The sequence below is a fragment of the Petromyzon marinus genome, chromosome 40, assembly GCF_048934315.1.
Source record: "Petromyzon marinus isolate PM22_M1 ecotype Great Lakes invasive population chromosome 40, UKy_Petmar_22M1.pri1.0, whole genome shotgun sequence".
Taxonomy (NCBI): domain Eukaryota; kingdom Metazoa; phylum Chordata; class Hyperoartia; order Petromyzontiformes; family Petromyzontidae; genus Petromyzon; species Petromyzon marinus.
This window is the reverse complement of record NC_133706.1, coordinates 7587359-7731537: the sequence shown is the minus strand read 5'-3', so window position 1 is coordinate 7731537 and position 144179 is coordinate 7587359. Positions and strand designations below refer to the sequence as shown.

The 144179-nt window shown below is 45.3% G+C and overlaps 1 protein-coding gene across 6 annotated transcripts; it reads left to right on the top strand.

Annotated features, from left to right (window-relative positions):
- The first annotated feature begins 28931 nt into the window (after positions 1-28931).
- Positions 28932-139569, top strand: LOC116950754 (leucine-rich repeat and immunoglobulin-like domain-containing nogo receptor-interacting protein 2). Of its 6 annotated transcripts, none has more exons than XM_032968782.2 (3): positions 28932-29218; positions 63688-63828; positions 130705-139569. In XM_032968782.2, exon 3 carries the CDS (start codon positions 130733-130735, stop codon positions 132611-132613), a length of 1881 nt encoding a protein of 626 aa, XP_032824673.2. In that variant the 5' UTR covers positions 28932-29218; positions 63688-63828; positions 130705-130732; the 3' UTR covers positions 132614-139569. The 6 variants fall into 6 exon arrangements, with proteins under 6 accessions (XP_032824673.2, XP_032824674.2, XP_032824672.2 ...); XM_032968783.2 differs by having other exon boundaries at positions 63663-63828; XM_076073072.1 differs by lacking the exons at positions 28932-29218; positions 63688-63828 and adding exons at positions 71870-72593; positions 72929-73031.
- Positions 139570-144179: the final 4610 nt, after the last annotated feature.

Here is a 144179-nt window from a genome sequence, read left to right as displayed (position 1 = left end):
ACCTACCTTTGCCATCCTTCATCATCTAACAGTGCACCTAGGCTAGCACGGGCAATGTCGCTGGTCCTTGGTTACCGTGGTGCAAGCTCCGGTTGTCGTTGATTTGGATGCAGTACGTGGGCCGTATTCCGTTTCAGGGTCTTGCAGTGGCTATGTTCGCGGGCGGTAAATTTTTTATAATTTTATTTTATTTTCTTCGCCGCTGCCGGCAGATGGGGAGGGAGAGTGACTTGGGCTGCATGATTGCCCTCTGGGAGGGAATACGTTGTCACCGCGGCAGATGCTGCGTGTCCCATCAGCATCAATACGCCCATATCTAGGGCTTCATCTGGCCCACTGTGGAATGTATCGCTCAGCGAATGACTGCATATGGACCCTCTAACCTAGCCGCTGATGAACTCATTTCCGTGTTTTATGGGCCGACCGCTTGTTTAATAACCCCTAAAATGTATCATCAGTTTATTTATTATTGGTGTATATTTTAGATGAGGCACTGTATATATGTAAAATCTAGCCTTACGCTCAAATGAACGCAGGGTGGTGTAAATCTCATGTTTGCAGCACCGAGTCTTGTAAAAAATAAATGACTTACAACGAAGTGGTGTATTTCATCAACGGCTGGATAGATGAATGGCCGAGTGCCAAGCCAAAATTGTAATTGAATCATTTTATGATCACACCGGTTATCATCGAACAATGTTTCCCGTCGGTTTTAAAATATAATTTTTAAAAACAACAAATTTCATATTTTTTGCACGAGCTTGATTTCTGGCCATGGATGACATCGGTGGCAGAGTGATGTCTGAAGATCTGAACCCAGTCCTGGTCCCCTCCACCCTTTCAACTCCAACTCCTCCCCCCACCCCCGCATTGACCAGCATCGTGTTTTGTGTGGTCCGGATGTCTTGTGACATTTGGTTTGACGCTTAACATTTTTTTTGCCATTTAGATATTAATTTCTGTTTTAAATAAGCCCTATTTAAAATATATTACGTTTTAAAGAATTAAATGGAGGTCTAAAGACATCCGAACCAATGTGTGCAATACTGTATCGTATTGTCAAACCTCAAAATTGATGTGGAACAGGAAGGCCTTCAACTAGCAGTGCAATGACAAAGGGTTGTGAGAATGTATGAAGCAATGTCTAGGGGGGGGGGGGGTACGACGATTAATGAAACATATTGATGTCGTTGATGTAAATTATGAAATACTCTACAGTATTGTTATTCATGAACATAAGACTTATTTTGGTAAATATCGACGTTTACAAAACATTTTTCTGAGCAATCTGGAAAAGAATCAATCCATACAGATGTGCTGTTTTTTTTTTTGAAAGCGTGTACACGTGACGTTTGTTCCCTACATTCCCGGGGCGGTAGTGGCTATGCATGCCTGTGATCCAGCACTGTGGAGGCGAGGGCTTGGTGGATCTCATCAATCGACGAGGAGGCCCCGCACGCTGCCTCGCCAGCAGAAGATGGCACAGGAAATGCGGAACTCCCAACTGTTCCCTCTGTATGGGAATAGAGCAGCGGTTCTTAACCTGGGGTGCACGCACCCCCTTGGAGGCGCGAGATTCCCTTTGCTAGGGGTGCGAGACATGGTCAGATTTTTTTTTTAGAAGATAAATAATCGAAAGACAAATTAAGCACGGGCACAACTACTTCGTTTCATCAAACCGATATATTTATGAACGTCCTACTTTGTCTAACGATTGAGAACCAAAATGGGGTGCAAGGCTGCAGTAAAGGTTAAGAGCCACCGGGATAGAGTGTTGTCCCCTCGCATGTGTAGATTTCCCACTCGGTGCGTCAGTTTCCTGGCGCATGGCAAACGCTCATTAATTTTCCGATAACACCTCGATATGTTCAGGACTGTAGAGCTTGGATAATTATTGGCTCCGGCTCACCACGCGATTGCCATTCTCGCTTGCCTGCGGCTCCTCGCACCCCTTTGGTCGTCCCCTCCCGCGTTGAGTGTGAGCCAATAAGTAGCAGCAGGTTTCGCACACTCGCTGAATTAATGAACACTCAGACTACGGTCATTGTTCAGTGATCGACATCAATTTATTAATTCGTACAGGTGAACAATCTTTGTGCATGGATTGTTTAGAAAAGTAATGGTTTACAAAAAAAAAAAACGTGTAAACAATGCTGTCGACGCGGGATAATGGAATGAATGCCAACACGTTGTAGATTAACATTTCTATTCAATAAGTCGTCGCTTAAAACAATTACCAATTTTCCATTTCGGTACGCATTCATTGTTTTAGGCATGGCGATATTTTCTAAAGCAAATAATTAAATAACTCGTTTACACAGAATGGAACGGGCAGCCTGGTGGATAAAAGCCGTTGATATTATTAAGTGGAAAATGTACGACTTTTTATTTTATTATTATTACGAGGCGTTTTACTCATATTAAGCCTCTTGTTCATGAGGGCTGTTGCCATAGGAGCCAATGTTATTGTGTGCCATTCCAATTTGAGCAATTTGCAGGTGATGTTTTTTTCAACGTTGGGATGTTTTGGCGAACGCTCGCCAAATTGTACATTTCTTTTGGCTATTGGCTAAGGGAGGGAATTGGAAAACCCTGTGAGAAAACACATTCACAACAGGGGGAGAACATTCAAACTCCACACTCTCTCACTCAGCAGATCAAGGGTGGAACATACAAACTCCACACACTCTCTCTCAGCAGATCAAGGGTAGAACATACAAACTCCACACTCTCTCTCTCTCAGCAGATCAAGGGGGGAACATTCAAACTCCACACTCTCTAACTCAGCAGATCAAGGGTGGAACATACAAACTCCACACTCTCTCTCAGCAGATCAAGGGGAGAACATACAACTCCACACTCTCACTCTGTCAGCACATCAAGGGTGGAACATACAAACTCCACACTCTCTCTCTCTCAGCAGATCAAGGGGGGAACATTCAAACTCCACACTCTCTCTCAGCAGATCAAGGGTGGAACATACAAACTCCACACTCTCTCTCAGCAGATCAAGGGGAGAACATACAAACTCCACACTCTCACTCTCTCAGCAGATCACGGGGAGAACATTCAAACTCCACACTCTCTCTCAGCAGATCAAGGGGAGAACATTCAAAGTCCACACTCTTTCTCTCAGCAGATCAAGGGGAGAACATTCAAACTCCACACTCTCTCTCTGCAGATCAAGGAGGAGAACATTCAAACTCCACACTCTCTCACTCAGCAGATCAAGGGTATAACATTCAAACTCCACACTCTCTCTCAGCAGATCAAGAGGAGAACATACAAACTCCACACTCTCTCTCTCTCTCTCAGCAGATCAAGGGGAGAACATTCAAACTCCACACTCTCTCTCTCTCAGCAGATCCAGGATAAAACATTCAAACTCCACACTCTCTCTCAGCAGATCAAGGGGAGAACATTCAAACTCCATGCAGAAAGGTGCCCGCGTTGACCATCGAAGCCATGGCATTCTTGCTGTGGTGAGGCACACGTTTTACCACTGCGCCACCCTATTAAACAAAGTTGTCATCTGAAAGAAATTGAAAGCTCGTGACAAACAACATCTCCCTTGTTCATTTATCAAGACATGCAATTATTTCACACGCGTCATGCCCTCCTCCCCCAGCCCCAACAACAGATAAATATATTCATTCAACCCACGCACCTCGCACTCCTGCCACCCCGGTATATGATCGCGTGTTTATTTCAATTAAACGTTGCACGTGTGTACGTTTGTGCATAGACGTAGACGATTTGCCAGCTGTTGCCCATTGGCAGCAATTGCCTTCGATTGCTGCCAATGGGCAATGCATCGGTTGAAAGGGAGCTTTGTTCCCTTTGTCGCCTTCTCCTCGACGGTTTCCTATAAATAAACAATCGTCTCGCAGTTCACCAGCATTGGTCCAAGCAAGCCTGGCAATGCTGATGAGACACTAAACGTCAAAACAGGGCCAGGGTTTGCTTGCTTTGAGCCATTTGCTGCTGAAATCATGCATTCCCACAAGGCTGTGCGGCTATTGGGATGTGTAAAATGTTACCGTTACATTTTCTTCACTTGGTGGGACATATACAGTATGGCCAAGAGGAGGTGTCTGCTTATGTAATTTGATATTTATAATCTCGACGACTGATAATAATTAGTTTGTCCATTAGGTTTAATCATCTCCACATGAGTTCCTCGTATGTTGTGTAAACATTAGCACTGGAGATAGACGCTTATACTGGTAGGAACCTCCTGGTTACACCAGCCCACAGGGGGTTATCGTGTCCGTCCGTCCGTCGTGCATCCAAAAATGGGAGGGGTGGGGCTGGGTGGAGAGGGGAGGGTGGGGAGGGGAGGGTGGAGTGGGGCTGGGTGGGGGGTGGGAGAGGTGGGGCTGGGTGGGGAGGGGAGGGTGGAGTGAGGCTGGGTGGGGGGTGGGAGGGGTGGGGCTGGGTGGGGAGGGGCTGGTCACCCCGTGGTGCCCTTATAAAACTCAACGTTTAACCTACTCACGCCGGCTTGTGCCCGCCCTCACAGTCGGGCATATTTGCGGAATACACCACGTGGTGCTGCCGTTGACCCTGGCCATTGACCGAGCAACCCAACGTTCCTATCAGCTTCCTCCGCAGGAGAATGTGTTGTGTGTGTTGTAACGGCCACGCCACTCCGCCCTGGACTGTGCTGCCCTTAATTGGTGCTCGACTAAACAGCAATTTCTCCTGCACTCTATAAGGCTAAATGGGGAATCTTTGTTTGACATTTTGTGTGTGTGTCCCTGTGCATATGGTAGGATGATACATCATTTAAAAATGAAAATTTTAATGATGATGAAACAGTGTTGAAGCAGGGCCAGAGTTTTCTTGTTTTAATAAGCTTTGCTGCTGAATTATATTGATCTGGAAAGCCTGTGGGCACATTGATTTATTACTTTATTTTTTAATGTTGACAGATAAACTGAGGTCAGTTGTTTTATCGCATATGTTGTTTGCAGCATCTGCTTAAGTTATTCGAAATTAATTGTTGCATTTATAACGTTGCATCATGCTGATTGCATGCTGCGATGTTAAATCAAATTCCAATCGCAAATATGAGAGGGATAATTAAGCAAAGTACTGTAGAAATGTTTACCATCACGTAATATTTCCCCCCTCTATTTTATTTCTTCTGACAGCGGCATTTCTATTTTTTTAGTAGGTTGTTATTGTAATTAGAAATGCCTTCTGTTCGGAGTGCTCAACTAAAGTATTCTTAATTGGGCTAAATTATATCCCGCAAGACAATTCCAAAACATAATCGTCATCATTATAGCCATCATCAGCAGATTATTGCAGCTTATCATCAGATTGATGTTTGGAGAACCCGAGCAAACAATAATTTAAACGAGCAGTTAATCAAATGTATTTCCGCAAGGCATCCCCAAGATAATGCTCGCAAGTTTGAGTTTTTTTTATGGTATCATGCACCATGTCCACTATGGTGGGACTCACGTTTTATACCTGTCAGGGTTTTGTGTGCCGTGGTGGTGGAATGTTATCTCCCTCGCCAGCTATGAACAAGACCGTGGGTTCGATCCCAGAGTCTGATGAATCCTATTGTACACGTGGGGGTTTGCATATTATCTCTCCCCGTGGTGGTTGCCTGGATTTTTCTCTTCCGGTTTTGCCCTTCACATTTTAGAAATGTGTTTGGATTATTTAGCTGCTGCTAGAAATTCCCACTTGTGAAGATATATTAACCACTTTGGATGAGCATGTATGCGCCTCCAGGTCGCCTCTGCATATGAGCTGACAGTTCAGTGGGCTTTACATCGTAAATACAATAATTCAGTTCAGTGCAGTTTGACCCAGACAGTTGGTAAATCGACATCTGTGTTCAGGTGGCAGGAATCCATTCACTTATTAATTTTTAAGTTAGTAACCTGCAAAAACTTGAATTTAAGGGCAAGGGAACATAGATGACAGATCTATAGAAAAGTCTTCAGATTCTAACAGAGGTTGTGAGATGCATCGAGATCTGGGGGGTAGGTGGGGGTGTTGTTTTGAACTTTAATACGGTACGCGCACACAGTTTTGATTGATCTAGACCAGGGGTCTGTAACCTACATAAGGAGAAGAGCCATTTTTTTCTCGAATTCGGTATATATATAAAAAAATGCCCCCCCCTCCCCCCCGACATCTCGAGAGCCGCAATGCACTGTGGTGAATACGAGACGGTGACTCCTTAACAAATGACGCCACGAAGCGACGCACCCTTAAATAGCCACCGCATGCGACTGCTCCTGAGACACAGGTTTATTGTTGCTGTTGTTGTTGTTGTTTTGTTACCAACCCCTGACGCGAGGCTGTGAATGAGTCCGCAGAGGAGGTGGCAAGCCAAAGGTGAGCCGCTACGATTTGTTGTCTGATAATATGCTTCCCCCTTTTTTTCCTGGCAACAAAACAGGTATTATTCATAATAAAGGTTTTTGGGTTAGATCGCGTTTATTTATAAATGTGTCGTAACCCTCCACCACCCGACACGGCCAATCAGCAAAAAAAAGTGTCACGTTGACAAAAGACAAATAATTCACTACTTTAGCCCACCGGTGTGTTGAAGAGTGAATCCACATTTACAGTTTGAGTACGACGTTTCGCTGGTAAATACATCCAGCATCATCGGGCAATTCGCCAGAATGGTAAAGCCCTCGCTTGAGTTGTACAACTCATTACTAATCATAACCAATGACTGATTACTAATTGATTATATAATTACAATACCCCCCCCTCCGCCTCTAATCACTGCACCTGATATGAGTTAAGTGATGACGTCACCCTGCTGCTCTATATAAAACCGGGAGCAAGCGAGGGCTTTACCATTCTGGCGAATTGCCCGATGATGCTGGATGTATTTACCAGCGAAACGTCGTACTCAAACTGTAAATGTGGATTCACTCTTCAACACACCGGTGGGCTAAAATAGTGAATTATTTGTCTTTTGTCAACGTGACATTTTTTTTTGCTGATTGGCCGTGTCGGGTGGTGGAGGGTTACGACACATTTATAAATAAACGCGATCTAACCCAAAAACCTTTATTATGAATAATATTGGTCGCGAAAGCCTACGTGTTAAAACAGGTATTCTTAGCCCTTTCAGTAAAGTCACGTTGAAGGGAAACAATAAAATAATATATATAAAACAATAAAAAAAATTCTCACGACGTTTCGACCATGATGACCGTTTGCGTAATGGTCGAAACGTCGTGAGAATTTATTTTATTGTTTTATATATTTTATTATTTTATTGTTTCCCTTCAACGTGACTTTACCGAAAGAGTTAAGAATATGAATTACTGCAGTGACGAAAGCTTTAAATCCAAATGTAACAAAACAGGTGTTAAGATGTTAAAACACCAAACTGAAACCTTTTACAAGGAATCGTGTCTGCATTAACCGCAATGCTTGTGGTGAGAATGCAAACAAAAAAAAATACTCCGATAATATAGTATGCATTGTCCTTGAAACTGATTTGGTCCACACCAGAGACAGCTTTCTTTTGAGCCTCGTCTCAAACGGTGTTAGACCAGAGGACGCCAAAAGGCGTTTCCACCACAGTGCTCAGCGCCTGCAGTCGTGGTGACGTCATCCATCCACCGTGGCAACCCCGCTGGTGGACAACGTCTCGAGACAGTTGCGTGAAAGCATTTGCACATATTTCGGGAGTCGCTTCGATTAAGTTCACAATAACCAAACCGAAGTCAACCTCCCAAAAAAAATGCTTTTAGTTTAACGCGTAGACAGTCTCGTCCTTTCACCTTGATGAAGGCCGCTTGTGTTGTGGCCGAAACGTCGTGAGAATATTATTGTGTTATTTTATTTTATCAATTTATTATTTTATTCTCATTCTACGTGACTTTACCGAAAGAACCAAAGAAGATGAATCCTTGCAGTCACGAAAGCTTCAAAGCGAAATTTAACGCATAGGCTTAGTTTGTCCTCCCCCGGCAAACCTCCGGTTCAATACGGTTGGCTATGTACGGTGCGAAAGAAGTTCAACGGACTTGATACATACGAGGGTTAATGATAATGGTTTTCCAACAGGGCTTCACAGACGCATTACAAGGCGCTATCGTGTACCTTCTGCGTCGCCGACCAGCGCGTGATGATTGACTTCTAACCTTTAATAATCATAATAGTAATAATATGTATCTACCTTGCTCGCTTAGGTGAAACAATGGCTGTGGCAGTAATCCGTGTGACATGAAAGTCTGAATGATTACACTGAGCAGTGGCTGCCCTGACCTTTTAGGAAGTGCTCCGTGTATGATTTCCCTTTGCAATTTACATTAAAGCCCCCTCCCCCCGATGAATGTAAGAAAATAAAAAAAAAAATATTAAATGGCCTTGCTCTTTGTACAAAGACAAAGATCCCCCGTGTAGCCTTAACAGACTGTGGGGGCAAGTGCCGTTAGCGAGAACCTATGAAGGCCGAAACGGTACACGATGGAGTGGGTGGCCAGCACCACGCCCGACCGCCTTTGTCTCCCCAGTGGCGATGATTACACACCGCACCAGGTACTCATTTGAGGCTGGGTCGACGTAGGGGAGGCCCAGGACCGGTTCAGATAATCGTCACGGGGGTTGGCCGTGAGCGGGAATCCAACCCGGGTCGCCAGGTTCGTAGCGCAGCGTAGCGCTAACCGCTACACCACCGTTCTCCGTACGCACACACACACTCACACTCTCTATTCGCTCTGTGGGTGTAGGGGCCGTCCATAAATGACGTCACGCGATTTTGGACGATTTTTGACCCCCCCCCCCCAATCGTCACACGGCGTCACGAAAAGTCAGACCCCCCCCCCTCAAATATGACGTCACAAAGCTCTGCCTCACCCCCCGAAAAATTAAAACATGCTTCAAATCGCTTGGAACTATTGTCATTGTAGGGCGTATTTAATGTGGCGCTACACTCTGATGTTGAAGGAGAAAACATTTATTAAAAAGTCTATTTAATTAAGTAGAACGTGTTGTCTATATTTATTTAAAGTTGCGCATTTTGATGTGACGTCACATTTCTCAACCCCCCCCCCCTCGTCACACATCGTCACAAATGTCTGACCCCCCCCCCCCAAGTGCGTGACGTCATTTATGGACGGCCCCTTACGTGGCGTACCCCAAACATCCATTTCGAATCGTCCTATTGGCTGCGAAAGCCTACGTGTTACATTCGACAATTGAATGCAGGTTTAAGATCTGCGAAGATAATGTTGTCAGTATCTTTCTTTCTAAATATCGTCGCGTTATGATACTCGTTTCGCTCTTCTTACATATTTCATTTCCTGAAGAGAAATTTTTTCCCTGAATCGCGAATAACCATGCTAATGAATAATTACGGAATAAATACACGTATAGAGATTAACACATTGAATTAGTGCCCTGTAAAAAACATGTCCAGAGGAAATTGATACGGCAATTATATGACGTCATGAATATCTGACGTCTATGTGCGCTGCAAGCATATTCGAGAGTGTGAATGTTCAGCAATCGGATGTTGTAGGGCAGGCTCGTGTGAAATGACGTTAAATCATTGCATACGCACTCTTTATTGTACCCGATGTACACGCAGAGCACAGCACAAAAAGTAAAAAAAAAACGCGCACAAAAACAAATGCAATCCCACACTCACGTTGCGAATAATTGTCATATGTGACAAATGTAATAATCGCATTTATGCGAACCCTAATTATCACAGTGACCCACCCGTCTCACCCTCCCTCCCTCCCGTAACAATGTATAATTTCCACAACTGCTTTAATGGCCCAAACAATGGGTATAATCGCCAGGTATAATCGCTGCTCGCAACGTTTCTTTTTGCCCGAACAGAAAGGCGTCTTGACTTTGACGTGAATGACAGTAATGACATAGTAAAGCGATTTTTATAAAATAAAAAAAACTCAACATTCACCTGTCTTCTTTTACAATGTTACAATACCATTTTTATTACTCTAGCAACCTCAATGCTGCAGCTGCTGCATCACCCTGACCCCCCTACATAATGGTGATTTTTTTTTTTTACAAAAAAACCCAATCACTTAATCCATCATTCGTTGTAAAGAAATTGACGGGAGACTGACAAAAGGACATTGGCAGAAGTGGGCCACTATAATTTCTGAAATAATGAATAAATATCCGTAGGTAACTATCATGCCCCTTGTAAAAAAAAAACCCATACTGGGCTGTCACATGGACATATATAAAGAGAATACATTTGAATAGAGAATTTGATTGGTGTATAATAATAGTGCTTCAGAATATGGTGAACATTAGCATACTGCAATTCTTAATACGAATGCTCAAACACAATTTTGGAGTGCCACTTGTGAACAAGCATCGACAATTGCCGTTATTTCCATGTTCCCATAAGTGTCACTCTCTAGCTAAGTGTGATGGCTGTGAATAGTCGAGGAAAATTGACACTTCCGAATCGAGAATGAATTCGCGAGGAGCCGTTCAGGAATTCGGCCCCGTCTTGATGTCATCAATATCCTGGTTTTCAATCAAATAAACTTCAATTGTAGACGTTGACAACGTTGCCACGGTTTAGTGGCTAGCAACACTCCACACAGATGGGGCGGGCGGGGGTGGGGGGGGGAGATTTAAGAAACTTCCACCGTAATTTTATCTGCCACGCCGGGAAATCGAACCAGCGACCTCTGGATTGCATTTCCAGCACGCTTAACAATTGCACCACACCAGCGTCCCTAAATAAATAAATAAAAGTTATCGTAGATTCTCAACAATATTTTTGTTTGGTGAATGTACGATGTTATGCATGTTATTATGAGCACAAGAATCAACTGCAGTCGATGAAATTGTTACGTGCCTATTGGTTAGCCTGCTTCCTGGTCGATATGCGCAAAGGCAGCGAGCAGTGGAACACGTGACACGTCGGGCCTGCTGTCGCAACCACGGTGTCTTCCTAGGGTTACTGGAACACATCTGGCAAGGGGTAACTTACAGAAGGCACGGCATGTGACGGTGCATGCACCTTAGCTTCACAACTCCCATCCTCGCAATTCCTCAATCCCCCTCCCATATGTCGCTCTCCCCATCTTTACTAATTCCCAAGCCTGTATTGTTGTTTAATAACTGCTGCTGTGAATCTGGTGTTCACGTAGAGGCAACGATGAGACTCATCGATGCTGTTGCAGACATGCCATCGTGGGTCTTGTACATTGTTTTACTGTACTTCACCACGCTGGTCAGCATGGATTGGAGATATTACTCGCCACTGATGTCTGCCGCGGATGGATCTTAAAGTGCATTGCCATGAGTGACTCATGCAGCCAGCTGTGGCTCTAGGGTTTGGTGTTACATGTTATTTATGTAGTTTATTGTTAAAAATTCGGTCATAGTTCCTATGATCACTGTTACATTGCATTTATGGCTTTATTTTGGTGATTTCTAAAAGTTTTTTGGTTTGGCCATGTTTTTGTTTATTGTAGTACGGAGTTAGACTGATGGCCTTAATCTAAGTTTTCTTGTTGTTGTTGTTGTTGTTATTGTTTGACTTGCATCCCACTGGAATTTTTGCACACAGCGTTGGTGTACGGTGCTATTTCAGGAATATTTTGATGTTTTTTCCTGGATTTTCTGTTTGCACAGTCACATAGTCACTTTAAGATGTTTTCTTGTTTTTGTTTGTTGCGGTTGCACCCGATTCAAGAGCCGAATGGCTCACAGGGCTCTACCAAATAAATGAAACTATTAAACTATCAAACCATTGCACCACGGCTCCACCCGTGGTCAGCAGTGTGCGCGGGCATTATTGATGGCTAAATGTTGTTCGCCGTCATTAATAATATAATGTATATTAATGCGAACGCAAACACAATTACGTAATAATATAGCCGTACTTATAACTACAGTAATATGTCATTTTTAGTTTTAGGTTTTTTTTTAATGCATGCAACTGTGCAATCCGCGAACACTGAGGCGCGTGTAGGTTACGTTGCTGTCTGCCCGTCAATGTCTTTGTTTCATGCATGTGGGAGCAAACGCGGGGAAAACTAAAGCACGGGCGTGGGGACAACTCGATTCCATACAGATGGGGCAGATGAAGATAAGTCCACGCCTGCTGTTGATGCACGGCCTTCTACTGTCAAGCCAGGCTACTCGAAGTCCATGGCTAGGGCAGTTTCATGACACGTATTGTGTTTGCCTGTTCCCAAGAGGCATTTCACTGCCCATATAGTTGGGTGCATTACATGCGCACACATATAGACGCGCACAGACACACACAAAATAAAACAAAGACGCAGATCCCGCCGCAAAGCCTTCACAGGCTGTTGGGGCAAGTGCTGTTAGCGAGCACCAACGAAGGCCAGAACGGCACACGAAGGGGTGGGTGGCCATCACCACGCCCGGTCACCTTTGTTTCCCCCGTGACGATGTTTACAGACCACGTACTCATTTGAAGCTGAGTCGACACAGAGGAGGCCCCGGACCGGTTCAGATAATCGTCACTATTGTTGGAGAGTTTGGAATCTGATTGATTTATTCTGTGGACAGGTGTCTTTTATACAGGTAACAAGCTGAGATTAGGAGCACTCCCTTTAAAAGTGTGCTCCAAAACTCAGCTCTTTACCTGTATAAAAGACACCTGGGAACCAGAAATATTTCTGATTGAGAGGGGGTCAAATACTTATTTCCCTCTTTAAAATTAAAATCAATTTATTACATTTTTGACATGCGTTTTTTCTGGATTTTGTTGTTGTTATTCTGTCTCTCACTGTTCAAACAAACCTACCATTAAAATTATAGACTGATCATTTCTTTGTCAGTGGGCAAACGTACAAAATCAGCAGGGGATTAAATACTTTTTTCCCTCACTGTAGGGTCATCAATAAATTAAAACGCAGTCAGGAACGGAGTGGTGTTTTCCGTTAGCTTAAAAGTCAGTAAAATAAAATATACATCAATTTCCACAGACTGTGCTGTTCCGTGCCACTGAGGAGTGCTTAATCACTTTGATTATATGCAAGGTTACCTTGCGCTAACACGCATTATAATTTTTAATTAATTAACACTGCAATTGTAATTCATCTTTGGATGTATGACTAAGTTTAATGCAGGATATTTGTTGTACAGTATATGGCGGCATGTATTGTGGGTGTTTTATAAATATCCAGCACAGACTTCTGTAATACTGGTGTTATGCAGAAGAATAATGTAGAGGAATAATAAAATGCAGGGTAATGTAATGGGTACCTTGTTTTTTGGCCACATTTCCCATATTACTTTGGGATATGGTTTAAGGCTGTCTGGAGATATTTTGTATCGTGCAGCTCTGTTGTCGCTTTCCAAATTCTTTTAAAACTGAAGGTTGATATTGTTACTACTATTTTACTTTCACCAGGTAGGGCCCACTGAGCTCAATATCTTTGTTTTTCAGAAGCGACCTGCCCACAAATGATAGCTCAACGAAGTGGCTCATTGCGTGGAAACGTATGGCAGTCAAACGATATTCCGAGCGAAGAACGGAGCCACTCAACACAAAACACCACTCGCTGTATTTGCACAACCGTTGCTCTTTGTACACACGGAGCGTTGGCACGGAGTCACGACCAGACATCACAGGATGCAGATAGTGGCACTGTACTGTAGGATGGAGAGAAAAAAAAAGCAGGAAACGATATCATTTTGGAATGTTCCGACACCAAATTGTGGATTCGGTATTCGGGGACACGTAATATTGTGCATGGCTGAACACAAAGAGACTTACGGTTCTGCCTCAATTGGGAGTGGTAGTCGTGATTTATATAAATGTATGCATCTACGTGTGTGCGTATATACATGCATAAGGGCGGGATATATAATGCATGCATGCGTCTGGAAACATTAAAATATGCACGGCAAGGGAATATACTTAAAAATGACACATTAAATGCTGTATTATATCGTGTATATAACTATCAGTTGCTGGTGGGGGGGGGGGGGGGGTGACAGTGCTTTGAGCACTGCACAATGAACCATTCTGTATGTACAGAATGTACGTATGTTGAATTTCTTTCGCACCGTACGTATCCAACCGTGCGGGGGAAATACAACTGACTAAACACGAAAAGCAGCTCTAAAGACACGAGTTTGAAACTTTTATGATGTAAAAGTGCATAGCTCTCGGTGGCGTCCTAATATTGGAAGGAAGAGCGTTCCAGACGGCCGCAGAAGCGCGTCTGAAAGCGCGCGATGCGGGGGCCGTCCTTGTTCGGCGGTTCGACACAAGCCACCGCTGCTGTAACGGTGACTGGAGTTTGCGTGATGGTGTACGCTCCTCGAGTGACATGGTGTGGTGAGAGTCCTTTATCTAGCAGCGTATAATATCTAAATTACAGTCCATCAATGACCTTTATACGAAACAATCTGGGAGCCTATTGAGACGGATCGTCTCTTTTGTGGGGGAGACTTGGGACACACACATACGAGGAGGCCAAATGTCACAACAGAGAAAATACCACAGACGAATACAAATATTAAAGGGTATGATGTAGAAACAACACTGATAATAATTGGTTTGCCAACCATGAGAAAATTGCATCAATGTATGTGTAATTTGAATGTCTACTAATACTTAGACATAGCTTCAGACGCGATGATGTGTGGCTGAGTGATTGTACGGATGCGCCTACCTGAGCTCAGTTCTCGGCCACGGCTAACAACAGTGTCCAGTGATTATCTAAACCTGCCCTGGGTCTCCCCCTAGGTTCACTAAGTCTTAAATGAGTGCATGGGGTGGCTTGGGAACTTTGGCAATGGGGAGACAAAGGCAGCCAGGTGTGGTTTTGTTACCCACGCCACCCTGGTGCACGCTTCTGGTATTATCAGGTGACCACTTAAAATCACTTGACCCCTGTGTCTATCCAGGTTATGCAGGGAAGTGGTCTTTGTCTTTGTTGGGAACTGAGTTGCGTGCATATTTGATCGTGCACGTACAGCAGTTGCCCGATACGATGCGCTGCCCGTTTGGGTCCAAGACCGGCGGCATCTGCAGTGCTCGCACGTAATTCAGCGGCCAAGAGGGCACTGCGACTCCCCTACCCCCGGTGATCCGTGCCAGAGAGTCCGTGTTGGGGGTGGGGGTGTGTGTCAGTTTACGTTAACCCTCCGCGCCGGCAAACGCAAACACAAAACCCCCGCGCAGGCCGGACTGACCGACCGACTGCTGCTGATGTCCTCCGGAGCGCTTTGGAAAGAATACCCACCGTCTCGGTTAAGAGTCTCCGAACGCGGGCCACAATTTTCAGGTTCAAGAGGCGCGGTCCAGCTCCTGTCACCGTCGTAGACCATAGAATTACGGAAGGTGAAAATTGAGAGGCTTTTGGGCACCGTACTTTTTCATTGGTTTGTTGTCGTCGTTCTGAGGACTGCTGGCGAAGGGTTAAGGCCGTTGGATGTATATTTGATAGGACCAGCTGATGAAGTGTATTTAATAACCTTTGGAGACAAAAGACGCCACTCTAGAACGAGCCTTATAGCTCTCCAAATTTAGTTTGCTCCGTCATTCCCTGTAGAATTAAAGACTGGAAATGTGCTGGAATATATTAAAATACTCTTCCTGATAAAAAGTCTCCTCGCTTGCCTTTACATCTTCATAAAAAAAGTCTGCACTGCGTATTATTTACGATTACTCGTTATGATCCTTTACATGGAAATACATTTGATAATATTGTGCGAACATTCTTGTACAAATGAATATTTTATTCATCATTGCTGTTTTTAAAACCCATGAAAACAATGTTCCTCTTGCCGAGTGATTTTGTTGTTTATGTCAATTTTTTTTATTTATCACATTTCATCTTATTATCCATTTTACTCTTGCTCTTCATAAATGTTGCCAAATATTTAACAAAAACAATTACTTAATTTAACTGTACAATTGGTATGGGTAACTTGAAAATGAAAAAATGAAAATAATACAACTCAACAAACGCTTCAAACGTATATACTGTATACATATATTTCGATGTATGCTTAATAAACTATTGGACGAAGGCCTCCCCTATGCCGTGTTAGTCGTGAATTTTTGTTTTACCATACTGCACCAATTTGGTCAGTGATAGGTGAAGGGAGAGGATCGATGACCGGTTCAGACATCACTCATCACCGTTGTTAACTTTATCCTGGAATCCAACTCAGGTTGCTGAGTTCAGTTGCAGTGTGCTAACCACTTCACCACCACTCACCGTACATTTGCGTACAAAAATTAAATCTAAATATATCTTTGGGCAAATAACCATTTGAGCAGCACTCATATAGACTATACTAAGTGGCAGTTCTGAAGCAGTTGTGGAAATTCCACACTCCTATGACAGTGCCAGTTCTCCGATTGCTCATTGATGACTTCACACAAAGCAGTCCTTAAATATGCTTTGCTTTTTTTTCGGTAAAGTCACGTAGGTAAAAAAAATCAATGAAATAACATAAAATAAATGAGAACAACTAAATTAAATCACGACGTTTCGGAGGCAACACAAGCTTCCGTCTTCAGGTGGAAACCGTCACAGCAAAATCGCTGTATCAAAATTGCTGTATCAAAATTGCTGTATCAAAATTGCTGTATCAAAATTGCTGTATCAATATTGCTGTATCAAGTGATACAATTTTGCTGTGACGGTTTCCACCTGAAGACGGAAGCTTGTGTTGCCTCCGAAACGTCGTGATTTAATTTAGTTGTTTTCATTTATTTTATTTTATTGATTATTAACCTACGTGACTTTACCGAAAAAAACCAAAGAGTATGAATCCTTGCAGTCACGAAAGCTTCAAATCCAGTCCTTAAATGTTTCTGTGAACTATGAAAAAACGGACCAATAAAATACCCAAATAAAGAACCATGAAATAAATGGCCAGTCTGAGTCACCCTGTTGAGGGCCAACAGGGGGCAAAGGAGAGATGAGGCACATCATAGAGAAATGGGAGATGGGGGAGGAGGAGGGGGGATATGAGAGCAGAAGAGAAGGTAAAAAAACAGAGGATCCATCCACAATGCAAATGTTAAGGCGAACAGTTCCGAACTCCTACAAAGGAAAATTTGAAGGTTGTCCCAGATCTAAGGGATTAAAGACAACCGAGGCGAGGTATTATTTTCTCATGTATGTCACTCGGAGTGGATATTATTTCGTAATGTGGCCACGATTAATTGGACTCTATCGGTGTGGGGGGGGGGGGTTCAAGGGGGGGCCCCGGATTTGCGTTAAACCCGGCCACGTCGTCCCGCGCGATACATATAGACGCGTGTGTTTAACTTCTTTCGTACCTTACGTAGACAACCGCGATAATCGGAGGTGCGCGGGAAGGACAACAAACCAAACCCGGGCATTGGCAGCGGTGGCAACTCGAGCCAAAATTCAGCCAAAATTACAAAACCTACGTGCCTCATGTTTATTGCAGTGTGTTAGGAACAGGAGTCTAGCTTTTGTAGTGCATCAGCAAAGAGGCGACATTTAAGTTAATGATTCCTCTCTCCCTTCTCCCTTGCTCAAGGGAATTGTCCACCACTGGCTCGGGGTCTATAAAAAACAATCACCATGAGTGAATAGCTGAAGCTATTTGACAATGGCCTTCCGAAACCAATATTATCCGTAAAAAAATGTTTTGTTGGAATTAGATCGGGTGAATATAAAAGTGTCGTTAAGCCCGCCACCACCCGACACAGCCAATTAGCAAGGTTCGCCGCCGTTTTGTTGGTGATTGAAGTTGGTTGTAATCACTAGCGAAACCTCAGGTTACTCGAATTGCAAATGTCGTGTTGTTACTCTCCGACACACTGGTGTGCTGAAGTAGTAACAAATTGGCACATTTTGTTTACGTGACAAATCTCACTAATTGGCTGTTTTGGGTGGTGGCGGGTTTAGTGACACGTTTCAATAGATGCGTTCTAACCCACAATACCTTAATTATGTATTTTTGACAATGGCCTTTCTTCATAACTCTGGCGAAAGAACATTTCCCGAATCGTATATTGTTATTATTTTGCCTGATCCGGGCAGTGTTACCAATGAGTTGAGTGTTTTTGCTTGTCCATCACTGCCAATGTTGTACCGCAGCACATGTGCAGTAAGGTATAGTGGGATTTGGTTAATGTAGTTCCTGATGTGAGGTTAAGAATGCACGTGTTTTGGGGATAAGCGAACAGAAACTCAGTACGTCTGGTTGAAATGACGGATTACATTGTCATGTAGACTTTGAATGTACGGGCATAGGCAGTATGCATTCTCCTACATTTTCCATCCCACCTCGGAAGCATCTTGACCATGCAGTGTTAGACAGGGTGGGGGGGGGGGAGGCAGGGGCAGAATAATTGAATAATTGATGCACCAGTCATTTGTATAATTATTCCCATGTAGAAATTTGAATTGACAGTGTCTGAGAAATTGCTAATGGAATCCTGCTGAAAGAGGCTCTCCATGTGCTGTAGTCAACGTGCCCAAAAGCGTATAAGATAGAACATCCTGTTATTATTTCTAAAGCATTGTCAGTTGTGACTTCGGGAGCAAATTACAATCGAGGAGATTTTTTGGGGCGAGGGGTGGAGGGGTGTGGTTGTGGTTTCTGGACCATTTAGGGTGCGGAGGAAAAGATGGCCTGCGTCATTTGTAGATCAGCATTGCGGTGGTGATTTTGGTAATATGAATACTTATTTCTTAACTCCTAGAGGCAGCGCAGTCAGATATCCTGAACCGAACAAAATTGATCGTTGTCAGGATTCCTCCTGCCAGCCTCCTCGGCCATGTGACGCCCTTGCTATCTCATGCACTCGGGACAAACGAGCGAGGCCTCGCTCCGCAGGATGTGCCAATCGCCAGGCGTCCAGTTGATGAATCCGTGATGAGAGTTCATACATTCTGCTACACAGGAGCATATTGAGAGGCTTTCTTGGACTCCTGTCCATAGCCGGATCTAGGACCAGGTTCCAATCTCCTCTGAATGAGGTTCTGCAGAAGGTGTAGATGGAGAATTTCAGTTAACATCTTTGAATATGGTCAAAATTATTGAGGGGGGGGCGTCGGTTTTCAATATTGACTATTCTGTATCTTAGTCACATAGAAAGCATTCCAAGAAGATACATTGCCCCACGGGGTCACCGGTCATTATAACTGGCTGTAAAGCCATACATTTACAGACCGGGATTGCTACCCCCCTGCTGTTAGATGCAAAGAAGAAGAGATGACCCTGCCTCACCCAAGAGCCACGTGGCTAATTGGCCTTAGGTGTCCCTCCTTAAGGGACACGAGATCTGCGTGAGCAAGCGGGGTGGTCGAACTCCGTTGACGCTAAGAGAGATGAGATGAATATGCTCTGGCTAGTGGAGCGGGCAATCCAACGGGCGTGCAATGCAATTTAGACTGCACCTGAGAATTGAACGGGGCCCATGTGAAACACAGAGGACGCGGCAACAATGCAGTTACAGATGAATGCCTAATTTTTTTCTTAAACCCTTTTATATTTCACTAGGTAAGGTCCACACAGCTCTTTTTTTTTAGTAGTGATCTGGCTATCACAAATGGTAGGTCAACAAGAAGTGGCTTATGTGAGACGTCTATAGAAGCCAAATCCTCTAAACGCATGTTACTAAATGTGGAGGGAGAAACAAGAGGACCCGGAGAAAAATCCATGCGACCACAGGGAGAACATGCAAACACCAAATATACAACAGGCCTAAGGGTCAGATTCGAACCCACGAGCTCCTGCATACCAGGCAAGGCAGTTGATGTCTCGCCACCGCGACACCCTATGAGTCAGAGAGAGGATTGAGCTACATTCTGGCAAGACCCAATACAGGAAGACTCCTTTATCCGCTGCTCCAACCCATCGGACGTAAACGGAGAGTAAACGAAACATAATTGAGGAGTGCGATCAGACAAGGCACTTCCGACAGATGCCGGGGAAGTCTTGTACGAGTCTTCCTCTCCACACGAGACCTGACAAAAAAAAATAGCTCAACTGTCGACGGTAAATAATTGTATCTGCCACGGTGCGCCTTGAACCGTGAACGGGCGGTGAAGAGTTCACCGCTGCTTAATGGGAGACGGGTCAGGAGACGGGGGCCAGGACATGGATGAAGAGACGGGTCAGGGGACTGGTCAGGAGACGGGTCAGAAGACGGGTTAGAGGACACTGGTTATCCACGTAGAAAGTCACGAACCTCCTACGATGACATTCCAGCGGCCTGTGGCTGTTGAAGGGCACTTGCTGCAGCTCCTCCAGCTAGAGCAGCCGAGCGTGACCATTCTTGTGTTTCTGCAACAACTTTTGGAGAGGGGAGAAGCGCGGCCCTTCTCTGCGAATGTGTGAGAATGTGAGTGAGAATGAGCTGTGTGTGAGCTGCGTGTGAGTGTGTGTGAGTGAGCTGTGTGTGTGAGGGTGAGCCGTGTGAGAGTGAGACGTGTAAGCCATGAGAGAGAGACGTGATTATAATACTTGTGTGTTGTAAGGGCCATTGTTAGTGGGTGGTATTTTTGTGGTTGTGGCAAATTGATTATCCAGTAGTGATTTGCTACTGTGGTGTAACGTTGTCGCTTATTTTGTGTTTTGGTGGTTAGTGAGCATTTTCCCGGCGGGCGTAACTAGGTAAGGCCGTAGGCTTTCAGTTACCGTAACGGCTTCGTGCTTTACCGGGTAAGGTGAGCTTTCCCCGGCGGGAAAAACTAGGTAAGACCATAGGCTTCCAGTTACTCTAGCGGTCTAGTGCGTGCTCCATCCACTGCTGCCCTGAGGGAGAGCCGTGCTCCGTCCACTGCTGCCTTGAGGGAGAGACGCGCTCTATCCACTGCTGCCCTGAGGCAAAGCCGTGCTCTGTCCATTGCTGCCCTGAGGCAGGGCCATGCTCTCTCCACTGCTGCCCTGAGGCAGGGCCGTGCCCCGTCCACTGCTACCCGGAGGGAGCCCCGTGCTCTCTCCACTACTGGCTTGAGGGAGAGCCGCACTATTTCCACCGCTGCCGTGAGGGAGCCAGACTCTCTCTCTCTCCACTGCTGCCCTGAGGCAAACTTGTGCTCCGTCCACTGCTGCCCTGAGGGAAAGCCGTGCTCCGTCCACTGCTGCCCTGAGAGAGAGAGAGTCGCGCTCTCTCCACTGCTGCTGCCCCGAGATGTCGCGGGCGCTGCCCCAGAGCAAGGAGGCGCTGCTGCAGTCGTTCAACAAGCGGCTCAAGGACGACGTGCACTCCATCCTGGACAACTTCACGGAGATCGTCAAGACGGCCAAGGGTCGTGAATGAAGAGTCCCCCTGTGTGGGCTTCAGTGGGGCCGTCTGGTCGGGGAGCAGAGACTCGAGAGGCCAAGAAACGACATTCCAGTCGTGGGCTGAGCTCAAGGAGGGCTAGCTCGAGCACCATCCTGCGGCGGGGAAAGGAGGTGGTGCAAGCAGTTCAGCCGAGCACACAACAGCCAAGAATCTCCTGTCCCTGTCTGGGGTGGGGGGGCTGTTCAACCCTAGCACGTGGGCGAGAAGCCGTGCATGTGTGACGAGTGTGGCAATACTTTTTTCTCGCGCTCGGCCTACAAGTATATATATTTTTTTTCTTTTCAGCTTGTGTGTTAATCTGTGTTTACCCCGGATATTTTAGAGATGGCAATTCTCCTGCTGTGTATCCTACTGCTGTCCCTCCCGGCCATATCTAGTGCCACACTCAACTCTACAAACGGCTACCCCCGTTACTTTGCGTCCATACTTTTTGTTCGATTTGCCACTACACCTGCAAATGAAACAGCTCATAGACACTTCTACACTCCATCATTGTATCCTTTTTAACCCTATCTTTGTCCCATTAATTCACCAGCACTCCTTCCTAACTTCATTCTGCTCTTAAGCATAATACCATCTGCGAGCTGCTGCTATTCGTCCAAAGTTCACCGCTCTTCATCCTTTCACAGAAAATACTTGTGCAAACTATTAATTCTACTTTTCTTATTTCTGGGTGGTATTGAGCTTCATCCTGGCCCAAATGTAAAGAAATCGTATAATTCTGTAGATTTTTCTGGCAGAAAAGGTGTTGGTGTTCTTCATGTCAACATCAGAGGGCTTGTGATTAAATTAAGTCAACTAAAACTAAAAGTGGCAAATCTTGACCCGGACATTTTTTGCCTAACAGAAACATTTCTCACTCCTGCCGTCAGTGACTTGCAGATTACGATTGACAACTACAACCTTTTTCGGCTTGACCGAGGATCTAAAGGAGGTTGAATTGCCATCTATGTTCGTAATACTATTGCATTTTCACCAGCTCATTCCTTGTTTAAAAAATGTTGCCTTGAAGGTTTGGCTCTCAGAATAACTCTTCCAAATAATCAACAGATATTGGTATTGTGCTGCTATAGACCGCCTAGTGGGAAGGATGTTGAAGCTGCATCTGCACTGAGAGAGCTTTTTGGGGGCCTCCCTAAAGGTGAAATAGTTTTAGTGGGTAATCTAAATTGGAATTGGCTAAACCCGCCGGCCGTGGCCACAAATTTTACAGATGAATTTAACCTGTTTTAATTAATAAATGTCCCCACAAGACCCAACCTAAAAAATCCGGGACAGTCAACTCTTCTTGACGTCCTATTGACAAATGCTCCTCACAACTCCGCACTGACTGGCGATCACTCCTTCATTTTTGGGCTGAGATCATCAGCCAGACCCAAAGCCCCCCCTAAATTGGTTGAGAAGCACTCTTTAAGGCACTTCAGCACTCAGGCATTTACTAATGATGTGCTTCACTCGGATATTGACAAGGTCTGTGATATCCCCAACCTGACTACGGCTTGGGAGACTTTCAGGTACACGTTTCTCCAAATTCTTAGCAAACATGCTCCATTGGTTAGATTTAAAACTAAAGGCAACCGCCCATCATGGTATGATCCTTTGATTACAAAGCTCATGAAAACTAGGGACAAGGCTTGGGCATGTGCTCAGAAAAGTAATTTGGTCAATGACTGGCTAGAATACAGGATTTTAAAGAATAGATGCGTCAAAAAAATACGGCATGCAAAAAATGCCTACTTTTCCTCCACTCTCCTGGAATCACATGGAAATGCCAGGATTTTTTGAAAAACAATCAAATGTATCGAAAAGGCATCCAAAACAGACAATCTGCCCATTGAGCTTAACCGAAATGGGGAATATTTTTCAGATCCCAAAAAAATAGTTGACAATTTTAACCTTCATTTTTCTGAAGCTGGTAATCTATTTGATAATGTATTGGGAGTCACCCCTGCTCATGCAAATTCCTACACTCCTGTCCAAACATTAAACGAATTTAGTTTCCAGCCAATCCACGAAAGTAATGTTCTGAAACAACTGTCCTACCTCAAAGGGTCGTCCTCTAACGGAGCAGATAGTATTCCCGTCTTTGCTCTACTAACTGTTGGTCACCTAATATACAAACCTATAGCCCATATTTTCAACCTGACCATTAAAGAAGCATCAGTTCCTCTAGAATGTAAACATTCCTATGTCCGTCCACTTCACAAAGGGGGCCCTAAAGATGATCCCAATAACTACCGACCTATCTCAATTTTGTCCCCATTGATGAAATTTTTTGAAAAATTATTGTACTACCAAATTAGCAGTTTCCTGTCCACCAACAATCTATTACATCTAAAACAATCTGGGTTCCGAAAAAAATAAGCACCACATCTGCTGCATTAGACTCTGAATCAAATTTACAGTAGCCTTGATAATAAGCAGTACTGTGCCTGTCTTTTTCTTGACCTGTCCAAAGCTTTTGATACAGTAGACCACAACACCCTGCTTAGTAAACTAAGTTGCCTCGGTTTTTCCGAAAACACAGTAAAATGGTAAAAAATTACCTCTTTTCTCGCACCCAAACTGCATTCACAGATGGTTGGAAGTCAAACATTGTTAAGATAATAAAAGGGGTTCCACAGGCTTCCATCCTCGGCCCCCTTTTGTTCTCTCTTCATGACAATGACTTGGGCACTGACCTGGATCATTCCAGGGTAATTTTTTTTGCAGATGACATGATACTGATTACTGCTGGCCGCTCTCCAGATGACGTGATTGCTAAGCTACAGGGTGATTTCAACAAATTACAACATCAGCTAGTTGCTCTTAAACTAGTCCTGAATACCTCCAAAACCAAGGTGCTTTGCTTCTCACCAGGACTAAAGCGGGAAGTTATTTTTTCACAAATTACATTCCTTAAATAATTATCAAATAGAGCAAGTCAAGATCTATAAGTATCTTGGGGTCATCCTGGATTCTAAACTGAATTTTGAAGATCACAATGATTATATTGGTAAAAAGACAAACATAAAAAATGGTTTTCTGTATCGACACAAGCACTGCTTCCCCCCAATGTTCCGTTTGGAATTGATAAAAGCTACCATACTGCCTCTACTTGAATACTGTGACATCGTGTGTAAATCAGCCCCAAGTACTGTACTGAAGAAGCTTGATTTCTTCTATCACTCGGCCTTAAGATTTACATTGAACTGCCCATATAGGACTCACCACTGTGATCTCTACATTGGGTCAAACTTAACATCCCTTAATGTTCGACGGCTTGTGCACCAGATCTTATTTATTCACGATGTAATGACAAAAAAATCTGCAGACTACCTGCTGGATCTCCTCTCTGTTTCAAAGAACAAATTTGACCTCGGGTCTTCGCTCATTTACCAGCTTCACATTCTTTATTGCCGTACAACAACTGGAGGAAGGGCCTTTGCTATTGATGCCCCCATGGTCTGGAATGCAATTGCCAATAAACTGCAACTTGAATCGCTACCAACGAGATCTTCTCTCAAAACTGCTCTAGAGGAGTTGTATACCCCTAGCTGCCACTGCTATTCATTGGCATAAAATAAAATAAAATGTTTCGCTCCTGATGACGCTGCAAAGTAATATCTGTATTTTTATTTAGCATGCTAATCTTAAAGGTGCATTGAAAAATTTGATACTCCGACTGATGCTTCTGTTGTTGTTGAGTAACTCATGCAGCCAGCTATGGCTCTAGGATTTGGTGTTACATGTTATTTTTGTAGTTTATTGTAAACAATTCGGTCACAGTCCCTATGATCACTGTTACGTTGCAATTATGGCTTTATTTTTGGGTGATTTCGAAAACGTTTTTTTGTTTGGACATGTTTGTTTTGTTGTAGTACGGAGTCAGACTGACGGCCTTAATCTAAGTTTTCTTGTGGTTGTTGTTGTTTGACTTGCATCCCACTGGGATTTTTGCACACAGCGTTGGTGTACGGTGCTTTTTCAGGAATATTTTGATGTTTTTTTTCCTTGATTTTCTGTTTGCATAGTCACATAGACACTTTAAGATGTTTTCTTGTTCATGTTTTTGATTTTGTTTGTTGCAGTTGCACCCGATTCAAGAGCCGAATGGCTCACAGGGCTCTACCAAATAAATTGAACTGAACTGAAATGGAACTGAGTCCGATGGATGGTGTTAATGTTCGGTGTTATTACCTTGTTTGCATATTGGGCCGAAGAGACACTCCCTTGCATTTTCTCGCCCGGCCAAGGGTATCAGTAGCACAAGAGACAAACTCGGCAACGATCAAAATTGTCTTTGGGTGCTGCGCTGTATTAGTATCCATGCCGTTATATATTGGGTGCTGGTTGCAACCTGCTCTGCTTTGTTCTTGTTGAGATAGCGGTCCTGCTGAAATCAGCGTAGGCTCCCCAGAACATGAATACCCCCTGTTTGTCTCACAATACGCCACTCTACAATGGATTTGCATGGAGTGTTGTCCCATTCCGGTACTTTGAGATATTCTCATTCCCATGACAAATCCCATTTTCTTTGAACGTCACAGGTAGCAAGCCAAATGGAGGGGAGGAGGGGGGGCACACTCTAGGCTTGAAATGATCGTTGACCCCAGGGCGATGATCTTCTTCTCAGGCAGGGGGTCACGGTGCCACTGAAGGCAGGGGTAGCACTTAGAGAGGACGCGGTCAACCCCAACATTTTTTTAGATGAGAGGAGAGTCCAATATATTCGGCCAAAATGATGCCATTTTTAAGTCTGCGGTTTTTATTATTCTACAACAGTAAGTGCTGCGTATTTGGCTGCTGTAACTTTCCTCACGGTGAGCCACTTCGTTGAGGGTGTCATTTGTGATGGCCAGGTCGCTTCTGAAAAAGAGCTAAGTAGCTCAGTAGGCCTTACCTGGTAAAAATAGAGAAAATGGTTCACAGGTCACATCCACAGTCGCGCACGCACATTCGGTTCAGTACCGAGCCAGCCGCAGTGTTGAATGAATGTATTTGCGGGACAGTGCAGTATAACTCCTCTTATGCACGATGACGACGAAGAATAATAGCGTTGCCACTTGTTTGACCCGGACAGTTCAGAAATTGATATCTGTATTCGGGTGGCGGGAATTGATTTGTATCGACATCCGGTACCGGGTTGTGTGTTGTTGAATCTTTACAAAGTGAACTGCACGGCTTATTTTTCATAGACCGAGGCTGATTCTACGTATGCACGTATGTTGAGCTCCGCTCGCACCGTACATAGCCAACCGTGCAATTCGGACGCGCGGTGATTGAGAATTCCCCGGGTTTGGTCTGCAGTGAAAGAAGAAGGTGGCAGCCGTCGGGAAGAGCTTCACAAATGCCCTCAAACAATGCGACAAATAACCAGCGGGGGGGGGGGAGGGGGGGTGGGGGGACATTCGCTGGTCGAACACCTCCCAGCTTCCACAGTGGAGATGCCCCTCCCACCCCCCGCCCAGGTAAGGCCGCCTTAACTCACTCGGGCAGGCCGTGTGACCACCGGAGCTGCTCCTGCAGCAACTCGCGGTTGACGGCCTCGTCTGCCGCCGAGATATGCCGATCGCGGGGTGCTTATCAGATTTTCAGTGAAGCGTCTGTCTTGTTGCAGAGGTCCAAAGTATCTGCCGAGCGGCTCTCGCTGGCAGCTGTAAGGGCATTCATCTTTTGAATGCGAGATGCAGGAGTGGCCCGCTGCTGATTCCACGATGCTCTTGTGCTCAATGTTTATATTTTATTTCCGATGCTGGTCAGTCACCTCATTATTCCTCTTTTGTTGTCACTAGCCCTGGTTGCACTTCCAAAAAACTTCACTCATCGCTTCCTCCAGCCATGCCGAGGACTCGGGTTAACCATAGTGGCTTTCATCTCGCTCACACGAAACTAAACAATTTTTATTTTACCGGGTAAGGCCCATTGAGCTATATAGTTTTTTTCTCTTTTTCTTCCAGGAGCGACGCCATCACAACTGATGTCTCAACGAAGTGGCGAATCACATGGAAATTTATAGCAGCCAAATACCCTAACTGCGTGTTTCTAAAATGTGGAGGGAAAAAAACCGGAGGGCACGGAGAAAAATCCACGCAACCACGGGGAGAGAGAGAAACACGTAAACTCCAAACATGCAGACGTCAGTGTGGTGATCGAACCAACGACCTCCTGTATACCAGGCGAGGTAGTTAACATCTCGTCTCCGAGTCCAGCCACCACACTGCAGGTCACAACACTTCTGTTGTTTCCTTCATTACACTGCTCGATTTTGTAAATTCCTTCCCATCACCGTGTCCCCCCCCCCCCGCCCCACATCTTTATAACCTCGCTTAATACAATAAACAAATTACTTTCATTCTATGGCACCTTCAGCAGTGCTATTTGTTGCTGGCCACTTGACATTTTGGGCTGTTGGGCCCTGCTCAGCAAGCGTGATTGTAATAAGTAAATAAATAATACATATTTGATTAATGTCAGGAATAGCACACTCCAAATGTTTGCAAGGGCAGAATTAATCTTCGGGCATTCGTCCCCACTGCTGTTTCAAAACTGGGATGACCCAGAGACAGAGAGAGAGATCGGAGGGATGAGGTAGAAACACTGGATCAATTATACATTGAATGTAGCGGCCTCAATCGTGAAACCAGTGACACGGTGATGCCAAAAATAATACGTCTATTTATATTATTTATGTATAGAAAATAAGCCGAGGTAATGCAACACCTTATGATAAGCACTGTAGAATGTATATTGAAAAATATGCATACCCAATTATGAGTAATACGTTCTTATTCCAATTGAAGTGTGAGTATTATTAATTCATTAGTTAATATGAACAATGAATTTACCTGAACTTTTCCCTTGATATGAAGGGCACTTTATTTAGTTTTGGAAATATGTTGCTTTAATGTAGTGGTCAAATATGTTTATGCATTATAAATATGCAATGCGTGTGAATAATGCATGGTCATCGTCAATTCAACTGCTCGATGAATATTAACATCAGTATACATCCATAATAGAGGTTTTTTTGGGTTAGATCGCGTAAATATATAAATGTGTCGTTAAAACCCGCCACCACCCAAACAGAACGTGGCCAATTCGTCACTAGTACAGCACACCGCTGTGTTGGAGAGCCCAGGCACAACATTTACAATCTGAGTACGACGTGTTAAACTGATCAGTATACATATGTATACAGATTAAATTCCAGACGTGGCATTCATCTTACATGCAGAACAACAACAAAAACTCGTGACACTAGGCTATTAATAAACAGAAAAATTACTCCTAAATAAAGAGGGTATTTTTTTGCAATTATCAATTACTTTAAATTAGCACGATTCGGATTAAGTGTGGCATCTGCCGCCTTACAAAAAAAAACGTGACGAACGCAATCCGTCTCTCGAGACGATATTATTTCCGAAATCAATTCCACTATGCACGTACGGCGTGCTTATTTAATGTAATTCCTGTGCAGTGCCATTCATATTTGCCACCACCAACAGGAACGTCACTCGTAAAACCAGCGCGCAAGATAATTTAATCCCAGCCACGCCAGTCCTCCATTCGCCAACCCCTGTGGCGCGCACATGCACACACACAATCCCGCCTATGTTCTCTTGGGCTGTGTGGTTAGCAGCGGCGGTGGTGGTGGAGGGAGGGAGGTACAGGGGGGGGGGAGAGAAGCGAGCGAGGGAGGGAGACGGTGTGAAAGGGAAAGGTGCAGAGTGGGATTCTGACACGCTGCGGAATCCGCCTGTCGAAGGTCCCCTTTGCCAGGCGGAAGGAAGAGAGCGGGGCAACAACAAAAAATCCACGCGCGACGGAGGCGCTCGGAAATGGGACCGTTGCCACTCCTAAGTACGCTCCGACGGGAGGAAGCGATGCCGTCATCCACGCAGAAAGTTTCCCCGTTCGTCGGCTGGTAATTCCGGCAAGCAAGGGCGGATCTGAACCACTTCATCCAGACAGGTGACACGCATGAAACGTTTACACTGCACACATTTGTGTCGACGCTTCGTTGTTGAATTGCACGTATGGTGTTTTGCTCGGCTGTGCTGTAATTCCCTTAATTCGACTTCCTTTGCAGCTCTGTTAATCTGCGCGCTTAATATCCATGTCCCACCTGTAAAAGCGACCTGCTGTCTCCAAGGGCTTTGACTTCGTTAAATAAAGATCACTCACTATCGGGACTGGTATGTCGATCAAATATAATTGTTACATTTCTGGATAAAATGTATACTTATTTACGGGTCTGTAGCGTCAATGTACGAGTCTTAATCGTGGAAGAATATACTGTATATACAGAATTTTCATATGTATGTTAATACGTATTAACATTGAACTTGTTTATATTCAATGATGACGGGGATAAGCATGTATTGAAAGTGGCAGTGGTATGTTCATTCACTGCATATGGGGTGCGAATGTATATATTCAAGTGGGGCGCCTGTATATTTGGAGTTTGCATGTTGTCCCCGTGCTCACGTGGATTTTTGTACGGCTCCTCCGGTTTTTCCCTTCACATTTAGAATCAACATCACGCGTTTAGAGTATTTGGCTTTTATAAATGTCCACATGATAAGCCACTTCGTTGAGCTATCATTTGTGAAAAAGAGCTGTATAGGAGCTCAGTGGGCCTCACCTGGTTAACGAGCGGTTACGAACACAGCAACCCGAGTTTGTTTCCCACTCACGGCCAACACCAGTGGTGATTATATAAACGAGTCCTGGGCCTCCCCTAGGTCAACTCGGTCTCAAATAATTGTGGTGATCTCGCTCGCACGCCACGGATGTTACCCAGTGGCCGGCACAGCGCGCACTGCGGCTCAACGCCACTCTTAAATTATTTAACTTACACAGACACACTAATGTAGACACTTGTCCGTGTGTAACTACTCTATACGTATATACACACACTATTATTATTATAATTTACGTTTAAATGTGATGTGATATGGCTGACGGAATGAATCACGGTTTTTGTAAATGATTGTTTCATGTAATAATTGTCATGAAGTTGCGTGACACTACAATTATACATCAAAGGAGGCAGGCTGATTTCGAGCATTTGCAGACGGATTCAAGTGGTCATTATCGTTGTCGTATTAATCATGATTTCTCCACCATCGACCCTTTAATCATCAGTCATTGTCTATATCCGCTGCTGGATGAAGGCCTGCCCGCTCCATCGCAATCTGCCGTGGTCCTGCAGTTTTCACCATGCATCTCTGCTGCCTCAGCCGACAGCCCTGCAAGTGCCCGTGTCTGTCACTTATCATCCTATCTCAGCGGTGTGTGTTCTACCAAGGCCCATTTTTACTTTGCTCTCCCACCCACCCACCAAACGTCAATAACGATTCCCTTGATTAGCGCTCGTTCACCGGTTCTCTGTGCCTCTCGTCCAGTCTCGGACCACGCTGCCCCTCTTCCTAGCTCACTCTCCTCCTTTCAGCTCTCGTGACCATTTCAATTCATATTCTTTCTCATTCTACACGACACGGTCAACTTTTGTTATTGCTTCTTTTAAAAATACACGAAAAAAATACAACTGATTGACTTCCCGGTACCTTCATTATATAAAAATCCATTAAAACGGCTGATTAACTTTCAATGCGCCATCGCTTTGGAAAGCATCGCTTCGACATTAATAATTGGGCAGAGATGTGCGAGGGGTGGGGTGGGGTGGGGGGTTCTACACGCTGGTAGAAAGAATAAAACAAAAACTGATGGAAAAAAGCTTTTAACAATAATTACGGTCTGGAATAAGTAGCCCATAAAATTAGAGGCACACTTTACTGGCCTTTAACATTCCGGCAGTGCAGCAGGGTATTGGTCGAGAAAACAAGAGTTAATGTTCGACAATAAACCACGAGTCACGGCCGTTGTTAGGGCCTATTGGACCTTTTAGTTTTTGTCCATTATCTCAGCAGTATATGCCATCACCAACGCAAGTGCGATGGAATAGATGGAGAGGGTTACGCAACGTCAGTTATACACGTAAGCATCCGAGACCAATGTTATTCATAATAAAGGTTTTCTTTTTTTAGGGTTAGATCGCGTTAGTCTAAATGCGAAGTAGTAACTAATTGGCACGTTTCGTTGACGTGACAAACCTTGACTCATTGGCTGTGTCGGGTGGTGGCGGGTTCACGACACATTTATACTCACGCAACTTTTGTGGCGAAAAACACATTGTAAGTCAACTAAGGTCTGCAGTTGCCTGAGTGCTGATTGCCATTATTCTTTTGATTACGTTCAAACGTGGGCTAAAAAAAAATCCTTGACGATTGTTTCAATTGTTTGCGGTGGTGCCCTCACAAAAGGAGCGTGCTCAAAAAACTTAGAAGTTAAAATATATCATATATTCCCTCTTCATAGCACGACAAATTGATGACGTTATTGACAAATTCCACAGCCTTATAACGTGTGATTACAGAATCCACAACATGCTAATGGGGTTTTCTCACCACTTAAACCCACACAGGACACACTTTAATTACACGTCTATGTCGGGGTAGACGTATTAATAGGCAAGTCCAGTACCAATCCACCGCTGGATGAAGGCCTTCTCATGCTATGTCGGTCGTGCGAGTTGTATGACCATACTTCACCACGCTGGTCAGCGCAGGTTGTTTGACCATACTTCACCACACTGGTCAGCGCAGGTTGTATGACCATACTTCAACACGCTGGTCAGTGCAGGTTTGACCATACTTCACCACGCTGGTCGGTGCAGGTTGGTGAATGGGGGTGAGGGTGGTTGGGGGTTCTGGGCTTGGAGGACGCAGGACTGCTTCAGAGACTGCTCGGCCACTGATGAAAGCCGTGCTCGGGAATCCAATTCCGGTTCGCTGTGGTCACGGCACAGTGACGCTAACCACTGTGCCACTGCTCCATCCCGGTTGTTAGCTTGTGTTGTTAGACTCTTCGCTGCTGCAGAAAGTTTTTATGCATCTGGGTTGACCCACGGTAGATCCATGGCAGATTCGTACGCCACTCCGCAAGTGATGCTAGCCATGGCGGATAAGCAAATCTCCCGCCCCCTTGAACGCAGCCGTGTCCTGAAGAGAGCTTGATGATTGCGCAACCAAACGTGCATTGCGGCAGCTTGATCATTGCGAGCCATATATTGCTGCCACCTTAACACGGCCGGAATCTGAATTTTGCTGTCGCTTTTCACGCCCGCGCGAGGGTCACCCGCGTAATCGTCAAATGACGCACGCGCATTGCCAGACAAATCTACGTGCGGCACAGATAACGGCTTCCTCGGGGTTGTGTGAGAATTATGGTTATGAATGAAGTGGCCCCCTGCCATAGCGAAGTGGTCATCACTCCACCGGTCCGGCATTTCTGTGGACTGTATTAACATTCATAACTGGTAAGTGGATTCCTTTAGCATTCATTAGGATGAGAGTGGAGTGTTGTGTCGCAGCGGTTAGCGCACTGTGATCTGAACCCGGCGAAGTGCGTTTGATTCTTGGCCACGGTTTTACATAATTGGCGAGTAATAACCGAACTGACTGGCACTGATCAGTGTGGTGAAGTGCGATCAAACAACCGCCGAGAATAACAGTGTGGAGAGGCCTTCATCCAGCAGTGGATCGATGCAAAGCTGACATTTTATGGGTGCGTATTATACCTACAAATTGCTATCAACTCTTACACCCCGCTGATTCCCTTTGGTAAGTGCAGAGCCAAATACGATATCATTGCAGTGCTTGGAGAGATCATTGTACTTTAGCACCTAATCCTGTGTCAGGCTCAGCAGAGGACAAGCTGAACGATCCAATGTTTACTGCTCCATTGCTGCTTGTTTTTTGTGTGTGCGTGCATAAGAGTGTGTGTTTGGGGAGCGGTGGCGTAGTGGTCGGCACGCTGCACTATGAACCCAGCCACCCGAGTTCCATTTCCGCTCATTCCTAACACCTGTGACAATTAGTTGCACCGGTCCTGGGCCTCCCCTAGGTTGACTCAGCCTCAAATGAGTGCAGAAAGTCTGCTACGACCTTACGGGAGATATTTGTGGTTGGGGAACGGTGATGCAGTAGTTAACACACTGCGCTATGAATCTGGTGGATTGAATTTGATTATCTGCCATGGCTAACATCACTGGGGAGTGCCGTACGAATCTGTCATGGATCTACTGTACGTTAGCCCAGCCTTAAAATGTGCGCCTGGTGCCGTGTGTAAAACGCATGACTGGGGAGACAAAGGCTGATGGCTGTGGTGCTCGCGACAATGTGTCCCCTTGGTGCTCGCTGAAAGCACCTGCACCCATCCGCCTCAAAAGGTTACACGGGGGGATCGTTGTCTTTGTGTGCTTGGGGAATGGCGATGCGGTGGTTAACGGCACTGTGCTGTGAACATGGTGCCTTGAAATCTATTCGGCCACGGCTCACATCGGTGATGAGCGGTGGAGCATGTCTCTAACCTTCCCGATGTGTCCTGCACCCGGTTAAAAAACAGGCAAAGGTGCGGCGCTGCGATTGCTCACTCATGCCATTTCTGGTGGAAGAACCTCGAACAGAGGAGGCACTGTAGAGTCCCTCGAGGGTATTTTGGCCTACTCTTCCACGATAGCCAGACAACTTGCGCGAGGTTAGGGAGTACCGACAGTTTATCCCACCACAAACAGCCTGCCAAAAGACGAGCCGTTGTGTACTCATTTTTTTTTTTCTGCGGGGAGAGGCGTCGATGGGTGAAGATTTACGAAGTCCTTGACCATTGTCTCACCTGCCGTGTCGGGTGATCGAACCAGAGACCTCTGGAGTGCAAGAGTCCAGTTGCGCCGACTGCTTCCACCACGGCAGCGCCCCCAAATATCCTCCACTGTGTGTTCACATCGGCATGCTAGGCGGGGTTTATCCCCTCGTGTGCTTTACTGACCCTAATGGGAGCTCACTAACAGCGCTTGCTCCGGCAGTCAGTAAGACTCGGTGAGCGATCTTCTTGTTGGTGTGCGTGTGTGTGTGAATTTTGTGTCTATATTTCCACAACTTTATTGCCTCTGCGCGACCAGCATCTGTTATAGGGCAGAGCTACATTCCATCATCAGAAGTGCTGACAGCAGAGACATATGCGGGTTCAGAATAACACTACCGTAAGCCTCCTGCGAGTTTCTCATGTATTCATTGCCACTTACCTTCTTTATGTAGAACACCACCTAGCAAGGCAAGTGTTTGCGCTATCAATCATGCCCATTTTTACCATCAGCATGGTGTGAGCCCAATCAACAGCCAGTTGTGTCTGGGTCCAGGCATCTTACAAAATACAGCACCTGAAGACGATTGCTTGTGTTGCGATCGAAACGTCGTGATTTAGATTTTTTTAGTTATTTTTTCTATCTACGTGGCTTTACCGAAAGACCCACAGAATATGAATTCCTGCAGTCACGAAAGCTTTAAGTCAAGATTTAATACAGCAGAATTCTGGGAATCCAACTCAGATTAAATCAGTTTGGTAGAAGTAGTGCTATCCCCCTCTCTTTCACCATCCTCCAGCATCGCGTGACGCATTTAAATAGTCTCTAAAACTACTCGGGCAATTGTTGTGCATGTGTGGGCGTGTATGCATGTGTCTATATGGATGAGCATGTATGTGCGCGCGTGCACATGTCGTGTACGTGCGTATGAATGAGCGTATATCTATGTGGGTGTTTGTGAGGTGCAGCAGAGGTGTTTAGCGGACTGCACTGTGAACCCGGCGACATAGGTTTGTGTGCTGGCCGTACAGTAAAAAAATGGCTAAATTTGACCAATTACAGATGACCTCAAGTGGGAAACTCCACGAAGCAAAATTGCACTCCACGGGAAGAGAAATACCCACTTGGAGGCTGGTGCTAGCCTTTTGCCCGTCCAAGGATGGGTGTATTGCGGTACATATGATACTTGCAAGCGAAAGGCAGACCGCGACGTGATATTAATTGCATCAATTCGTGTGCAATTTGTAAGGGCGCGGTGACACAGACCTATTTCATTTGAAGGTTATAATCCCTTGTTCATCACGACGTCCTTTTTTACTTTGATGTCTCAACAGCGTTACGGAGATCACGTGACGTGAGGGTTCTGCCTTTGTAGTGAGGGTTGTAAGTTGACGCCGAGGAGGGGGGAGGAGGCGCCTCGCCCCCCCCCCATGTGGAGTGACGTCACCCGCTAATTATTGTGAATGGGGGGGGGGGGTGTCCATTTGGAGGACGTCACATTCTAATGATTATTAATAAGGGGGGCTGTTCGATGTGGAGTCACGTCACCTGCTCATGATTATTGAGGGGGGAGGGTGCTCCATGTTGAGTGACGTCACCTGCTCATGATTATTAATGTGGGGGGCTGTTCGATGTGGAGTGACGTCACTTGCACATGATTATTAGTGAGGGGGGGGTACTCCATATTGAGTGACGTCACCCACTCATGATTATTAATGAGGAGGGGTGAGTGGAGTGCCCATTTGGAGGACGTCACCTGCTCATGACTATTAATGAGGGGGGCTGGTCGATGTGGTGTGACGTCACGAGTAGGTATGATGGCAATGGTAATGGCCGAAGAGCGGTGGCATTATTACCAGAATATTAACCTCAGTTTGGCCTATGTCGTTTTCTGCAATATCCATGCAGGGCGGGCTTGTTCTTTGGATGCGACGATAGAGTTATGAAACCAGCTGCGTTCGAGAGACATTGTTTAACCGTTGGGAAATGTATGGTCTCAACCCCCGAAATTAAAAATGTGCTGGCTCTGCACTCTTGACACTTTTGAGCCACCCAGCCTTCTCGGGTCTCTTCTTGATAACTCAAATGCATTGGAGAGGGCAATATTTGGATCAAAATCAACAAATTTTCACAACCCCAAGAGGAGACCGATTGTTGACCGGTTCCCTGCAGTTATTTAACAAGTAGGGCTTCTTCCACTTGAATTAACCTTCAGATATGTTTGGTCCAAACACCATGTTATTTTAGAAATATTTCAAGTATTTATGCTACTTTATGCAACGCAAATATGTTGTAAGTGTTTCCTCTTTCCATTATATTTGCCTTGATACGTATGCTACAGTTATTTTAATTAAATGTTTTTACTTATTTCCTCTTCTTCAGCCAGCTTTTTGTATACATTTCACTTTCTAAAATATGGTCAAATAAAACCAAAGGCTATAAAAATTGATGGTGTGTAAGTTGTTATTGCAAACATTTGTTATAGATGTGCACAATTTTGCAACATGCTGGGCCAGGATTCTATCACAATAAATATTGCATTTATCACTTTGCATGCAATACAATAATTGTATGCCTTTTGCTATGGATTTTTTTTATGTAATGAAGCACAATTTTGGATAGAAATTGATTTCCCACTACAACTGTAATATTTTACCATTAAAATAAACGCCATGGTGGTGAGATGTTAACTACCTCTCTTGGTATACAAGAGGTCATGGGTTCGATCTCGACCCTGACGCCTGCTGAATATTTGGAGTGTGCGTGTCTCTCTCCCCATGGTCGTGTGGAATTTTCTCCGAGTCCTCCGGTTTTTACCTCCAAATTTAGAAACGTGCGTTTCTAGTATTTGTTTGCGATAGATTTCCATATGATAAGCCACTTAATTTGTCTATCATTTGTGGCCAGGTCGCTTCTGAAGAAGAGCTATTGTAGCTCCGTGGGCCTTTCCTGGAAAAAAAAAGTTTAGTTTATTGTTCATTATTTTATGAAAAGGACGAAGCGGGCCATTTGACGGATTTTTTGGGAGAAGTTCAGTAACAGATCTCTTCAGCGATCGTGATGTTATCTCTCTCGCATGGTACGCAGGAAGTCGTGGGTTCGATCCCGACCCTAATGATGCCTAGAGTCTGCATGTTCTCTCCCATGGTCACATTTATTGTTCTCCGGGTTCCTCCGGTTTTAGGTGATTATGGCTGCGGCTTTAAATGCTCACGTAATAAGCCACTTAGATGATCTGTCATGTGTGGGCAGGTCAACGCTGAAAATAAAATAGATTTGTTTAGTTTTTACTTTAGTGAGATTTCCAGTTGGATTCCCCATCTTGTGACGTGACCTTGTAAGCATGGCTGGAATAATTAGTGCAGGGGAAAAAACTAATTTCGTAAGTGTCTTCCTACTCAAACGATCATTAGAAGGTGCTCATCTCTTCATTGGTAGCCCTAAACCAGTTTGGAAGAAAACAAATCCACATATAAATGGTAGCAATCCATCTTACCACAGCATAATAACTATTGACGAGCATGCTTTGATAATGACAAAAAAATGATAAACCAATTTCATTCAAATGAAATCATTGCAATCGGGTAAATTCACCGCCTAATTACCTACAGTGCATACATATCTACGCCTTATAGATTGACATGCACTCTCCCACGAATGCACGTGACCTAAGCTTTGCTTAACAGGTTCGGCAATTTAACAGCCACCGCAAAAAAATATATAACGCTCACAATATCTGGCAAGAAGCAATAAATATATTTTTTTCTCCTCGCCAAAGCGGTTAAACTCAAAATTCATGAGGGAAAAAAAAATAAGGTTACGAATGTAGGGCACAGATTGTGGAGCGAGATAAGCTTAAATGGGGAGGAATTGGAAGACACTGATTTTTTTTCTCCCCTTAATTCATTCGGCGCCCGAGCACTGAAAGAGCACGGGAGTGGGAGCGCGGTTTAAATTGAAACGTAGAAAATACATTACCGCCGTTTTAATGGGCTGGACTATATTATGAAACGCTGGAGGAAATCGCTATGTGGACCTTCGCGACGAATAACAAATTAACAGCCATGTCAATATTTAAGGGACGGGAATGTGCAATTCTCCAGGTGTAATAAATTACAATTCGCAACTTTTGATGGTATCTTCTCTTGTGCATAGAAGGGGGGAATCTAAAGGTGAGAGTGTAAATCCACACATGATTTAAATAGGCTTTACAATAGGTGAGGGACAGCATTTCCGTTGGCAATAATTCAGAAATGCTGTCTTGACGGGTTGCTTCATGGGAGTTATTGTGTGTGGAATGTCAAACAGCAGCATTCTAGACACCCCTTCCGCTGGCTCTTCCCATAAAGTTAACGAATCAAGACATTACAATGGTTGCACCGCTAACATTGAGTTATTTCAAGGCCCCATCTTTATGATTTTACAAGATGCGGCGTTTGATTCGTGAATCAACGATGGTTTCAACTCGGATGAGCACGGGGGCGATGCCCATCTTCCTTGCTGGGCCCGAAGCAAGCAGTGGAAATTCCACATTTACAAGACAGGGACGAGTCTGTCCATTGCATGACTTCTGTCGTAGTAATGTTATTATCCCAGTAGGGATGACTTGCTTTGTATCCCTCTGCTAAAGATCCCATAATTATACTCGCAGTCTTTTGGGGCCAAGTGTTGTTAGCAAACACCTCTTTATCTCAGCACGGTGCACAAAGGTGCAGCAGCACCGGGGCACGCATTTGAAGGCTTGCATCAGCCTAGGGGAGAGGCCCAGGATTGGTTCAGAGGCTTCCCTGCACCATGTCGGTTATGGAAGATGTATCACCCGTACTTCTTCACCTTGTCGGTCATCGCATGCTGACGAATGGATGGGGGTGCGCACCCAGGACTTTACACGGATATCACTCGGCACTGATATTAGCCATGGCCGGAAATCCAACTCGGGTAAGGTTTGGGTTCATAATGCGGTGCGCTAAACACTGCGTCACCACTGCACGTTACATATTTATACACACCCAGTCACACTCGCTTGCTAAAATATAGATACAGGGAATGCACGTAAAAGAGATATTTACATATTTCACGAGTATTGACGCGAGCTCCGAGGTTTTTCATCAAACGGCAAAGCCTAGAAGGGGATACCCCTAATATCAAAGCAATTTCAAAGGAAAGTCATTACCTGTGATGTTTGTTCACGTTCTTGGAGATGTGATTTTTTTTTTCTCCGTGATACACGCCAGAAAAGTTCACAAAAGAGACCCTGAGCAAAGCATCAGTTGATTTATCATGCGCCCATTTTTTTCCACAGATGCTACGCATCAGCAGGGCTAAGTACTATGTCAGAGTAACACATCGGTCTCCGAGTCTGGGTTTTAATTTGGATTTCGGCCTCGTATGATTACAGTGTATATTCAAATGTTGAGAGTTCTGTGGTCACTGCCCAGTCGCTCTTGGTAAAGGTTAAAACTGAAGCATTTGTTTTACTGGGTAAGGCCCACTGAGCTATATAGCTCTCCTTCAGAAGCGACCTGGCCACAAATGATAGCCAAATTAAGTGGCTTATCATGTTGAAATGTATAGCAGCCAAATTCTCTAAAGGCATGTTTCTAAATGTGAAGGGAAAAAACTGGAGGACTGAGAAAAATCTATATGACCACGGGGATAACATGCAAACTCCAAATATACAGCAGAAGTAAGGGTCAGGATCGAATCCACGACCTCCTGTATACCAGGTGAGGTAGTTGACCTCTCGCTATTGTTGTGCATCCTGTGCAGCCCTGTAATTTAATATTACAGGGAGCTCCTCGAGAGACCGTTTTTTGGCCTATTCTTCCACATTGGCCAGAAATCTTGGAATAGGTGAGAGTCCAGTTTTCCCTTGTTATACACACACTTGCTATCTGCGATTTTGGCTATCCACGAATCGCATCTGGAACTCTGCATGACTGCATCGGGAGGCGGAGAGAGAAAGAAAGTGATGAGAAAACGCGATGCTCGGAGAGAATGATGTGGTAGATATCTGTTGCGAATAGCGAGGGGATACTGCACTTATACCTTTCACCCACCACAGGTCTATCAGCTAACTGTGGTGGTACCCATTGATATTGCAGGGTGGACGAAAGTGGAGGGGGCTGTGGAATTTTAAGAAAGGGGCCCCATTGTTTCAACTGCCATGTCGTGCACAACAAAGCAACGGTCTCTGGGAAACAAAGTCCAATGTATGAAAAATAAGAAGAGGTTTTACCCTTTCTGGCAAGATGTTCAAACACCGAATAGAAACATTTTGCAATGAATCTCGTCTGCATTAACCACACACAGCACTTGTGGTCTGCACCAGAGACAGCCTTCGTTAGGGCCTAGTCTCACCAGTGTCAGACCAGAGAACGCCAAAACGCGAACAGTACAAAAAGGTCCCATGTTGTTAACGTCCAATGTGATAGCACCATGGTACTATGCAGCCACAAATCACCTTGCAATATAGGCTCATCGTATGTTATTTGGCAGATCACTTTATTCGGCACATTCCCATTCTGCGAATTGCAATGTCATCCTGATTACCATGCCAAAGTCGCTCATTACAGGTGGCGTGTGACATTGAATGTGAATAACAGACAACAGAAGAGACCACAAGTGTGACTCAAAGTTTATTCTATCAGAGACCATATTATTATTATTATTCGAGGTTGTGCGCTGCTTTAACACATTGTTCAGAATACACTGTAGACGTACACTTTTTACAACGTGAGGCTTGTAGCACAATTGAAATTGAAAGTAAAAAATATATACATTGCAAATATTTGCCAATCCACTGCTGGATAAGCGCCTCCCCAAGTTCATCAATAGGATTATTTGACCATACTTCACCAACCTGGTCAGTGCAGGTTGGTGCAGGTGAAGCATAGGCCTTGTTCTGATACAACTCATCAATTATATTAGCGATGGCTGGGAATCAAACAGAGGTCACTGGGTTTGTAGCACATTGCTTTCATTGCTGCACCACCGCTCCTACAATTGCTATATCATTATTCATTTTCGCTGCGATGATTATTTTCTTGTTACTTGTTTTTTTCCCCTCTCGTTATTTACGTATTCTTTTTTTGAGGGGGGAATGGATAATTGATGTGCAGCGTTGTGGGATGCAATTGCATGAATGACGCTCCTAAAAAATGAAATCATTAACTAGTAAACTCACTCACAAGTACACTCACAAGTAGAGATAAAGACAAAGATCCCCCGTATAGCCTTAATAAACTTTAAGGGCAAGTGCTATTAGCGAGCACCTATGAAGGCCGGAACGGTACACGAGGGGGTGGGTGGCCAGCACCACGCCCGACCGCCTTTGTATCCCCAGTGGCGATGTTTACACACCGCAACAGGTACTCATTTGAGGCTGAGTCGACCTAGCGGAGGTCGAGGACCAGTTCAGATAATCGTCACTGGTGTTGGCCAGTGAGCGGGAATCAGACCCGGATCGCTGGGTTCGTAGCGCAGCACACTAACCGCTACGCTACCACTCCCTGCTAGTAGAGATACTCATAGAGACAGAGCGCCTTCATTACCAGTGGGTTACTCACTATTACACTAACCAGTACACTCATTAGTACACGCACTAACTAGGACACTCACGAGAACACTCGCTAACTATATGTTTTGTCTCGTTGTTTATGTGTTCATCTTTTTGTTTTTTAGTTGCCAATTAGTGGGGCTTTGTTTTTGGATCATCCGTGTAAGGGACCGGCTAGTTGATGAGAAGCGTTATACGATGCAGTTGGATGAATGACGCTCTATAAAATAAAAATTATTATCATTAACAATCCACTGCTGAATCAATACCTCCCCATGCCATCGTAATCTCTGCCAACTACATGGCGGTGTATCGTTGGATAATCGGATGTGAATATCTGATTATCCTTGCTGCTTTACAGACCACTTGGGACGCTCACTGCAACCTCCCTGGCATTTGCGATCACGCTCATCTCTCTCTGTGATAGTGGTGGAAATTCAAAATTCCTATGACAGGGGACCGAACATACGTAGGACAAACCACTGTTACTATATATGGAGAAAAACGTCGCCAGAAAGGCAACGGCTGCTGATTAATGAACCGATCGCTCCATCGAATCACGTGACAGATTTCACTGTTGTCTTTTGCTCGACTGCCAGAAGCGGTGATTCAAATGTTATTGTCAAAACATTTACAACCAAAAAAAGATGACTTTGTCCCCTGGCCCATTGGACACAATAATATCAGTTCCGTAGAAGCCAGAGCTTTGATTGCAAAAAAAAAAAATGTCATTCATTGTTAAAATGAAACACTTTGACACGCGAGTCGGTTTTCTTCTCTTCCCTGTTTGTGAAAAACTCTGCACAAAAAGGAAACGTCTCAGTTGGTGCAGCGGTGCCGTGACATTTAAAACGACCCCGGGTTACGTGTGTGGCACAGTCAAATGAGACTTGTTATGAAAGGGTAATACAGAAGTAGGCAATTCAGCGAGTCCCATTTTATATATTTATGGCTTCCTTTTGAATGTAAGTGCAAGTTATTGCAATCGCATCAAACGCAAGACAAATGTTGGATGGATTTTTATTTCCTCTCCTCTCAGGGTTTAGAAATATCAGTGGAATGTCAGAATCTATTGTCGTTTCGAGCAAACAATATGAAACAGTGTTAAAGGTGTAGCCATGATAATTGTGAGTATATTGATTAATATCCGCAATGGGAAAGACAAAAAAAAAACATAAAAGCATTTTAATGAGGAATAATTAGAAGTGCAGCCCAATTCTCTTTGGTTCTATTCGGTAAAGTCACGTAGGTAAACAAAATAAACAAAAATTACGACGTTTCGGCCACAACACAAGTGGCCTTCATCAGGTGAAGGGACCAACCTGTCCGGAGGACAGCGTTGGAGTGAAAAAAGTCAAGCGCAGGTCGCCTCCTTTAAGCTGTGAGTGGGTAAACAGAAAAAAAAACGCTTTGACAAAGGAATTAGCATAAAATGTAAAGCTGTGCAAGCTCGCAAATAGCATAAAACATACATTAGCACCACCGTGAGAGTTTGGGATGCCACTAATTGAATGAACATACTGTACCATTACACAAGTTCAGCGCAGGTCGCCTCCTTTAAGCTGTGAGTGGGTAAACAGAAAAAAAAACGCCTTGACAAATTTTATTTTTTTATCACACTGCTGGTAGAAGAGCCACCACTAGAAGGACATCCAGAGAGACACTCTAAGAGTGTATTTGGCCTAATCTTCCACACTGGCCGTATGTCTCGGAAGTACCCATGCTTGACCCCACCACATGTAAACTGCCAAGCGACTAACTGTGGAGTACCCGTTTATACTTCTGGGTGGACAGAGGCGGTGGTGGAATTTGAGAAATTTGCCAGGAGATCGAATCGAACCGGAAACCAGTGGATTGTGAGTTAAGTGTACTCAACTTTAGACCACGACATCATTACGACTGCGAACATTTGCCTTATTTAGTATGACATGTAAGCAACATTTTGTATAGATGGCATAGTTGAATGTCGAGGTCCTTCAGCAAATACAAGGCGGCAGTCGACGCTGTATGGATTGCAGCGATACCACCAGGGGTGTGCACGGATGGCGCACCCGTCGGCGATGTGCTTGACAGTGCTAACAGTCCTAATAATGCCGATTATTTTACCCGGAAAAGGCTCGCTGAATCTCAGCACTCATCGTCAGTCGAGATCCCCATTGGGGTGTTAGGCCTCTACCATTCATTCATCGAGTGTTTGGCTTCACGTGGCAGGAAGCCGGAGTGGCTGGAGAAAAATCACGCACATGCACGATGAGGCAGCGCTCCAGTCCTGGCATTTCGAGGCAAACCCCGTGGCTTGACACCTGCGACACGCATGCCATTCCCAGGCCGAGACGCCCCTTCCACGCACTAACACGGCTCGAGCCTGTCGACCTTCTCGAGGCCTGATGAGATTTTGACACATTCAGGCTGATTTTTTTTCTTCCGCGGTGGGTAAATTGTACGATGATTTTTTTTATTTTTGTTTTAAGTTGTGGGCCAGCCCCCCCCCCCCCCTCCAAAAAAAACCCATCGTCGGGAGAAAAACGATTGATGTCTTCGGAAAATGTCAGCGTTCAGGAATCGCGCTAAATAAGTGATCAAACGCAATGTTTGAATCGTGTCAGTGCATCCCTTAAAGGCCATGCTTGCTGGATTATTGAACGTATCGAGGATGGGTTGAGCGGGAATGCTCATCATTAAATTTTTGTCAGTTTTAGAGGAGGATAACAAAAGGCAAAATAGTTTATGAAAATGCAGTGAATATGGAGAAATTGCAGTCTGGAAGCTCCCTGGAAGTGATAAATATATATACATACATATAATTAACATATCATGTGCAAAGAAACAATTACGATATATTAAACAACCATTTAATCGTGCTCGTTCTCATGGATGATTCTGAGCCTTTGTTAGAAATTCCACGTTATTATAGCGAGGCCGAAAATAATCATAAAGAGCTGCTGCTGACTTCTGTGCCAGTAGGTTATGATTATGCTGATTACTGTCAGGATGAGTTGAGTTAACCCTGACCCATCTCAAAATTGTAAGCTCCCTTCTGCTTCAGACGAGCTACATGCTGGCCAATACAAAGACGACAAAGATCCCCCGTATAGACTCAACACACTGTTGGGGCAAGTGTGGTCAGCAAGCACCTATGAAAGCGGGCACGGTACACGAGGGGGTGGGTGGGCAGCATCACGCCCGACCGCCTTTGTCTCCCGAATGTCGATGTTTACACATCGCACCAGGTACTCATTTGAGACTGAATCGACCTAGGGGAGGCCCAGGACCGGTTCAAATAATCGTAACTGGAATTGGCCGTGAGCGGGAATCGAACTCGGGTCGTCGGGTTTGTAGTGCAGCACGCTAACTGCTACACTGTGGAGCGAGTGGTGAGGTTTTCGTACCTGGACAGTGTGCTTTTCACCAACTCCATGTTAACAGCACTCTAAATCAGTCGAGCGGCGTTTTCTTTGCATCGGCTGCATAATGCTGTGTGTGCAGAAGATACCTGGTCTGTCGCTCCTCATGAAGCTTCGGATCTTCTCGGCCACAATCATGCCCTCCCTTATCTATGCTTGCGAAACGTGGAACCCCCTAATGGAAACATTCAGGCTGGCCTATCTACTAGCCATCCTGGGTTTAACCAGGCTGGATTGTGTGAGGGGCTCACAAATCCTTGCAAGATCTGGACACAGACCCATCGTTGAGCTTCTTCGGCAGGTAAGGCTGCGTTGGCTGGGTCATGTACAGTAGCCCACATGCCCCAGCAACCGCATGCCCAAACAGCTTTTGTTCGGCCAGATAGAGGGGGCTAAACAGCCGCGGCATGGGCTAAAGAAGAAATGAAATTATGTCATATGAGAGGATATGTAGTGGAGTGTACTTGCCAATGACGGATACCAGCGGTATAAAGATCGGCATCTGTGGAGGAGGCTCGTGAAGGACGCCACTGGGTAGTTGGATGCAGTCGCCTTCCAACAACAGCGGAGGGCAGATGAGCAATGCTCACAACAACGAGCGGAGCGTTGTTGTGAGCTAAAACACAGCACGTTGGCGCAGTAGGGGAAACAGGTGGTCCATCTGCGAGTCATCGCAGTCAGTCAACACATGGCACCTAGGTCTGTCCCGTGACCTCCTGCCAGCGAGCGTTCGACATTTTACGTGGCCTTAAAGTGCACACCTTATCTTGGCGTAATTTATACAGCGCCTTAACCGAGGCGCTTAACCTGGCGCAAGCACAGTGGTGAAGTCACCGCCACTTAGTGGCGAAAGGTGGTTGTTGTTGATGTTTCGTGTTGTCAGGGGTATCGTGGCTTTGCCAGGTGCCCCGCGAATGCCGGCTTGCGTCGCGACTGCGTGGCTGCCGAATGTCGAAATAATAAGCAGCAGAACGGAAAGGTGCTGCCGCTGGATAAATCACGCTGCGTAATCTTCCGTCAGATCCCAACGGAAAGTTATTCCAGCTCGATGACTTTTTATGTTGCTGTTGGCGGGGGGCGGTGGCGGTCGGGGAGATGCTTGTTTTTGCACAGAGCCCGCTCAAGAATAATTAATCGGAGCGCGTTCGTGTGTACCCTCCGCGGTTAACCACAACCGCCGGGGCAGGTGCGAGTGGTCGGAGTTTAAGTCGGGCCCGCCGAGCCTCGCGCTCCGGCCGTATTGAAATTCGACCAAAACGCGTGGCCGGGAAATTGCCTCGGGAAGATTATCCCACGGAAAAACGGGGTCGGGTGCCGTCTGGTCTTCTGTCATCAGCGGCCGTCTGGCCATCTCTCGATTAGATAATGCATTGCGCGCGCGACCAGCGCGCGTGCACGTTTGAATGTGCGAATGCGTCTACGTACGTACGGATGCGCAGAGTTCTGTCGTGTCGCGCGCGTAGTGAATTGAAGGCGGTGTTGGTTGGACTGACTGAGAGGCGCAGATAGTGCTGCTATCGTTCTTTGGTCATCGTAGTTGCATCGGTGCAACACTGCCTGCCAGGCTGTGCATCTTGGGATAAGGCTGCCCTGATACAGCTAAGACCGCAAAGCTGCAGCCCACACAAGACCCTGAGCTGCTGAGCTGTGCGAGTTAAAATGAGGATAAATCTGCCCTGAAAGTCTGCCGAGTGAGTAAGCCGCACAGCCCCGCACCAAGTACAGCAGATGTCTAGGGATGGGATTGCAAAGCAAATAAACACGTTTCCTTTTCGGAACGGGCATTCAGGTTGCCCACAGGTTGCCAGTTCTATTCCCTTAGCTGCTTGGTTAATTCATGTCCGAAGTGATTAGCGTGAGCTGTCTCGACGAAAACAAAATACCAGGCTTGTAACAGTTAATCGACTCGTTGATTTAGATCAATGCTTAAACTCATTACGCGTGCATAGAATCACGCGTCTCTAGGATTCGGTTAAATACCATTCGTGCAATTTGTTTGCTGAACGTTACAATTGTTCTTCGAACGAGATTTCACGCGAATGAAAAATAAGACGAGAACGGATACAGCCAATTTATGACAATTGCTCACATCTGGGCCATCCAAAGGATTGGTTCGGAGTTCTAACGCCCGCGTGAAAATGTGGGACTCCGAGTGTATTACGATATAAAAAGGCCATTTGAAGGATTTTTTCGTGGGGAAAAAATCGGATGAAACAGTGGTGCAAGTTTCTAACGCCCCTCCTCCTCCTCCCCCATCGCCTCTGTCCACGCAGCAGCACGAACGGGTTCAACGCACCGTAGTTGATCAACAAGCTGCATGCGGTGCGGCGAAGTGTGGATGCCTCCGAGCCACGTCTGGCCAGCGTTGGAAGAGTAGGCCAAAATATGCCTCGGGAGGATGGGCTGTCCGACGCGCCCTCTGGTGCCGACGATTCCTCGAGCAGGGGACGTGAGCAGGGCTTGCAGCAGAGTGGGCGCAACACAGTCAAGTAGGCAAACAAAGTGTCCGCACGTGTAAACGCATTTCGAGAAATAGCTCCCGCACCTCGGGTTAGCACGGTTGTCTACGTACGGTGCGAACGAAGTTCGGCACACATACACGCATACACCCACGAAAAAGACACCAGACCGAGTATTTTGTTCCAAGGACGTAATTATAATATATTGGGGAGGACACATTCCCCCCAATATTTTAATATGCTCAAAATGTCCCCCCCAATTAAAAGTTAAAAGGGTAAAACCTATTACTAAATATATTTATGTTTATATGATTGTGGTTATGGTTGTACTTTATTAATCCCTAATCTCTGCCATTACATACAATGAAACAAGAAAAGGAAAAAAAAGAAAAAAATAGAGCATTGTAATACAATATACTATTAGACATTATTATATAAAATAAATAAAAAGTCCATCCTATGTTTCGATTTAAAGCTTTCGTGACTGCAAGGATTCATCTTCTTTGGTTCTTTCGGTAAGGTCACGTAGAATGAGAATAAAATAATAAATTGATAAAATAAAATAACACAATAATATTCTCACGACGTTTCGGCCACAACACAAGCGGCCTTCATCAGACAGTCTCGTCCATTCACCTGATGAAGGCCACTTGTGTTGTGGCCGAAACGTCGTGAGAATATTATTGTGTTATTTTATTTTATCAATTTATTATTTTATTCTCATTCTACGTGACTTTACCGAAAGAACCAAAGAAGATCCATCCTATGTGTTAGTGATTTTAAAAATATTTTAGGCAGGAAATGAGTTTTCAAATTTAGATATTTTTTTCTGGGGGGGGGGGACCCCCAGACCCCCTGGAAGATTTGGTCCCTCCCCCCCAATGTTGACTCCATGGCTACGGCCTTGTGTTGTTCATACAAGGGGTTCGCGTGCCGGCGACTCAACGCGACGAGACACTGAACGACGCAGACACGACTTGTTCGGTGGCCGCGTGCCGAGAGGAGGCTTAAAAAATATATTCCGCGCAGGACCCCAAAGGGTGATGTGGCAGCGGGGGCCTCTGCGACGAGGTCAGGCACAAGTGGGCAGGCGGCCACTCGCAGCAGTGTTGCGGGGGTGAGAGGAGGCGCTGCCGATTAGAGCTGGAGTAGTGGAATGAATCACGGCAGTTTTTTTTTGTCCCTTTGATAGCACCAACAAAAAAAAAAATGTTCCTGGGTAGTAAGTGTTATTTTCTAATTGCTTATGCCTCAAAAGTACAGAAAGTCCTGGTCACAAAAGCAAAGTTTGTGGGGAATAATAACCATTTTCTATACTTTTGAGGCATGAGCAAATAGAAAATAACACTTACTACCCAGGAACAAAAATCGTGTTACATAGTGTATCGTCCGGTCGCCTTCTCTCAAAATCTATTGGCTTTGCATTCAATTCTGTTGGCCACCGACCACGTGCGCTTTTCATTTCGCCATGCAAGAGCCAAGACGCTCATCGTGTGTGTGTGTTTTGCTTCCGACGAGCTTCTTACGCTTGTGCCGACTCAATTCCCACTCCGCTCAAGTTCCGACCGGTGAGCGGCACCTTTTGCCTAGACGTGGCCGAGAGGCGCGCGGACAACTTCTTACGCTGTGAAAAACGAGCACTGAGCAGGCACTGCACAGCACCTGGGTTCGAATACAGGCTTCAACAACCAGAGTTGACGGTATTAGCCCAGTCATGTGATTTTACAAAGAAATCAAATAATATTTGCTTTGGTGGTGTCTTTGGCATGGATGATGAATAATACGCAATCCCCACTCTCTTTCTCTTTCATCGCCTTGTCCATACGTGGATTTTGTTGAGCACTCCCTGATATCTCCTATAATGTCTTTCGCGTTGCAATTCGAAAGTGGCCGTGAGGTGATGGTCACTGAGCCCTGAGCTCTCTGCATCCCAGTTGCAGTACAATGTCACGGATCTGATTCACTGATGGGACTGGGGTGTAGGCGGACATGTAAAAGGTTTGATGACGTGAACGTACATGGTGAATGACTTTTACAGCATCGTGCACAAAGAGGTCACTGGGCAAAACTAAAGCACGAAGCTGCTTTAAGCATGGGGCAATGCTTCGCTGTGCTTTATAAATGAGCGCACGTGCAAGAAATGAAGGCTACATACCATTTCCAGTTACACCACACATGGATACAGGCTGTAGGAGTGAAGTCTTGAAGGTCACACGACACACAGACAAAGATCCCACATTTAGGTCTCGCAGGCTGTAGGAGTGAAGTCTTGTAGATCACACGACACACAGACAGAGATCCCACATTTAGGTCTCGCAGGCTGTAGGAGTGAAGTCTTGTAGGTCACACGACACACAGACAGAGATCCCACATTTAGGTCTCGCGGGCTGTAGGAGATACTGCACTGGGCGCGGGTGGTCAATTGGTCAGGGTGGATATGTGCCAGTCGAAAATACGATCGTAGTGTTGTGTATTTATATTATTTGGCTGATATAAATTTCCACGTGGTAAGCAACTTTGTTGAGCGATGATTTGTGGCCTGGTCGCTTCTCAAAAAGAGCTACATAGATCAGTGGTTCCTTACATTGTAAATACGAAAAAATATATATGGTTTTATAGTTTATAGTGTGTTCATGCCTCCAACAAAAATGCAATTGGGTAGTAATTATATTCTTAGTAGTATTAGTCTCGCAGGTGCTTGCGGATCAAATAATGAGATGCTGATAATGTACGTGGGAAACTATATCCATTTCCTAGCAGTGTGCCACAAATTTGTCGTCTTTGCGAAATTTGGAATGCCCCTGCGCTCACGAGGGCATCTTGGTGGGAAGGTTGGGGGGAACTTGTAAAGTTTTTTTTCAATATTGCAGCTTGTTTTAAAGTTTGAAGATAGTTACAACTTAAAAAAAATGCTTTTTCACATATCCAATTATATTTGCAGTGATAATACGAAACCAGTCGAAAAAAAATGCACACACATTAAACAATTGTCATGTGTAAAATCCAATTGGGTGCAGCAAAATAAATAAATAAAGTTCCGTGATTTTCATAAATGTGTGGCGAGATAGACCGATAATGTACTCATATTTCATTATAAATGTCAATATCTTGTGAGGTGCTATCGTCCAATTAATTGAATGACATTTTTACACAGGCTGTACACGCAGAGATGATGTTCTTGCAAAGCATGTTTTTTTTAAGATTGCAAAATAAAAAGAAACGCTTTCAACTTGAACAATAAATTCAATTAGACATCAAATTAAGTGCTGAAATAAGCCATTTCGCTGAAAATTAATTTCCAATGTTAACACCGACCCAAAGCCAGAAACAACGTCTCCAACCCCCATCTCCCTCCCTCCAACAATAAATGATAGTTCAGTAATAGGCCCAATAAGGTTTCCTCTGCCTTTGAGTCTGCCAGTAATCTGCACATTCACACCGTGCCATTGATACCTCGCTCTGCACGGTCTCATCCTTCTGTGCAAATGGAGATAGGGCCACTTTGCAATTTTCTCATTCACTCGCTCCGGCGCATGGAGACATCCCCGCGGCTCTCCGATATGAGAAAACAATAAATAACAAGGCGTCACATTCGGGCGCCGCGAGCGAGCCTTCACCAACATCGCGGATGAGACAGAAATGTTTGGTGAGTGCAGATATGAATTTTGCTAAATTATTCCTCTTGTAATGTATTGGGGCCGACGAGATACTAATCTATGAATGTTTCCCACTATTGATGCTGCCATGGTGTAATGATCAGTACACTGAACTTGCAATACTGAGGTTGTCCCTTCCGTTAGATTTCCCAGCGCTTCTGGTTGAAACGTCAAGCAATGAGCAAGCTACTTCGTTCTTCCCCAACCGATGTTCGACCAGCAGTGTGAATTGGTTCGCCACAATTAGCCGATGTTCAGGTCGCACGTGGTGGATTAAAGTGTGGGCAACCTCACCTCTTCGAAGATACTCTTTTGTTCTTTCTGTAAAGTCACGTGGGTAGAAAAATAAAATAAAAAAATAATATATCACGAAGTTTCGATCGCAACACAAGCGATCGTCCTCAGGCGAAAAAAAAATCCAGTAGTGGAACTGCTGAACCAGCAAGAGAGCTGTTTTTTTTTTTTCTGCCTGAGGACGACCGCTTGTGTTGCGATCGAAACGTCGTGATATATTATTTTCTAATAATAATAATAGGGTTTTTCCCCTTTTTTCTGGCAACAAAACTGAAACCTTTTTACAAGGATTCATGTCTGCATTAACCACAATACCTGCAGTCAAAATGCAAACAAAAAACACACACTATGATAATATATGTGGCATTGTCCTTGAAACTGATGGTCCACACCAAGGGACGGCTTTCTTTTGAGCCTCTACCCAATTGGTGCTCTGTCGTCCCGACAGTTCTGTTCTTTCACCTGAAGAAGGCTACTTGTGTTGTGGCCGAAATGTCGTGAGAATTTTATTGTCTTATTTTATTTTATTATTTTATTCTCATTCTACGTGACTTTACCGAAAGAACCAAATAAGAAGTATACCAGGCGAGGTAGTTAACGTCTTGCCACCGCAGTGGTGGTGGGAGTCTGGAAGATAACATTGTTGCAGCTGCAGCAGTCCGTGTTCACATGCACACGCATATTTCAGAAAAGGTAAAACGCATTCCTATTTTTCGTACTTTGACGCTGGCAAAAAAAGTTGCCATGATATAGCTGCTTACCCGAGCTGTAAATGCTTTGATAGTGCATTGTCATTGTACTGTTCGCCTTTTGGCATTCTCTGGTCTGACACTGGAAAGACTCGGCCCTAAAGAAGGCTGTCTCTGGTGTAGACCAAGCAGTTTCAAAGACAATGCCATATATTATCGGAGCATGTTTTCTTTTGCATGTTCACCACAAGTGCTGTGTGTGGTTAATGCAGACGAGATTCCTCGCAAAAGGTTTCTATTCGGTGTTTGAACATCTTAATACCACCTGTTTCATTGCCAGAAATGGATAAAACCTATTATTATTTTTCATACACATTTCAGTTTTGAATGGGGGGGGGGGCGGGGGGGGGTGGGTTAGGAGGAGGGGAAAATGGACACTTTGCCGGTGACATCAAACGATTGCATTTGTCTATGCAGCAGCTTGCTCTTATCTCCAAGCTCTTCGGATGTACGCGAATGCATCGTCAGTATTGGCACCTCGCTCGATTGCCCATTGGCGCGCGCGCTATCACGACCGCTGCCCACACCCACGGTGACATTCGTCCAAGCAGTCCCCTGGGATCCGCTTCTCCATCGCGGTCACACCCTCCGCCAGCGTAGGTGGAGAGACACGACGTGCTCACGTGGTCAGGAGGGGAGCGAGCCATCCAAAGCACGGTGCAGGGGTAGACGTCTTGATAGAACGTGCGAGAACGTAATCGATATGGGGGGGTGGGGGGGGAGGGGCGGGAATGATGTCCTTTTGCAGCCAGCGACGAGGGCGCACGGGTCTTGCCCTTCGAAGCTCTCCTAGTTGGTGCCCGTCACGTTAGCAGCGATGCACAACACCTGCCTCGCCGATGGTGGCCACTTGACGCTGGATCACTCGTTGCTGGGACCTCGGGTGGAATGGCAAAAAAAGTCGCTTTGGGATTTTGGCCTAAACTCCAAATCAAACCTGTTTCCCCTTGCTCAAGTGAGCGTGGCGGAGGCTGTTGCTCATCTCGATTGTGCGGCCCCTGAAAGCCATGGGGTGGAAATTCCACGGTGGGTGCCAGCTGCTTCTCCGAAGGAGAGCCGCTCTTGATTCTACCCCCCCCCCCCTCTCCGAGTGTGTTTGCGATTTCAGAAGGATGACAAATGACCGAGTTGAGCCCTCGCAGAGGGGCATTTGACCTTAAAACTTTACCAGCCGGATTACTGTAGGAGAAAGGTCCGCGACCTGAAATCTATTACTCGCGTCACTGGTGGCATAAGGCGCCTGCACCAGAGGGAGCTCGAGAGAGCCGCTCTTCGTGGTACTTTGCCTCCTTTTCAACACACTGGCCACATCTCTTGCAGGAGATTGAAATTCTCGAACTCCATACCACCACGCGAGGAGCTGCCGATCGAAAGACTGCCGCGTAGACGAAGGTGCAGCGATGTGGAAAAAACAAATAACGCGTGCTCCTTGTTTCAGCTGCCACGCCCGGCAGAACGAAGCCAGCGTGCCTCCGGATTTACAAGTCGAGCGCTCGAACCACTACGCCGAGGCGGCGTCCCCTGGCTTGTGCTCTCTGCACTGACGTCCTACAATCCGACGCCGCTCTGTGTGGCCAGGTATCTGAGGAATCAAGAGAAGATGCCAGCATCTTGGCAATTGGGTCAGGGGGATATATGGCACACGGGTTAGCGCTTGAGTTGGAAAAGCTTCACAAGTTTGACGGCCATGAAGTCTATTCAATGGACCTAGATTCTGATCTTTCATCATTTATTATTCGGCTGTGAGTTTGTGCCAGAAGGGGGAAAAAAAAGGCACCGAAGAGCAACGTAACATCCTGCGTGACTGACTTGCGATTTTCCTCTGTACTCATTGGGGAAGCTCAATTGTCTTGAGTTGTGAGTTTCATTTTATCCTGCCGGATGGCATTGCCTCACCTTTGGGCTCAAGAGCGATATCTCGTGAAAGAGAAATGTTCTGTCCGTGGGAACTTCATGCGAGAGAATTGTGTCCATGTGTGATGAACTTCTTTCGCGCCATACGTGGCCAACCATGCTAATCAGACTTTCGGGGAAGGACAATAAACTAAGCACAACATGCAGTTCTAAAGCAATGAGTATTCATTCTAGATTATTTAAAAGTGCATAACTCCAGCGGCTTCCTAATATCGGAAGGAAGAGCGTTCCAGACGGCCGCAGAAGCGCATCTGACAGCGCGCGGCGCAGTGGCCGTCTTTGTTCGATGGCCAGCAGTGTGAAAATTAAGCAAATGCCAACAAGAACTACAAAACGTATTCATCATCACACACCAAAAGAAAATCTGCCACCAACAATCTACTTTAGTAGTTACATAAAATCTACGGATGAGGGAATGAGACAAAAGGTTTGAGTTATTAAGATTTTGAAGATCCGTTGATGTCCTGCCACCTTCTCATCACCTCTCAACCCAAGCCCACAACACGTGGTGTTTCCAGGCAAGCTCGCACCTAAGTACAAAACCAGACCCCGCTTCGCTTCCAAGGCCTCATTAAGATTGGACATTCAGCTCTAAATTGTTCTTTCATGGAATGTGTTTGTCTCATAGGGTGATCTCTGTATTTCTTACAGTGTTTTTTTGGGGCACTGGAATCAATTCCGAGTCTAAACCTGGCGGAAACCAAATTAAAAACTCCCCACTCCTAGAAGTGAATAACAGTCGCGAATCCACTCGCTGTGCTGCCATCTCCTGGCCACCTCGCAGCCCAAGCAAGGTTGTGAGTTTGGAAAATGTAGATGATGCACCAGCCATTGCCTCTGGACTGCTGCACTAAAAACGTTGGTCAATGTGGGGACTGACTCGAGAACATAAGATTTCGTAAAGGACACTCAACATAGCGGCCAGGTAAACCATATTAAGCACGTGGGAGATATCACAAACCCCCCACACATACTCAATGGCTGTATTCATTAGGGCCCCTATCTCAGCACTGGGGCATCTAAGCTATAAGCTCAAAGACAATGCAAAAGAATACAGCACGTACATGGGGTCCATTCCTAAACCTTCGACCTGTTTTAAATACCTGAGCCCAGAACCGCAATGATCTGGCCAACCGCCCCAGCCACCCTCCCCTAAAGGCAATCTGTTCCTCTCCCCCACCGCCTGCTATGATGAGTCTTGGTGTGCAAGCTTGCAAGCTGATACCGTCAATGCCCCTGGTAATGCCGTCCAGAACGTCAGGATGTTGCAATGTATGATGTGAGGGAGGATGTGGAGTAACAATATTTTATATATATATTAAAAAAAAAACTGTTTGTGAATGCCCACCGCATTCGAATGCATCGTATCTGTACTTGTGTATATGTTGCAGCCTTTATCCATCCACTGCTCAATGAAGGCCTACCTCCACACGGCGCGAGTCCTGGGGGCATTTTCGACCATACTTCACCGCACTGGTCAATATGGGGGTTGGTGACGGTGCTTGCTGTCTGCTTTCTACCACGTAGCCCCACCTGCTGTGCACAGTGGTGAACCATCCAAACACTACCCCAGGTTCAAACCGGGTGATATTTCTGAGATCCAAAAAGATTGGGTGCATCGCGAACATTGCCTCATGTGGATTAATTGCATTCTTTTTTGAATGCTTGTGCAATGAGGAGACAAATTGGCTTTCAGTGCCTTCGGGGTTGAGTAAAAAAGAATTACGCATCGGACACCGACCACCCTTCAAGTAGAAGAAATGGCGACACCACAGAGGACTCACCGTTGGCTCTTCATGTTTGGATAAGCCTTCCATTTATTGTAAAAAAATATAGCCGCATCAAGGATGGTTGTCACAGCTTGATAAATAGCATTACTAAAGGTTGTTCGCTATTGTGCTCTACAACTTTCCCGTGTGCTGTGGGGTTGTACTACGACTGTTGATCGGCACGATGTTAGACTTTTTTTTGTTTCCTGAGCAGCTTCTTCAGGATCATTCAATTCCCAACGAAGCGCCACGCATTTGGAGTAAAATGCAGGACATTGTTTTTTTTACAGTAGACTCTCGATTATCCACGCTCATGATGGGGAAAAATAATAAAAAAAATCGGGGATAATCCAAAAATATCAAATTTCTGTGGATCTATATGCCAAAAAACACCAATATTGGTATAAATAATGTTCAAGTTAAGACAATGGAGTTTGGCAATGAACAAAACAAAAATTGTCGTCAATAATGTATTGATCTTGTTTCATTGCAAAAGACCATACAAAAATCCACTCACTTAAACAGGTTGGAGAAGAATTCCGATTTAAAGTTAAAACAGCACGCTTCCATTTGTCTGCCATTGGACAGCTTCGTAAATTAAAACTCACGAAATAAATGATCGGATAAATCACTCAAAATGAAGCACCATTGACGATTTCGATTGCTACTCTTTCAATTCAGAACGAATACTAACGATCGACCGATCGATGTGCCTGCTCAGTGATAGCACTTTACTGACTCCCGTGCAGAAGACTCGGCCTACTAAGTGGATAGCAGAGCCACACTAATCAACATCAATCAAACTCCGCCCACTGTTGTAGAGATATTGCAACTACTGTACTGTAGGGGCGATCACGTGTATTTCGGATTAATTGGAGAACATATTTCATCGATTTAAGCACGTAACTTGTAATTCACATTTCCAAGAATAACAATGTTTAACTGTTTTTAGATTATTAATTTGAGCTTAAGGGAAAATCATTGCATTATTAACTTGTCAAAATCTCAGGTTAATCCGTAAATATGATAAACCGCACGCGGATAATCGATAGTCTACTGCATGTAACCTTTTGTACCTATGATTATTTAAAATATGTTATTATATTCTACATTATTTTACGTAACCAAGGTCACACTTTGCAAGAGAAACGAGTTGCCACGTGTCTCAGTGTGACTATATTTGAAAGAGACTACATTTCATTGCTTGGTTAAAGGATCTTATTATTGTTGTTATCCTGACAAACAAGGGTGGCAAACTGGAAACACATACGGAGGGCTATGAATAGCATTGATGCCATTATAATGATCAAAAGAAAAACAATTTGGCGTGCAGGTGCCATGTATATTGTTACATCGCAGGCTTGTGAGAGGTGGTGTTGGCTGGGAGGGGGGAGGCCTTCATCCAGCAATGGATTGACCACGGCCGATGGGGCCAAGACGATGATGAGCAAAGGTTGCGTAAATCGGTTCAACTTCACGAGCTCATGTGATGTTTCTGTTTACTACCGGATAGCTGGACAATGAAAGAAGCTAGCCAGATGGACGCCAGGCAGACTCCAGGCAAGCAGTCACCCAGCCGCATGGTCCGCCGGAAAACGTGGAGGCCAAATGTGGCTCCCGCTAAATGAGAGACGCGAGGGGAAATGTCACAGTAGCAATAATGGGATGGATGATGGCACCCGTAATGGAAGGGAACAGGTACAGGCAATAGGAAAATAATGAAATACAAGATAAGGTAACTGAGCAGACTGTCTGTGGAAGGATTGTTACACTATTCCAGTAGAGCCGGATGTAAGCACACCTTAAAAAACGCAGAGTTCTGATATACGCAATTCACCCTTGCATTACACTCGTAAGGGAGAGATACACTTCCAATAAAAGCCACGCGGTTTCTGATATGAGTGCCACCTGGTCTTGCTCCCAAGGGGTGTGCTTGTATTCAGCTTCTGCTATGACACACATACATAAGACATGCCTATATATTTTCCTTTTACGTGGAGAGCGATACATACGAAGGAGCCATTGTCTGCTTATTTTATTCATATTCTCCACAACAACCCCCATTATAATGTAGAGTTGCGTATTGCTCTGTCATTATGTTGTCAAGCTAGGGCCCGGATCGTAAAGGGAGGGAGGGTTCTTGTCTACGAACATCTGGCAGGTCGCTAGCATTTTGGTTCAGGCAAGCCTGACTGCTGATGAGACACTGCATGCCAAAACCGGTCCAGAGTTTGCTTGTCCTGAATCAATGCCGCTGAAATGACGCACAAACCAGAAGGCCGTGGCCGCCAATGAATTGTCTAAAAAAAAAAAACACATTTTCAATGTATTTGGAGGGACACCTATAAAAAGGAGATGTTGCTTAATGGTGGTTGGGTGAATGAGAACTGAAATGTAATACAAATATATATATCTTTTTCGTGCAGTCATCGGGGTCCAAGCCGAGACCATTACTGTGCTCGAGAGCCCGGGTTTATCGCCGCTCGCATGTCACTGAAACCCAGATTGGGATCGAGGCTTCTCAGCGGTGCTGGCTCAGCGCTTGTGACCCCGGAGTCACGGGGCCATCTCACCCAACCCACCCCCACTCACACCACCGTCACCATCCCTTCTCACTTATTTTAAATCACTGAAGCTATATATATAGAATGTGAAACTGAGATTCCCTAATGCAAAATAATCATTGAGCGTCTCTATGGAGGGAACAGACAGGGGAAGGATGTGTATTGTCTGCATAATTATTTGACCATTTCCTATTCGTTGTTAGGGCATGTGATATGATTTTCTGTTGGTAGTTTTGTTGCAGTAGGGTCTTCGAGATAGAACTGCACGTATGTGTATGTTTATTTCGCACCATACGTAGCCAACCGTAATAATCAGAGGTGCGGGGGAAGGATAACAAACTAAACGCAAAAAGCATTTCTAAAGAAATTAGCTTTCAATCTAGATTCATAAGTGCATAGCTCCAGTTGCATCCTAATATCGAAAGGATGAGAGGAAGAATAGTCCAGACGGCCGCAGAAGCACATCTGAAAGTTGTGCGATGCAGTGGCCGTCTTTATTTGATGGTTGGCCAAAAAGCTTCCGCGAGGATGATCCGAGTTTGCGTGATGGTTTATGCTTCTTAATGAGATCAGCAAGGTACTACAGGTTTATGGAGCCATGATGGCACATGTGCAGTAAATGTGTGGGTGCAGTACTGCACACGCTGTTGCGAACCCTTTAACCCAATTTCAATTCCCGGCCACAGCAAACATTGGTGGCGAGTGATATGCGATATCTGAACCGGTCCTGTCGGCCTACCCCCCGCCTTTGCCGTTGTGCATAGGACCGGTGTGGTGAAGTATGGTCAGACACAGCATGGGTTGTAGGTCTATGAACCTGCGGCGGTTTAACAAACCTGTTCACGTTCTATCGATAAAAGCCAGTCAATGAAAATCTCACGAAAGGCTGGTAATGCCACAGTTTCGTCCGTCATATTTGACAATGATATTCTGAAATCATGGTAAAATCACGAATCGGAGGAGCTTGCTTTTCCTTTGGGTGCCGAAGTCTTTAACGCCATCACATGATTACCGCAAACCATACAAAGCAATGAATTCAGTAAAGATATTTATTTGGTCCTGTGCACGGAGATTGTTTTTTTAATCATGAAATATCTGTACGAAAAAAATATATTATTTTTATTAGCTTCCAAAAAGAGTGGCTGGCTCCCTTTCAGAGAGGAGACAACGTAGCGCTGATACATCTCGCAGAGCACGGTAATGACACACGGCGCGTGTGCTTTAGAAGGGGCGGGTGGTGGGGGCGAATGGTGGGGAGCGGGGAAATCAATTGCACAGCTGCTTGTGAAACAGCAGACAACTGAGCTGGTTCCCTGCGAGAATTCCTTCCCAGACAGCTGTGATGATTTGGCAGGCGTTGCAAATTTTCACCGAGAAATGTCGTCGATTGATGTGGAGGGGCCAAGGGTTCACGTTCAATTACATTACCCCACGGTCAGTGGCCTGTGAATAGAAAACAGTTGTTCAATGTAACCTTGAAATGATTCTGTCCATAAATGGCAGCCCGGTTATTGATGGAGAGTCAATCGTAATATTTCCAAGGTATTGCCGTGCCATGCCCTATTTATGCATAATGGTCCTGTAAGATTCCGTCTGTTTGGTTGGATCGTGACTTGACATTTTATCGAGCTGTTTTAATTAGCCATGTCGTGGGTAGCGGATTATAATGCAGAATTTATTGAAGCAGAGAATGTAATGTTTAAAAAGAAAGTCTAAGTCTACACGTTCAAACGAACATTGGACGCTGACGTTGGAATAAATTATATATTCCTAAGCTAACGATATATGCAAGCAAATCACGTGTGCAAGGACCAATATTTTATGAAATTCACAATGTTATATGTAATGGGTTTCTGTCACTCCTGCAGCCGCTGGAGGCGCTATCATTCATTGCAAGGAGAAACAAAAGTACGGAATAGATTCTTGATTTATCATAATGTTGAATTGTGATTGTTCATTGAATCCCTGCAGAGGTGTATTGTCCCACCCCTATTGAGCGGTATTCACCTCTGCTTGTGATTTTGAGGCAGAGGTGGACATTGCACTTTCCCAATGCTGGCTATGCAACACGTGTTGCAGCCCTGCCAATTGGAGCTATTTTAGCCACCCCAGAGGGATGATCTTAACGATGACGGTGGTAAAACGTTCATCTTGGCCATGATGTAGAATCAAGTTCGCATTTTTGGGAGCACTGTTGACTTACCAATGGAGGTACTGTACATCCAGTCGTTCAATGATGAATAAAAGAGGATATAAGACTTTGGATATTTAACATCCAAATGTAATATATGATGCCAGGTTAATTGTTACAATGCAAGGTGGCAAATTGATAGTGGTCTGGCCTGGATTCCCACTGGGCCAATCCAGCAGCATGACAAATGCATAACTGTATTACAACAATATCAGATTATTGCCCGAGGGTAAGAGTGATATTGGTTGCAGCCCTGCTATATTTTGCTCATGCCGCTTCTGGCAGAAGGGTTTCAACCAGAAAGAGCTCACCCCTTTAGAGGACATTTGGCCTACTCGTCCACGCTGGCAATGCGTCTTTGAGCAGGTGAAAGTACCCACACTTTACTGTAAAACTAAACTTTTTTTTTACCAGGTAAGGCGCACTGAGCTATGAAGCTCTTTTTCAGAAGCGATCTGGCCACAAATGGCAGCTCAACGAAGTGGCTTGTCACGTGGGCATTTGAGCACCAACATACTCTTAACGCGTTTTTTATAAATGTGGAGGGGAAACAAAAAAACCGGATGGCCCCGAGAAAAATCTACGCGACCACGGAGAGAGCATGCAAACTCCAAATATACAGACATCAGGGTCTGGATTGGACCCATGACTTCATGCATACCGGGCGAGGTAGTTAACATTTCGTCACCGTGGCGGCCACCCACCACACAACCTGCCGGTCGACTGCGGTGCACAGTACTTGTAACTGCCGGTGGACAAAAGCGGTGGGGATGCAATACACTTGCAGAGTTGTGTCAACTGCGGCGCCAGGAGATCGTACCAGGAAAACCCATCGAGATTGCAAGTCCAGCGTGCTAACCGTTACACCATGGCAGCCAACCCCACAGAGTTTACACCAAAGGTTGTTTAAAAATATATATATATTTTACCATCATTTTCTCGGGCCATGGAGGGTATGGAGAGGGAGTGGGAGGGGATAAACTGAATGGGGTAAGCCCACGGCCTCATTGCTCACAGGGTGTGGATGGGGTGGTGGTGGCGGGGGCAAGATCTGAGTCAAATTGGAACCACCCAGGGCCATTCCTGGACCTGCCGAGCCTGCTTGCCCAGTGGTTAGGGAAACATAGCGGCAGACGAGACGGACAACCTCCAGCTCATCGTGTGGATTTCATACATCTCTCGTTAAGCATATATATACAGCCTGCGGTGGTTGCCCATCCAAGGACCGAAGCTGACCCGAATAGCGTTTATCTTTCTCGCTCTTGGCGAGGTCTGCGGCCAGAGGGGGGCTGTCGTGACAGGCAGTAAACATCGACGCCAATGCGGCGTCATTGTTGTATCCTCACGCTTTCCCAACACTGCAAACTCAATTTTGGGAATCACTTTCGAATTGGTGCTGTGATGCGTCGTTGGCTGCACGGCACAAGAGCAGCAAGCACGTGACCCTTAATGAGCACGTGATCATGAAACACAATCGTGCGCATGACAGATATCGTGAAGGACTTGTGAAAATGTGGTAGTAAAAAAAGAGGAACGGAATTGCAAGTGCATTATTTTTCTATCAAGGATGCTATATACAAGCTGATAATTGGTTCACAAAATGCGACTAGATGGCATTGTTCAAGAGCTGAATACTTAAAGGTTAGCTAAAATTGCAGACATTTCTCATTCGTGTCGTGTAGACAATTAAACTTTTAAGAAAAACCTATACACATTAAGAATCATGAATTAGGCATCAAAATGTTTCACACTTTCAGGACTAAGTGTTCTAAAGATATAGCGAACGCGGCGGTGGTGGTGGTGGCACACTGGTTAGCTCACTGGCAACCATGAAATCCGGAAACCACAGTTCAATTCCAGGAGCCATAGCTAACGTTAGCTAGCGAGTGACATCTGAAATGGTGTTGGCCACCCCCTCCAGAAACTCGCACTGAAGCAGCTTGGTGAAGTACTGCATAGGCTCGGGGCTCTTTAAGGAACTGCTTCGTGACACGTTATTTATTAAATGACCACCGTCACGTATTCGCATATTTTTTACGGAATAAAAAGATAAAAATGGCTCTTCTTGTTAGGCCGTTGCAAAAAAACCCACAGCGGACATGGTGCGAGTGAACATAGGGCTAAACACAGTTTTTTAAATTATTATTAAAATGTATTGTTGTTAACATTGTTACAAGTTATTAATAATTAAATGTGGAGCAGTATTGAATTGTTAATTGTTGTTTATAACACATAAATGTTGCATTTAAAATAATTTGTCCAAGTTATTTGATGTCTCCTTCTTGACACGGATTAATACATCGGCACCTGACAATGCACCCAACCGTTCCGATTCAATTAATTCTCATTAGCAGTATCGATGTTTACACCACCGCACCAGGTACTCATTTGAGGCCGAATCGACCAAGGGGAGGCCCAGAACCGGTTCAGATAATCCTCACTATTGTTGCCCGCGAGCGCGAATCGAACTCGCCGTCGCAGGGTTTGTAGCGTAGCGTGCTAACCGTTGCGCCACCGCTCCCCGCAATGTTGACGCGCACACAAATTGACGTCTTTTTTCAGTGTTTTTTTTTGTTTTCACCCCGCGATTCGGGGCCCCGGTGAAATTAATGCGGCGGCCGCATTCAATGCGGGCTTGTTACTTGCCGAAGCGATCGTACAATAATCCAATTAACGGAAATAATTATTTACTTGCTTTGCCCAATTATTGACATCCTTTTTATATATACTGCATAACAACCCCGAGGGCATTCGCTCCGCGTGAATATATCGAGGTCTCAGTGTTTTTTTTTCAAACACCCTCCCCCCCCCCCTCCATAAATTCGCTTTTGAATTGTGTTCATATATTATCCTGCGCACGCCTTGTTAAACAATAAAAGGGACCCACGTTTTTAAATACTCATGTTGGGCGACTCCCGTTATACTGTGCGTACAACGAAAAAACTCCTGCGCTCTACGCTCTGTGTACACTCGTGTTGCCCGGGTTAGTATGGATACTGAATGGGTCGATGACGATATTTAAGTGTCGTCATCTCGTAAGAATCATATTCTTTGTTAAATAAGTTCGTAAAAAAAAGTGCTTGCGGTGGTGGCTATTTTGCTCCCAGAACTCGTAAAGGTGAACTTTTCCTGTGATGCTTTCGACGTCGTGCAGATCCTCGATTTTTTTATTCATGCAGAGGAGGGAAAGAACACTTGCTGTGACCGTAAAGCAGCAACAACACTCCCCTCCGTACGTGGAGGATTTGGCGCCTTAACCCAGCGTCTCAGACTGTTTCCCGGGACCGACGGCCAATTACCCCCCAGCCCCCACAGTCAAGGTACGTGGGCTGACCGATTGCTAATTAGCAGTGAACCGAAATAATTAAAACAGAGGTTTTTTTCTTTCACATTCCATCAAAACATGTGTTCAGGTCTAGTTCCATTCGTATAATACTTGCTATTGTTCTGATGATGATTTTTAAACACTAAACGCAACGCGAATTCAACCAATTGGACATTCTACGTACGTTCTCCTGTGTATACGTGGAGTTCCATATACGGTATGTATACGGCATAGGGACAATTCCGTGATGCTAATGGTTAGCACACTGGACTTGCAATCAAGTGGTTGCCGGTTTGATTTCGCTGTGCAACAGTTGAGACAATTGGTTTCATAAATATCCCCCCCCCCGCCTCTCACACGCTCATACTGGACATCTGTGAAAAAGAGCTTTATAGCTCATCGGATTCCTCCTGGAGTCAAAAATTAAGATTCTGATAAATGTATACACCGCAGTTGAACGGCAGGTCGCATGTTCTGGGGATGGTTGTAATCATCATCATCATCATACGTTTGCTTGGCACGTTTGGAACTCCTGACTCGTAAATAAAAGCTCGCAAGCTCAAATCCTGGTCGAGGGTCATGTTTCTAAGTTTACAAATCGTGTTGATGGATTTCGTGTGGTCTTATCAACACAGTTATGTAAATGACAGCCCGTGTGTGTAGGAAGTGATGAACAGTTGTGGACTTTAGGGGCGATGAACTCGCTCCATGGGAATGTGGAATTTCCACCGTTGCCTTGGGGAAGCCAGTGGAAATTGAGCACTGCGCCCATTTAAAGCCGGGATATTTTTCTTTTTACTTTTTCGTTCAAAATAGCGAAGGACGAAGGAGCGACTCCCCGCAGCTTGTGTTTACGTTTTCAACGTTTCTATTTTCCGGAAAAATCGAAATTATTTCTTCTTCTGGAAACCATGGACTGTTGCCTGTGGCTATGCCTTTGATACTACAGTACAATGAAAGGGTGACTCTCCTTCAATGGAATAGCGAGTCATGCAGCCTTTGCTTCCTCTACTCACTCTCCCTCCAGACACGAATGTGATAATAACACTCCTTTACATTTTTTTTTTATATATGTGCCTGGGAGAAAAAAGATATTATATCGACAAAACAAAGCAGCGGCGATATCTTGTTGTGAACTGCACCTTTTGAGAGAAATAAATGCATGTTTGCAACAGGAGACTCGTGCACAATTGCACACGCACAGACAAAGATCCCCCCCGCGTAGCCTTGACAGACTGTGGTGGCAAGTGCTGTTAGTGAGCACCTGTGAAGGCCTGCGCGGCACACGAGGGGGTGGGTGTTCAGCACCACACTCACACACATGCACAGACTCACACGTGCACACACACAGACACATTCACACGAGCATGCACATACACAAGCATACACGCGCACATACACGTGTGTCTATTTTAATAGACTTCATTAAGTTGTGCTGTCACGTCTGTTTTTGAGAGATGGTTTGGAGTGAGACAGGAGTGGAGAGGGGAGGGTGTGATTTTAATCCCAAGCAGAGTGATTACAACTACCACTGTTGACCTTCTCAAGATTCCTCGGCATTTAAGGTTATATCCAAAGTCGAAGAAGTATTTATTTTTCGTGGGAAGAAGCCTTTTTTTCATCTCCTCATTTTTCCGAGGCTGCTTTCATGTGTGCCTTGCTCGTGTCGAGACGGTGCATGTCATTTAACCAGCTGGGACAATGTCGTGCCATACCCTGTACAAGTACATAGGTGCGTGATCAGATATATAGTAACTTGGTAAGAAGAGACTTTGCCCGCTTTATATTGGCGTTATAAATAGCACTGTTTCCAAAAGTACGCAATTGAGTTGTGTTTCGATTCAGGTCCCTTTAAAACATATTGATACAAATTTCGTAGGCCCCGGTGATGAATTAAATTAAATACATGAGGCATCCAAAATGGATATTTAAATTGAGCACCATCACAGATGTCCAGATTTAAAAACTGCTTAATAGGCATGCGTGTAATGTTTCTGATCCACATTTTGAAAAAAATTGGTTGTAAGGATAAACACAACTCTGTGCCAATATTTCAGCTTTCTATGCGTTTGGATGACAAGTTTCTCCCATCGTAATCTGGCATTTCTGATATAAATCTTGCTAGAGTTGGACTTCATGCCGCGTTGTCTTGAACGATGCCTTAGGTGCTCTTCATCTGTGAGAATTGTGTCGGGAGCAACGATCGGAAGGAGTGGTGGTGCAGTGGTTAGTGCACTCCACTCCTTGGTGGTGGATTCCAGCTCATTGGGGGCTCTCAGTGGAAATTATGTTCAGATGACTACAACTATTGCATGGCAGACAAGCAACAGTGTAATTATATCACAGTTGTGTTAAATAATTAAAGTAATAGACTGATTGCAACGAAACATAATTGCAGGTATTCATTAGAATGAAGAGCTTTTTAAATGTATTTTATCAGGATCTGTGTTTGAGCTGATATTTACCTTACCCCTGTTATTTATTTTGAATATTGGTCCCTTGAGCTACGCGCATTGATTAAACTTTTACTTAGTTTGCTTATTCCTAGTGTCACCGTTAAGTGCACTGTGAACCTGCTCACCTGAGTTCGATTCCCTGCCATGGCTAACAGAGAGTGGCGTGCGATATCTCAACCGGTTCTGGTTCTCCACAATCACCAAACCCGCCTTGGCAGGTTGTGGCGCAGTATGGCGATACAATCAGTTTAACACGTAGTCTGTCGCGACCAATCCCTATGAACAAACACAGGGCGGAGGATCGACTTCATGCAGCAGTAGATTAACAGGAGAGCAAGACAGCGTTTTGAAAAAAAAAACTATTTCTAAACCGGCATAATTGTATATATTTTGGGAATTTCCGTTCGTTTTCGTACTTACGCTGCTTTGCGACACACTGCAATGAAGTTACACTTTTACATGTAATTAAAATTGTTTTAACATGTGCATCAGTTAACCCTCGGTTCTAAATTATGAACACACAAGGGATCACAATGCACGAGCGATGCATGTGCTGTTATAGCCTCAATCGTGCGTTTAAAAAAAAATAATGTCAGGATGAAAAATAGGAATTAGATCGTGATTTATTCAGAACAATCTCGTTGAGTGCCAAGGCTCTTTTTCAAGAGGTTACTGCATTGGCATGTCGAGTCAGTTTAACGCGCGCATGTTTCAAACACGGGAGGGAAGTTGGGCCTTCAGAGAGAGCCGGCACACAATCTCATTTTATTTTATATTCATAGGGCGCCTTTGCTCAAAGGTCTGCACAGATGCAGTTAAGGATGCATTGCTATGCTGCCCTCGCCTGGCGAGGCATGCAGCCCAATTTAATAATAATAGGAATATTAATTTGCGTAGACTGGAGGAATCTGATGTGCTATGAAGCTCTTTTTCACAGATGTCCATTGCTGTAATTTTTCATAATTGTCCATTGCTATACTACCCTCGCCTGGCGGGGCATGCAGCCCAATTTAATAATAATAATAGGAATATTTATTTACGTAAACTAGAGGAATCCGATGGGCGATGAAGCTTTTTCACAGATGTCCACACGGGGCTAATCAGAACGTCGTTAAGCCCCCCCCCCACCCCCCCCCCCGTGTTTTCCGTGCGGCTTCCCATTAAAGCGTTGACAAATCTGTCTTAAGTGACCAGATCGGCTGCCTTCGAGCCGATCTGTGCACGTGTAGGATGTGTTTTCTCATTTCGTTAACAATTCTCAGGAGCAACGAATAGAGAAGAGTGGCGAATCAGGGTGCACATCAACTCCACAGCCGCCACAACCAGCACGACAACAACAACAACATAAACACGAGTTCCTGCTCAGATGAACATTGGTGTATTGGTTATTTTCACCTGTTTACAGAGCATTCCATAGCGGGTGGTGGAAATTCTACATTCCTTTGGCGGTGGAGGGGGGCAAGTAAATCCATTTAGACACGGTGGCGAGATGTCATCTGCCACGTCTGGTATGCAGGAGGCCGTGGGTTCGATCCCAACTCTGACGCCTGCTGTGGATTTTTCTCCTGGTCCTCCAGTCTTTTTCTTCACATTTAGTCACAGGCGTTCAGAGTATTCGGCTGCAATGAAGTTTTACATGATAACCTATCATTAGTGATAGAGCCACATAGCTCAGTGGGCCTTAATTAGAAAAAAAAACAACATAGTTTCAGTTTTAGACTGCTTCGCAAAGTGGTACTTATTGTATTGACTCCTGGGAAGGATGATTGACTCAGTCAACCTCCCCAACCAGGATTTGAAGTCACAATCTTCCGCTCACTCTGCGGCCCAAGCAACCTACACAGCGAGAAGGAGGAAAGGGATGAGCGGTAGGAGATAAAACCAGGAGAAGGAAGAGGCAAGGGTGAAGATGCAGGACGGCGTTTGTTGAATGCGTTGAGCTCCAATGTCTTGCAGGGTGATTTTCACCGCAGTTGATTCACAGTTTAATTCTCATGCTGGGCCTTTGTGTTTCAGGCAATGCGATTTCTCCGTAGTGTCGTGCGATACGGTGGCAATAATCGATGTAGAATCGATATGTAAGTTCAAGTCCAGTAAAGCTCGTGTCTGTAAGGCAGCCCAGGGACTAATTTTGTGTTGGTGTACGGGCATGTCAATTGGTTATGCACACAAACAAAGACAAAGATCCCCCGTATAGCATTAAGGGGAAGATGCAGGACGGCCATTGTTGAATGTGTTGAGCTTCAATGTCTTGCAGGGTGATTTTCACCGCAGTTGATTCACAGTTTAATTCTCATGCTGGGCCTTTGTGTTTCAGGCAATGCGATTTCTCCGTAGTGTCGTGCGATACGGTGGCAATATCTAAGGTCAGCTTCCAAGCACCCAGAGATAAAAGCGAACAAATGCAAACGCGTACAAAAACAACACTCTCTGCTTGTCATTTCTCAGGAGAGTATCGCTTTTAGTATAATTACATTCCTCTATCGTACCATTTACCATTTTACCATTTGTAAGCCTCCTGTCACTACGTATGTGTGTGTGTATGGGTAGCGGTAGTGTAGTGATTAACACGCCGCGCGACGGAACCTGGCGACCCGAGTTCGATTCCTGCTCACGGCCAACACCGGTGAAGATTGTCTGAACCGGTCCTGGGCCTCCCCTTGGATGACTCGGCATCAAATGAGTACCTATGTGCGGTGTGTAAACATCGCCACTAGGGAGACAAAGGCGTCCGGGCATGGTGCTGGCCACCAACCCCCTCGTGTGCTCCCCTAACAGCACTTGCTCCAGCGATCTGTTAAGGGCTAGACGGGGCATCGTTGTCATGTATGAATGTTGAACTTCTTTCGCGCCGTACGTAGCCGTCCGTGCTCATCGGAGGCTGCTGGATGAAACACTCCCTCTCGCCGCTATAGGTCATGGGGGACAATTCACCGCACTCCACCACAGTGGTCGGATGTGGGCTCGGCAAAGGGTGAGCGGGAGGAGGAGACGGTCCTGAGACGCATTGAAACGCGACTCGCCGCCGATGTCAAACGGTGGCCCAGAATCCAACTCGTGTCGCATCGCTAGCGCCCTGTAGTATACGAGCAGCGGTAGTCTCAAGGGGGGCATGGACCTGCCACAGGAACGTGGAGTTAAACGACACTGGGCTCAGGGCTGGCAAGAGAGATGTGTCCCGCTTCGTGCACATTTGAATCCGGGGGCACTTTTACATGGCTGTTTGCATTTCGAGTCATCATTGTGCTTGTAAATTGGAGGCGGTAAAGCAAGTAGGTTTTATTGACCTGTCAGCGCAGACGTGGAGTGTTATCCCCCTCGCACGCATGAGTTTTCACCATAACCGTAATTTTGGCTCCCACAATCTCGTCCGTTTTGTACACGTGGCACGGGGACGTCCCCGACTGCCGAGATGTATTTCGCTACACTTCACGCCGGCCAGTTGCGGGTTGGCGAAGGTGCGGTGGGTGTAAAGATTGGAGTGTAGTACAGGATAACAGCGGATTTCCCTGCACCCGCTCTCTGCCACCAATTCAACTCCATGGTAAACTACAATTCCCGTGCATGTTATTATTATTATTGTTGTCATGTACGGTGGTCACCCATTGATGTAATATCCAGGCTCAAATCCTGTTTAGCTGCCGAGGTCTGAGGAGATCTGGTGTAATCCGGGTGAATTCTGGTCACGGTCTTCTCATGTAAATGTATAATAATAATAATAATAACAATAGCGATGCTCTTCACCCGGAATAGCCTCACCATACGGCATGTAATAAACCCGTATTAATAATAATTCCATTTGTTTATACATAATAGCCTCGCTAAGACTCGGGCATCTTTATCCTGGATGGTTCTGCATTTGGGAAGTTTGTCCAGTGACATTAGCGAGCCTTTTGAATTGAGTTAAATACTACTCAGCGTTATACGTTTAGGATTGTTCAGATAATATTTGCGAGCAAAAACCATCCTCATAAATTATTCAGTGTTGTGAATTGTCTGCCATGATTTTTTAATTACGCAATTTCAAACACTGCAGGGCTGCTGATTTTTCATTAGATTTTCTGACATCGGAACGCTTATATTTCGACCAAACAGACAATTAATCAATAAATATTACGTTTTTGAAAACTACTGGAGACATTTTTATGAAATTTCCATAGAATTTCGAGATATGCGTAATAAAATAAGCAAATGTTTTGAAATAAAAGTTGCGACTGCAACTAGCGTTGCACAGTTGCGCGGTGGTTAGATTCCTTGACTGTGAACCCAATGACCCGAATTCAATTTCCGCCTGACCACGGCTAACGTCAGTGGTGAGTAAATGCTGGACTCGTCCTGGCCGTCGGCGCTTCCCTTCACCAATCCAGCGATGCTGGTCGTAGTGAAGTACGGTTGAACATCACCAATGACCGACATGGCATCTAGGGGCCTTTAGAGATTTTAAATAGTGGATTAACAAAGGGTTGTACAGTACGTGATTTTATTATTAACCCAATTTTCAAACTTTAATTTGTACAGCATCTAAAATTAACGGCATTCTAAGATGATGTCTTGAAAATGTCTTAATCGTAAATAAAATGTATTAATTAAAGCACTGTCTATCCCACGATTACTTTATTCAGTGACTTCCAATTTCTCAACACAAACATGAATTGTATCACAGAGGGTCATAATCATCAGCCATTGTCTATCCACTGCTGGATGATGGCCTCTCACACAGGGCCTCAAAAGAGCGACCTCACCTGCTCTTGAATAAACCAAAGTGTTTCTGTCATCCAGAGATCCCGTGCCAAGGATATATTGTATTTTAGTTGGATCTCAAAATCAACACGCCAAAGCCGATGATGCAATCACACCCTCCCCAATTCTTTCTACACGACCTACAAGATCTTCCCTAAGACTATCCCACCGGCTGCTCTTCTGTCTTCCCGTTGGGCTAAGGACTCATGGCGACCACTCATATGCCTGTCTCAGCATTAGGCCCCTCCAATCCAGCAGCACATAACAGTTTTTTTTTATAATTCTGTACTTTGCTCATCTTCTTAGCTCTTTCGGTAAAGTCACGTTGAAGGGAAACAATAAAATAATAAAATATATATGAAACAATAAAAATTATCACGACGTTTCGACCATAACACAAACGGTCGTCATCAGGTGTGTCGATTTGCATGAATTTATTTATTTTCAAACGGTGTATTTATTTATTTATTAAAAAATTATGCAAACCGACACACCTGATGACGACCGTTTGTGTTATGGTCGAAACGTCGTGAGAATTTTTGTATTGTTTTATATATTTTATTATCTTATTTTTTATTGTTTCCCTTCAACGTGACTTTACCGAAAGAGCTAAGAATATGAATTATTGCAGTCACGAAAGCTTTAAATCAAAAATTTGCTCATCTTGTCATGCCATGACATTTCTAGCATCCGTATTTGTGGATACCTGTGCTCAAAAAGCCAACTGGAAGCTCACATCGCTATCACTGCCAAGGAACAGATCCTGGGCGGTACACTATAAATGTGCTTCACTGATCAGGCAGCTGTGGGGGCGGGCCGGTGGTTATTTCTGAACGTGATCCTAAACCCTCGCGCTCGGAATTTCACATTCCCATGGCAAAAAAACATCACCACCAGTGTCTCGAGCAGGTGACCACTGTTGACTTGCCATGAAATAGTGTTAATTGTACGAGCTCCCCAAGGGAGGTTCATGGCTTGTGTCAGCACTGCACCAGGATTATACGGCGATAACGATTGCTACGACAGGTAAGTGTTTCTTTTTTTTTTCAAACATAATTTCAAAAGTTTTTTTTTACACGTGCGTTGAACTTCTTTCGCACCGTACGTAGCCAACCACGCTAATCGGATGTGCGTATACACATAGATACAGATGCAATGTTTTTATTTTGTTACGGCTGATCCATTGGTGAGCGGTGTTAAGCGTCGTGTACACTGCGTCACACACGCGCGGGTTTTTTTTTTGTCAGCCTCTCTCGTTAGTATTATTTATTTATTCAGCTCAGCCCCGGCTGAGCCAAGTGGCATCGGACAGATCCGTGGCAGCACACCCGCAGAGACCCTCTGCCTCGCTGGCAGGCGCTCGCCTGCGAAAATGTCACCAGCGCGGCCTGAAGCTCGGCAAGGAGGGACCGACGACAGAACCCGCTAGGGGAAGAAAGCGAGTCATTGTGAGGCTTACCGAGAGGAGTTATCAACGGGGGAGTCTCGCGACTCGGTCAGAGGCGCCTGCGACCGAGTCGGACACTCCGAGCGCACACGTTCAAGTCCTGCAGACTCGGACAAGGTAATGCAACAAAATGTCCACGCGCAATTAACCGCAGCTCCCTCGACCCTCTGTAAACTGGCCGGTGCGCAAAGGCTGCCGGTGTCTGCGTTACGAGGGACCTCCGCCTTTGGACCTCTGCGGCTTGCGTCCTCCACTTGTCCCCGACCTCACCGCTGCTGCCTCTTTGCAGGGGCAGTGAAGCGGTGCCTCGTGATCGCGTGCGTTACACTGTAGCGGGGGTGTCTGGTGTCCTTCACTCTCGGTTTCATCCTCTCGCGGTTGTTGTTTTTACTTTTTTTTGTTGTCGGCGTCTCTCCCCCCCCCCCCTCTCCCGGGCGTCCTTTTGTGGCCAGGGTGAAACCGGTTTGGTAGAAGAACCGGACAGGGACCCCCCCCACCAAGTTGTACGAAGTTCGATTCCTAGCCGAGGTCAGCTCAGCACATCATCCCTCCAGGGTCAGTAAAATGAGCAACCGCACGGTGGGAAACAACATCTGCTGAGGAGTCAAGAGAGTGCTTTGTGTAAAGATTGGACACTGCCATAGGAATGTGGAGTTTATTTCATAAGCTCCAGACTGACCCTCAAGTTAGCCCTGCCCAAAGAATGTGCCGTCGGCGAAGCGAAAGATCGATCTTTACTGTGAAGAGCCCTTGTGTTTCTGATATTGCTCGTGGGTATTATGCAGTGTGGGAATAACTATTCACACCCCACTGGCCCACGGCAATTTGATCATTTGGTTTGTCTAGTTTGTACCATCTAGTTTGCATTGTTTCTCCTAATGGCCTGTCTCGTTTGTACCGTACCGGACGCTCCAATAAACGTAACACGGGCATGTCATTTCCGTAACATGAAATTCGTTGATTCATACGAACGCGTTTTAATACAAGCGTCGTGAGCCGTCGGAATCAATACAAATCAATAATTGTTACAACGAGATTGTACGGCACACCTCCATCTGTTTGGCTAAATTGATCAAAATGCTTTAAATAGACGCGGAATCGTTCACCCAGCATGGTCGACTACGTAGGGTGCAGAGGAAGTTCAACATACATACAATTAAATGCACTACTGCAATTAAGATGAGACTAACGAGTGAAAGCATCTGTTATAATATGTTATTACTCTTTTTTTGCAATATACTTTTGTGTTACTGTATTGCATTTCAATGGCATTTTAAATTCTCCCACATGCTTACACAGTTTTAAAAGACTACGGAAGGGTTTGGTTAAGTCTACAAATTACCTTTTGGGATAACTTGATATCGATCCAAAAGGAGTGGTCAAGTTAAAAAAAAGTTATATTCTTAATTATTTCGGTAAAGTCACGTTGAAGGGAAACAATAAAATAATAAAATATATATAAAACAATAAAAAAAATTATCACGACGTTTCGACCATAACACAAACGGACCGTTTATTATTTTATTGTTTCCCTTCAACGTGACTTTACCGAAAGAAATAAGAATATGAATTACTGCAGTCACGAAAGCTTTAAATGAAAATTTAAAAAAAGTTCTTACAATTTTTGTTTTTTTCAGCCAGCACAAGAACCAACGTGTAGAAAGTTTCATTGTTCCAAGCCATCAAGAGGATAGTTATACTTTTAATGCCTAAGTCAATCATGAGCAGCTGTATAAAGTGGTCAGACGGCGTTATGGTCAGTGAATTGAACCGCCATCACAGAGTTTCTGGGTTTGAATCTGGGGCAGCCCCCTGTTTTAATTATAATATTCGTGAAGCAATTTGTAGCGTGCACACATTTCACGAAACGGATATCTCCTTATTCCATTGCGAATCTCGGAGGTGCTGAGCACAGGTTCGCAGGTCCTCGTGTGCCAGCTTGAACGTGACTACTGTGGTACCTGAGATGTTAGCCTGCTGTAGATTTGGAGTTTGCGTGTCTCTCCCTCTTGTCACGTAGGATTTTTTTTTTCTCCTGGTCCTCCAGTTTTTATCTCCACATTTAGAAACGCATGTTCAGAGTGTTCGGCTACTCTCCACTTTGTTGAGCTATCATTTGTGGTTTGCCAGGTCGCTTCTGAAAACGAGCTGTATAGCTCGGTGAGCCGTACCTGGTAAGAGAGAAATCGATTAGTAGTTTAAAGTGCGGCGCCTTTTGCTGACTCCAGGAGGTAGAGGGGTTTGGAATGCTTATTATGTGCAAGGGGAAAGTTCCAGGAACCACAGAGAGTCTCCACTTCGGACTATTAAACTCTGGGTTATCAAGTCTAGGAGGTTCATAGTCTTATAAATTACAACACATAAAAAATAACACCTATAATATAAAGTTTTTTTTTTTCACTTCTCGTGGAAAAAAAACAATCCAGCTCTGAGGATTACAGAAAACACAACCTGGGTTTGACTGATATGGGACGAACACCACATGATCACAATATCAATTCTGATTTAAAGCTTTCGTGACTGCAAGGATTCATCTTCTTTGGTTCTCTCGGTAAAGTCACGTAGAATGAGAATAAATGTATTATTTCATTCTCATTCTACGTGACTTTACCGAAAGAACCAAAGAAGAATGCCAATTCTATACGTAAGCTTTCACGACCAATATTATGATTCATAATTAGTTCATCTTGGCTTAGAACGAATAGGTATAATGTCAATAATATGGAGGGTTATGGTTTAAAAAAAGACATTACACCTACACGATCGACCCCAAACTAAACGAATTGTGAATCTCTGCAGCAGCAGGGCGTGTGAGAAAGTGCAGTGTCCATGAAGGTGTCTAAAAACTAGTTCTGTGATACCTCTGCCTGGGGCCCTTTTGCCAACATGGGGTGATGCACTGCTTCCCGAGAGAGTTTCTCATGGACATTTCCTCGAATGAGATGACACTAACGGTGCAATAATCGATGAGGAATCGATATGTAAGTTGAAGTCCAGTAAAGCTCGTGTCTATAAGGCAGCCCAACGACTCATTTTGTGTTGGTGAACAGGCATGTCGATTGGTTATGCACCCAAACAAAGACAAAGAGCCCCCGTATAGAATTAACTCACTGTTGGGGCAAGTGCTGTTAGCGAGCACCTATGAAGGCCGGGTGGGTGGTCAACACCACGCCCGGCCGCCTTTGTCTCCCCAGTGGTGATGTTAACAATCCACGGCTGAGTGGACCTAGGCGAGGCCCAGGACCGGTTATAATAATCGTCCCTGATGCTGCCCATGAGCGGGAATCGAACTCGGGTCGCCGGGTTTATAGCGCAGCGCGCTAACCGCTAAACTACCGCTCCGGACAGGCATACATACACACAAACGTGTGGACACGTTTCGTCAGCAGCTCACACGAGGACATTTTAGCGAGTGGAGTATCATCCGAAGGTTTGCCCACTTCAGTGCCAATTTATTCCACGCAAGTACAATTCGAATAAGTGCTCCAAACACAATTAAATTGATGTTCATGATTTGTGGTCAGTGGCAATTAGCCTGACGTAAAATTTAACTTGCCAAAATCTATTCAGTTTCTTAAGCATGTAGAAATGGCGTTATTAAAAAAAAAACCCTAAATCAACTTAGCTTGTGGTACCTTTTGTAGAATGAAATGTTAATAAGTCACAATTGACAATGGGCCACAGCTCTGGCTTAAATTCATCATCTAGCTTTGTGTTCGTGTCGTAAACGCTGCCTCGGGAGTACAAATGTCCCGTCACATCCCTCGAGCGCTCGATTAAAATTAAGTTCCGATTTAAGGAGAGTGTGCGTTGGTGAGTGAGAGAAAGAGACTGCCGGAAGGGAGTTCCTGGGAGAGAGCAAGCAAGCAAGCAAGAGAAAGCACACGTGTAACCGCACAAAGTGTTTTGGTAGCTAAGTTCATCAGTTTGCAAACTGCCTTCCACGTTTCATTGATCAGATACGCGCGTGTGTCAAAATAAGTACCTGGTGCGGTGTGTACACATCGCCACTAGGGAGACAAAGGCGGCGTGGCGCAGGCCACCCACTCCTTTGTGCGCAGTACAGGCTTTCATAGGTGCTACTCACAAACAGCACTCACCCCACAACTCTGTTAAGGCTATTCAGAAGATCTATGTCTTTGCCCCCCCCCCCCCCCTGCTCTAAAGGGTGAAACTGCCCAGGCTTTGCGAGGCGATTGTGAAAGGGCGTACGAGTGAGTGCCAATTTCAAACCCGGCTTTCCCATGCAGTGGTACCCTGCGACACAATGAGCCTAATCCAGTGGCTCTTCACCTGGGGTGCGCACTGCACCCTCTGGGGGTGCGAGATGCCCTTTCTGGGGGAGGTGCGAGACGTGGCCAGATTTATTTCTTCGAAGGTAAATAATCGAAAGCACAAATGATGCACGATCAACGTCAGTGCAAGTTCTTTGTTTCATCAAACCCCATGTGTGGATTAACATTACATACATTGTGTTAACGATTGCCAACCGAGGGGGTGCATGGCTGTAGTAAAGGTTAAGAACCACTGGGGCTAACCATTCGCTAAGGAAGTGTGGCGGGGGGGGGGGGCAAGCAGCTTAGAGGGGTCCCAACAAAACAATGGGGGAGCGGGTGGCTTTCATTGTTATGATTACAATTAATTAGCTGGCTAAGGATCGTTTGACTTGATTAGCAATCGTAAGCATCAATCACGATTCTAGTTGGGGGGGGGGGGGGGGGGGTCAACAGTCACACGATTATGTGATTGATGGCCGGATCGGGGAAAAAAGTTCCGCAGACAACACTTTACAATGATGGAGAGGTGCCATAGAAGTATTTTCTTACTGTCATTATGGATTCCCCACAAGTACCGTTCATCTTATTCAACGTGGATTTTTTTTTCAACAAGTGCATTAGTATGTCTATGGGACCTTTTTAGTACTTGCTGTGGTTTGTGGAAATTACGCAATTGGTGTTTTTTTTTGGCGTGTTGGGTGACGCGTGGGGATATACCCCCCCCCCCTCCCAATGAGCCAGGATCCTACCTAGCACCACCCCACTTGTCAAGGCTTCCCTCGCTAAGAAGCTTAGTTTCTCTCTCACCATTAGATTGTTCCTTGAGCCGTGCCCGACTGGGTGAAGGTGCGCATACGAACTGGCCAGCGCTACTCTGGAGAGGAGCCCACACACACTGCGTAATCCGATAGACGTGTGTTTGATCTGAGCTGGTAAGCCGATTAATCCAAACGCGGAGAGAATCGCATTATCAAACTTGTGCGTCTGTCCAATTTCATAAGTTGTTCGTTTTGCTCCGTTATTAGTCGGAGTGGTTGTCACACAGCGGTGGTTTGTTTCACGCACTGTGATATGAACCCGGCTATCCGAGTTCAATCCCAGACCACGGCTGACATCAGTGGCGACTTAAGTTCAGTCCAAGTTTGATTTTTTTTGCAGTACTGTGCGACGAACCCGGCGACCCAATTCAATTCCCGACCACGGCTCAATATCGTAGCGAACGTTATCTCAACCCATCTTGGCTCACCCGCCAACCCACCTTTCACCAACCCGTGCTGACAAGCATGGTGAAGTATGGTCAAACAATCCCGTCGAGTGGAACGGTGCGGCAAGGGGCTTCCATCCGTTAGCAGACTGACAAAGGGGTGTAGACATCGAGGATTATTAGGTCGTGAAATTTTTGCAATCATTTTAGAGGTGACGTGTAATTACAGCCCAAAGAGTTGCTGTCGAGACGGTGGAAATATATAGGCAAATGCACACGCCATGGAATTAAGGAGCAAGTGTGCACACATACAGAACTTGCTAATCGCATGGACAGACATCTGCTGTGATTCAAAAAGCCCTCCGATGACTGTGATAGAATTGATTCGATGTTGGAATTACAGCGTGCCATGAGCGGCAGATCAGAATTAATCCTGCACAGGATATTCTTCCAAATCCGAGCTCGTGGTGTGATTGCATGGTGTGGCTTTATCGGAGGAAATGTGCAGTTCTGAGAGAGGGAGCGTATGACATTTTGGGGGTGAATACTTTTTTTAAAAAAAAAGAAATAAGTAGAATCGTGAAATAGTTTAATTGCATCTTTCGAGGAGCCGAACGGATAACAAAATGATTCGGAGCAATAGAGGTGGGACACTTTCTTACACCAATGTTGGTGCGAATGTCGATGAGAGACAAGAAAGTCGCACTCATAAGGGCTATGGAGATGCCACCGGTGCAAGGCAGAAGGAGGAGGGGGAGGAGCGAGATCCGAGGGTGAGAAGGGACGACGCGGTGGAGCGAGACGTGAAGACGCTGGGCGTGACGAGAGGAGAGGCACAGCGGAGAAGTTCGTGGAAAAAAGCAAATCCCAGCAGCTGATCCCATGCAATAGAAGGACTTTGGGCTTCGAAGGACAAGGTCATGCATATTAAGTTTATACATTTTTATTTATTCATTGTACAAAAAAATTGGATGACATGAAATAACCACATTGGCTTTACATTTACATAATTGGCACCTTGATTTTAACTTGCTACGATGAAAACAACTGGTCATTAATTTTAGGCTTTACTCGCAACCATTACTGGGCTACATCTGCCTTCCATAACCTCTTGTGTTACCCTCCACAGGAAGCAAATTACAGGAGTTGGGGATCTTACGTTTTGAAATGTTTTACGTGATCCATAAAACAATTTAGGACCTAAAGCTGACCCTGCCCTAAGAGTCAAACCGCATTGAGCACCGGGCCATCGTTTTTCAGGACCCAAATACAAAAACTGCGATTTTAAGAATAGTAATCGCGAAAGGCATGGGCTTTTGTGCCACATTGCAGCCATCCAGGCCTTCTATGAATTCACTAAAATTCACGTCAATCAGTCAGTCACGCTTGCCATAGGTATATACACAAAGTGGCATAATAAGTTTTGCTTTCACTGCTTTACAGGATAGTGAGAGGTGACCTGTGAACTCCACTGCCCTATTATTTTTTATTGTATTTTAAGATTCGCTCCTGCATAGGTTTCCGTGGTTATGCTCGACAGCTCTCCGATGCATTCGCAGGTCGTACAGTGTTGTCGCTTGTCACGATGTCCGACGTTTCACTCCACGCGCTGGGAGCTTCTTCAAGAACTGACTTGTATTCAGTTTCTTGCGGAAGCTACCAACAAGTGGAGCAAAATGCTGGACACTGCTGAATATCATCGAAATTAAGCAAATCATCTGGTGATGATGCTGTTGATGCTGCTGCTGCGTTGGCAGTGACGCACAAGCACAAATAATGAGAGGCTCAACAAATTCGTCAACTACCTTGAAAAGAAACAGTGCAGGCAATGGCATTTATTCACAGCACATAGACATTTCCTCTTTGGCCTCTCTGATTATTCTATACGAACTAAAAAAAAAAACACGTTCAGTCAGTGTTATTGATGAATGTGTTGAGTTGTTTTTTTTACATATATCATTTACATTTGTAAATATACGTGCATATTTTGTTGTATTTTTCATGATTTAACATAATCCAGGGTGCCCGTGCAAAAGAGGCAATGTGTCATGTAGCTCAACAGGCCCGTATTTCAAAGAGACAAAACAATTTCATTACCTGGTTAAAGGATCTTATTACTATCACGTCGAACAAGGGGGGGGGGGGACTGGAAATACATCAGGAGGGATATGAATAGCATTGATGTCATTATGATGAAACGAAAAATCAGTTCACGTGCAGGTACTGCGCATGTTATTACATCGCAAGTTTGTGAGAGGTGGCAGCAGCTTGAGAGGGGGAGGGGCTTCATCCAGCAGTAGATTGACCATGGCTGATTGGGGCAATATCAAGATGAGCAAAAGTGCGTGCGCGTTCAACTTCACAAGGTTAAATAAAGGAGCCAGTTACTAGCACGCCGAGCAACACGTGGCACCTCGGGCTATTTATTTATTCGACGTGAAATGAAGTTGACTTGGGCGTACTCTGCCCTTCGGTGGACGCATGCAACAGTCAAGGTAAAGGTGCAGCCCTGCTATTTCTTGTCACGCCACCGCTGTTGGAAGGAGCTCACGGAGTGCCCCGCTCGGGGGCGATATTTTGGCCGACTCTCGCACGCCAGCCGGATCCCCTGTGAGTGTGCGGGAGGTGTATGTTGCGTGTTGAACTTCGGAGTAAGTAGTCGTCGCCTTGCGCGTTATCCAAACCACACCTGATCCTTGCCGATGGACTGTGGAAAACAATCTAACACGGCGGTACCTGCTGAGTAGCATATGGTGTCATTTTTTCATAATGGAGGTTTTTTTTTTTGGGGGGGGGGTTAGATCGCATAAATATATAAATGTTGTGTCGTCAAAACCCGCCACCACCCGACACAGCCAACTAGTAAGGGTTGTCACGTAAACCGAATGTGCCAATTCGTCACTACTACAGCACACCGGTGTGTTGGAGAGCCAAGCCACGACATTTACTATCTTGAGTACGACGTTTCGCCAGTAATTACAACGATCTTCATCAGGCGACAGCCAGATTTGTGGAGAAGTCCACCTGTTCGTTCCTTATACAGAGGCGTAGATGTGGTGACCACGCTTCTGCGATTACTGAGTCAACGTAATTATGCATGCTGCATTATGCGAGGCCTTTGATCTTGTCCTTACACGATATAACCCCAAAACACCTCTAAAGCCTAGGTGTCATTTTTGTTTACGTGTTCCCGTTTTGTTTCCATCGGAGTGGGAGACCCAGTGCAAAGGAGCAGCAAACGGCTCTCATTTGTGTAGACGCCCCCGTGTCCGACGCAGCTTTTCGCCGCCCGAGTGAAAAGCAACTCTAGTTTGAAGTCACGTCACTCTGGTGAGTTCCGCCAAAGGCGACGTCACGTCACGGGGGTGCACCGGCGTTGGATTCATTCGCGAAGCCACAGCATGGAGAGATAACCGTGCCCCGTACCGGTGAATTATACGCGCATCCACACGCATCGCATGAGCGCCGGTGATTAATTGTGCAAGCAAATTGCATGCAAATGATGCGATCGTGTTTAAATGTAGGTGAACTGAGTGAGCAAGCCTGTAAAAAGAAGAGAGAATATGTGCTAAACAATAGAAGCAAGATGTTCAAAAAGAGGCAATCTATTTTCTGAATTTGTGTGGCTGATTGCATGCCTTGCGTCAACACCAACATTGTGATGCACAGTGCATGCTGGGAGACGGGACCACAGCCATGTCATTACGCGTGGTGCATGATGGGAGTAAGCCATGTGTAAGTCCCAGGAAGTCTAAACGTGCTGGGATTATTCATCTGCATGATGATGTCGCACCATCAGGGAGTCATTTTGAAAAGTGTTTCTCATGCGAAATGTAAGTTTTTATTTTATTTTAACTCCCATAATGTTTTATTTCAATTGTGCAATTGGTTTAATGTCACGAGATGAAGGGCCTATTCAGAAGACTCATAGGGAGCTTGGCGTCACCCTGTAATAGAGAATGGCCCACGGCAGTGGATATTACAGAGCTACATCCGAGTTCCCTTCAATTGAACTCTGGTCTAGATAGTAGGGAAGCAGCACATCCCCACTTGCTCTAGCTCTAAGGGTTATGTTTGTCACATAACAGTCAACGTAATCTTTAACAAAAAAAAATATATCTATTTGAGAATTGGAATTTTGCCAATTTAAATGCAGAAACACATTCAGTGTGGTTAGGTTTTTTAAATTTGTGTGCAGTCATTTGGTAACTTGACTCAGACAATTGACTCGCTACACTGGGAAACCCATTTTTAGCAATGCGTGGCCGAAATCCTAATTCCAACCCAGCCTGTCAGCACTCCTGACTCAGACGTTCTGACTTCTGAGCCACACAGCCACCTAACATGTTTAGCTGTTTTTAAAACAAAATTTAAGTTACAGGAGCCGATTTAACCTGTCACGTTGCCATGGATCAATCATATTTTGGCACCCAATATGAGAAACGATGCAAATTCGACTACAGCAGCAGCAGCAAAAAGAAAATAGTTTTTCATTTGAACCGCCTTGTGGCTATGGAAAATGAAGCAAACGAATGTCGTTGTATGTGAGACATAGTTTGAATATCATGCAGCAACACACTTGCTCTGATGAATTAGGAACTGGCCAGTATTTTGCTGCTGCTTTTTAATTAACGTCTAAACTTCATTGCATTTTATATTTATCTTGAAAAGTGCATCATGTATAAAGAAAACAGTGTACTTACAGGAGTATAAATTGCATACAATGTATATATGTTTCGTTTTTATATAGCATATAATCATCATATCTCCCCTTGGCTTTAGTTTGACCTTCTTTGAGACACATAGGGAAATGTGAAACACTATGTGGTCCATCATGGCTATGCTGCTCCAGAAAATATGTTTCTCAGCCTTGGGCAATCACACTGAACCGTAAAAAAAATCCCAAGGGTTAGTTAGTCTGGCTCTATATGAGCTTTGGGAATTAAACTCTAAACCCTAACAATTTTCAAGTTACATTAGTCTCACTTTTTGAGCCTTGGCTACTAATACTGAACCCTCGGCATCTTAAATATGGCTTTGTGTGGCTGTATGAGCCTTGGCTATGAACACTAAAATGTACCGTCAGTCTCAACGTATTCAAATCTTGAATCAAAACTCACTCGCATAATGTTGGAATTCTTACAGCTCGCGAACATTCTAAATCTACCAGCGGTGTGATCTTCATGTGTGACGCATTGTCTATTCTGTTCCTGTTCTTGACTCCGTATAAGTGTACTTAAAATTGTGTTAAACGAACATTGTATATTTGAGATTGTATAGGAGTAGTCATCACGTGTTTGCTTTGTGTCACGTGACACCCCAGAAACCTTTGTACGTGAGATGTTCCACTTATTTATTGTAACACACAAGCGAAAACAATTGACACACACTATGCGTCCATTCCCCATCTGTCCATGAATGCGTTCTTCAATATTTTGGTCCTTTGTATATTATAATGCTAATTGTCTACCAAGCCTCAGGACTCTCTTTCGGGAGGGTCCTGCGTTGACATGTTTGGCCAAATCCTTTGTATCGCTTTGCACCTAAGGTTGATAGCGAATCGTTCTTGAGCTCTGTACATCTGTCTGTCTGTATCTGGGGGTCATGATAACTCTCATGAAGATGATCCAATGTAAGATCTATCTCATTATAAAGTTGTGTTACTATGAGGGACATACCCGATAGAAAAACAGCCAAATTGATGAAAGGGTTTGCCCAAAACTTGGCGATAAGTGAAATAAATTTAAAACGACGTCAAACGCCATATCACATCTTCATCTTCCCATGGCGTCATGATGAGCAGTCATCTGGTGACATAATGTTACATGCTTTCTCCTTGTGCAGCATGGAAAGAAGTGGTATTATTATCGATGATTAATTACTTCCAAAGCCAACTGCATATTGAAAAGTGTTGTTATTATAATACATGCATATGCATTAATTTAATTCCTTGTTTAAAGATGTTTTTTTTTAATGAAGAAGACTAAAGCACCTTTAATATCCATTGTATTCATAATTATTAATTCCAGAAGTTCAAAGTTCAGGCAAAGGCATCTCTAGAATTGTTTGGGGAGATACATTTCATTCCCAAATCTCAGCGGACCAAACTAAAACCATCTTTATAATTGTCCGGGCTCACTGTTAATGCCCGAGGCTGCTGGAGCCATGATAAGTAAACCTTATAGATTATGAGTTGACCGTGTTAATGCCCGAGGCTCCACAGAGCCTAAGCCACCTGTACGATTCGTAGGATTCGCCGTTAATTCCAGAGGCTCGGAGAGCCGGACGAAGGCAACCTTTGCAAGTAGGTGGAATTTCATTGTGGACGTCCTGAGGTCAGCAGAGCCAAAAGAAATAACAAACAACAGCAACATTAAAAAAACACACCTACACGGATTAAATAACACGTTAAAAGTGAACAGAGAAGGCTGAGAAGTGGGGCTAAAGATTAAAAAAAAATACGAACGAGAGAAAAATCATGCACAAAAGGTTTTTTTTTTACGGAACAAAATAAAATAAGCGACGAAGAGACTAAAACAGCAAAAACAAAGCAGAATGTGAATGATTTGAGGGCAATTTGTGAAGGTGGCCCGGCGATCAGTTTATGGAACGGAATGAGTCGTTGAGAGTGGGGGGGGGGGGGGGCGCTAAAGCCGGATTGTGGAATTTCACACTTTATTATCGTGTCTTCAGCACGGATGTGAGTGATGTTTGTTGACCACGCTGTGAAACCACTCAGTGATGTGCTCAGGCATTTCCACTGCTACACGCGGTGCCTGGAAATTGGTGGCATAGCTGACAGTCAAGGTCAACGCTAAGAGGTTGTCGTGGCCAATGCTGTTGATGGCACTGCACCCCATCATTGCCGCCTTCCTCCTGCTAGGGTGCGACAGTTGTGACAAAGTTAACGTTTGATATCGACATAAGACCACCCTTACAGTCTCATAATAATCGTCATCACCACCACCATAAGGTTTCAGGGCTTCCCCTTGATTCACAGTTAATCCATCTTTCAAGCACCACTCTTCATCATCATTTCCGCCATCTGGCTTTCGATCTTTCCCTTTGTCACTGACCAAAGGGTGTCGCTCCAATGCTTATCTGGCTAATCTGTTGCATGTATGAGTGTATGTTGAACTTCTTCCGCGCCGTACATAGCCAACCGTGCAAATTACCGGTGTACTCATGTCCCACCTATCACAACCTCACACACACATAACACGTTGCCACGCTATATTCCGACCTCGACGTTGCCTACTCCTTTCCCTCCACTATCCCACGCACGGGCCTCACCCATCACAACCTATTTATTTTTTGGATCACGTCTGCGACACGTTCTTGCCATGTTCTATCTCAAACTACCAAGTCGCTTACCACGTCCTGCCTACGGAATTTCCTAGCATCCCCTCCCCGTGCACCTTTCGCTCAAAGGCCAGGGCAGCTTATTTTCGTCGTAACTGATGGTGGCTTATAAGTTAACAGTTTCCAAGCTCGCCTTCAAGCAGGGGATGTATTTTTTGTGTCCACACTCCAGCGCCCCGTGATTTTGGAAGTCTATTTGGCACGGCTCTTAAAGAATTCCGTGAGTGCTCCACACTTGATTTTATGCTACAAGCTGGTGCAGCTGCAAGAGCCACTATGCAACCCATTTTATACCAGTCAGTAAATTGCAGGCAAGGTTGAGGAGTTTTCACCCGCGATGGTGCCATCTGTCATTATGCCACACATTTAATGGGTGAATTGATGACGGACGCTTGTGTATTGCACCCGGAACGTCGTGATTTATTTTATTTTATACCTACGTGACTATAAAGAAAGAACCAAAGAGTATGGATTCCTGCAGTCACGAAAGCTTCAAATAAAAAAAAAATTTGAACACATTTTATAACGTAAAATTCCGAGCAACAATTGTCCATCTTACCTTCCAGAGTTGTTTTTGCATTGCTCGCAGGTGAAATGAGGTGCCCAGGGTTTGTCTTGATCCCCGACAGGCATGCCGAAATATGCCTTGTAGGCCTCACACATCTTAGTAGATGCTTGCACAGAGTACTTTTTCGCTCTTGTCTTGATAAATTGGCCACAAACATAGCAAAATGCGTCTGCCAGATGCTTGCAGCCTCTTGATGCCATCTCAGAAAAATGCAGACATGTATCCACTTAGGCAGCTGGAACTAAACTGAACTGGTGGGCGTAAGGCTATTTATATTACTGGAAAGATCTCGAATGTTCTAGAAGTTACTCCAAGTTTACTCAACACTGAATCTATCTGGATTATACAAAATCAAAGTTTGTGGGGAATCATAGCCATTTTCTGTACTTTTGAGGCATAAGCAATAAGGAAATAACACTTACTACCCATGACCAAAAAAAATATATATATTGTTACACAGTGAGAATAGGATTTCCCCTTTTTTCTGGCAACAAAACAGGTGTTATATTTTGGTACTGGCAAAGGATGTTCCCATAATGTAATTGTTGCACAGTGTTATCATCATCATCAGCCATTGTCTATCCGCTGCCTGGATGAATTCCTCCTCATCAGTCTCCCACTGTCCCACGATGCCACAATCAATCCGGCTCCTGCACACGAGCTGATCCCTTCACTGTGCTCATCATCCTCTTAGCCAACTCTTCTCTACTTTGATCGCCATTCATCATCACTGATCACTTCCATCATGTTTAGTGTGTTGTCCTTCCCCCCGCCCCGCCCCCCGCACCTCCGATGAGCACCGTCGGCTTCATACGGTGTGAGAGAAGTTCAACATACATACATACATGCGAACATACATCAGCCACAATTATCTTTCGTGATGTGTCGGGGCCCAAAAGAGACTTCATTTCTTTTAACAGGCAATTTGTGGTATATCTGATTTGTATGCATTCCCTGATCCATTTGTTCCCTTTTCTGTCTCTTGTAGTAATTACAACCATTCATCTCTCCACTCTTTTTCTGGCACACTTTTCAGTGTTTGCGTTCGTTTTCCCTGCCAGCGTGTTCACGTTTCTGACCCTGATGTGCCATAACTGTAATGTGCACTGATTTATTTTGAATCGCTTAAAAGGAATGTGGATTAAAATTACGACGTAAAGAGGTGAACGAGAGCAGGATGGAGTGGTTTCTCTTTTTGCGCTGAAATTAAATTTGGTCGTGAAATATGTCAATTATTCGTGTATGAAAAATGAACATTAAAATAACTCGTTCAATCTGATGTCAAGATGGTACATTTTAAATATGCAAACAAAGGCATGGGAGTGTGAATTAATATATAACAAGTACAAGGTCAGGCAAGCCTGAATAATTCACTGTTAATATATACGTGTTCACATCTAACATAAAAGTACTTATCGACTCTCATGATTTACAATATTACAAAATGATGTAATAATTGTCAACCCTTTGTCAAACAACTTCTGCATGAAGGCACCCCCAGAGCGTCGTCCACGCTGGTCAGTGCAGGTCGCTGAAGCGGAATGGGCTCCTGAACGGTTCGGATATCGCTCCCCGCCGTTATTAGCCACGGTTTGGAATTCAACTCAGGCGGGGCTGGGTTCATGACGCTCAATCGCTGCGTCGCCAACTCCGTATTGCGTACATGCGAATCGAACTCGGCTCGCCGGATTCAAAGCCTAGTGCGCTAACTGCTGCTCCAGCACTCCACTTCAGGTGCATAAATATCGCCGTGGGAAAGAAAAAAAAATGTCTAATAATTTTTTTTAAGTGCATTCATTATTTATGTTTAATTCAGGACGACGCAGCAAAAGTTATTCGCGGACACACAACTCTGATTTTAATGCGTGGATGCAAAACAAAATAAACCCCCCAAAAGCTATTTCAACGACATACATAAAATTTACCTCGGTAATACCTATTTCACATTACAAAGGTCTTACAATCGCCACGCAGATATGTCGCCGTCATTGTGGGCGATATTTATGGCCCATATTTATTTCTCATTTTAAAGTAGGGGTCCTCGCGTTCACTTTTTACGACCATTATTACCGCGATTGATAAAGCACCCCACCCCAGTGTCAGGGAAGCAAGGCCATCTGAAATCACGCTGTCACAATCCATCCGTTTGATTTAATGTTTTATATTCTAATAGCTCAAAAGGGGAAAATGTGCGCGTCAGACGATATATTTGTTTATATATTTATCGCAGCCGTGCCGTGAATAATTCAGTTTGTATAAACCGATTCCCATTTACCACCGTGGACTTATACGCTGATGCCCGGGTTTTTCGCCAAATTATACACTCACTCGTGGATCGCTCCCCCCTCGTTGACACGACATGACAGCGTGGTTCCACGACAAAGAAATTCTCCCCCCCCCCCCCTGCCCCCCGCATCTTCCTCGCCCTTCCTACTTAACGCTTTGCTTCTTCGCGAAATTCTACAGCCGCGTTAATTTTCTTTTATCGCCACTGCACCACGCCACCGCCATCCTGGGCGCACTCAAATGGACGGGCTGTTTTGAGACGCAGTGGCCGTGGATGAGCGTGGCGTCTCGCGGTTTTTTTTTAAGGTTGTGAGTTCAATTCCCTCCCCCCACACACACACACACACACTGGTTTTGGTGGGGGAATGTGGGGGCGGCGGGGGGGGGGGTCACAACTCGGCCCCCATTTATCTCCCCAAAAAAGTTCCGATGGAACAAATGCCGGTTGAAGTGCGTTGTCCAGAAAATAAAAAAAAGCAAAGCAAGCCCCTCACGCAAGAGTTTCACAACTCATGTTTTCAGGAATGCCCCGCGTGGGAAATGGTTGGCCATTTCCATTATTGCAGAAAGGGCGTTCCAAATCACCTGGCACTCATTTACTTAGCTAATGCTACTTCACGCGACTTCCCACAGTCAAGACACCGGATGTATTTACAACATAGATAGATAGAAAGATGTTCATTGAGGTGGATGTCAGCCCACGTAGCCACAGAGCCACTTTGCAGCCTCGGCCTTCAGCACGTGCAGGGCAACCAGTCCCCCCGTGGCTCGCCCTGACACACTTCACAGCCGAAGACGACGCTCACCGCGGTCTCCTGCTCCCCGCATTCACACAGTAGTGGGCACTCATTGAAGATTAATCGTCTTTTAGCGTTTTCTCAAGTTGTTCCGATTGTGCTCTCAACATCATTTCGTGAGATGAACAAATTCCATTTGGAAATGTCGTGTTGCAATTGTAGGGGGAGGGGTGGGGGACGTAAGGGGGGCTTTTTCAGAGAACAGCTGTGGAAGAATTTTTTTGTGTCTCAGGATTTCGCTCAAAGATCCTTCAAGTGACCTCTTTATCCTTTGCAGGGGAGGGTTCAGACCTTTCCATATGCTCTGATAGGATAGTGTTTGTTTGCATGACACTCAAGATACCTACTAACTCTTGTCTATGACATTTTCATTGGTGCTTTTTGTTCCTGCCCATTTTTATATTTTATGCCTTCATGGGCCTGTACTCGAGAAAAAAAATATATTAGGATTTTCAGAACTGGTATTTAAGCAAAGTTTAGTTGCAAATTAAATGTAATGTTTTTTTGTGCGCACCAATCATTGGTTAAAGGGCTGTTACCATCAACTCGCAGAACTTGAGAACCCAGTTTAAAATAACAGTGTCTGAAATCCAGATTCGAACCCAGGATCTCAGCAGTGCCAGATTTGTGCTCTTTACCCATGCCATGTGACCACCACCATGCAACACACTAATTTAAGCAGGGAACACGCATTAACTGACGTGCGCTATCTCTTGTTGTCAGATGCATACCTATCCACTGCCACGGGAATGTGTAATTTCCATCGCTGGCTCATGGTTCACAAGCAGATGCTTTCCTTAAGCTCGGAGTCGCTTGGGTTTGACGGGAATTGAGACGGTGACCCACAAAGGTGGAAAATACGGAGAAGCCGGCAGGGGCTATTTTCTTTTCGGATCTGTCGTTTCGAGATAATCAGTGTAATGCTTTGACAATTTAATTTGAAGGGAAGAGCAAATGGGGAACAACTTTTTTTTTGTACATGACGAGCAACAGCCAACTCCCTGTCGCCACTATGTATATACGAACCCCTTGAACCAATGCCTCACGTTCGAAAAGTTGAGCCCAGACGCGTGGCAAGGTCGACTGGAATATGTCTTCAAAGTCGGACATCGTACACCCAGCCGGCAAAGAGTCCCCGTCCAAGTCTACAGACGTCTCTGCAATGACGTAGGAAAGAGAAAAAAAAATAGCGCGGCACAAAGTGTAACGAGGCGAAACCGTGGCCGATTTCTATGCTCGCGATCAGGAGATCGTGACTTTGAGTCCTGGTCAAGGCGCGACTTAGACCATCGGCCCTTTGAGGGGGGGGGGGGGGGGGATAAAATGACTCCGACCATTGTCAGTTACCTTATGATTTATCTGCATTGTTGTCAAAACCTGGACACCGTTGCAAATGAGATGTTCCACCTCAACTCTATATTATTTTTTATATAGGTGAATTGTTACAATAAAATGTAATGAAGGAAAACAATTGTAATATACATATATTTTTAAACGTGTTCTTATTGCCTGCAAAGTAGACAACAAAGAGACACTTTCTTTCAGAGGGGTACCACGGTGATGTGATGTTAACTACCTTGCCTGGTTTACAGGAGGTCGTGGGTTCCATCACACAAACAAATAGACGGACAAATCTTTGCCCGTATTGAAACGGCTGTACACCGTATGGACCTGCAAATTCATTTACCCTGTACAAGAATACGGGTAAACCGTATGGGTTGAAGGGTAGGAATTAAATTGTGTATGTTCGTATCTAAACTCATTAGACCAATAGTGGGTATTCTTTTAATTTGTTGCACGTAAGAAAGTAAGCCAAAAAGGAAACTAATAATTTTTATATACTATTCCTCAACATCATTTCTTAAACAAAATCACCCAGAATGCGCTGATTCCGTCACATCTGAGAGATCTGAGCGAGCAGGCTTTGGGCCTGGATTGCTGTTCGATTTGTGACCCCAACGTGCGAAAGACAGATGTCATCGGTGTTGTGCGCAGTACAATCTAATGCTTTTCTGCATCCCCACCCCGCCTTACCTTCACCACGGTGGCGAGATGTTAACTACCTCGCCTGGTATACAGGATGGTCGTGGGTTCTATCCCGACTCTGACGCTTGTATATGTGCATGTTCTCCCCGTGGTCACATGGATTTTTCTCCGGGTCCTCCTTATTTTTTCCTCCACGTATAGAAACATGCGTTTAGAGTATTTGGTTGCTTAGATTTCTAAATGATAAGCCATGTCATCAAGCCATCATTTGTGGCCAGGTCGCTTCTAAAAAAAAATCTGTATAGCTCAGCGGACCTTACCTTGTAAAATAAAAAATAGTTTAGTTTTAAGACGTTTCTCTGGCATGGGTTTTGTTCAGATGTTCCAAAGTAAATCTTAAATTTACATAGGACCTTTAACCACATCACCCAAGGATCTGGCCAATCATGTCAGATATCGGAAGCTGGTTCTTGCTTTGATGGGGGACCACCTTGTGCAAAAGACATGCATATGAGTATGTAAAAAAAAAACATCATCAGTCAAAGCTTCACAGCTTGACTTAACCAACGCTGGTGAACTGCCAGATGCCCGATAGGCAATGACTGTCTACCTTGGCTATGTACGTATGTTGGACTTTTTTTTCACTGTACGTAGCCAACCGTGCTAATCAGAGCTGTGGACCGTGTAGGCAGGAGAGGGAAACGCAGAAAAATCCATTATTGTCCTTCACTCCCACGACCTTCATCAACCGCCACAAACCAGCATGGCGAAGTACGGTCAGATATCCCTCTCATGGCCAGCAATGCGTGAGGAGGGTCTCCTCCAGCAGTGGATTGACAAAGACAGACTCTACATATACAGTCGATTGGCGATGTTGCTGCTATGTGTAATCTCAATTGAGTAATTTGCAGGTGCATTTTTCAGCATTGGTATTACAGTATTGGCCAATAGCAGTTACGTTGGGTTTTTTTCTCAGCTGTGGGAGGAAACCACAGGACCCAGAGTAGAACCCAATCAGCGCAGGGGCAGAACAGACAAGCTCCTCTCAGACAGATGCCCAAGTGAGGGATTCGAACCCAGGCCCTCCTCGCTGCCAAGCACAAATGTCACCGCTTCACCACCCCTGCCACAGTCACAAAAACTGCGCCATTTATTTTTCAACGGTTTAACAAAACTTGACTCCTATGTTTGTCGTGGTAAAATCTTGTCATCAAAATTTAGTCCACTTCCTGTTATCCAATGAATTTCAAATTTTGCACACGTACTCGGATCCGGTGACAAAGCATGCCTGTATCAAAATCGGCATCAATCAATCAATCAATTGGCTCTTTTAAAGCAATTAACATTTTGTATGGACGGCTTATTAATTAAATACTTATTTGGGTAGGTCAAAAACGCCGCGGTCTCTAAACTCTGGAATCGCCTCGCCAAAGAAGCAGGCGTCACGTGTCTCAGGCGCGCCTGCTCCGTGTCAACGAGTTACGAAAGTAATAAATTAATTCAGGTAAGCGTTGATGTGGGAGCGGCAGCCGCATCATTAACGTACTTCTCGACCGTGAGTTCAACGAAAGTTGTTAATAAAACTGTTGTTTAAAAAAAAAAAAACTTTTTTTAAGGAGTTTATTATTAGTTTTAGCCGGGTTCTTCTTCAGCGCGCGCATTGCTCAGCCTCGTCACGGCGATTGCCTTTTTCACAAACGCTGCAGACATGAAAGGCATGACGACGATGAAGAAGCCCCCCCCCCGCCACTCCCAGCCCCCGTAAGCCCTCCAGGATTTGGAAGTCTCTCCTCCTCTCGGCGATGTGATGACGAGGGAGTTAATAAACGTGTCGCGTTCCGCACGGCTGGAGAGTGGTCTTTGACATAAACTCGGGGAAAACTCTGCTGCCACCCGGGGTGGATTCGTGCCATCGGCGGCCAAGATAAAATGCCAGGCCCATAGCTCAGGGCTGCAATCCAGGCGTTCAATTACTAACGAGCAGTCCTGTCACAAATTAAAATGTCACGTTTTTCACGGACGGTGCTTAGCAAAAATCGACATGCTGTGAAAGTGCACAACAATTAATGAAGACGCTAACGGTGCGGGAAACTTCGTCGGTTTGTGTGGCTCTTTATTTTTTGCGTCTTTATGATTATTTTGCTCTTGGTGAGGATAGCTGCCAAAGGCGTAACGGTCAGCCGAATCGGTTTGATCTCCCATCGCGAGTTTCTTAAATATCCCCCTGCCTCTGTCCACGCAGCAGGATAAATGGGTAGGGTCAAATGTTTGTACTCCCACCGGTCTCAAAGGCGTTCTGACTAGTGTGGAAGAGTAGGCCAAATGCCCCCTAGAAGTGCTCTCTAGAGCTCACTCTAGTGGATGTTCTTCTGCCTGCAGTGGCGTGAGCAAGCAATTGTAGGGCTGCACATTTATCGATTTTATTGCTCTTGCAATGTGTTTGCCGATTAAATTATTATTAACATTACGATTATATTTGCGCCGAGTTGTTAACTACCTCGCCTGGTATACAAGAGGTCGTGGGTTCGATCCCGACTCTGACGCCTGTTTGCTTGTTTCTTCCCCCATGGTTTAGAAACATGCGTCTTAGAGTTTTCGGCTGCTATAAATGTCCACATGATAAGCTTGCGCTATTATAAGCTTGAGTTACTATTTTTTTTTATTTTACCGGCGAAGGCCCACAAGCTTATCAGTGGGCCTTAGCTGATAAAATAAAAAAATAGTAAAAACAATCTGGTAATTGTAATAGTAGGGTGCCCTGCATTACTCTTAATGGGAAGAGTGAGTGAAGGTTGGTGGCCCTGACACGGTGCAAACACGCGCACTGTCTGCCTTATCGTTATGAAACTGACGAGCGCTGTTCTCGTAGCGGCGGTTGAGGGTGACGTGAAAGTCAACATACGCCGCTGTCACGTCTAAATAATGCACGCTGTTGTCACACGCGGACAATTAAAGGCCCACTCGCACGTCTGCGGGACAACGCCGCATTGGCGTGCAACCCCCGACAACATGAAGCGCGCACCGCCGCTCCTTTACGGTACACTCTGGCTGCGCGGTTAACAGCCGCACGGCTAAGGTCCGTCTGAGGGCACACACAAACGATGGCACAGAGTGGCGGAGGTTAGTCCAGTGCAAGGATGAGTGCCGTGGCACAGGCTCCGAGTGATTCCTGCGACAAGTGAGCATCGAGGTGGCGGTGCCTAATCTCGTCGTCACGCCCCTGAGAGAGCGGCGCGGATTAGTCCTAGTTCAGAGGGGAGTCCATCCATAGGTCAACCAATGGTTGACTCCCCCCCCCCACCACCAAGTGGCACTCATTGTATTGAGGGCGGACTGACTGACGAGTCAACCCCCCACCCCCCAAACCAGGATCTGAAATCGCAATCTGTCGATTGCGGGAGCCGCTCGCTGAGCCTACCGCTGTGCCACGTGGCCAGATTGCTCTGTTGAAGTCTCGTGCTCAGTCGCGTAACGAGCGTGGGGGCAGCGGGTGCCTTGGGTCCACCCTGGTGGCCAAGGTGACGGGTTGGGGCTCCCTTGACAAAGCACCACGAGATATGTCTTCAACAACAGTGTAAAATAACAAAAAAAAAAGTTATTTTAAATGCGGTTTAAAGATGTTTCAAAACATTTTTTTAATTCAAAATGATGTGATTAGTCAAGAGGAGCGGCGATACAAATAGCCTCGATCGTAGGAGACAAATCAAATAAAAAATATAATTAAAAAACCCGCTACATTTCGATCGCAACACAAGCGGTCGGCATCAGTTAAATGGGGGGGGGGGGGGGTTAGCCTCTAAAGTCAAACTGTTTATAAAGGTTTAAAACGGGCGTAGCCCAAGTGTCAGCAGCATGGGCTGGGCAGCTAATGTTGATGTCAGTGATGGTAGTAGCGGGCAACGACAGCGCTGGTTGTGGGTTTCCACCAATTAAAGGGCTGCCAGGAAATAATTGCACCTCGCTTTACACACTCACACTGTGGACGGTGGAGGTTGCTGCTAGAGGTGATGGTAGTAGTGGGGCAGTGATGGTGCTGGTGGTGGGTTTCCACCAATTAAAGGGCTGCCAGGTCTAAAATGGAAACATTACAGCCAGTTATGACTTGGAAGTGATTGAAATGGTCGCTTTGAAATTGACACTTTCACGAGATCAAAGCCGTTGGTGACACGTGCATTAACATCTTTCATAAACAAGGTAAGGTTCTCTATGTGGAGAGCATCTATCACTATTCAAAACCTGTATTTGTCTTGGTACTTCGATTGCTGGTGGCATGGCCGAAAATCAGAGTGTAAAGATGACATTTGTAAAATGTATGCATTCTTTCGCTCCGAATGCGTTAATCAGATCGCGTGAATGAATGTCTATTTTAGAATCTAAATTAGTTATGTTGACCCTTTGCAGTCACTGGAGGTGCTACAATGCACCACAGTTGTCACAAATTACATTTATTCTTGAATACAATTATCGCCCCCCCTCACCCGCCCCACCTACCCCCCCAAAAATAAACAACTCGCATCGAACACAAAGGGGGGGGGGGTGAACTTATAACCCCTCCTTGGGGGGTGGGGGGTAAATTAGGTACTACTTTGTGGAACATCGACAGCGGTTAATCCTATGCAAAAACCGCCTCCCCCCGCATGCTTCTGTTGTTGTGGAGTGACTCATGCAGCCACTATGGCTCTAGGGTTTGGTGTTACATGTTATTTATGTAGTTCATTGTTAAAAATTCGGTCATAGTCCCTATGATCACTGTTATATTGCATTTATGGCTTTATTTTGGTGATTTCGAAAACGTTTTTTGGTTTGGCCATGTTTTTGTTTATTGTAGTACGGAGTTAGACTGATGGCCTTAATCTTAGTTGTCTTGTGGTTGTTGTTGTTGTTGGTTGACTTGCATCCTACTGGGATTTTTGCACACAGCGTTGGTGTACGGTGCTATTTCAGGAATATTTGAATGTTTTTTTCCTGGATTTTCTGTTTGCACAGTCACACATAGTCACTTTAAGATGTTTTCTTGTTCATGTTTTTGTTTTTGTTTGTTGCGGTTGCACCCGATTCAAGAGCCGAATGGCTCACAGGGCTATACCACTAAATGGAACTAAATAGAGCTATGGGAATGTGGAATGTTCACCTCTGACTCGAGGCTGCAAATAAGCAATGCCCCATTTCTCACTTGAGCAGCGGGACACACACATCGGCTTTGATGTGTTAATGAGCACATCACAGGAGCAACAATTGCAGTGCAGAAGCGTAATCTTGACGTATCGGATTATCTATCTGAGGCTGACTTATTTAATGCTATTCTTTTGCTCAAGACAACGTTGGTGGTCACACGAATAGACTGGTACCTGCCATGTCTGTTCGTTTCTCAGTCCGCATGTCCTGGTGATGGTCGCGGGGGCAGCGTGTTTCAGTTTCAGTTTTCAGTTTAATTATTTTGGTATAGCCCTGTGAGCCATTCGGCTCTTGAATCGGGTGCAACCGCAACAAACAAAAACATGAACAAGAAAACGTCTTAAAGTGATTATGTGACTGTGCAAACAGAAAAACCAGGAAAAAACATCAAAAAATTCCTGAAAAAGCACCGTGTACACCACCAACGCTGTGTGCAAAAATCCCAGTGGGATGCAAGTCAAACAACAACAACCACAAGAAAACTTAGATTAAGGCCGTCAGTCTAACTCCATACTACAACAAAACAAACATGTCCAAACCAAAAAACTTTTCGAAATCACCAAATAATAAAGCCATAATTGCAACGTAACAGTGATCATAGGGACTGTGACCGAATTGTTTACAATAAACTACAAAAATAACATGTAACACCAAATCCTAGAGCCATAGCTGGCTGCATGAGTTACTCAACAACAACAGACGCATCAATCGGAGTATCAAATGTTTCAATGCACCTTTAAGATCAGCACGCTAAATCAAAATACAGATAATACTTTGCAGCGTCATCCGGAGCGAACATTTTATTTTATTTTACGCCAATGAATAGCAGTGGCAGCTAGGGGTGTACAACTCCTCGAGCAGTTTTGAGAGAAGATCTCATTGGTAGCGATTCAAGTTGCAGTTTATTGGCAATAGCATTCCAGACCCTGGGGGCATCAATAACAAAGGCCCTTCCTCCAGTTTTTGTACGGCAATAGGGAATGTGAAGCTGGTAAATGAGCGACGACCTGAGGTCAAATTTGTTCTTTGAAACAGAGAGGAGATCCAGCAGGTAGTCTGCGGATTTTTTTGTAAGTACATCGTGAATGAATAAGATCTGGTGCACAAGCCGTCGAACATTAAGAGATGTTAAGTTTGACCCAATGTAGAGATCACAGTGGTGAGTCCTATATGGGCAGTTCAATGTAAATCTTAAGGCCGAGTGATAGATGGAATCAAGCTTCTTCAGTACAGTACCTGGGGCTGATTTATACACGATGTCACAGTAGTCTAGTAGAGGCAGTATGGTAGATTTTATCAATTCCAAGCGGAACATTGGGGGGAAGCAGTGCTTGTCTCGATACAGAAAACCAATTTTTATTTTTGTCATTTTACCAATATAATCAATGTGATCTTCAAAATTCAGTTTTGAATCCAGGATGACCCCAAGATACTTATAGATCTTGACTTGCTCTATTTGATAATTTAAGGAATGTAATTGGGGAAAATAACTTCCCGCTTTAGTGTTGAATAGGACGGTCCAGACCTCCCTTTCCCTGGCGACTACTACACTATACACTATACTCTACTCTATACACTACTATACATTACACGACACTATACACTTCTATACACATACCCTCCTCTCTTCCTGGGGAATTCCCAGGCGTTCCCAGGCCAGCCGAGCGACATCGTCTCGTTCTGGGCCGGCACCGGGGCCTTCGTCCCTGACATGGGAATGTGGAATTTCTGCTGCTAATCATGAGTGCCAGCTGACGAAAATTTGACCAGGAATAACGTTTACATATTTAATTGTGGCACTAATGAATTAATTCGATTAGACAGCCATTTGTAAACACACAGCTTGATGAAGGCCTCTTTGGACTGTGTGAGACGTGGGTTTTTGTTTGACCAAACTTCACCACGCTGGTCGGTGCGGGTTGGTGAAGGGGGTGGGAACCCAGGACCAGGTGCGATCTCACACTCCACTCATGTTGGCTGTGACCAGGAATCAAACTTAGGTTGCCGGGTTGCCAATGTAGTATGCTAACCAGTGAACCACCACTACTGCCCTATGTCTAATAGTGGGTATTATTATACAAGTAAAAGAATACGGATTCAGTAAAGTCCTTCCTAACTCAGTGTAGAGGTGGCACTGAACCACAGATACGGAAGTGACATCACGGCGGTGCACTCCGCTGCTCCTGACGCGGTTGTCTGGCTTGACAATTATCTGAACCGGTCCTGGGCCTCCCCTAGGTCGACTCAGCCTCAATTGAGTACCCGGTGCGGTGTGTAAACATCGCCACTCGGGAGACAAAGGTGACCGGGCGTGGTGTGGGCCACCTTTTCACCTTTCGTGTGCCGTGCCGGCCTTCATAGGTGCTCGCTAACAGCACTTACCCCAACAGTCTGTAAAGGCTGTACGGGGCTCTTTGTATGCGTGTGCATTTGAGAATGAGTCCGTATGGGGTATGGGGTGTTGGGACGAAATTTCCCGGCAATTTCCTTTTTAGTGCCTCCTTTTAAAGGCAGTTCAAAGCACGTGAGGGTGATGTGGCCGCGACAGCTCTAGCTGCCTGATTGCCTCTGCCTCTCCAGCTGTGACGGAGGCGCAAGATTAGAGGTACACATTCTAGGGTTAGGTGCACTTCGGGGAAGCCCAAGCCAGGTGTATACCCCAGCTTCCTCTGGTGTTGAACATCATGGCCAGGAATTGAACTCACCTCTCCAGAGTCTACTTTTTTTTGCTATCATGCACACACACACACGAAACCAAAACGCAAAGACAAAGATCCCCCGCATAGTCTGAACAGACTATTGGGGCAAGTGCTGTTCGCGAGCACCTATGAATGCGGCACGGCACACGAGAGGGTGGGTAGCCAGCACCATGCCCGGTCGCCTTTGTCTCCCCAGTGGCGATGTTTACACACCACGCGAGCTGAGTCGACCTAGGGGAGGCCCAGGACCGGTACAGGTAATCGTCATTGGGTTTGCAGAGCGATAAACGCTACACTACCGCACCCCCCCTCCCCTAAGACACACACGCACACAATACTACTTTTTTCTTTGTAGATTCTTGGGGAAAGTGCTTTGACTGAGCATCTATTGAGGTAAGTTTCGTGCACAATAGGGATGTTTGCCGGCACTATGCCCAAATGCCTTTGTCTCCCGAATGTTGGACGTTTACGCATTTGAGGCAGAGGTGATCAAAGTGAGCTATGTACCAGTTTTACCTCTGGTCGAGAAACACATGCTGCTTCCTAGTTTCGTAACGCAATGCGCAAACTACTGCACCGCCGCTATCTACATGTGCTGTTTTTACAACACAAGCTGGATGCTGCCGTGGTGTGTGCTGCTTCACACACTGGACCTGCACTTCGATTTGATCTCCCGCAGCGGCAGCTGGAACAGTGGGGCAAGTTTCTTAAATCCCACCGCCACTGTCCACCCAGCAAGTGTAAATTGGTTCCAGCACAGTTCGTTGAGCGACAGGTCGTGTGTCGCGGGATCAAGCGTGGGTGCTCCCACCTCTTCCAAGACGTCTGGTCCACCGTGGAAGAGTAGGCCGAACACCTGCTGGAGAGGCTGTCGAGAGCTCCCTCGAGTGGTTGACCTTCTGCCAGCAGTGATGTGAGCAGGACATTTTAGGCCCTGCTACTTTACCTTTACCAGCTTAAACATTAAGACAAAGATCCCCCTTATAGCCGTCGACTGTTGGGGCAGGTTCTGTTAGCGAGCACCTATGAAGGCCCACATAGCACACGAGGGGTGTCGGTGGCCAGCGCCTCGCCCGACCGCCTTTGTCTCTCCAGTGGCGCGACACACACATTCAGCCAATGTGCATTAGTGAATGTGTCGCAGAAAGTTTTGAGAACAAAATACAAAAAAGTAGCATGACTATTTAATGTTGGGCTTATGTTGAAGTCGAATATTTATTTACGAGCCATCACTGCATTGAAAATAGGGAGCATATTGATGTGCCGCACTTGAAAGTCTGTTATGTTATTCCGGCATGAAATGACTAACACAATCTGTACCGTAACTCAAATCCCTCTTTACTCAAGAGCATATACATCACATTGCAGGTACGTGCGTTCACACACTCGTCCTTGAGTACCGTCATCGTGTAGCAGCGAGCATGCTGGGCTCGCGATCCCAGAGGTCGACAGTTTTGATCTCCCGGAGCGGCAGCTGAAACAGGTTTTCTTAAATCCCTCTGCCCGTGTCCACCCAGCAGCGTTAATGGGTAACCCCGCAGCGAAGTCAATTGGCAGGTCACGTGTGGTGGGTTAAAGCGTGGGTGCCCCCCTCCACCTCTTCCACAACATGTGGCCAGCGTAGAAGAGTAGGCCAAAATACCCTCCAGAGGGGGCATCCCAGAGCCCTCTCTCTGTGCCACCAACAAGGGCCATGGCACCTAAGCGTCGCCCATCATATATTTAAATTTCCATTTCAGCAAGTGTCACTGACGAAAGTGTTACGTTTATTTTATACGTATATCTTTTTGTCGAAAAGCACTTGCCCCAACAGCCTAGACGATAACAAAGGACAGCATGAATTCTATTCGGGGGTAGGGCTGGTGGTGTTTGCCCCCCCCCCTACAGCACCCCACCCCTTGCTAATGATCAGAAATTCCCCCCCCCGCCACTAAACTTGAACTGTGCCCTCCGTTCAGAGACAGATCCTGGACCATGAGTCGCCCGCGACGGCATTTGAGGTCACGTAAAAAAAAAGTCCAATTCCATCACTTCTTTTACGTCCCTTCTGGCACACATTTCGAAAGGGCACCCCCAGTGGCAGCTGTCCATGTGCGGCACAAGGTTATCATTCTGTGTGTTTAGTTTGTTGTTCTTCCCCTGCATCTCCGATTATCACGATTGGCTACGTACGTTACCAAAGAAGTTCAACATACGTATAAGGTGACTCGGTGCCAGGCCTGAAAACTGGCATTCACCTTGATAGCAGGGGACGATGGTTGCTATGTATAATCCCAAATGAGCCATTCGTGAGCACATTCTCAAATTTGGCGAATTTGAACCCCTGACCAAGAGCACGCAATGGCCCGCTCCTGCGAACGACGTCAGGGGCAATCGTCAATGTCCCGCACGTGAGCCAGACGGCACGCAACGGGGGCGTCGTCACGGTTAATGCACGCTGCAGCAATCGCGCTCGGGTTTGCTGCCGCTGGATTCCGAGGGCGCGGATGTGAGTACAACCTCGTCCACGTGGCGTTGCCCGCGTTGGTCGTGTACGCAGTGCACCGCAACACGTGACGGCCAGCAAATGAAGACGGGCGCGAAGTCCAAAGGCCGGTTGCGTGAAATTCTTCGAGTAAGATTTCCACCCCGTTGGCCCCGATTTTCCCGTCGTGAACGACAGAATCGCATCGCGTAATAAGCACCGTGCGCCTGGCCGCAGGCACTCTGCCCGCAGTTGTGTGTAGTTTGACGCTTGCGTAAAACGCGAAGCCATTATGCAAGAAGCCAAGCCGCACTTTATTTGCCAAGGGCGAAATGTGAACACTGGAAACCAGATAAGCATGCATGTTTTATGCGTGGCAGTCAAAAGATGCATCGTTGCCTCCTGAATGTTTCACGATTTTAATGGGATCCCTTTTTTGGGACACGTTTCCGCACAAGTGGCAGCGATCGGCAATGTTGAGAAGAAAAAAAGCGTGCGTGCTTATCGACAGCATCTTCCATAGTCGGGACTCTTTCAGCCGAGTGTGTTCGGTGGGTTGTAGCTCACAATGATCGCTCACGCCCCGTGAGAAAAAGAAAAAAAACCTTAATTAAACATTTACTAAATAACCCGTCTCTAAAATGTTTATACCGGCTGTCAGCTTTGGCTGGATATATATAAATAACCTTGATACAGTTTTTTTTGAAATATATATCATTTTTAATTAATAATAGAGAGAGCTAATCATGCTGAAACAAGCAGGTTTAAACTATTTATTGTAGATAATAAATAAAGGCCTTTGCTTTCATTTTTACGCAATTAGTTTTCTTTTTAATACATGCAAGGTACCCAACAACAAAAGATCCCCTGTATAGCCTCAACAGACTGTAGGGGCAAGTGCTGTTAGCGAACACCGATAAAGGCCGGAACGGCACACGAGGGGGTGGGTGGCCAGCACCACGCCCGACCGTCTCCCTAGTGGCGATTATTTGAGGCTGAGTCGACCTAGGGGAGGCCCAGGACCGGTTCAGATAATCGTCACTGGTGTTGGCCGTGAGTAAGGATCGAACTCGGGTCGCTGGGTTCCGTAGTGCTGCGCGCACACAGGCACGCATGCCCTGTCTGTTATATATGAGCACACAGTGTAAACATCTATAAATGAGTGTTCATATTGTGATGGACAAGCACAACCAGAATAAGAATGGGTGCCATGAAACGGAACTTAATCCCATTACAACGCATAGCCCGTAAATTATGCATTGTTTATATCCATTCTTTAATATGCATCGTTCCACCGTGATGCATGGAAAGTATTACACATTAAACAGCTTCATTTGGTATCGTTTGCCTCCTCGGCGACAATGTGATCACCGCTAAAACTCCTCAAACAGTTGGATATTCACCATTAACATCATATGCCGTGACCCGAGGAAAGATCGAAATGCCAGATACCAGGGATTACATGACGGGAATGGAATAAGCAACTGAGAAGCTCAGAATATAATTTGGCAACATAAAAAGTAGATATAGTCATGAATAGTAGGGGGTTGCGATCTGTGGGCACGTATGCAGGATGGCGAAGGGCAGGGTAAGCAGTTCGAATTCATAAGTAAGTTCTGAATATGTTTTTGTTGCCAACGGAATGTCAGTGTATTGCAGAAAGAGGGTGGAAGTGGGTGATGGGTGAGACGCGTATGCAGGATGCAAAAAGTCGCGTTGCAGAGAGAGGCGTTGGAGTGGCACCCCAGAGAGGTTGGTGACAAAGTGAAAAAATACACTCAAAGCAGACGGTGGGGGTGATGAGACGTATCAGAGCAAACCTTGAAGGCCACGTGCGTCAACTTTGCACAAACGGTTAAATTTAGCAAAAAAAAGGAATGAAGTGGTGGCATCCAACGGAATTGACCATCGTGACCTTTTTGACCTGAAGCCTAATCGTATGAAACTGCAGTTCTATATCTGGAACCTATTGTGGCATTGCAAGACCCCTGGCTCGAGTCCCCAAAGCTCCTTCTGGAAATCCAAGCCGACGGCTTGGGTCCCAAAGCTGCTCCTAAAAAAAAAACATTCAACACATTCCCTTGCCCAGGGCAGACCGCTGTACATAATGCCGTTTGCGCAAACATTCACCGTGACGAAGCTGCGCTGAGTACTGTAGGCACTAAAGAAAAAGAAAGTGGTATGGAATGTTTAAAACATCAAATGATCTCTGTGTTCTACTGAATGATGATGCATTGCTCATCTTTGTTGAGGACATTGGGCCATACCACATTCCTATGGCAGGAGCCAGTCACTCCGCAGAATAACCCATACGCTGACTTTTAACAACGTAATACTTGTTTTATATTCCCCAAAGGGAAGACGGGCTAAGGCAATCCCTCATTCGGATTTTGAATTCTGATTATGCATCACTCTGTACCATTGCCAAATCGATGCTAATACTCACAATGCAGGAGTTGAATATTGCTCGTAATAATAATTTGTTAAAAAAAATATATACAATTCGAATGATATACTATTGCTATTTTTTATGGTCAACGTAATATTTAACATTTTCCATAAGAGATGTTTCGGGGATTAATCGCCTAAATATGCACGCAGATTTAACCCCAAAAAAACTCTATTATGGATAATATTGGTCACGTTAGCCTACGTGTGACATTTACCATTTATTGACTTAATAACAAATTAAGATTACGTGGGCTTGGGCAGGACGCATTAACTCGGAGGGATGATGGCAAATGGACAAGACTGGTAATGGAATGGCAGCAAAAGGGGGGTGCACCGTGCCTATCATGAAGACTACCGAGGAGATGGAGCCATTAGTTCAGTTCACGCGCAGGAGCGAGTTAGATTGTGGTATTTTGGTGCCGTATGTATCCGCGTATGTATAGTGAACTTTTTTCGCACCATACGTAGCCAACCGTGCTAATCGGAGGTTTGGGGGGAAATACAGTACTGGTAACCGTGAAGATTGATGATAATGGTGATGATGGATGATTATGGTGATGTTATACAATTAGGGAAATGTAAAAACGAGACCAAAGGAATCCCATTCCACGCTTGAATTGAATCGCGATTCTGGATTGGGACAATTCATGGAATCACTGGGTGGATCAATTGCCTGTTGTATCTATGGAAAGTACTATAATAGTGTTAATGATGCCCAAGGCTAACATAGAAAAGTAAGCGTTCGTAATAAAAAAAACATTGAATGTATTTTGAAAAAGAGCTTGCATTAAATGTGTATTAAAGTACATGGGAGGATTATACTTATTTGTAAATCTTGGGAGCTAAGAGGATTCATACCGAATGATAATTTTGCGATAAATTATCGCCCTTTTAGGTGATGCCAATGGCACACCAGCCCCCGAAATGGTATCCTTATCTCGCTCGGCAAACAATGAATCCATATCTCCCACGCGTAGGAGGAGCTTCTCTATTCGCTTGTTAAATGCAGTCGAGAATTTATTCAGCCTGTTCTGCAAATCAGACACACGCGCCCTCTCTTCCTCACTCCAGCGTGGCAAGCGCAGACTTTTATTCCAGTGGGAAATCGCCCAAGAGAACGAGCGAGAGAGGAAGCGCAAGCAAAAGTTAAAACTTTTATTATTCAACACCGTGCGTGAAAAAAAATGCCGCAGTGCCAATAATCACCGCAGGACTCGACGCTCACGCTGCAGTGGATGATGAAACCTAATCAAGCGTGCATAAGAACGTTACAAATTCAAAATCTTGTGCCGTGGGAAAGTAGGTCATTTTTTGATTTTCAACAATATCGATTCAGCGCCCAGAGCACGCAAGTCCTTATAAACCACACGCATCACTTTCCTATTGACCTTCTGAGAAGCTCTGGGGCTCTCAGCAAGACAGGGCATGGGATGGCTATTGCACGTGTAATAATAATAGTGTCAATTATAATTTACCCAGGAAAAGTCTCAGTGAGGTTCATAATTGGTCAAATATCACTGAATGAAGGTTTGGCTTCACGTTAGAGGAAATCGGAGCACCCGGGAAAAACGCACGCACATGACAGGATAATATGCAAAGCTCTGCAATCATCGATTAAGGGCAAAATTTCAGCTGGGTTTGTCAAATTAAGTGACCAGGAAAATATTTACTCACCTGGCACACTGCATTCTGTACACCCTTCGATATGGTTGTGGCTATTAGTCATGTGCCAACTCCAGTCGACCAGTGACCCGGAAAGAAATTCGGTGAGAAAGGAATCCCTGGTCCTATCCAATCGCCCGACAGACCCAGTACCCTGAGTCTATCTGTGGACCAAATGTATTGCTGCTGTTCATTATATCGTTTTTTTGGGTTAGATTGTGTGAATATAAATGCGTCGTTAAACCCGCCACCACTCGACACAGCCAATTAGTAAGGTTTGTCACGTAAACAGAACATGCCAATTCGTGACTAGTACAGCACACCGGTGTGTTGGAGAGCAAATCCACAACATTTACAATCTGAGTATGACGTTGTGCCGGTAATTACAAACTAGCTTCATCAGGCGACAGCCAGATTTTTCGATCTAACCCAAAAAAAACTATAAAAATGGACAATTTTGGGCGCGAAAGCCGAAGTATTTAACTGTATTTCTGTTCTCTCAACCACTGGCCAGCAACTAGGCCAAGATTACAACACCTGGTATTCCCAGGCAGTCTTTCATTCAAAAACAGACCGGGCTCAATGCTGTTTATCTTTCAAGACTAGATGAGATCGGTTGCATTTATTGTCCTTTGATCATAGGCCAAAAAGAGGTCTCGGCTGGAGCTCAGTTGGAAATGCATCACGTGTTTTTTTTATTATATTTTTTGTTGTTCAGATTTTGAGCCAGGGTTGACATCAATTACATTATCAGTAAAAACAAAATCATCAATAGTCAACCACCATGCCCAACCTACGACTATAAATCAGCAGTTTGTGGCTTAAATTCCTGGTTGGGAGGTTGACTCAGCCAAATATCTGTCGAGGGTTAATACAATTAATGTTATTTTGCTGCAGGCCAAAGGTGGTGCTTGTAGGAATAGACTAGTCCCTACCATTGGAATGTGTAATGTCCACTACTGGCTCCGATCCTTGAATTGTAATCAGTGTCATCCCACATGCATTTTAACAGGAATAACTTGTAAAAATGATAATTCACAGTCATTTGTCTATCCATTGCTGAATGAAGGCCTCCTCACGGTGTGTGGGTCGGGGGGGGGGGGGTTTCATTGACCATGCATCACGATGCTGGTTAGTGTGGTAAAGTATGATGAAGGCGGTACCGAGGACAAGTTCATAGAAATCACTTACCATTTAAAACTTTTTTTGGTTTTATCAGGCAAGGCCCCCTGAGCTATATAGCTCTCTTTCAGAAGCGACCTGGCCACAAATAATAGCTCAAAGAAGTGGCTTATCATGTGGAAATTGATAGCAGCCCAATACTCTGAATGCATGTTTCTAAATGTGGAGGGGATGACCGAAGGACTTGGAGAAAAATCCACTCGACCACGGGGTGAACATGAAAACTCCAAATATACAGGCGTCAGAGTCGGGATCGAACCCGCGATCTCGTGTATACCAGGCGAGGTCGTTATCATCTCACCACTGTCGTGCCATTGATGTCAGCCATGGCCGTAAAGATTTACCCAGGTCGCTGAGTTTCATAGCGCAATGCAGTATCTGCTTCAGCACTGCTCCCACGTAACAAAAGAATATAATTATTGTTATGACAAAGGTATTGCAGATGTAAAATTTTCCTCTTAAGAAAATAACATTACAATTTGACCCATTATAGACAACAAACGCCGAGGCATTTTTATTGTCGCTGTTATTGATATCGCAATTTGACATTCAATACAGGATGCTACATTTTTTTTTTCAAAACATGCGCATCGTACGGTTCCTTTCGCGGTTAAAATATAAATCAACGAGGCCCCTTCGACTCCGCGCTCGCAATCCCACCTGCACGCGCTGGGAGGTTTAACAATACACTCGCTTTCCAATTTACCAAACGCTTATCTATTCGCCTAAGCCCAATGCTATGACTGTCTTTCTGTGGACATTTATATTGAGCTATGGCGGCGGTACATATAATAGCAATTGGTCTTCGGAAATCTGGCCGAGCTGCTGCCATGATTGAATGCCATATCCCATTCGAGACTTCCCCCTGCCCTGCGTCCTTGCACGTACATTTCTTGGCTAGACATCACTCACGCGGATTTCTCCGTGCTTTTATGCACATATGCTTTGCCGCGATACGGTGCCGTGAAGTACTTGCATTAACGCGGGGGTAATTTATTACGGCAGTAGTACAATTAAAAGTGCGCGCGAATGTAAATAAATATATTTCTTTAATATTTAAAACAAATGTTAATACACGTAACGATTAATCCCCGAGCTTTAGTCCGAGAGTAAAATACTGGACGCTTCATTTAGTTGATGTGTATGCGTCGTGTGCGTTAAATACGCATAATGCATAAAAAGCATTGACATAATGAGCGGTTGTTGTGGCTGAGAGGCGAGGTGATGGAGTTAGTGTTTGAGAAGCATGCATCCAGCAAAAAACTGAGAAGCATGTTGGTACTTTGAAGATAAATTTTGATCCAGCATGTTTTTTATTCATTCAACAAGGTCCAAACTGTTAAATTTGCAAGCAAAAGCTTTACAAATCACCGTTGCGGTAATTTCAGCTGGTGCCAAACTATATAGGGAAGCTAGATATGGATATGCATAGCACCATTTGTACCTATAATTCAACGTCGTATTCTCCGTATGGCATATACATCACGTTGCACATGCACAGAGACGTTGTTTTCTGGTTATTCCTGCCGTGGTGTAATGGCGAGCGCGACTGCACTCACGATCCAGAGGTCGCCAGTTCAATTTGGTTCTCCCGGCTCGGCAGTTTAAGCAGTGGGCAAGTTCCTTAAACCCCACCGCCTCTGCCCACCGAGCGGAGAGTCGATGGGCAGGCAGGTCGCGTGCGATGGCGTAAAATGTGGGCATTCCCACCTCTATCCAAGCGATCGTGGAAGAAGTAGGCCTCAATGCCCCTCGAGAGGAGCTTGCCAGTGCTCCCATCAATGGAGGCAAGGCTGGACCTTCATCTTTTTCTCCGTGAAAAAATAATATTTGGGGCAGCTGAGCTTTCAGTAGGTGGGCGAGATGTTAACCACCTTGCCTCGTATGCAGGAAGTCGTGGGTTCGATCCCAACGCTGACGCCTCTATATTTGGAGTTTGCAAGTCTCTCTCCCGGTGGTCGCGTGGATTTTTCTCTCTCCACATTTAGAAACACGAGTTTTTAGAGTATTGGGCTGCAATACATTTTCACATGATAAGCCCCCACTTCGTTGAGCTGTCAATTGTGATGGCCAGGTCGCTTCTGACAAACAGCTACGTATATAGCTCAGTGGGCATTAACCTCGCAAAGCAAACATATTAATAAATTGGTTGTTGCGAGGCCTCCGCGTTTGCCAGCACCCACGCTACAGGGCTGACTAGCAGCGTCACCACGGCCACCGTTGGGAAGAGCTTGCCGCTCGTGCCCTTTGTCTGCAGAGAGGGAGGTGGACACAGAGCAATTAGCCTTCCCGCACGTTAAACCGGTCACATTCTACCCCAAACGCTCTCTTTCTTTAGTTACAAACGAGATTGGTTTTCCCTTCATCTGGCCAAGCTGCTATGTGGTTTGGAAGCCAACCCCCCCACCCACCATGTAATACTTTGCAGGGCGAGTGCAGTGTTTCCCAGTCTCTCTCACCACTGGTGGTGCTGGCTCAAAGCAGCACCGACAATTACCTTGTCACCCAACTGCTGGCAGAAGGGCCTCCATTAGAGGGAGCGATAGAGAGCCAACCCTCCATAGGGTGTTTGGCCTACTCTTCCACACTGGCCAACACCACGCCCGGCCACCAGGTACACATCTGAGGCCGAGGCGTAAACATACACGCACTTATACAGATTTAAACGATTCGCGACTTTAAACTATCACAATGGAAATTGTTGCTGCATGACACATTTCACCGTGCCACTCGTGTGCAAACACGTGGGTGCACACGTGACGAGCTCAATTGGGTGCAACAGAATGGTCAGGGGTGCACAACATGCCCCCTCACTCCCACCCCCCCCCCCCCCCCCTTGAACTCAGTGATGATGCATTCAACAGAAGCGAAATTAATTCCGAGTGTCTTGACATGATTACCAGGCGTTGTGCTTCTCATTAAACAGATACGTCCGTGGAAGCCACCCGCAGTGATCGTTCCAAGCGGAATTCTACGTCAGTGCAATCAGCGGCGGGATGCAACAGCAATAACGTGAATTTACCACCAAGGATTTCGGTGATGAGCGGCGGTGTACCGCGAGGGATATGCATATCCAGGGGCGCCTGTGTGATTTTACTTGGCGACAGAAAATATATAACAGTTTTAACACAAAGATACATTCTGCGATTACAACGTGCGGTTTGAAAAGTGACTCGGAGAGTTTGAACAAAGCATCGTTTTGAATGACTCCTTCCAAACATCATGAATGTCACTCGTGATTGCGGACACAAAAAGTAGTCAAAAGCTAGTTCTCGCGCAAATGCAAATGGCGGCGGCGATCATCTCCTGGTTTGGTGAAACTTTCACATTCATATGGCTTGGGCGAGTTTATCCATAGGGCAGCCACAAAGTGGCATTCATTGTATCGACCCAGGAGGGAGGTATGATGGGCTGAGCAAACCTTCGACCCAGGATTTGAACTGGCAACCTCACCACCATTAATGAACTCGTTTGTTACACATGGAATGCTCCTCAGAGACCCTGGACTCATTTTCTGCAATATTGACGACGTTCTGTGGTTGTTGTTGTTGTTGTCGCTGTGCCAACGCACCAAAAATCTCCCTTGCAATGTAGCCGGGCAACTGTTTAAATGGGATACATCTTAGTAATACATGCAATAAGCTTAGACGTAAAACTGAGACTCTCCTGCTGAGCATACCTGGCCGGTTACAAATACAGGACAATCCACTTATAGACACCCCACTGATTCTAATGCAATGGATGTATGTTGAACTTCTTTCACAGCCTATGTAGCCAACCACACTAATCAGAGGTATATATAAATGGACCACCCGGTATATTGCTGACAACAATGATGATGGTGATGATTATTGCTTAATTATGACAAATCTTTACATCTTCAGATATGATTGTCATCATAATTCAATGCATTTGGCGCATTATGAAATTAATAATCCAAAAATAAATCAACAAAATGCCTCCCAATTCCATTGGATGATTAGACGATGTGATCAGCTGATCAGGACCAGGATCCAATAGCAATTGCACCACATTATGATCCAATATTGATCCAAACAGCGAGTGCACAATAAATGCGTTACCAATTCTAGATTTTAAGCTTTCGTGACTGCAAGGATCCATACTCTTTGGTTCTATTCGGTAAAGTCACGTAGGTGACTTTACCTACGTAACTTTACCGAATAGAACCAAAGAGTAATGAGTTACCAATTACGAGTAGTTACTCATTTAAACTTCATTGAGTCTCACAAGTCAGTCCCGTTCAGGAGGATCCACACATTTGGGGGGGGGGGGAGAACACCGATTTTCTGTTTGCATGTTCCCACTTGTTTTTTTTGGCTCTTGCGTACGTAATCAAAGTACGATCCACTAGCCCCCCCCCCCCCTTCCGAGTCCGTGTATGACAGACGTTTGCCATCACGACCGGTATGTTAATGACTTTAAAATAATTTGGCCCAAAACTTGCAAAGGTGGCAAATTCGCATTTTCTAGCCACCGTGTGTAATTGTGAAATAATTACGAGGGACTTTGCAAAGTAACAATTTGCTGGAAATTTGTTAATAATATAAACAAGCACGCTTACTGGCCTTGCAAAAAAAAAGCGTTAAAAATATTATGTTATTAGATTATGTTGTGTCCAGATGGCACTTGGTAAATATTATTCATAAATTACACGTTTGAGCTAATTTAATGCAATTGATCTGAACAACTATGCAGACACGTATTGTAATTATTGAGCAATTCTCGCCTCGATTTTAAAAGCTATGCAAATGCAGACGTGTGTTGAAAAGAAACCAGTTTCAAAATTTCATCCAGTGCTTTAAATGTTAATTGGTTGCTATGCTTGTTCCATTATTTAATGAATTGGCACGTATCAATATAATGCACCAAAGCTGTCTGGCTTTCTACGTCAGTGGAAGGCCAATATTGGAATACGAATGTGCAGAGTTTGGGGGCGATTTAAAAATATTTTTGTCCGTTTCAGCTGCCGTGCCAGGAGATTGAACTGGCGACTGCTGTGTTCTTACCATAACACCATGGTCGCATCCTCATTCGTACGAGTGGGCGGGCCTTTTTGTTGCATCCATGGAAGACTTTTACAAACCTTTTCCAGTGGGGTCGTGCCTGAGTATTTTTTGGACAACTCTGTCATTAAATCTTCACGTGAGCCGTCTGTGATTGTGCAAAGTTCAAGTGACCTAATTTTAGCTTATCACAGAGAGGCACATATGGATAGTTTGGGGCGATCGCCAGTTTGCAATGCAATTATGTTAAGTTAAGTTATTTATTTGAGAACGGCATTCTTATTCTTTGGTTCGTTCGGTAAAGTCACGTAGAATGAGAATAAAATAATAAAATAAAATTAGACAATAAAATTCTCACGACGTTTCGGCCACAACACAAGTAGCCTTCTTTAGGTGAAAGAACAGAACTGTCGGGACGACAGAGCTCGAATGAACGCTGTTAAGATTCGTAGCGTCTTTTAAGCTCGGTGAGAGGCGTGGAGAGCCTTGAAAAAGGAGTTTACCTATCAAAGCAGGAGAATTTAGCATCGCATTAAAGGAAGTTGCAGCAGCAGAGGTTAGCGTAAATGCGGTTGGTATTACCTTAGAGTCGCGGCATCTCTTCAGAAAGGTGAGAGACTCGATTAGTTGAGCCTTCTTGTCCCGGAGTCTGTTGAATACATGCAAAAATGCATGTATTCAATAACTCATTTTCAGCATGGTCCTGCTTTGGGGTGTTTGGCGAGTTCAATTTAAAGTGTACGGTTGTCTTCCGATATTTCAGTTGTCTTCCATCACCATCACCACCACCAGGCACTGGAGCATAGTAGAGTACAACATTTTGTACTTTCCCACACTGTCCTCCGCTGGACCAAGTGGTCCTGAAGCAGCCCCCAATGCATTTTTTTCCACGCAGCATGGCAGGTGCCCTTCCATGCACAATCCTGGCTCTACCCTGGCGTCACTTCAGAGGTCTGAAGAGATCGGCTGCATTCTGCGCGATTTGGTCAAAGGCTAAGTCACTTATAGTAGATACCAACATTTTTTTTCAGTTACTGGCCCAAGAACGCCAATGTGCTACCCTGGAGAGCCTGACAAAAGAATGTGTGAATTCAATCGCGGTGCTCTGGATTTAAATCCGGTGCTCCAATACGGCGGTTGAATTTCCTAAGCCACCCAGCTAACAATTTCTAAAGGCCCGCTGAAAGTCACTGCGTTAATGTTTTGAGACGATAAAAAAACACGTTTTCATATTATCATCTTTAATGCATAGTCAATAACCTCTGGGTGACCTCTGAATGCCAACATTTTTCTCCGCTACTGGGAATTATGCTCTTGCATTCAGAATCTGAATGCTTCAAAGAACATGCTTTCATCCGTTCATTCATTCATTCCAATCCCGAGTGTGCGGTATTGTTTGTTTTCCACCTTTTGTTTTTGAAGGTCCAATGCACACACAAGAGGATCGGAGGTAGTTTTCCAGCCTCTTGAGCCACGGATTTGGTTGTCAGCACCACAGGCAGTTTATAAAGTGCATGGTCTATTAGGGGGATCTCGAGCGTGCCCGTTTGTGCTGGAGTCACTGGCTGCCCCGTCTCACCACAAGAAGGCAGATTTGTGAATCTTTTTCGATGCGTTTTCGGATTTTAGTTTTTTGGGTTGTTACCGTGTTGTTCGGCACGATGTACGGCGTTTTTGTGCATGCGCTGGGAGCTTATTCACGAACTTAAGGTCCATGGATTGAGGGTCAGAGGAGACAACTAAACTATATGCCTCAATACTTATTGCCACTCCATCTGGGAAAATACCCAGCATAAGCTAAACTTTTTATTTAGCCAGGTAAGGTCCACTGAGCTACTGTATATGGCACTTTTTCAGAAGTGACCTGGCCACAAATGGATAGCTCAACGACGTGGCTGATCATGTGGAAATGTATCGCAGTCAAATACTCTAAAAGCATGTTTCTAAAGGTGGAGCGAGAACCGGAGGACCCGGAGAAAAATCCATGTGACCATGAGGAGAGAGACACACAAACTCCAAATATACAGGCGTCAGGGTTAGGATCGAACCCACAACATCTTTAATACCAGGCGAGGTAGTTAACATCTCACCACCTCGGCCGTGATGTCAGTTCACACAGGTTTTCCTAGATGTTGGCATCACCAACTTTATACTTGTGTTTTGTTATCTCGAACATAAAGTGCAGGTTAACCTTCAAACATCATTGTCGCTTTCTAGAAAACGTGGAATGTCTTCATGTGGGCAGACAGACGGACATAATCATTCCAGGCCATAGCATTGAGTGGCCTTACAGCACTCTCAAAAAAACAACACTCCCCTTTATGCAGACGATATTTATTATTTAAATTGTATTTCTAAATGAATTCAGAAATTTTCAAGCATTATTTAACGTGTGCATTTTCCCATTAACTTTAGCCTATATGTTCATGGCAGCCAATGATACAATGTGTCTTCCGAACAGCAGTTACAATCCAACATTTTAACTTTATTATGCAGCTGAGAACACGAAGGTGTAATTTTCCTTCTCTATACGTGCTATAGTAGTTTTTTCGTTCTTGGGAATGTAATTAATTGACTGTCAAATTGTCCACAATTGACATTGATTAACGGATGATCTGGAATTTGCTTTCGTTTCTTTTGAATGGCTTTGATCTCCAAACTTGTGCTCCTTGATTAACGTTGCATTATGCATTCCATTCCCTCCACTAAAGTTGTAAATTTATCACCCATCTGGTTCAGAGCATTCTAATGAATGTATGGGCTGTTTGAGTGAATGGGGTCAACAGGCACTGGTTTGGATGGAGAATATTAAGCAGGGGGAGTAGAAGACACAACGCAGAGACTCATCTTAGCTGCATAGTGGAGTCTCGCACGAAATTGAGCCAACATTCATAGTGGAGAGACCCACATTTAGAAACTGTTTAATATGAGGACATGCCACTGATAATCTAGAAATTGCGTTACTCGAGGTCACCGGGTTCCACGAGGGGCTAATGCCTTGTCAGAGACCCTGAGCTTGCATGGCCACAATCGTAGCTTTTATCTGCAGGGGCTTGAGCCACCCGTGATTAAACTGGCTTCCCAAGTGCAAGCATTACATATATCTGTTTGAAACAATTCTTACGGTTTAGCAAATTAAATGTCAGATGAGGAGACCAGATGACCCAGAGGAGGTCACAGCACTGAGTTGGCACTGCTGAAAATGAATCCGGGTTTCAGACGATCACGATTAGATATTTTTTTTCTCAAGTAGCAAGTGAGTTGATGGTCTCAGCGGAGTCGCAAATCATTAGGTTGGATTTTCCAATCAATGTGGCAAAAGACTGGCTCTGAGATATATAAAATTCCATTTACCTACCACGTGAAAAACATGCCGAGAGAGGTCCACGTCATACACAGTAATGCCCCTAGTGTGGATGATACATTCATTGGAAGGGATCTTAGGAGTAGTTTTGTGATACCCACTTCCACAAGCCATTCTCTAATGTGGGATTACACACCACTGTGGACATACTGCACTGAGAGTTCTTCATCTAAGGACATGACGCTGATTGCATAATTAAAATAAATTGGGGATTTTTTTAAAGACTATCCACGCTTTGTTAATTAAATGTCAGATTTGCAATAACCTTTTAAGGAAACCAATTCGCGATATGTTTATGGAATAGTGTTCTTTTAATAGCTTTGGCCCAGGTGCACCTATATTATATAAAGGAAAAAATACGTTTTTAGCCAAACGTGCAACTTTGGGAGGGGGGTGAGACAAGGCAATGTTAACACCCGTACCCTCACAATGATAATACTTGTGCCTCAGAGCAAGAAGGGCCTGCATTGGAGTTCCGACTTGGCTGCATTTCTGCACGGAGTTTGAATGTCCTCCCCCATATTCTGCACGGGTTTCAACCAGAAAATATCCATCAAAGACAATGCATCATATACTACCACAGCATGTTTTTGTTTGCATGTTCCCTACAAGTGTATGTGTGGTTAATGCAGACATGATTCCTTGCAAAAGGTTTCAGTTTGGTGTTTTAACACCTTTAACGCCTGTTTTATTGCCAGGAACGGTAAAACCTATTCTTATATTTTGATACTGGCAAGAGAGCTCCCATGATGATACAGAAAATATCGAGTTTCCTCCCAATGCTAAAAATAAATACACAGTGTAACTGGCATTGGCAAAACATCCCAAAGCTGAAACATGCCCTGCAAATTACTTAATTGGGATTAAACATAACAGCATCTCCTGCGGGAAGAAAAAAACGTTGCATGACCCTTCTGAAAGGCTTACCTGGTTAAACTAGCGGAATAATAATGACAATTGAAGCTACAGGACTGTCCCACTGTGACTTTATTCAATAGCTCATTGCTTGCGTGCTTAAAATAAGGAGTGCTCCTCTCCATTGCTGGGCATAAGCTGTTGGTGGAAACTCCTCCGTTCTCTGTCAAGCGGCGATTCTTTTTTAACAAAGAACAACTATCCACCTCCCTCAAAGTGGGGCTGCTTCAACAGGTAGTTATCATTTTGCTGACCACAGAGGAATTGATGATGACAGCCTGAATTAATCTTGGCCAGAGTTTTCACTCAAGACTTCGTTATAGGACGCCTTACATACTTAGCTGCCAGCGTGTAACGAGCATTTAACAGTGCATTGATTAATTGATTAAATGTTTTATATAAAAACAACTCACGATACATGAATTGAGTGCTGCGTGTGAGAACCCGCTATTTGCAGTTCATGAAAATGACATGCACATAAAATATGAATTTGGCGATGCTGCTGCTGCGTTGGCAGTGGTGCACAAGCACAAATAACAAAAAGAAAACGCATTCGTCAATAACACTGTGGCCTTATAAAGAAAAAAAATATATAATCGCTCCTTTTCTGCGTGCCATGTCCATTCTCAAAGACGTTGGCGATAATGGTCTTCCTCCTATGTAGCTCTGTCCATGATATTTACTTAAGACCTGTACAACATACACTCCCGGTTGCACTCTACTGTGCAAAGTGCTTATGCAACTTAATTCGCTATCTCCCCCGGATTATTGTACGTACAATTTTGCCAGTCAAAACATTGACGTTCAGCCTCTTGTTCTCTCATCACACGTCCAAGAAATGTAAGTTACCTTCGTATAATTATACTTTGTATTTGCACTTGCTACTTGTATTGCACGTATCTTACTCGTTTTGTATGCCCATTAATGTTTTACATCCTAAGGTGACGCTATGGTCACAGTCGCTTATTAAGAGCCACTCATCAAATCGTGTGGCATTCGGGCTCATGGAGAAAACGAAGCTGTGCTCAAGAGACAGAAATTCTGAAAACTAATGCAAACGAGACAGGAAAAACACAAGGCAGACAAATTATAGATTTTTGAATCAAATCATGATCTCCGAATCACGACACATTTCGACATCGCTTGGGAAGAGGGGACGTGGTGAACCTTGACATGGTTACTGATGAGCGTCATAGCCACAACTATGTCCGTGACAAAGCAATGTTTACTACATATTTAATGGCCTATTTTGACGACAAGTTTGTATTACAGGTTCTGTAAGCCTAAAGATACACCACATGTTCATAATTAAAGCAGTAAGTCAATCATCACTTGGACATTCACGTTGCTTATTTTACGTTTTGGGTTGTGTTTACATCTGTTTCTAAATACAAAGGCAATGCAACTTCATGCAGTCACACCAAGGCTGCTGTACTTACATGTGAAACGATGTCATGAGCTCTCTAATGCCTTTTCCGATTGTACCGCATGTTGTTCAGCACGATTGGCCTTCTTCGGAAACTGAAATTATTACATTCTGAAGAAGGTCCCAGAATATGGAGCGAAACGTCAGACATGGTACCGAACGACGCACGGTACGACTCGAGAACGCATCCGAGGGCCCTACGGCATTTCCAAAACAACCGACGCAGTCGACTAAACTAAGCTAAAACTATTTTTTTATTGTACCAGGCAAGTCCCACTGAGCTATATAGCTCTGTTTCAGAAGCGACCTCGCCACAAATGATAGCCCAAAAGAAGTGGCTTATGTGGAAATTTATAGCAGCCAAATACTCTCAACGCATTTTCATTTTCTTACATGGAGGAAAAAACCAGGGAACCCGGAGAAAAATTCATGTGACCACGGGGGTGAACATACAAACTCCAAATATACAAGCATCAGAGTCGGGATCGAACCCATGACCTCTCGTATACCCGTTGAGGTAGTTAACGTCTAATGACCGCGGCACCCCCTTATCAACACGAGACTCCCTGATCATTATTCTCGACACGGAAACAAATATTTATCTTGTCAGTCTGTGAAAATTAGTGTGTTAATAATTCATCAGTATTCGCCTTCATATCCTCTACTAATTATTAATATTATTCCATGTCCTAATTATATTCCAATTGTGCAATGAGCATGATGTTGTCGTGAAATAATTACATTTCCATTTGGAACTTTTGTAATGAGCCATGCATCACTTGTTAGAGGATGATCCCTGGAATACGATGTCAAATAACTACTTCTGAAATCACTTCTTATATCTCATTATCAACACTCGGGGCACATCTTTCATGTGCCCTGCAAAGAGTGTTCGTCGCAAATAGTGTTTTGTCAATCATACCAACATGTTTAGCTCATAACTAGTGTGACCATGTCGAATCAAATTTGTGTGAAACCAGATCAGACCATTAACCTCACTAGACTTGAGAGCCCAGTTTTAATCACAGGTGGCGCTGGAACCCGCTCTTTAAACTTAAGGATCTCACAACGATGCCAGCTCGGTGCGCTGACACCTCCGAATGTGCCTTGTGTATCGGATCGTGAGACCGTTCGATTACGGTTGTAAATACATCTCGGGCGCACACTCTGGAGGGACGTCGTACGGTGACACTGCGTTCCAGCCCTCCTCGCTGGCTCGCTCGCTCGCTCGCGCGACGAGGCGCAAGTGGACACGTCGGCTCTCTAGGATTTAGGGAGCGGAATTGCGATGAGGGGTCACAACTTTGATTTGGGAGGGACCTCCGTCGATGACGGACCAACAACTGCGAGCCTGGATTGATTGATCAGTAAAGAGCAGAATATGGACAGGGCAATTTCACGCTGTGGAGTTATTTGACCTCCACAATGATGCATGTATGCGGTGCATTGATCATTGATACGACGCTGGAAAAACGCCATGTATCTGGCAGTTCATGAAAGTATTTTGATTGCACAAATGTATTCACGAAACATAAGGATTTTTTTTTACGATTGCAGCAATCTGAATTAAATTCCCAGCCATGGCACATGCCAATCGTGAGTGATATTTGATCCAGCCCTTTGCCCTCACCTTCATCAATCTACACTAACCAGTGTGGTGAAGTATGGTTTAACAACTCCCGTGACGGATGTAATTTTGCGGCTAGACTGCCATCCAGATGTTTCTTGTGAAATAATTTTAACTGTTCATCTTCACGGTACTCTTTCTTCTTTATTGTACGGCAGTGTATGTCTTTCGCGTCCGTGCTCGCAAGCAAAACGATGTATTTTCACGTTGTAACGGTTTTGCTTGGCACGGTGTCCGATGTTTTGTTCCACATGCCGGGAGAGCATTTCCCAATTTTATTCCCATTGCGTTGTCACTGTCACGTTACAATGAGACAGAATCCGTTTCAAACATTTTCAGGGCAGTACGAACGCAATTGTATGATATTGTGAGAAATTGTAAAATATTTTTCTTCTGAAACCCCCCCCTCCTCCATTAAAATAAATGAAAACAACTAAATTTTATCATTTATTTTATCTTACCTACGTGATCTTCTTTGGTTATTTTGGTAAGGTCACGTAGAATGAGAATAAAATGATAATATAACACAATAAAATTCTCACGACGTTTCGGCCACAACGCAAGCGGCCGTCTTCAGTGGAAGGTCGCTTGTGTTGTGGCCGAAACGTCGTGAGAATTTTTTTGTGTTATTTTATTATTTTATTCTCATTCTACGTGACCTTACCGAAAGAACCAAAGAAGATGAATCCTTGCAGTCACGAAAGCTTTAAATCAAAATTTTACCTACGTGACTTTACCGAAAAAAACAAAGAGTATGAATCCTTGCAGTCACGAAAGCTTCGAATCTAGAACCCCCCATTAAAATTGGCCTTTTCATTTCCACGGCACACAATTCTCCCCCCAACACACTCTGCTATGAGATTGCAGATTGCCACATGGTTGTCGAATTCATTGTTTTAATTCTCAGAGCTGAAATGGAGCCGAATGAATAACAAAACCAAATTCAAGAGAATATATTGTTTTTGTGCAGTTATTGGTGACCAGTCTGAGACCATCGCCTCGCCGCACTGGAAAACCCATTTTTAATCGTACATCGCTAAACCTCTGATTCCAACCAAGCCTGTCAGCAGTACTGGCTCAGACGCCTGACCTCTGAGTCACCCATCCTTCTCATATTACATTCCACGCATGTATTGATTGCAAAAATTTGCGAAAAACTTGGGATTTTTTGTTAAGCATATGGAAGGCTTGCAGTGTGTGAATTGTATTACTGTATTCTAAATGCCATATATAGGTCATAACAAAACAATGCTCAGGGGAGGAGAGGAGTGGGGAAAGGAAAGAGTCTGATTAACGTTGTCTTTACGTCTCCGGTGGTGCATACATAATCTGGTTACAACTCAGCCCAGCAACCCTAACCCGCTCTTTAGCCACGGCCAAGTGTAGTGAACCATTTGATCTGCGCTATTTGTTTCGCCAGTGTGCGTGCGTGCGCGAGGAATGGTGGCACAGCGGTTCACGCATCGCGTAACGGTACCAGAGGCATAGGTTCAATTCTCGGCCTCGGCTTGCAACATTGCACATGTCCTGGGCCTCCCCTAGGTTGACTCGGCCTTAAACGATCGCCTGGTGCAGTGTGTAAAAGATAAGCACTGGGGAGACAGCACCACAGTTGGCTGTGCAGTTGGCTGTCGTGCTGGCCAAATAACTTCCTGGTGTGCTCTGCTGGCCCAAATAGGTGCTCGCAAACAACCAATTTGTTTTGAGCAGATCAGATTTCGCAGGTCGCGTGTCTACTGTGCAGCAGCTGTGGGGTCTGGTGGCGGGTAAGCCGCGTTGGTAAAATGTGGTGGTGGCATCATCAGTTTTGGCCACGATAACGTCTTGATCTTGACCTTGAAAGATCACGTCCCCCTTCAGTGATGTTAAGAATAATGGCTTCAATGCCCGACAGTGCACGGCATCAGCAGTTAACCTATTCTGGGCTTCCCCTAGGTTGACTCACCTTTAAATGATTACCTGGTGCAGCGTGTCAAGATCAACACCGGTGAGACAACGCCAGCCAGGTGTGGTACTACCCACACGACTCCCTCACGTGCCGTGCCGGCCCTAATGGGTAATCGATGATAGTACTTGCCGTGCAATGTGTGCGGTGAAACATTGGATATTCGTATCGCGTGCGAGTGTTGCGCAGACTTGTACGCAATGCTCTACGAACCTCGAGGTCCGGCTCTTGTTCCCACGGCGAAAATCTGGAGCTAGTGCTATCTCAACCTGTGCTGGGTCTCTGCTCGGTCAACATCGCATGTAACTCGGTGCGGGAGAGACAAAGGTGGCCAGGTGCAATGTTGGCCACACCCACCCACAGACGCTCGCTAACAGCGAATTGCCTCTCCCGTCTGTAACGCTATCCAATGCGCGTGTGTGGCCACGCGTGTGCGCGCGTATGTCTTTGTGCTCTGCTCTCTCTCTCTCTCTACTTTCAAAGCCACAGTGCTCGAATAAATACTACATTAGAAACAATCTTGGGGGTCGGGAATTTTTTTTAAGGATTGGTTTCGGGTCCCTGATAGGGGGCTTGGCTATCATCTGGCGCCTACCTTACTCGCCAACGAAAAGCGACACCGAGCGGCGCGTGTAAGCTTTCCGACCCAACTTGGCCTTCCGTGACCTCCGCCCGGGGGCGTTTGACTTGCCGGGGCCGTGCGATGGTGCGGAATGGGGGTGGGCCAAGAGGCCCGGGCCACGGGGGTAGGCCACGGGGCCCGGGCCAAGGGGGTGGGCCAAGAGGCCCGGGCCACGGGGGTGGGCCAAGAGGCCCAGGCCACGGGGGTAGGCCACGGGGCCCGGGCCAAGGGGGTGGGCCAAGAGGCCTGGGCCACGGGGGTGGGCCAAGAGGCCCGAGCCACGGGGGTGGGCCAAGAGGCCCAGGCCACGGGGGTGGGCCAAGAGGCCCAGGCCACGGGGGTAGGCCACGGGGCCCGGGCCAAGGGGGTGGGAAAAGAGGCCTGGGCCACGGGGGTGGGCCAAGAGGCCCGGGCCACGGGGGTGGGCCAAGAGGCCCAGGCCACGGGGGTAGGCCACGGGGTCCGGGCCAAAGGGGTGGGCCAAGAGGCCCGGGCCACGGGGGTGGGCCAAGAGGCACGGGCCACGGGGGTGGGCCAAGAGGCCCGGGCCACGGGGGTAGGCCACGGGGCCCGGGCCAAGGGGGTGGGCCAAGAGGCCCGGGCCACGGGGGTGGGCCAAGAGGCCCGGGCCACGGGGGTGGGCCAAGAGGCCCGGGACACGGGGGTGGACCAAGGTTCCCGGGCCACGAGGGTGGGCCAAGAGGCCCGGGCCACGGGGGTGGACCAAGAGGCCTAGGCCAAGGGGGTGGGCCACGGGGGTGGGCCATGGAGCCCAGCAAAAGCCGCGCTGTTGACGCCGGGGCAATGCGGGAGTGGGGGGGGGGAGTTTAGCGGAGCAGGCAAACTGTACGACCCGCTCGTTCGCTCGCCCGGCGCTGCTTTAAGAGTCGCTTAATTATTGACGACGATTTGATGCCCCTCGCGCATGGCTGCTTGACGGCTTGTAAAGAAGGAGAAAAAAAACGCCTTAAAAAAATGGTTTGATGAAGGCGCGTGGGTGCGCACCTGCGCAAGTGGGTTGTGTTGGGCCGGGAGGGAGTGGTGGCGCAGCGATTATGTACGTGCTGTATGTTGAACTATTTCGCACCGTACGTAACCAACAGCGCTAATCGTCACCAACCGAGTTCGATTCCCACTCACGGCCAAAACCAGGGACGATTATCTGAACCGGTTCTTGGCCTCCCCTAGGTTAACTCAGCCTCAAATGAGTACCTGTTGCGGTGTGTAAAACATCGCCACTAGGGAGACAAAGATGGCCGGGCGTGGTTCTGGCCACCGACTCCCTCGTGTGCCGTGCCGGCCTTCATAGGTGCTCGCTAACAGCACTTGCCCCAACAGTCTGTCAAGGCTACACGGGGAATCTCTGTCTTGGTTGAAGTGGGGTTTGTGTGGGGAACGGTGGAGCAGTGGTTAGTGCGGTGTCCAATAACACTGGCGAATATCTGAATCGGTTCTGGGCCTCTCCTAGGTCGACTCAGCCTTAAATGAGTACCTGGCGCGGTGTTTAAATAACAGCACTGGGAAGACAAAGGCGGCCTGGCGTTGTGGCAGCCACACCCCCCCCCCCCCATCCGAGTGCTATATCAGCCTCAATAGGTGCTCGCTAACAAGACTTGACCTCACCGCTTAAAGGCTACATGGGGGACCTTTGCTTATGCTTGCATGGTGCCTTTGTGGGCCAGTCTGTGTTCATTGGCACCTGTCATAGGAATGAGGAATTTCCACCATTGGCCCGAGGGGCCAGTGGGTTTGGTATCCGAGTGATGATGCACAGCATCGATGACAATGTATACCTCAACTCAGCTTCAGCTGGTTATGGCACCTCGTGCAGCATCATTATCGGTGGCAGCACTGTGGAGACATGAGCAGCAACAGGACCCCACCGGAGTTTTTTGCCAAAATGACCTTATTAATATGTCCTTATTAATGTCCTTAGCAGCAACATTCATTCCCCAGCCTACAATAAGTTCATTGTGCGTGCGCGTGTGTGTGCATTGCACGTGCGTGTGTGTGTGTGTGTGCATTGCACGTGCGTGTGTGTGTGTGTGTATTGCACGTGTGTGTGTGTGTGCATTGCACGTGTGTGTGTGCGTGCATTGCACTTGTGTGTGTGTGTATTGCACGTGTGTGTGTGTGTATTGTACGTGTGTGTGTGCATTGCACGTGTGTGTGTGTGTATTGCACGTGTGTGTGTGTGTATTGTACGTGTGTGTGTGCATTGCACGTGTGTGTGTGTGTATTGCACGTGTGTGTGTGTGTATTGTACGTGTGTGTGTGCATTGCACGTGTGTGTGTGTGTATTGCACGTGTGTGTGTGTGTATTGTACGTGTGTGTGTGCATTGCACGTGTGTGTGTGTGTATTGCACGTGTGTGTGTGTGTGCATTGCACGTGTGTGTGTGTGCACGCGTGGATGTGGCCGAGCGTGGTTCTGGGTACAAACCCCCTTGCGTGTCATCCCGGCCCTTAATAGGTGTTCGCAAACAGCACTTGCCCAAGCAGTCTTTTAACGGCTCTATGGGAGATTTTCTCCTCGTTGTTGGAATGAGTCTATGGATATGGGCGTGCGTTCAAGTGGCGCAGTGGTTTGCACGCTGCGGTGACGAATATCTGAACTGGTCCTGGCCATCCCCTATGTTAACTCGGCCTCAAATGTGTACCTGGTGTGGTGTCTAAATATCTCCACAAGCGAGACAAATGTGTCTTTCATTAGGTGCTCGCTAACAGCACTTTCCCTAACAGTATGTAGGCTACATGGGGGATCTTTGTGTGCTTGTATCTCTGTAGATACGTGCGTCTGGACATGTGCAGATGGGTTATGTGAATAGTGGTTGGCGAGAACCACTATTCCCACTGAAGCGTGGTCACGCGAGTTCGATTTCTGAGCAATGGCTAACATCGGTGGCAAGCGGTGTGAAAACTTGTCACGTGGCACACATCATTAAATGATGTGTGGCACACTTAGCCTTAAATTAGAACCTGGTGCAGCGTTTAAACAGCAGCACTGGGGAGACAAAGGCAGCCCGGCTGGTATTGGCCATATTTCCCGCTCACGCTAAGCCAGCCTTGCATGTGTATATGTTGATCCTCTTTTGCACCGTAAGTAGCCATCCGCGCTCATGGGAGGTGCGTAGGGAAGGACGTCAGCTCCAGCCTTGACTCTTATTCACAAGCTGCACTTGACCCCAGAAGTCTGTGTGGCTCTTCTCGGGATTGGAGTAGACGTGTCTGTGCCGTGTGTAAGCAAGTGTACGAACAAAAACGTGAGCACGGTTGTATAGCAGCATGTGCATGTAGTTAAATACGTATGAAAATTTATTGAGGTTTGTAGAGAGAGGGCCTGCCTGTGTGCGCGCATATTTGTGTGTGCGCGCGAGTGTTGCAAAATGCAGGGTGAATGAAATGCATTAAACTATTTGAGAAATGAAATGCCTTTGGGAATTGATAAAACAAAATCTTTATGTTATTATTCAGGTCTTGCTTTCTTGTTGGAACAGAAAAACCGTGTATACGTATGTAACAGTTGTGCTGGTAAGTGCATATTGAAGATACGTTTTAATGATTTAAGGCTTACACTGCGGTGGTGATTGCACTTTTAGAAGAAATGTGTAAAAAAATTAGAAGCACTCACTTTAAATTATCTTTTTAGTCCCGATGCACGGAAATACTTTTAAATATGCATTACGTGCACATTGAAGCGTGCATTTTAACGTAGCAAAATTTATTCAGTTAGATTGTTTTTGCAATTTCATACATTTGGCCAAAAGACAACACTATTTACCATTTCACTTAGGGCCTAGAAACCAAATCACTCATGTGTCCAACAATCCATTGCTGAGTTTAACACGTAGGCTTTCGCGACCAATATCCATTATACAGCTTTTATGAGTGAGATCGCGTAAATATATAAATGTGTCGTTAAACCGGCCACCACCCGACACAGCCAATTCGTAAGATTTGTCTCGAAAACAGTACATGCCAATTCGTTACCAGTTCAGCACACCGATTTGTTGAAGAGCCAAGCCACAACATTTACAATCTGAGTGCGACGTTTCGCTAGTTGTAATTACTGGCCAAACGTTGTACTCAGATTGTAAATGCTGTGGCTTGGCTCTCCAACACACCGGTGTGCTGTACTAGTAACGAATCCATTGCTTGTACTGCCATTCCCTTGACTAGCATGTGCTCCAAGCCTACACAACTAGGTATTCCCAGAGACAGTCCTTCCATCAAACTATTAACCAGGCTCGGCCCTGCTATTTTATTTTATTCAAGGAGGAATTTGTGTCGTACTGCATGTGGCTGTGCTCATCATCACGTAATTTGTTGTCATACATGAAAATACTAATAATGACCCCAACGCAATTATCTCTGAGTTTAACTTAAGGAAATCGTGTTGCATCAATGCAATGGCTTAAAAGACAAGCAATGACATGTTGCAAAGCCTACAGTGGAGTGTTGTGACGACACAGTTGTGTTGGGATGCCCCCAGCAGAATGTTGTGAAGTTTGGGAACATATAGGTGGAGACACAGACCCATGTAGGATGAGACACACACACGCACGCTAATAAGTGGCGGTGACGTCACCATGCCACCTGTGCCAGGCTAGGTGAGCTTTGAGGCCACGTAAAGTGTCAAACGCTCTTATTTACGTTCTTGGCGATAACAAGGATTGTGTCAATTCATGGTCATGGACCTATTCAGGAATTGGACATATAATATTTGTGTGAGCGTAGCAGTCGCTACTGACTACAAGGGTCACATGACAGTCAATACATAACCTCGAGATATTTGTATTTATTTAAACATAATATTAGAATACATTACACTGATGTTAATATTAAAGCCGAAAGACAAAATAAATGGGAATTCATTGTTGCCATCGAAAAAAATATTGAGGCAGTGGTCATCTCCATCCATTTGGCACAGCAGAGGCTTGAGTGCATACGGCTGGAAGAAGTGTACATCGACTCAGCCCATCATCTCCCCAGATGAGCTAAGAAACGTACCAATTTGTGGGATAAACACAGCAGCTGCACTAGTGGACTCACTCGCCCTGTCGTGATAATGTGGAACTTCCACCGCTGTTCTGAGATCTGTTCTTGCCAAACGAGCATTGTGTTTGGGGGGGGGGGGGGTAACGGAGGAGGTGACTGTCTCGCCCATTGGCACTCAACCACGACTGGATGAATATTCCACTTTCCTGTGGCACGTGCTATAGTCTCAAACTACAAACAAGCATATTGCTCTTACAGTCCCCACGTTACAGGGCTAATAATACAATGGCGTGGCATTTAAATAATAATGTTAAAAAGTCGCGCAGCGCCTCTAGGGACGTTTAAAGAGGTGTCGCCAGGAACTTGTAACAATATACCGGTGGTTGTAGCAGCTGGTGTATAAACACCTGGCATTTTCCAATCCCATTATAGCCACGCTGCCGTGAGTTACTGGGCTCGCTGCCTCATGGGTCCGCAACATACAATGCCACTTTAGGGTGACTAGGGGTTCAGAAGAGGCAGCGAGACTGGCTGATGACTACTCCACTTGCCACAACGGTGACCACCGGCTATTCGCTGTGAAGGTAAGCGGAAGATTTTAAACACGCGCCGCACTTACAATCGTTGCGGTTATTTTAGTTGTTTGCTGCGAATGAATGATGTGCAGATTGTCGGAGACTAAAAACGACAGTCGTGATTAACCGACTCTTGTGTTAAAAAAAGATTGGGGTCGCCACATTATGGCAATACTATGTTTTATATTAGGCGTCACGGTGGCGAGATGCTAACTGCCTCGTCTTGTATACAGGAGGTTGTGGGTTTGATCCCGACCCTGACGATGCCTGTATTTTTGAGGTTTGCATGTACACTCCATGGTTGAGTGGATTCTTCTTCGGGTTTTCTGGTTTTTTTCTCCGCAATTAGAATCGACTCGCGTTGAGAGTGTTTGGGTGTTAAACATTTCCACTTGATACACCACTTTATTGAGCTATAATTTGCGGGCCAGGTTGCTTCTGAAAGCGAGCTATATATCTCAGTGGGCCTTACCTGGTGAAATAAAAACAATTAGGTATCGTTTCATAGTTTTATATTGACCGATATAAAATGTGTGACGATCGTATGTTATCTTTTGCAAAAAAATATATATAAACCGCGATGTATTGATCATCGTTGCTCGTGAAAAAAGTGTGTTTTACTTCCTAACAAAATAATTACGAAGTGACAAAAGCACAGCAATTACGGTTCTAGATAATCGCTCTCATCTATTAATATACAGTAGGTGCTTTTCATACCGTTTTGTGGTGTACACTGATGGCACACTAACGTGACATGTGCTCAGAATTTTTAGCAGTCTATTTAATTGATTCCCATTTAATTAGCAGCGTGCGAGCTTTAAGCTTTACAGGTTGTAAAATTGCAGTGATTAAACGCCGTGTGGCAGGCTTATGTTGGGTTACCTGCAGCAAATGCTTTCTTCAAGTTATCTGTATTGATTTTGGAAGCACAGTGATGCACGACAATAAAATAAAGAGGAACACAATTACGAAGTGATGGGAAACTGATGTCTTAATAACCGTCTCATCGTGAAAATGTATTATTGCATTTGTGAAAAAAAATATACGAAACTATCCAAATAATCACAATACATTCCAGCAAGTGTACTTATTATTCGTAAATTTCCCATGGTGATGGTAAGTAATTAGATGACGAAGCGTTTGGCTACCCTCAGAGAGTCATTGGATACACTCGGGAGACGGACGTGGCAAATGTGATCGCATTGTTAAAAAAAACAACAACCTCGACTTGGGCAGAACACACACCGCTCGCAAGGGCGACGTGGCAGATGAGACTGGCGGTGGAGTGACAGCCAAATGGAGAGAGAATGTTGAGAGGTCACCACCGCGGAGATGGAGCGACGAGGGGTCACAACAGTTAACGTGACAGGAGTGAGAAAGGAGCGTACGGCATTGCATGACCACGAGCGATTGATTGCGATGGCATGGAAAGGCCTTCATCCAGCAGTGGATAGACAATGGCCGATGATAATAATGATGATATGAAGTAACGTATTTTCAGACTGTACCGTCCCACCGGTTTTGTCCTTTACATGATTTTCAGCCAATTGCATCCAATTATGTTAATGCCAAGTGTTGTGAATGTGCTGCGCATGAGGGTTTGTATATCATTAGTTTAAAATGCTCGTATGCATATGAATATAATGGCAACGGTGGATATTTCTGAGAGTCTCTGGGACCAATTCACTGAGCCTGCACTACAGAGAGCCTGTGTGTGTGTGTTGTTTATCATCCCCTCTCTGCCTTCATCATCCAAAACTGGCCAGCAAGAAGAAGTATGGTCAAATAACACCTCATGGCGTGGGGAAGCCTTCATCCAATAATAGATTAACAAATGGCTGAAAAGGTATGACATTTAAATGCAAAGGCCATCCAACATATCATTGTCATAAAACATGATTTGACCTTACTTTACCTTGCTGGTCAAAGTAAGTTGGTGAAGTGGGAGAGGATGGGACCATTTAGATGTCACTTGCCACTGATGTTGACCTCGCTCGGGAATCCAACTCAGGTCACCGTGTTATTCAAGCACAAGCATGTGAACTGCTGCACTGACGCTGCCCTAAACATGACCTAGCAGGGATTGGGAAGTTAAAACACTTTTTTGGAAAACAGGTCGTTCAAAGTAATGTAAAGATGCAGCCCTGCAATTTCTTGCTCAGAACCACTGCTGGCAGAAGGGTCTCCAGTATAGGGTGCTCTAGAGAGCCCCTCCACAGAGCATTTGACCTATTCTTCCACACTGGCCAGACGTTTTGGAATAAGTGGGAGTACCCACATTTCCCCCCACCACACGTGACCTATCAACTACTTTTTATTTTACCAGGTAAGGCCCAGTGAGATACATAGCTCTTTTTCAGAAGCGACCTGGCCACAAATGATAGCTTAAACGACGTTGCTTATCAGGTGGAAATTTATAGCAGCCAAATACTCTAAATGGACGTTGATTCTAAATGTGGAAGGAAAAACCGGAGGACCCGGAGCGAAATCCACTTGACCACGGGGAGAACATGCAAACTCCAAATATACAGCAGGCATCAGGATCGGGATCGAACTTACAACCTCATGCATGCCATGTGAGGCAGTTAACATCTCGCCACCGTGGAGCTATCGACCAACTGGTGGTAACCCACGTGTACGGCTGGGTGGGCAGAGGCGGAGGGGGGAATTCAAGAAACCTGCACCATTGTTTCAACTGCCGCGCCAGGAGGTCGAACCGGCGGCTCGATCTCTGTGCTGAGACTACGACGCTGCGGCAGCATGCATTCAATGAGCGTACCAAGGTGGCGAGATCTTAACTACCTCGCCTGGTATACGGGAGGTCATGGGTTTGACGCCGTCCAAGGCACCTGTATGCTTGGAGTTTGCATGCTGTCCTTGTGCTCACATCATTTTTTTATCCAGGTCCTCCGGGTTTTCTCTCCACATTTGGAAACGTGCGTTTACAGTATTTGGCTACTATACATTGCCAAATGACAAGCCACTTAGTCGATATATCATTTGTGGCCAGGACACTTCTAAAAAAGAGCTATATAGCTCAGTAGGCTTGACTTGATTTAAAAAAAAGTTTAGATTAAATCAATAACTAACCCAATAAAGTGCCACTTTTTTTAGGAAAGTGTATGTGTCAATACACGACTATTGGAACCGTGTGCCAAAAATATCAAAACGTCACACTCTTCCCAGCAAATGCAAAAATAAATGCTGTTCACAACACCTTGGTATGACTGATAGAATTTACTTCCACCATCAGCGTGGAAAATGGTGCTTAAGGTATTATAATTTCTACCCAATACAGAAAGGTTACCAACTGCATCATCAAAACGCAGCCGATTGTTCTAATCTACAAAACGAATTGACTGAACAGCTTGTGGCAAACGCTGGCATTATAGTGTTCAGTTTTTTTTATTATCGTCAGTGGCTTGCTGCTACAAAATGCTGTAATTGTGATATTCTAAATCAGGCACCATTTTTTCCGCCTTTGTTATGACGTTAGTCTTAAAATTTAACTTTTGCCAAAAATGTTGCATCAATGCTGTTTATTCATATGTATAGTTTTCCGCGGTGCCACTGACTTAAACGATATAATTGTACCGTTTCCCTGTGCGCTGTTTCCGCAGCTTCGAGGTCCATCGCTCGGTCGCAAAAATGTTTTCCCTTGGCGCTCGGAGGCTTGCCAGCGACAGCTGCCCGCGGGCCTTCCTACCATGCGTGCTGCTAGCGATGGCCGCCCTGCTGACGACGGGCCGGTGCTGCCCGCCGCGCTGCGACTGCGACGTCCTCGAGAAGTCGGTGGTGTGCCACCGGCGGCGCCTCTCCGCCATCCCCGAGGGCATCCCGAGCGAGACGCGTGTCCTTGACCTGAGCAAGAACCGCCTCAAGTGCGTCGACACTGACGACTTCGCGGCCTTCCCCGAGCTCGAGGAACTGGAACTGAATGAGAACGTCATCGCCACTGTCGAGCCCGGGGCGTTCAACAACCTCCCGTACCTGCAGTCGCTCAGGCTCAGGAGCAACCGCCTGCGGCTGCTGCAGATAGGCACCTTCGACGGGCTCACCAACCTGACTCACCTGGACATCAGCGAGAACAAGATCGTCATCCTCCTGGACTATGTCTTCCAGGACCTCGTCAGTCTGAGGAAGCTGGAGGTCGGCGACAACGACCTGGTGTACATCTCGCACCAGGCCTTCAGCGGGCTGCAGAGCCTGGAGGAGCTGACGGTGGAGAAGTGCAACCTGACGGCCGTGCCCACCGAGGCCCTGACCCACCTGACCAGCCTGCTCAAGCTGAGGCTGCGCTACCTCAACATTGCTACGCTGCAGGACTACTCCTTCAGGAAGCTCTTCCAGCTGCAGATGTTGGAAATCGACAACTGGCCCATGCTCGAGAGGCTCTCGAAAAACAGCCTCTACGGCCTCAATGTGACGTCGCTCACCGTAACCAACACCAATCTCTCGGCAGTGCCCAGCGACGCTCTGAGGCCACTGCAGTATCTCCGATTCCTCAACCTGTCCTACAATCCTCTGGGCACGATCAAGGCGGACGCCTTTGAGACGCTACGCCATCTGAGGCACCTTTGCATCGCCGAGGCTCAGCTCAGTAGCATCGATCCGTACGCCTTCCGGGGCCTAGCCGAGATGAAGATCGTCAACGTGTCGGGTAACAACCTGATGACGTTGGAAGAGAAAGCATTCCACTCCGTGGACGTTTTGGACGCTCTGTACATCAACGAGAACCCGCTCGTGTGCGACTGCCGTCTGCTGTGGCTGACGAAGCGGCTCTACATGCTGCGTTTTGACGACAGCCCGCCCGTCTGCTACACCGCCGACTACTTGCAGGACATCGAGTTCGGCAGCGTCGCGTCCAACAAATTCCTCCCGTACTTCGTCTGCAAGAAGCCCAGGATTGTCGGCCCCAAGCAGCGCACCTACTCCGTCAAGGAGGGCCAGATCGTGAAGCTGTCCTGCGCGGCTGAGGGTGACCCGGCGCCCCGGAAGAGCTGGGAGCTGCCACAGAGGAGGGCGGCGCCCGCGCCAACGAGGCGGAATGGCCGCCTCAGCCTCCTGCCGGACGGCAGCCTCCAGATCCGGCACGCGCAGCTGCAGGACGGCGGGCGGTACACGTGCGTTGCCAGCAACGTGGCGGGCAACGACAGCGCCACGGTTCACCTCCTGGTCGGCGGGTCGGGCCTGGGCTCGGGCAACGGGTCGCTGCTGGCGCACGCGGTGGCCGACATGGCGGCGGGCAACGGGAGCGGCGGCGGCGGCGGCGGCGCGGGGGGAGCGACGGGCGGCCGCGGCGGGTTGGGCTTCCCGCTGGACCTCACCACGATCCTCGTGGCCACGGCCATGGGCTGCTTCACCTTCCTGGGGGTCGTGCTCTTCTGCCTGCTCATCCTCTTCCTGTGGAGCAGGGGCAAGGGCAAGCACAAGACTAACGTGGAGATCGAGTACGTTCCACCGCGCAAGCCTGACGAGTACATGCTGGATGCCACCCGGCCGCGCCGCTACAACATGAAGATGATTTGACACAGGGGCGAGATGCTCCCCCCCCCTCCCCCCGTGCCCAGATCACTTGGACCATGAACTCCCTCTCTCTATCTCGCTATCTACCGATCTATTGCTGACGGGCGATTACAGCGCCCTGTTTGATTTCCGGCAAGTGCGGATCGGTTTCCTGAATCGCGTCCTGCTCTTTGCGAAGGCGGGATGTGTGAAAGAACTCAAGTGTCGAGGGGAATAGGAGGTCAGTTAACCAAAGGATATTTGAGCTGACCGGCTTAGTGGCAAACCCCAAGGTAATTCAAGGTGAACCAAAAAAACGAAGCAATGACAAATATCAAAGAAGATAACCTGAACTGTGTGAAGTTGTTTCCGCTGTCGGCTCTGCGATAGCTGTCATCGCTGCATTGGGCTCGCTCCCACCCCCGTGTGTACTCTCAATGTGTTTTCATCCCCTTTGACATGTGGACGGTTTTTGAAAAAAAACTGCTTCTCAATGTTGTCCCCCTATCTCACAAATGTGCGCTTGGCACAAATCAAACTCGCTCGTTTGGACAGCACTGCGTTGTGCGTGCACGCATCTACGTTGACTGCATCTTGAGGTGCAGGCACATGGCGAGTTTGTTAAGTCGATATGGGGGGCGGGGATCTTTGTCTTTTGCATCGCTCACTCCGAATGCAAAATTGAACGGCCCATAAAACAGAGTTAAATTGTTATGGTCAGCTGCAAAAAGTAGCATCAGCTCAGTCAATGGATATTTACAGCATTCATTTCATACTGCAGATAGTTTCAACCGCAGCGGTGGTATAGTGGACAGTGTACAGAGCTCGGAATCCCTAAAACCAATGTTTGATTCCGAGCGACAGCCATGATCAGTGGTATGGGATATCAGAACGGGTCCTGCCCCTTCTCCCCTTCACCAACCCCGGACTGAGCAGATTGGTGAAGTATGGTAACATAAAACTGCCATACATGGCATGGGGAGGCTTTTCATAAATTGGCAGATTGCCAATGCTGGGAATGTTTTAAATGTATTTGTTGTTTCACGCAATAGAAAAAAAATATTCTAAGTATTGGAGTACTACAAAGGTTTTCCCATTCACTTTCTCTATTCGAATAAGTGCCATTTATTCAAATAAAAGTTATATTGGAAAAAAGGAAAGGGAGGGAGAGAAAAGAGTTGCGTGCATCCTTTCGCAATTCTTGTTAGACCTGTGAAACGGAGGGAGATGCATATGCCCTGCATCGTCCTTCGAATGCATTTGGGGAACAGTTTCTTTGTTAATGTTTCCATTGCAATGGAAACTGCATGTCAAGGACTACATCCAGTTATAGGCGGTTCGGACACTACTGATGAATGCAACGCTTTTGAACCGCAATTGCGCGGTGCTTCTGCCCAGCGGTATCCCGTGTATTGGTAACTGCGAGGCTCTCTACTAATGTATTTCGCTTCAAATAAGCGGAGCTATTTCTCGTGCCTCTTATTGGAAAAAAAAAGCAGTGAATGAAAGGCAAAGATATATTATATTAAACTTTTTTTCTTTTGAACTCACTCAATATTAATAATACAAAAAAGCAGTGCAGTTTCCTATAGCACCAGAGTCGGGAAACTTATAAGTAAAGTAACATTTATGAGCCTGACGGTATACTATGGATTATTGGAAGCTGAGATGAGTCGGAGAACCTAAGCATATCGAGTGCAGTAAATACTTTGGTTGAAGGCACACAGGGAATCTAGGGTCGAATACTTTATTCAGGAAGTCGTGATCAAGGCTCGATTCATGAGGGTGTTGAAATAAACACAAGAAGTGATTTAATGAGTTTAATTGAATTTTTTTCTTACACTTATCGTCATCTGTTTCGGCGCAGGCTAATATTTCCTCGATCACAATTGATAATTTAACTTGCGTCGTCCCGCTTTTTAGGGCGAGTGTATCAACTTATTTGATGAAAAATGTGAACCGAGTGAGTACTAGATACGACCATCACTATGACACGCAAAAAAATAACCACAAATGACAAAACATAGTCGAGTGTGTGAAGGTACAGCCCAGCAATTGTTCGCTCACACCGCTGTCGGTGGCAGGGCCTCCACTTTAAAGCGGGGCCCTTTAGAAGGTAATTGGCCTACTCCTCCACGCTGGCCAGACCATCTTGGATAGAGGTGGGAGTGCCCACACTTCACCCCACCACAAGAGGCCTGAGAACCCGTTTGTGCCGCTGGGTGCAGAGACGTTTCGCCGTTGGACATTTAAGAAACCTGCATCGTTTCAACTGCCGCGCCGGATGATCGGATCTACAATCTCCGGATCGTAGCTACATTGTGCTAACCCATGCACCCACGGCAGCACGCTCACTCAACTGGATTAATAATGAAGGCCCCAATGTACCTCTTAGTTGCCACTTCATGTTAATGACTGCCCGGTGTATTTATGGAAGAAATCAAACATAGAAGAAGAAGAAGAAGAACAAGAAGAAATAATTATTGTTTGTTCGACAATACCAACAACAATATGCGACGGAAGGCACTTTGGAATAATTACTACATCGCCCGTTAATTTATCTTCTGCATGAATTGCTGCAGTTTGTGCTTTAACTTTAAGCATTCTGCCCGAATACGGAACTCCCTGCGGGAATGCTAATGATTTTGCCAACACAGTTGGGTGCAAGGAAGGACACTTATTTTTTCGGTTGGGCACTCATGATTATTCAACAATTTCAAGGCGAGGCTGAGTAACATTTGCATACATTTGGTTTGCATGCGCAATGTTACCAAAAGGTCATAATGGCCAATGCGGATGACGCCACGACACTACACCATTAGCAGTATCCCCTTCTGCTAGATCTCTATAGTTGTACCAAAGTTAGCACCTGTCCTGCAAGGTCTGCTCTTGCAGTCTTATCATTCATAATAAATAATCACCAACCACCACGATCTGACTGTAGGTCTTCACCTTGTTCGATAGTTAACACATCATTGACGGAGCACAGTCTCATCATCATCACCATCACCACCACCACCACCATCTCGCATTAGGTCTAACCATTACTTGTCGACCTCTGGGTGCCACTTCGATGCCTGGTTTGGTAACATGCCCTCTTCCATCCTGCAGACGTGTCCCACCCATCGCTGATGACATCTACAAAACGTTCTTTGCTATGTCCTGGTATGAACCTCCGAGGCATCGGTCACGCTATTTTGTTTTGGAATTCGTAGCATCCTCTGCATGCACCTATATTTAAAGGTTTGTACATACTGAATATGTATATACAGCGACATTTTGGATATGTGTTAATGTGTGTGTGTATGTCAAATGTCTGTACATTGTTGATTAAGTATAAAAAAATCATCTTGTTGAAACGAACAGAAGTACAGTACTTTACCAATGTTTTTGTTTATTTAGACAATGTAAAAATTGCGTTAGCTGATACACTTTAAGGAGTTTAGTACGTACTGAATGTGTATATGAATATATATAAACTAAACATATACGTGGATTAAACAAAATGCTAAATCCTTTTTGGCAATTGGGATTACAGCTCTGTGTTCCCTGGCAAACACTTAATATGTAAATGTTGGGCTTTTTCTTTTGAAATCTGCGAGCAACCGTGTGCGAGTGACACTGCTCAGCGAGTTTATTCCATCACCGCTTGTGATCCGTACCATGTTTGTAAAGTCTGAAGTTGGGTAAAGACTTAAGGACATTTCTGAAAAAAATTTGACAGGGGAAATTTAAGTCACTTCTTATTAAACTTCGTAAGGGGTTCAGCAAGAGACGTCAATTTGCAGCTAATGCGCTTTATAGCTTTGCTGAGGTCAATAATGCTACAAATATTACCCGACTGAAATGTTTTTTTTTTCGTCTTGGCAAATTACACTGTCGGTGTTTACATATATAGTTAAATTTTCAACCCAAATCTCAATTTAATTCTCAAAAGTAATTTTCTAATTAATATTTTACTTTCAAATGGTTGCTGGCTTCAAATATTAATGTCACCGCAATTACAGAGGCCGGCGGTAAAGCATGCGATCTGCATTGAATGATTGTCAGCTTAAAAAACAAACACACTTCGAAAATAAATGATTATCGTTCAAATAGATGTTGGCTTTTGTTATATTTATGACAGTGGTCTTTAGTTCGGAGCAATGTTTTGAGTGTGTGTGCCGAACTAAACCAAGTGCCCTTCCGAAAATTAATCATCACATCTACGACTATTCGTAATGTATAATTGATGACATGGTGCTCACGTGTCCCTCCTTAGTTAGTTTTTACGAATAAAAAAATAATAATCTTGGGACAATTTTGAAGGTGTTTTTGTTGTTGTTGTTGTTGTTGTAACGTCCCATTTGATGATGGAAGTGGCAGCCTAAGAAATGGATCGAGCAACGACAGGACGCCTGCCGAAGAGATGGAGCAGCAATGAGATCAGTTCGTAAATTGTTACATTGCAGGATTTCTGAGAAGACAGTGGTGGTGACTTGGGGAGGGTTTTCATCCAGCAGTGGATTGATCATGGCTGCTGATGATGATGATGAAGATTTATTTATGTACTTTTTTTTCATTTTGCAGGTAAAGTTGGGAGGAAAAAATTCAAGAGATTCTGTTTTGAATGCAGGCAGCCAAATTATTAAATCAAGCCCTCGGGTGTCGAAAGTTAATGGTCTCGGTCCATTTATGAATCAAAGACATCGCAAGAAACAACATCATATGTTGGTTTTAATTGACTTTTATATATTGCACATGAATCTGTCCTGCATGCTGTCAATGTTATTTTAGAATGTCAGACATGATTTACTGTGTATACTTTCTGTCCTATTTATTGACTCATTCCTGCCATATGCATGTGGAATTTCCACAACTGGCTCAGGGCTCTAATGAGGAAATGGGCACCACTCCAATGTTCACTTGAACGGAAAATCATGGTGACATTTTTTTTTATATTACATAGTGGTGGTGCAGTGGTTCATGGACTACACTCTTTTTTGTTCAAGTAATATGCTATAGTTTTAGGAACGATTAAATGTCTTAAAAATGTATATTTATTGTACCATTACATACATATTTTGTGGGGTACGGGGGGGGGGGAGAACGATTAGCGCAATGCTGTATGAGCCAACCAACCTGAATTTGATTCCTGGCCACAACTAACATATCAGTGGCTGTCCTGGCCCCCCAATCACCACACTGCACTGACCAGCATGGTGAAGCATGGTCGATAAGTGAACCGATTCTTAACCCCTCCCCCGTCCCCCACTGTACCAACCCACACTGACCAGCATGGTGAGAAATCGTCTAAAAAGCCCCCTAATCTGATTTAATAAGAGGCTGGATGCATACTTTATAAGCCGAATAACAAATTTTATTTCGTTCATCAAAGCATCGTTATACTCCTAAATAAAACGTGAAACACCATTACAAGAGCCTGTAAGCACGGCACGCGAGGGGGTGGGTGGCCAACACCACGCACACACGTATACACACACACATACACACAGGTACACATACACACACGCGTACACACAAAGACAATGATTCTCCCCGTATAGCATTCACAGACTGTTGGGGCAAGTGCTGTTAGCGAGCAGCACCCACGAAGGCCGACACGGCACACGAGTGGGTGGGTGGCCAGCACCACGCCCCGGCCGCCTTTGTCTCCCCAGTGGCGATGACTACTACACCGCTTCTAGCTCGGCACATATATAGACAGTATGTAAAAAAAAAAGAATCCACAATTAACTATCGTGCACTCAGCTTACCTCTCTCTCTGCGTCTCGCAAATACAGACGCCCCTTTTGTTCCACCGTCCCCGGACGGAGCCACCGGGGCTGCATTACAATAGATGAGTAATGGTCCTGTTGAATTCATTAGGTGCGGAACGCTTGGAATTGGCACGAAGATCACCACCACCAGAGCTGTGGCTTTGTCAGCACGCGATACCCGCAGCACCCAGCAACTCTTAAGAGTGACACATGTGACCGAGCGTGAACAGGCTCAAATAACATCTGCCATTGCGTGCAACTTCACAAACCACTTGTAATGTGCCAGTTGCACCGTGTATTGCGCAATGGAGGGTTGTTGTTTCTTTATGTTTACAATTTTTTCCGCAGCTTTAATCTGTTGTAATAACGCTGCTTGTTTCTGTCAGTTGCATTGCAACCGTGCTGCATGCAACGCGCAGCATAGTACCGACGAAGCTCGATTATTGCAACTCGCTACTCTACGGGACGTCTGGCAAAACATTACTAAGCTGCAGTGTATACAGCGTTCTTTTGGCACGTTTCGTGACGGGTACCTAACCATGTCCGTGCAGTGCAGGCTGAGCAGCATTGGCTTCTCATTGCTGAACGAATACATTATGCGTTCGCACTCATTATACTGGACATCTGTAAAATAAAGAGCTTTATAGCTCATCGGATTCCTCCAGTATAAATACATATTCTAGTTTCTGACACAAAGTGCTTGCCACAAAATGAACCACAATACCTTGCCGATCTCGCCAAGGAGCATAAAACCATCAGACGAACTTCGGTCATCCTCGCAGCGCCTTTCGGCGAGTAGTCGAGAGAAGACGGTCACCACGTTGCGCGACTTTCAGATGCACTTCTGCGGCCGTCTGGAACGCTCTTCCTTCCGATATTTGGAAGCCGCTTGAGCTTTGTACTTTTTAATCCAGATTGGAAACGAATTTCTTTGGAACTGCTTTGTGTTCAGTTTGGTGTCCTTCCCCCGCACCTCCGATGAGCATGGTTGGCTACATATGGTGCGAAAGAAGTTTAACATTCAGACATTCAAGCTTGGAAATATATGTACTTATGCAATTTGAAATTACATACTTTTTCCATGTTTATTTACTTATATACTCCTACCGTTTGGTTTCATATCGTTTGTTGATTCACCCCTACTAGACATTTGTGAGAAAAAGAAGCTTCACAGCTCATCGGATTTCTCCAAGCTAAAATAAAATTTTGATTCTGAAATAACGATTCTGTACTGGTTATTAAAAGGAAAGAAAAGGGCTTGAGCAGGTCACGTCACGAGAAGGGGTACGATGGTCAAGACTAACACAGTAACCGATTGGAAACCGAGGCATGGAACGCATCCAAGAGGAGGTCCACTGAAGAGATGGAGCAATGGATTCAGCTCGGATGCGGATTCTGGACCTATTAGTACATCGCAGGCTCGTAAGGGATCGTGAATTATAGAGGCCTACGTACAGCAGCGCCTCCGATTAGCAGGGTTGGCTGTGTAGGGTGCAAAATAAGTTCAATATACAGATTGGGGCGCCGCGTTGGCGACATGTTAACTACTCCGCCTGGTATGCATGAAGCCATGGGCTCGATCCCGACCCTGACGCCTGTATTTTTGGAGTTTGCATGTTCCCCCCCGTGGTTGCGTGGCTTTTTCTCTGCGTTCTCCGGGTTTGCACTCTACATTGAGAATCGACACGCGTTTAGAATGTTTGGCGATATAAATGTCCACGCGATAGGCCACTTCGTTGAGCTATCATTTGTGGCCAGGTCGCTTCTAAAAAGAGCTATATAGCACAGTGGGCTTTACCTGGTAAAAAAATAAATGTGTTTAATTTTAAGCAGATTAACCATGGCTGATGGTGGTGATGACAAGTATCGTGTCAAAAGATGATCGAAACCCTCATTCTTTCACAGTTCGTGGTGTAACACATTGTAATCACAGAACGTGTGGAATTCCTTATCAACAGTCACACTTTGTATATATGCCTTTCAGAGAGTGCATTACACACCGATGAAACCAGAGCCTTCAATTCTCATAGTTGGGATGAGTAAAATTAAGTTGAAAACCAAACGTAATGTTATTTTTGTGCAAGTCATTGGTGACTTGGCTGAGGCCATGAATCAACTCGCTACGCATGTTGATGACCCAGTTCAATCTTGCAAATGGGACACTTGCCTCGTCTCTTGAGTTTTCACCAGCTTAAATAAAATAAACCGCAAACTTGAAACAACATTTAAATCATGGGTTGGCTCTGTGTGAATTCGAGTTCAACATCTCAGCAATACCTGCCCGGCGTTCTGAGACGGCATTATCTCTCACTCTTTGAGCTGCCCATCCACCCTCGATGGGTCCGTGGTCTTGAGTCTGCCCACCAACAGCTGGTGTAGAAAATAACCAGCGTCCCTGTACAGTATGTGGTAGCGGGTCGCGGTGGGCGAGGGGAGACAATGGTGATTGGCAGATGTTACAGGTTTTTCAATCGGGTGATTTAAATCGGTAGCACAGTCAACACAAACACTGCGACCACAACTTCAGTGCTATTGTTAAATACCGTAACGCATATTTATTGATTTACCCCTACCATGGGCGAAGACCCCTGGGGACACGCTGGTGGGACGATGTCGCTCGGCTGGCCTGGGAATGCTTGGGAATTCCCCAGGAAGAAGAGAGTCTGTTATAGTAGTGTATATAGTAGAGTATAGTGTAGTGTATAGTGTAGCAGTATGTATTGTGCCGTAGTGCTATAGAGTATGTCGCCATGGAAAGGGAGGTCTGGACCACCCTACTCAACATGCTGCCGCTGCGACCCTCACCAGGACAAGCGGATTGAGAAACGAACGAACGAACGAACGTGCACATATGTTGAGATACAGAGTACTGAGCTTGGCATCGCTGAGATCCTGGGTTTCAATCAAAGGATTACCACCTGTTATTGAATTGGGTTCTCGGGTTTAGTGAGTGGATGATCTCAGCCATGTCGCCAAGAGTCTAGTTACATTTGACATCGTCATAGTCAGCCATGCTTAGGTCTTTAGTCGGTAGTCCTAGTCATCATCATTATCATCATCATCACCACCATCATCACCACCATTCCTGATGATTGTTGGTCATCGATTATTTAACATAAAACAAGTACAGGGACTCCTCCACTTACGAACGAGTTATGTTCCAGAGGTCTGTTTGTATTTGTTCTTAAGTCCAACTTTACTCCTGTCGATTCCAAATATGCTGTATGCCGCGTACACTAATACGCGGAATGGCTATAAAAGCTGTATAATTTACTCTAGATGCCACTGGTTCTTCATGTTCTTCGGATGTAGATGTCACCACCGCTATCTATTGCACGGCGTTTGACCTTACGACTCTGGGTCCAAACAGGCAACTGGACATACGGACAGGTTAGTTCGTATCTCTGAACGTTTGTAAGTCGAATGTTGCTAAGTAGGGGAATTCCTGCCTACAAATATTTTCGTTACTAACGAACTAACAGTGGTGTGCTCATCGGGCTGCAAAGTCCGGCGTTGTGAGCACCTCCCTACTACAGGGCAGTAGGCAGGCGCTCAAGACGCATAGATCGATCGGTCACTTTTTTTTCCCTTCGCTCTAAAATTATCCCACGCCAGGTGTGTGGCCGTATTGAACGGGGAATCTATTGGTTTACAGCCACCCTTTAATTAGCTATCGACCACACCCACTGCGCCGAACTTGTACAATGCCTGAGACAATCAAAACCAGAGGCTACACTATCTGCCTGCTCACATGTTCCATTTAGCAGTGCTTTTGTGTGCGAACGCTACACTATTGTATTTGTACACGGGTACGTTGTTTGTTTAAGGCAGATGAGACCTCACTCAGATCAAATGCATGTTTGTAAAGCAAGACCTGGGCAATAAAGGCAGAGAGTATGCATATAAACAAAGTGTATGAAACATCTAACAGTGCAAGCCCGGTGTCTATATTAACGTTTAACGATGAACATTAAATTTTAATTGATTAAAAAAAACATTAATTGTGACAGGGTATTAATAGGAACCAGTAATGGAGTATACTGATAATAATAAAATACAAGTTTACAGCCATTCGCAGGCCACTGATGCATGTATGCTGAACTTCGTTTGCACCGCACGTAGCCAACCGTGATAATCGGAGGTGCGGGGAAAGGACAGAAAACGAAACACAATGAGCAGCTCGAAAGAAGTGAATTTCAATCTAGGTAAAAAAAAAATGATGAAGGCCTCCGCACATGATTGTAGTCATGAGGGTTGTTTCACCATACTTCACCATACTTCACCACAATGGTCAGTGGTGGGGGTGTGGGGAGTGGAGGGGGATCCCAGGACTGACATGAGCCACCCAGGAATCGAACTTAGTTGACCAAGTTTACAGCACAGTGTAAGAATCACTGCTACACCACTCCCAGAACGCAGGATACTTTTTTTTTAAACGACTTAATTTCCAGTGAGATATATTTCAGCTGTGAATCAGGCCATAGTTCAAAAGCCATTACGCTCCAAATGACCAAGCAATAAATCCAATTTCCCATTAAAATTGACTGGAAAGAAATGGTTTTTAAATGTAAGGAAAGACAATGCTGGTCTATATAGGAGGAGCATCGTGGTATGTACTCTTGGGAACAGTGGTGCTGCGAGCCCATTGGGGGATGGATGAGAAATGAATTGGCTAGTTATTTTAATTTTCGAGCTATGTTTATTAGGATCTGCATTCAGGCTAATATTTGGTTTACTATTATTTTGTATTCATGACTTCCCAGGTAACTCGAGCTGCTTTGGTCCATTCGCTTGTGCTTTCTTTGTTTGTATCATGTGCCACAACTGCTTGGAAAACAACAGTAATTTCAAAGTAAGCCTTAGATCGCTGGGATATACATGGTGGACTATTTTTACAATTGCTTTAGATAAGTTATTAATTAATGCAAACTATGCATTTATTTGTCGAATGTAATCAATTCGTAAGCGTTTAATGGCGTAATTATCAATGTGTATTTTTTTATTCATATATGTAGTATGTAATAGGGTCACATAATGCAGCCTCTCGTGACCAATATCACAACAATATTATAAAAAGTAGTATATTTATTTAATCCAATCGTGACCCTGAATTTTCACCATTCATCAAATGGCTGGGGGGGGGTAAATTATTACATCAAATACATTGAGATCTACCTGCTATGCTGCCACCCACAGAGACCTCAATGCCACTTGCAATCGGGTATCTTACCAGCCCGTGCACTATGCTACATTTAATAAACTAATTATGCCCTTTATTTACCCGGGAAAGTCTTTTAGACATGTTTTTGCTGCATTGGACAGGTTTGGAAGTCGCCTGCCACTCAAAGCTAGGCACCGGTGGGTTCAATCCACTCGGCGCACTGCCGTCTCCTGCCACCCACGCAGCCTGGCGGGTCGAAGTGGTTTCACGAATCTCTGCTACCCACCAAACAATCGCCTTCAAACATTGGATTACTGGCATGCCACCACCGCACCCAGCTGCGTGTGAAATATGGACGCGCTTGTATTTTGCCTGCTATTGCATCGGTAGAGGCTTGTTTTTTTTTTTCTTCCTCTTATTCATGGTATTTTCTACCCAACATTGGATAAAAAAAAAAATCCCAGTATTTATACTCCTGGTCTGACTGAGCACCGGTTGAGGCACACAATCTACTTTGCAATGGTTTTTGAAATTTCAAATCACTTCGCTAATACCATGGATAGATAAATGTTTAAAAGGCCTCCCTTGCATTTGTGTGTTCCCATTCACGTACAACATTGTAAACACTCCTAGATATTTTCGGCTTCACGAAATGAATATTCAGCCCTTT

Coding starts and splice junctions, on each gene's coding strand:
- LOC116950754 (XM_032968781.2), top strand. CDS start 130,733: ATGTTTTCCCTTGGCGCTCGGAGGCTTGCCAGCGACAGCTGCCCGCGG.